The sequence below is a fragment of the Equus asinus genome, chromosome 22 (assembly GCF_041296235.1).
Source record: "Equus asinus isolate D_3611 breed Donkey chromosome 22, EquAss-T2T_v2, whole genome shotgun sequence".
NCBI classification, from domain to species: domain Eukaryota; kingdom Metazoa; phylum Chordata; class Mammalia; order Perissodactyla; family Equidae; genus Equus; species Equus asinus.
Genome location: NC_091811.1, coordinates 19,718,874 through 19,863,052, shown reverse-complemented (window position 1 = coordinate 19,863,052; position 144,179 = coordinate 19,718,874). Strand labels below are relative to the sequence as shown.

General features: G+C 40.9%; 3 protein-coding genes, 1 long non-coding RNA gene and 1 pseudogene across 7 annotated transcripts; 3 read left to right on the top strand and 2 right to left on the bottom strand.

Moving 5' to 3' along the window:
• Window positions 1–2,930: 2,930 nt before the first annotated feature.
• GDF3 (growth differentiation factor 3) lies at window positions 2,931–8,697 on the bottom strand. The gene is made up of 2 exons (XM_014851000.3): window positions 8,430–8,697; window positions 2,931–3,881 (listed from the first exon to the last, which is right to left on the bottom strand). Exons 1-2 carry the CDS (start codon window positions 8,695–8,697, stop codon window positions 3,055–3,057), a joined length of 1,095 nt encoding a protein of 364 aa, XP_014706486.2. The 3' UTR covers window positions 2,931–3,054.
• Window positions 8,698–41,268: 32,571 nt separating this feature from the next.
• Window positions 41,269–45,515, top strand: DPPA3 (developmental pluripotency associated 3). The gene is made up of 4 exons (XM_014851001.3): window positions 41,269–41,608; window positions 43,631–43,884; window positions 44,135–44,167; window positions 44,937–45,515. Exons 1-4 carry the CDS (start codon window positions 41,527–41,529, stop codon window positions 45,045–45,047), a joined length of 480 nt encoding a protein of 159 aa, XP_014706487.2. The 5' UTR covers window positions 41,269–41,526; the 3' UTR covers window positions 45,048–45,515.
• Window positions 45,516–55,190: 9,675 nt separating this feature from the next.
• Window positions 55,191–55,982, top strand: LOC106837435 (small ribosomal subunit protein eS4, X isoform-like). Its single transcript, XM_014850973.3, has one exon. It carries the CDS (start codon window positions 55,191–55,193, stop codon window positions 55,980–55,982), a length of 792 nt encoding a protein of 263 aa, XP_014706459.1.
• A 980-nt stretch (window positions 55,983–56,962) lies between these two features.
• LOC123279826 (C-type lectin domain family 4 member C-like) lies at window positions 56,963–70,249 on the bottom strand (annotated as a pseudogene).
• LOC139041579 (uncharacterized) lies at window positions 64,769–101,913 on the top strand. 4 transcript variants are annotated; one of them, XR_011496997.1, is made up of 6 exons: window positions 64,769–65,147; window positions 86,900–86,960; window positions 89,827–91,136; window positions 92,086–92,291; window positions 95,965–96,017; window positions 96,461–101,913. It is a non-coding gene; the product is annotated as an uncharacterized lncRNA (long non-coding RNA). The 4 variants fall into 4 exon arrangements; XR_011496995.1 differs by having other exon boundaries at window positions 64,813–65,147; window positions 89,827–89,965; XR_011496998.1 differs by lacking the exon at window positions 86,900–86,960 and having other exon boundaries at window positions 64,814–65,087; window positions 89,827–89,965.
• Window positions 101,914–144,179: the final 42,266 nt, after the last annotated feature.

The following is a 144,179-nucleotide window of genomic DNA, read 5'->3' as shown; positions in this document are numbered from 1 at the left end:
TTTATTTTACCTAAAAGGAAAGCTTCAATATGAGCATTTTCAAATGTGCACAATGTAGTAATACAGTAGTTACATATAATTTTGAATTAAATAATCATAAAATATGCCAACTTTTTCATTTACACCTTCAAATAATTATAGCCAAACATGCTAGATTTTAAGCTCTATGATGAAAATGACCATCTACCTTTATTTTCCAGGATCGAGTGCAGTAACTGGCATGTAATAGATAATAAATATCAGTTGGACGAAATAAAAGTGAAACTGTGTAGATAATTTACTTCAGAAATGATCTGCCCTACCAGACGATTTGTAATATTTGGCCAACATGATGTGCAATCACTCCAATCAATATGAGCGGCTTATTTACTCAGGAAAGGAGGCTTGGCATATAATATTATAGACAAGAAAGCCAGATTCCCATCAAGCATATTGTAGCCTGACTGAAGAATATTACTAGGAATGGTACAGTCTGAAATAACTAGGATTCCTCCAGTATCTAGAGCTGGAGGTTAATAAATCTGGCCATTTAGATTATTTAACTAATTCCCTTCCTAATTTCCTAATACACAATCAGATGATCACGTGGTTTCCATGTGCACTTTTTAATCAAACATACCATGTGGGCTGGCCCTTTTCCCTCGGCAGCTTACTGTACGCTCATATATTGATAACTGCCTCACAGGCGAAATTTTATGAATTTTGTTGATGCTGACCAAATTCCCTTGTGCAAGTCTCGTGAATCCTGGGCCCACAAAACAGAGGAGAAGGCCGGGCCCGCAGGGGCCCCACCAAAGCACTGCCACCCTGACCAAAACAACCATCTATCTTTCTTCTGTTACATTAATTTCTTAGCTCTTTCATCAACAAATATAATCCGAAAGAGCTTTGTAAACATACTAATGTGGGTTATTATTGTTGGCATCATCCTGATTGTTCCACCAACTTGTTCTAAACGACGATTTGTCCAAAGTCAGTCTCCACTGATGTCTGTCACAACAGTATTTCTCATTCAAATGGTGCTTTTAACAAGGGGAGTGCTTCTTAAAGATCAGTTTTGTTTCTTTTCAAAGATGTGCATGCAGAGTTGCTGCCCCTCGTAGCCTCTTCTCTATTCTCCTTGCAAATTGCCATATTGACTGTTGCCCTGCACTGAAGTCCTAGCTAGACAAAGAGATTGCCAAAAGACTTGTGTCCATTCTACAGAAAATATCGCAGCAGCTTGTTTGAGTGTCCTCAGCATCCAATAATAGCATAATGGATAAATCATTGTGTAATATGCGTGTAATGGACTACTATTCAGGAGTGAAAAAAATCAGTTATGTCCATACCTGTAGCAACCTGTAAGGATCTCTGAAATAATAAATTGAGGGGCTGGCCCCATGGCCTAGTGGTTAAGTTCAGTGTGCTCCACTTTGGCGGCCTGGGTTCGGTTCCTGGGCGCACACCTACACCACTCGTTGATGGCCATGCTGTGGTGACAACCCACATACAAAATAGAGGAAGACTGGCACAGATGTTGGCTCAGGGCTAATCTTCCTCAAGCAAAAAAAGAGGAAGATTGACAACAGATCTTAGCTCAGGGAGAATCTTCCTCAGCAAAAAATAAATAAATAAATAAATTTAGAGAAAAAAAAACACAGCAGAAAAATATACTCCAATATTATTTCTATAAAGTTTACATATTCGTGAAGCAATGCTTTCTACTGTTTATGGATCCAAACATACGTAGTAAAATTATAAAGAAATGACTGGGAAAGATAGACACCAAATTCAGGATGGTGGTTTTGTTAGGAGGATGGGAAAAGAGACTGAGAGGGTTATGCAGGTGTCTTCATGTGTATTTGTAATAGAGTTAAATTATAATAACATACATTTTTAGAAATACAAAAACAAAAACAACAGAGCAGGTTAAAAGTTGTAACAATAATCCAGGTGAGAATGGCGAGGTTGATCTAACATAGTGACAACTGGAATTAGAGTATGGACTAACAAAGCAGCGATCACGAACGTTTCCACTTCAGTTCTCCCAGCAAGAAAGGAAAGTGACCTCGTCCTTCCTGAAATGACCTAGTCTACCAAGCCTAGAGTTGTGTATTTGAAGTCCATGTGAATTTTGCATTTTTCCCTGTAATATATGCATGTTTGTTTAATATCGATATATTTTATATTAATTATACATTAATCTTTGACTTTATTATAACATACGTTTGACTCTGTAATTCGTGTCTAAAATTTTTCTAAGGAGATGGGGACAAAATATGGACAAAGATATATTCACAAAGAGTCATAACATGATTCCGTCACAAAAACTGCAAACAACACAATGACAAATGATAAATATTCTTGTAAGTAAAATATGCATCTAAATAATCGTGTATGATACAGCCATTAAATTAACTATGTAGATGCTGGTGATTTGCAAAAATTACTATCATTTAATGTTAAGTGAGTCCAGGAAAATACAAAAATATCCGTACAGTGTGATCTGAGCTACAGGAATCCTATATAACATCCATAGGAGACCAGAAAGAAATGCAGAGATCAGGTACTCTTTTGGTATATTTTGCTATATTATTTTGTATTTTCTCAAAATAATTTTTTTGTTTTTTTAAGTAACGCTGTTCACATATGAGACCTGCCAGGGAAAGTTGATGACTTTAGGAAAATTTGTTATTTAGCTGCTCTAAATCTCAGCTTCTTTATCTAGGAAGCATGCATAATAATGCCTAGCTCAAAGAACAGTGAAATATTTATAAGTAACACATAGAATAGTACCTGCCCATAATAGCCTATCAATAAATGCCAGTTTCCTCCTACCTAGAGTCTAACATACTGTCATGAGCATAATGACTATATTAGAGCAAAAATTAACAAAGATCATTAAGACTCTGTGTGTAATTAGGGACATCATTAATCATGATGGATTTCCCAGGAAGACAAATTATCAACATAAACATATTGATATTTCAGATCCAACAGGTCATAAACCAGAGAGGTAGTTTTATTAGAAGATTCACCTAGAACACTCCTTCTATCCCTATTTCTGACAGGCTACCCACACCCACATTCATCAACTACCATGTCTTCATAATGTCGTAGAATGACGTTGTCATCATTGTCCTGATAGAGCATGGAAATGGGGGACAGCTTGGTGGGGATACAGACAGCCTGGGGAATCTGTGGGTCAACGGCATGCATCAGCGCTTGCATGAAAGCATAATTGGAGCTGTTGAGGGAGGTGGTCAGTGAGAAAGGACAATCACCATGGCAGTAATTAGCCATAAACCCCTTGGGGGCAATGATCCACTTGTGCCAACCTAGGTCTCGGAAGTTGATGAAGAGTTGGTGACGATGGCAGAGGTTCTTGCAGGAAGCATTAGGGGCAGGGATGGCTGATCTCCTTTTTCGGGAAGAAGGGTGGCACTGCTCAGGGTTGAGGGTCACCACTAGCAGGGAAGCATGAAGAGAATGTCTCAGTCTGGCACAGGTGTCCTCAAGCTGAAAATTCACCCCAAAGTCTCTGTCTCCTTTGACCAATATCTCTAGCAACAAGCCTAAGTTCTTCTGGGGGTTATTATTCCAATCCTTAGCCACATCCAGCAGGTTGAAGTGAAGGACACCTTGAGGCCATGGCACTGACTGCAGTGCAAACGGTTTACCTGGCGTGGAGATGGACTGGCCCCATACACGAGGCTCCTGAACCAGGGACAGAGCCAATTCCAGTTCTGGCCCCAGGTTATAGTAAGTGTTGGACCCCAAGTCCAGGCCCAGCTGGGCCATTGTTAACTGCTCCTTGTCTCTAATGGCAGCCAGGTTAAAGTAGAGGAGCTTCTGTAGGCAAGAGGCTTGGGGAAGGTCCTTGGAGTAAAGGTAGAAACCTAGATGGAAACAGATGAGAGAGTCACCATAATGTATTTTATTTCATATCCACCTATATGATATAAATGTCCACATGCAGGGGGCCGGCCCCATGGCCGAGTGGTTAAGTTCACACGCTCTGCTTTGGCAGCCCAGGGTTTCGTCGGTTCGGATCCTGGGTGTGGACTTGGCACCACTCATCAGGCCACGTTGAGGTGGTGTCCCACATGCCACAACTAGAAGGACCCACAACTAAAATATACAACTATGTGCTGGGGGGGTTGGGGAGAAAAAGCAATAATGAAAAAAACGTTCTTTAAATATCCACATATACAAAATAAGGGCAGGAAATTATTAGTTATACTCAAACCCTACCATTGGAGATGATTTGTTTCTCTCATTTCTCATCTAAGGCTAGAGGTTCTTTTTTTTTTTTTTTTGAGGAAGATTAGCCCTGAGCTAACATCTGCCAATCCGCCTCTTTTTGCTGAGGAAGACTGGCCCTGAGCTCACGTCCGTGCCCATCTTCCTCTACTTTATATGTGGGACACCCACCACAGCATGGCTTGCCGAGTGGTGCCACGTCCACACCCGGGATCCGAACCAGTGAACCCGGGGCCACTGAGAATCAGAATGTGCGCACTTAACTGGTGTGCCACCAGGCTGGCCCCAGGCAAGAGGTTCTTATCTTTACATCCATAGTTCCCCAAAGCGTTCTGGATAGATTTTAGAAGGTCTATGATATTGGATGGAAAAAAGAATCACATTTTTGTTTTTGCTATGCTCTAAATGAAATTTAGCATTTTCTTTCAATTATGAATATAGACAACAAATCCCAATAATATTATCAAGGCCTATGACACTGTTACCAATAAAAATCACAGGGATATTCATACATTAAGTTGTTGAAATATCTTAAAATACACTAATGCTCACACTACTTTGAATTTATGGTATAGTCTCTGCCCTAGATCTTGTTATTTGTTGCTTAAATAAAGCATCATATATGTTACTATACACACGTTGTTTAAAAATATTTTTATACATGTATTTCAATATTTAATTGACTTCTTTTGAAATTCTAAATATTTTATTTTAGGCGTGTAAACCATTATTCTGAGAAGTGATCCATCGGCTTCAGCAGAACTGCCACAGGGACCCACGGCACAAATGTTTAAGAACATCCTAGGCTGTCAGGTGTGGCTGGCCAAAATCCAACCACTTAGATTGCCTTCAAAACAAACTCCTATCATCCAGTCAAGACTGGTCTTCCAGAAATCCCTAATGTTTTATCCTTAGGTAATTCTCTTTTTTTTTTTTTTGAGGAAGATTAGCCCTGAGCTAACTGCTGCCAGTCCTCCTCTTTTTGCTGAGGAAGACTGGCCCTGAGCTAACATCTGTGCCCATCTTCCTCTACTTTATATGTGGGACACCTACCACCGCATGGCTTAGCCAAGCGGTGCCATGAACTTAACCACTTGGCCACAAAGCCAGCCCCTGAGATATATTTCTTTTTTTTTTAAAGATTTTATTTATTTCCTTTTTCTCCCCAAAGCCCCCCAGTACATAGTTGTATATTCTTAGTTGTGGGTCCTTCTAGTTGTGGCATGTGGGATGCCACCACAGCATGGCCTGATGAGTGGTGCCATGTCCGCGCCCAGGATCTGAACCAGCGAAACCCTGGGCCGCTGCAGCGGAGCAGCAAACTTAACCACTTGGCCACAGGGCCGGCCCTGAGATATCTTTCTTAAAGGTTGGCTAACTGTCAAATGCAGGGATGTTTTCACAGTACTTATTCTTCTCAATCTCTCTGAAAAGTTCTCTCTCCTATTCAAGGCTCTTGTTTTAATATATTGGTCTCCCTTTTTTTTCATATCACTAAATCATGTTCCTTAGGCACCAAAGAAAACCCAAAAGCCAGACTGGAAAAGATGGACAGATTTGAGAGCATAAAAATGAAAAACTTCTATATTCAAGAGACATCATTAACAAAATTAAAAACACAATGGACAACAGAGAATTCTTGTAACATATATGATGAGTTAAAACTCATGATTATAAAGAACTCTAACAAATGATTAAAAGGCCTTATAAATCATTAAGAAACAGAAGAATCTTCAATAGATAAATGGTCAGAGTGTATAAATAGGCAAATTATGGAAAAATAAAAATGAATGATTCATTACCCATTTGAAAATACATTCCACCTTATTAAAGAAATAAAAATTAAAACAGTGAGATCACGCTTTGCTACCAGATTAACAAAAATTAAAAGCTAAAAGAGTGTTGTAACCCAATGGCCATCCGGCGTAGCACAGATAAGTCCACTGTCATATATCCAGGAATGAAATGCTTTACAGCAATGAGAATGAACTACAGATACACACAACGTGGGTGAATCTCACAAATACAACCTTACCCAAAAAAGGACACATTCCACATTTCCATTTATATGAAGTTCAGTATGTAATGTTAGATGTCAGGATAGATATTACCCTTGCAGAGGAGAGTTGATTAACCAGAAGGGGGCATGAAGGATCCTCTGGGGTGCTGGTCATATTCTGTTTCCTGATCTGGGTGCTGGTTTTTCCATGAAAATTCACTGAGCTGTTCTCTATGATTTATGTACTTTTCTGAATGCATATTATACTTCAATAAGTTTCTATTTGTAAAAAGATTGCTGACAAATTGTGGGGAAGTGAGAATTCTCCTGCATCATGTGGGGGTATAAATTTTGGAGGACATTTGATATATGTAAAAGGGAATGGGCTGGCCCCGTGGCCAAGTGGTTAAGTTCCCGCGCTCTGCTTCAGCAGCCCAGGGTTTCTTGGGTTCAGATCCTGGGCGCAGACATGGCACTGCTCATCAGGACATGCTGAGGTGGCGTCCCACATAGCAGACCTAGAAGGACCCACAACTAGAATATATAACTATGTACTGGGAGCCAGAGCGATCGTGCTTTGGGGAGAAGAAAAAAAAGGATTGGCAATAGGTGTTAGCTCAGGGCCAATCTAAAAAAAAAGTAAAAATGTACCTATTCCTTGATCCAACAATCCCCTTCTAAGCATTTATCCTAGGGAAATAAGAGAAAAGTGCACACACACAAAATGGATGGAAAGCTGCACTGTTTATATTATGTCCATGCCCAACAACAGGGCGTCAGTTACATACATTATAACATAACTTCGCAACGGAATATCATGCAACCTTTGAAACGAGGTTAATGTGACTTTTGTTTGTACTTGTACAAGATATTCATAATACTGGAGGAATGTATGGTACGATCCCATTTACAAAAAAAAATTACAAGTTTCTATCACATATATATGTGCAAAGAAGAAAAGTCTAGAAGAATATACATCAACTATTAATGGTGACTTCTCTAAGGGGAGGGTTAGGGAGGAATGATGGTGAGATTATGTCCTTTTCCTGTGTCATTTGATAAGATTATAATCATCACAAAAATCAAAGGTTTTCGACCAGGGAGGGAGGGAAGTACATATCCTCAGCCGTTTCCTACTCTCTCCATGGAAAACCCTTCAAACTAGCTCCCCTTACCTATTAACGTTCCTCTGGAATTCTCCCTGACCCCCAGCCCCCAAGGCCCTGAGCCACCAAGGTAAGACTTAGCATAATGTATGGAAGTCATCCGTTTGTTTATTTTCTTTCTATAAACCTTTAAAGGGCGGACTTCATCTTTAATCTCTGTATTCTTATGGCCGTACATAGTTCCCAACACACAGTAGGTATCGAATAAATGCTTCTTGGACAAATAAAGATTCAAGTCTTATCTCTAGTTGCTGTAAAACTAACCACCCAGGGCTCTCAATTCCTCATCTGAACTCCCTGGGAGGCTGCATAGAAATGCAGATTACAACACCATCTCTGACTTTGAATAAGAATCGGATGGGAGAATGAGGCGCAGGAACTGGCCTGGAGAATCAACTTTTAACAGTTGACCTGGGTAATTTTGGTGGGTGGTCAGTTAGGCAAATTACTGAATGGCACGCCCTCAGATCCTGTATAAAGGGTATGACAATGGCGTATATTATCGCTCTGTATTCACAAATCGAGAACAGCCTTTTCCAGCCAGCAAAAGTGTGGGTAGGTGTGGAGAAGGGAAGCAAGACTCATGGACAAACTGAGCTCAAAACTTTGGCCCGTCGCTTGCCGTGGCAAAGGCACCAGAATGCGTAAATCATGGGCTAACGAGTGGGAGACAGCCCTAATTCCACCCTCACCCCTGCCACCTAAAATGCAGCACAAAGCTGTGGATTCAGAAAAAAACTATGTTGAATCCTGACTTTGTTCAGGCACGAGCTGGCTGATCTTGAATAGGTGGCAGATTATCTACTGTCTGAGTCTTCATTTCCTTATTGTTAAGAAGCTGATAAGAATACCTGCCTTCCAAATCTCAGGATGTGGTTGGGATTAAATGAGAGAAAATATGTAAAATACCAGCACAAGGCCTTCTACAAATCCCTCACTAATTGTTATTTCCCCTTCTTTCCTTTCTTCACACCACCCACTGCCAGATTTTTCTCCAGGAAACACTCCAATTTCCTTACCTTGATCTGGGAGAAGTCGGAGCACGTTCCCACGGACACCCAGATTCTTTATGGAGCATAAGTCTTGGGAGCCCCCAGTCGTTGCTGCCGCTTCTCGATCCTGGAAAATTTTCTTTAGGATATAGGGCACAGGTTGGAACTTCTGGGGTGAAGGGACTTTGTCTAAGCCCAGAAATTGGAGAAAGACATTTTCTTGAAATTGGAATGTCTGACCCAAAGCCAGAGTTAACATGAGGCCAAGAGCCAAGACTGGCAGGGAAGGAATCATGGCCTCAGAGCTGAGACAAAGCTGGCCAGTGAGGCTGGAGAGGGCTCTAGCTCCCGACTGCCCAGCAATTCAGGGGCTGCTAATTTATCTGCTGTAAGATAATCAAGTGTGAATTGCTCTCTTCCCAGCTTCTCAAAGGCAATTGGATGTGAAAAGACGTAAAATTTTCTCTTCCCTTGCTCTATTCTTCCAGAAAAAAGTTCACAAAATAAAGATTACCAATGCATGAACCTAACTACAAAAATCAGGTTTGTCAGCAGCAGACACAGTGGAAAGGAGACATGCATTTATTCATTTAACAAACATTTATTAAGCATCTATTATGTGCAAGGCTCTGAGATAGGCTAGGAACATAGTAATGAATCATTCAAAGTCTTCTCATCCATAGTCTAATTAGGCAAACATATAGGTAGACTTCTATTAGACATTATCCGCAGCGAGGTGGGAAACCAAACCAGGGAGAGAGAACTTCTCCCAAGCAGATTGATCTACACTCCCCATGTTTTTGGCTCTAAGAGGGACTGAATTTTGTTCATCTAATTTTGCCCTTCTTGATTAAAAGTCAAAAGTCAGAGTGACTGAGTTAATTCCAGTTCCCTTACTTATTAGCTGTATGACATTGGGCATGTCACTTCATCTTCCTAAGTTTTTGTTTTCTCAACTGAAAACAAAAACTGACCTTCTAATTTGCCAAAGGAATATGATAAGATGATATGTTTAAAGCACTTGGCACAATGCCTGCCAAATGGTAAGCACATACAAGTGTTCACGGAAGAGAGAGCTCCAAAGTAGACATTTTCAGTAAGACAATCAGGTATCCAAGGCTGGAGAAACTACCTGTGGAAAGGGAGGGAGGTCACTGAGGAGTTTAAGTGTGGCAGCATATATCAATTTCTGGTTTCTGTTTTGTTTTGTTTTGCCAAATTACTATAACAATTCCAAAGGCAAAAGAAGAATTAGCTTGTTTGTTGCCAAAATAATTTTCAAGCTTTTTGAGAACAGGATTTTACTTTGGGGGTGTGTGTGTGTGAGGAAGATTGGCCCTGAGCTAACATCTGTTGCCAATCTTTCTCCTCTTTTTTTCCTTCCCAAAGTCCCTGCACATATTTGTATATCCTAGTTGTAGGTCATTCTAGTTCTATGTGGGATACCTTTACAGCATGGCTTGATGAGCCGTGTGTAGGTCCATACCCAGGATCCGAACCCAGGGAACCCCGGGCTGCCAAAGTAAAGCATACGAACCCAACCACTCGGCCACAGGGCTGGCCCCTACGTTATTTTATACCATCTATTATAAGAACTTGCTTCCCCTAATGGAAAAACAAAATATTGTATCCAATATATAACAGTTTCCATCATCTACAGGATAAAATCTAAACTCCTTAGCTTGGCACTTAAGGACTTTCTTGGTCTGGGACCCATATCCCTAGGCAGCCTCATTTCCTACCAGCCACCGTCATCAGTGTTAGCCCTTTAATGATCGGACCTATTTGTAGTTCTGTGAGCTCCTTTCATCTGAGAGCCCTTACACAGACCAAGTTCAAAGGTCACTTCTACAGGAAAGACTTCCTGGACTCACCAAATTAGATTTAGATGTTTCCTCTTTCTCCCACTGAGCCTTGAGTGGGCATCCATTATAGCACTTGCCACAGTACATTTCACTGGGTTTTGCCTCTGTCCCTCCCAGACAACACATTCGTTTGGAATTGGAATCATGTCTTTTCATCTAAGTATCTCTACTGTATCTTTTCCTCTAAGTATCTCTACTGCCAAGGAAAGTGTTTGGCAGGTAGTAGACATTCAATAAATATCTGCGCAATAAATAAATGAACGAATGAATTGGTGCTGCTTCCAGAGGTCTCACTATTCTAGATAGCCAAGTTTTCTCCATTCCCATTTCTCCTATCTCCTCCTACGTGCATCCTAGTTAATACTTTTAAATTAATCTAAAATCCCCACCTGTTTTCAACAATAAGTGTGGGTTGCATTTTGGTTTTCTTTATTTAATATCCTGACTTAAAATCAGAAATCAGACTAACTGGTTTAAATTCTGGTTCCACCATTTATTAGTTGTGTGGTCATGGGCAAGACACTCAACTCTCAACTGAGAATAAAACATTCTTTGCTAAAGTGCTGAGAGCATCTGATGAGATAACTCATATGCAATGTTCAGGACAACATTTGCCAAAGGGTAAACACTCAATAAAAGTTAGTTGCTATTAATTATTATTATCATTATTATTTATTAAGATGGAGTTTGAGCAAGGGAAAGAAAGCAATAATTGAGAGTGTGCAGTCACCCAATATAGCTGAAAAAGCACCAAATCAGGAGTCAGGAGATCTGAGGTAATTAAGGCTCCTCCAATGACCTTAGGCGATTCACTCAGACTTTTATGATACATACCCAGGCATGGAAATTTTTTTTTTGAGGAAGATTAGCCCTGAGCTAACTGTTACCAGTCCTCCACTTTTTGCTGAGGAAGACTGGCCCTGAGCTAACATCTGTGCCCATCTTGCTCTACCTTATATGTGGGACGCCTGCCACAGCATGGGTTGCCAAGCGGTGCCATGTCTGCACCTGGGATCCAAACCAGCAAACCCCAGGCCACCGAAGCAGAACGTGCGAACCTAACCGCTGCGCCACTGGGCCGGCCCCTGGGCTTAGATTTTCTGATCAATAAAATGAGAAATATGTGAGTTGAGCAGAATTATTGTGATCATAAGCATGAAAAATATTCAACTTCAATAGCAAAAAGCAAAAAACAAGCAGAAAGCAATGAAATGTCTTTGTCTATCCAATTAGCAAGATGAAAAAGAAGACAATAGATTGTGTAGATGAGGAAGCAAGGAGAGAAGCATTATTATGATCAGCTCTGGGGTATACTTTAATATAACTTATCTGGAGGAAAAGTCGCAATATATATTGAAAGTCTTTAAACTTCTTACATGAGGTACCTAGAGTAGTCAAATTCATAGCGACAGAGGAGAGTGGTGGTTGCCAGAGCTGGGGTAGGAGAGAATGAGGAATGAGGAGCTACTGTTTAATGGATATGGAGTTTCTGTTTTGTAAGATAAAAAGAGTTCTGTAGATGAATGGTGGTGACGGTAGCACAACGTGAACATACTTAATGCCACTGAACTGCACACCGAGGAATGATTACGATGATAAATTTTGTTACATGCATTTTGCCACAATTTTTAAAAATAAATGTTAAAAATACTCATATCCTTTGATCAGCAATTCCATTTCTAGAATATTATTCTAAGCCACTAGAATATAAGCTACAAAAGGGTAGGGACAAATTATGGGCACTTGATAAATATTTGTTGAGTCAATTAAGTAATGGAAGTGGACAAAGAATTACATATTTATTCATTTTAGTATTATTTATTATAGAGAAAACTTGAAAACAACTAACTGTACAATAGTAAATACACTATAGAACATTGTTAGCTGATTACTCAACCATAAATAATGTTGTAAAAGAATATTTAATGGCGTAGAAACTTATCCACGAACATTATCAAGCAAAAGAAGCAGATTTGGAAACAATATATAGAAAATAATCCAACTTTATAAAAATATGCATAGAAATAATCTGAAAAGATTGATATCAAAACATTAACAATTGCTATTGCTTAGTAATTCTTTGAGAATTTCTATATTTTTCAAATTTTAAAAATTATTATTTTGATCATCAGAAAAAGTTACTGAAGCAAACAAACAGCACAATCATGACCGCTGAAGCACAGATTTGAAGCTTCTGCCCGTCAGTGAACAAATACTTATTGAGTGTCTAGAAAATCGTTCTAAGCACTAGGTACATAGACTTGGCAGAGCTAGGGCCAGCCCTGGGGCTGAGTGGTTAAGTTCGTGGGCTCTGCTTCCACAGCCCAGGCTTTCACTGGTTTGGATCCTGGGCACAGACACAGCACCCCTCATCAGGCCATGCTGAGGCAGCGTCCCTCATAGCACAGCCAGAAGGACCTACAACTAGAATATGTACTGGGGAGCTTTGGGAAGAAGAAAAAACAAAAGGAAGTGGCAAAGCTGAGTCCCATAGGCAAAGAACAGGGTAAACTTACGTTCAGAATTAAGGAGAACTTTAGAGGCCAACCCCATGGCCCAGTGGTTAAGTTTGAGCGTTCCACTTCAGCAGCCCAGGGTTTCGCTGGTTTGCATCCTGGGCATGGACATGGCACTCCTCATCAGGCCACGCTGAGGTGGTGTCCCACATAGCACAATCAGAGGTACTCACAACTCAAATATACAACTATGCACTGGGGGGCTTTGAGGAGGATAAAAAAAAAAGGTTTTGTTTTTGGTTGAGGAAGATTTACCCTGAGCTAACATCTGTGCCAGCCTTCCTCTGCTTTTTTTGTATGTGGGACACCTCCACAGTGTGGCTGTTAAGCGGAGTAGGTCCTCATCCAGGATCCAAACCCACGAACCTGGGCCAGCAAAGAAGAGGGCAGGGAACTTTAACCACTCAACCACTGGACCAGGCCCCATTCTTTAGCTTTTTCAGGTGAGATGTAAACGACAGATCCTTTATATCTTAATTTGGACTTCTTTGAGTACTAAGGTTGATTTTTTTGAAGCCATTTGTGTATTCTCTTAGAAATGTACATTTCTGTTGTTCACACCCTTTTCGACTATAGCAAATACACCTCTTTTAAAAAAAGAAGCATTTTCAGTAACGGTCAACATCAGTAATCAGAAACCCTTGCTGCAGGGTTTTGCACCTCTTCTGCGATCACAAATTGAAGTGTAGATGTTCTACTGAGATCTTTAGGCACTGTCGTCTCAAATGTACATCCCTCGGGCTTAAAGTCCCCTGAAATAAAGGTTACTCAAAGTGTGATCCCGGGACCCGTGCCTGCTCAAAGTGTTTGTTATTTGAGGACGACGGTGCAGAAAATGAGAGTGAATATTAAGGAATGTTTAGAGCAATTTGACAGAGTAAATTATGTCAGATGAATCTATTATTTTTAAAATGGGGCTTGTATTTTATATGTTTTAAAATTTCAATTTCTAGTAATTTTTAAATTACATCTTATAAATGTCTTGGTCCATGACTGGAGATGAAAACAACAAGCTGAACCTTCACCATAGACAGGTTGAGAAGCACTATTTTAAAGCTTTTTTTTTTTTTTTTTTTGACTCAGTGTATTAGTTTCTTATTGCTGCTATAAAAAAATTACCGGAAACTTAGTGGTTTAAAACAACACAAGTCATTATGTTACATTTCTGGAGGTCAGAAGCCCAAAATAAGTCCCAATGGGGTAAAGTCAAGGTGTAGGGAGAGTTGTGCTCTTTCTGGAGGCTCCAGCGGCAAATCTGTCTCCTTGCCTTTCCCAGCTTCTAGAGGATGTCTGAATTCCTTGGCTAATGATTTCTTCCCCCATTTTTAAAGCCAGCAAGTTGTGAAAGCCAACATTTGAACATTTGAAGCCAACATCTTCAAATGTCTCTCACTCTGATCTCCTCCTTCCACTTGTAAGGACCTTTGTGATGACAATAGGTCAGTACAGGACAATCTTCCCATCTCAAGACCCTTGGCTTAATCATATCGATAAAGTCCCTTTGCCATATAAGGTAACATATTCACAGGTTTTGGCGTTTAGGATGTGGACATCTTTGCAGGAGGTGCCATTCAGCCTACCACATGCAGCCTACTAGTTTTAGCCCCCAAAGCCACATTCTTAAATTCACTTTCGGAGAGCAATAGGAGTTCCTGGTCACATTGGAAAGACTTGTTTTCCACAAATACACGTGTCAAACCATGGTCCATGTGGTAAGTAAGTAAATGATTTGGTCCTAGATTTAAATAAACCAAACGTCTCTGCTGATTTTCATGAGTTTCAGCTGTCTCAGGTGCTACCCATCAAATCATCTAAAATCACTTTATCTATTTGCCTGTCTGGAAAAAGTTGATGAATGATACTCTGGGAAGATATCCCACCACCACCGTGCAACCCAAAGTCAAAGAGCTGAGGAACTATCAGAATTTACCAAATTTTATCACCATTTTCAAGGGGTTTTGTGTGTGTGTGTCAATTATTAAAGACAAGTTTTTGTGTTTTATCAGTCACCATCATTTGTTATCACTAGCAAGACCTCTGTAGCACAAGCTCTACTTTGGGTGTCTACACCATTCAGCTTCTTCCTGATAAAGTGACCAAGAGTCATCTCTGCCCTTACTATTATTCTCTCCATTCATTGTGATTCTTTTTTATTTAAAGTTCCTATTTTTTTCAGGACCAGCAGCCACTAAATAAGGTCGTAATTATCAGCTGACACTTAGATTTTTCTTTACTATTTTCACAATTACGAGCAATGCTGGAATAAACCACCTAGTACACATCATTTCATGTTTGACCTCAGAGTAAATGCCTAGAAGTAGGATATTTATGGAAAGATTTGCATTTGTTTTATAAATCCGGTGTAAGGCTTATATTTAACATATAATCTAAACTGCTTTTCTAAAAGGTTGTGCAACTTACATCCTGTTGCATGGGATAGTAACTTGATGCAATGGTGGCCTCCAAGCACACTGCCAGTTGTGCTATCCAAGAAGTCATAGGACAGAAAAGCTCACAAACCAAGTTAAGATGCTCAAACCACATTTGTCGAATCCATTTGAAGCATAGTGAGAATCAAGGGGAAAGAGATGGGGTAAGTTAACATACTTAAAATGGGGTGCAAAGTAGGGTGGAAGGACCATACTCCCTGATACCTGGGTTACTCAATGTTCATATGTCTCTCACTCTCCCTCTCTTCCACATTAGCCTTTTCCACTGATGGTATAGTTATGAGGACCAGACTTGAACTTTTGAGCAAGGCGGCTCAGCAGATGCCTGGAGCCAACATGTACTTGCTCTGTCAGGGAGAAACAGGGGCAAGTACACCTGCCCACAGCTATGTCTGCCGCCTAGCCTGCTAGAGAAGAGTACCAGTGGGAACAGAATGGAACCATAATGGGTGTCATCAGTGGGTTAACAATTTGGGGATGACATAGCTGTCTTCCTAGAATTGGCATAATTTCTATGTAAACTAGATCTTTTCTTCATCTTCTAACTATAATTATCACTTTTGTGTGTTCCGTCATACATTCCATTTATTCTATTATCTTTAATATGTCTTACAGGGTACTAACTTACTTTATATCTAGCACATCTAATGAATTCTGTCTATGTCTCATGAGCCTCTTGTTTGCTCACTATGTATTTTAACGCTTCTTATGAGTCTTGTCCATATCTCATCAGCTACTATAAGTCATACACACATATACCTGAGTTATATACTGCAAGCTATTCATAAGGTGATATCTGCTGATGGGGTTCGGACACGCTACCCCAAAAGGTGGCACCCTGGCATAGTTGATATTGTAAGTTGAAGGAAATTGAGAAAACAGCTGAAGCAGGAAGGCCTCTCTGACCTTCCCCCACCCTTCTCTCCCGAAACAGATCATAAGAACTTCATGTGAGAGGTGCCCTCCCTCTACTCGGAGGAAAGGAGCATCCTTCTCTCCAAAGACAAAGGGGCCCGAGAAGAATCCTAAACAAACAGGCCTTGCTAAGTTTCCCCCAGTTAACTACAATTACCTCATACTCCTTAATCTAGGATATTTCTACATGACTATCATCAAACTTAGCAGACACATACACAGGCCTAATTGCTCTTTGGGTCTTCATTTCCTTGTGAAGGTTCCCATGTCAAGTAAAACTTATATTAAATAAGTTGCATGCTTTCTCCAGTTAATGTCTTTGTCAGTTTAATTTTCAGACCCAGCCAGGGACCTCAAGAGAAGAAAACTTTTTCTTCCCTACACTGTGCTTAACACTGTTTATCAGTTTCATTGATCCTCTCTGTTTTTAATTTGTTCTATAACACAAATCAATATTCTCAAATTATACAGCACTCATTGCAGATCCCTCTAACAGTACATTTAAGTACCATTTTCTCCCACTACGCACACTGACTCCTCTTTACCAATCTTGGTTTTGTTTCCTAATCCTTCAGGGAGAAATGCATAAGTGTTTTTATTTAAATTTATTGGAATTTTAACGCAATTCACAATTTTCTTATATGTTTCATGGCATTTGAACTTATTTTAGAAATTCCTGGGGCGGCCAGTGGCTTAGTGGTTAAGTTCGTGCACTCCACTTCGGCAGCCCAGGGTTTCGCTGGTTTGGATCCTGGGCATGGACATGGCTCTGCCCCTTAGGCCACACTGAGGCAGCATCCCACATGCCACAACTAGAAGGACCCACAACTAAAATATACAATTATGTACTGGGGGGAATTGGGGAGAAAAAGCAAAAAAAAAAAAAAAAAGAAATTCCCTTGCCCATTTTTAACTTGGATTATTTATCTTTTAAAATATAAATTGGGGAACAATTAACAAACTCTGGATATTAAAAACTTTTGTCTTTTTTCCCAGTTTAAATCAATCTTTCAACATTTTTTTCTTTTTTTTCTCCCCCCCGCCCCCTCCACCCAGGGAGATTAGCCCTGAGCTAACATCTGCTGCCAATCCTCCTCTCTTTGCTGAGGAAGACTGGCCCTGAGGTAACATCCATGCCCATCTTCCTCTACTTTATATGTGGGACGCCTGCCACAGCATGGCTTGACACTGTCCACCCCTGGGGGTCTGAACTGGTGAACCCCAGGCAGCCGAAGCAGAACCCGCGAACTTAAGTACTGCGCTATACCGCCAGCCCCTCACATTTTTTAAGATGGTTTTTGCCACTTGGAAATTTTTAACTTTTATTTCGTCAAGTCTTGAAATCTTTTACCGTGCTTGATTTTTGCTTCATGCTTAGACAAGACTTTTCCACCGTGAGAATATAGCTTGTCACCCATATTTTCTTTCTAATGTGTATCTTAATCTAGTGTGACTTGAACCAAGTTAATTAACAGCTCTGTAATTCAAATTTTTTGTCTGTAAAAAATGAAGGTAATGAGAATACATACTCACAAGTTTATGAGAAATAGATGTGTTGGTCCATGTAATGCTTAGAATAATGCATGGCACTTAACAAGTTCACAATCAATGTTCACTGCCATTACCCCTGCATCAACATCACACAGCTTTAAGAACACTTTAGTATCCTGCTTGGGGTCTTAAAAGTAAATATGGTTTGAAATATATTCAAACAATAGAAAATAAGAATAAAAATTACCTCACCCGCAAAGAAAACCACTGTTAACAAATTAGTGATTATTTCTCCAGATATTTATATTTCTACATTCACCCCACTCACCCACATATGCAGCTGCACACTGCCTTTCTGTTACTGTCAATGAACTGTCTAAAGCCGGTCTCTTGGCTTGCATACTGCCCGCATCCCTGTTACTCTAAGTCGTCACTCTGCAATTCTCCTCTCTCCCACCTCACCCATTTTCCATCTTTATGGATCCTTCCTAGCAGTATACAAACATGCTGTTATTTTTCCATCTTTTTAAAAAAGTCTTTTAACTCTACTTTCCACATTACCTGCGGATCCATTTTCTCCTCCCCTTTGAAAAAACTTCTTGAAATAGCTGATGATATTTGCTGCCGCCAGTTCTTACTCTTCCATTCTACAGCACTGCTCTTGTCCAGGTCAGCAGTGACATTCCCATTGCCACATGCAATACCCAGCTCTCAACCTCCGCCTACTTCCCTGGACACAGTTGATCACTCTCTCCTACTTTGTGCACTTACTTGGTTTCCAGGGGAGCATCTTTTTTGGTTTACCACCTCTCTCACAGGTCACTCATTCTCAGGCTCCTTTTCTGGTCCTTCTTCGCATTAGTCTCTTAGAGTTGGGATGTCCCAGACCTCAGGCTTCAGGTCTCTTTTCTTCTCTAATTGCATTCACTATCTTGGTGATCTCATCTTGCCTACGGCTTCAAATATCGTATGCATGCTGATGACTTTCAAATGTATATATCTAGCTCAGACCTTTGAATTACAGAACCCTTCAGCTGTTTACTCATCTCCTCTTGGATGTGTAAAAAATTGTAAAAGTCATATTATCCAAAGTCGAATTCCTGATCTGCACACTCTACCCTGCAGCCTTTTCTACCTCAGCCAACGCCAACCCTGTCCTTCCACTTGTTCAGGACAACGCCTTCAATTATCCTTGACTCCTTTCTTTCTCTCATACCCTGTAGTCAATTCATCAAGAAATTCTATTGGCTCTACCTTCAAAACATTTTCAGAATCTGTAGACCACCGCTACCACCCTAATCTGAGACTATTATTCCTCATCTGATTTATACCATAACCTCTAAACTGATCTCTGCTTCCAACCTGGCCCATCCCTATCCCCACTAGTCCGTTATCAAGACATCAGCCAAAATTTTTAAAAAGGTCAGTTAGCTCACTCATCTGCTCAAAAATCTCCTCTAGCTCTGTATTTCACTCAAAGTCAGTGTCCACAAGATCTTTTTTCTTTTTGAGGAAGATTAGCCCTGAGTTAACATCCGCTGCCAATTCTCCTCTTTTTGCTGAGGAAGACTGGCCCTGAGTAACATCTGTGCCCATCTTCCTCTACTTTATATGTGGGACGCCTGCCACAGCATGGCTTGCCAAGCAGTGACATGTCCACACCGTGCATCGGAACCGGTGGCCCGGTCGACGCGGAACGTGCACACTTAACACCTGCGCCACCGACTCCACAGATCTTATTCTACTTACTTCATCTACTAATTTTGCCCCTCACTCACCTGCTCCAGCCACACTGGCTTTGCTGCTCCTCCAATTCTTCACGGACTCGCTGTTCCCTCTCCCAGGAAGACTCTCACTAAATGTCCCCATGTCTGACTCCCTCACCTCCTTCAAGTCTTTGCACATTCCTCACCCTCTCCTTAAAGCTTATCCTTACCATCCTGTTTTAATTTCATTTGTGCCCCTTTCCCACAATGTGCAAGGTCCTTTATCCTGTTCTGTTTGGTTCATAGGGTGTATCTTCTAACATACTAATTATTTCATTCATCTGTTCAGCAAGTATTTGTGCCAGGCATTGTTTTAAGCATTTGGGATGTATAAATGAAATAAACAGTAAAAATCCCTGCCTTCAGGGGCCAGCCCCGTGGCTGAGTGGTTAAGTTCACTCGCTCTCGTTCAGCAGCCCAGGGTTTCACTGGTTCAGATCCTGGGCACAGACCTAGCATCTCTCATAAAGCCATACTGAGGCAGCATCCTACGTGCCACAACTAGAAGGACCCACAACTAAAATATACAACTATATTCTAGGAGGCTTTGAGGAGAAGAAAAAAAAAAAATCCCTGACTTCAAACCACTTGCAGTCTAGTGGAGTAAGACAACACAGCACACAATAAAGACAATAAATAAGTAAAGATTATTTGTTGAATAAATAAATAGATATATCTTTGGCTACCAAAGATATCCAAATACTTCTATTAGAATAAATTTCTATGGGCTGGCCCCGTGGCCGAGTGGTTAAGTTCGCACGCTCCACTGCAGGCGGCCCAGTGTTTCGTTGGTTCGAATCCTGGGCGCGGACATGGCACTGCTCATCAAGCCACGCTGAGGCAGCGTCCCACATGCACAACTAGAAGGACCCACAACGAAGAATATACAACTATGTACCAGGGGACTTTGAGGAAAAAAAGAAATAAATAAAATCTTTAAAAAAAAAAAAAAAGAAGAAATTTCTACAAATAGAATTGGGTTAATGAATATGCACATTTTAAGTTTTTGTACAACACGGCCAAATTATTGCTCAATAATCAACAGGAGAAAATTGGCCTAGCACACTTATATACATGCACATATACATATATATTCATATGCAAATATCTGTGACCAGTCCCAACCGTCTTTTGTGGGTCTGGCCTGTAACTTAATCCGAGAACATGTCTTTCTCTTACATTATAGGAAATGATGGTGAGAGTAAACAGTAGTAGTTTTTTCTTAATGTTCTTATTGGCAAAAAAATATTTGGAATGTTTTTTTAGGGAGGAAAATAGGAAATGTCATTGGTTTTTTTAGTCACAAAATCTGAGAAACACTGACAGAATATTTAGCATTATTAATGTTTCTCTTTCACAGTTAAGATGAATTTAAAAAATTAAGACCGTTTAATCTTATCAAGAAAATTGCTACCTTTAATCTATAAATTTATATATTCATAAGATTTTCATAATCAGAATACTCTACCTCAAAGTATTAGATACTTGGTAAACTAATCCAGAAATAAAAAGAAATATAAGCATATAGCAACAGTTATATATCCTAGACAGGGTAAATAAAATAATAAAATAAAAGTATTTTTTAAAAATAAAATAAATAAATAACAAAAATTAAAATAAATTAAAATTAAATTAAAAAGAATTTTAAAAACTTTTAACACAGGGTTGAATAACTTTGTAAATTAAAATTAGATGAAAGATAAAATGTTATAAAACTTTATGTTTAATATTTTGTGTATTATGATTAAGAAACAAGTTCTTAATGGCAGTTTAAAATTTAAATAAATATTTGTGAACAATTTCTCTTCTGGATAACAGATTTGTTAACTTTGGTTTCCCCCAAAAGCAAGAAAATAAAATATTGATTCTTAAATGTCTAAATTGTCCATCTAAAAGACTACCCTTAATCTCTGGGCATAAAGCAAAGAAAACAAAAAAAAACCCCACAGTCCTCTTTCCTCCACGGGTATAAATTTGCAGCTGATAAGGATTGGTGCAGTCATGCCTATTGCCTTAGATAGCAATGTTTTGCAGACCTTGCATTCTTAGATAAAAAATTCTTAAAAGTATTCTTGTTTGAGAGGTCAGAAGACAATAGAAAAGATGTTGTTCATGACATTTACTCTTAGGATTAATCTCTTTGACCTTTTTTGAGATTTAGGAACTCCAAGTTTATCTTGGCTGTTTCAAAACTAGTGGCAGAATTTACAAGTTTTAAAGGAGAGGAAAAAACAGAAAAGCTAAAATTGTCTTGAAAAGAAATGTACCCACTCTTTCTGAATGCTTGTGACTTATTATATATGAGTATGAAGGGGCAGGGGCTGGCCCAGTGGCGCAGTGGTTAAGTTCACATGTTCCGATTCTCGGCGGCCTGGGGTTCCCCGGTTTGGACCCTGGGTGCCAGCATGGCACTGCTTGGCACACCATGCTGTGGTAGGCATCCCATGTATAAACTAGAGGAAGATGGGCATGGATGTTAGCTCAGGGCGAGTCTTCCTCAGCAAAAAGAGGAGTATTGGCAGTAGTTAGCTCAGGGCTAATCTTCCTCAAAAAAAAAAAAAAGAGTATGGGGGGTGGCCCATTGGTGTAGTGATTAAGTTCACATGCTCGCTTCCAGTGCCTGGGGTTTCTGGGTTCAGATCCCTGGCTCAGACCTGCACACCACTCATCAAGCTATGCTGTGGCAGCATCCCACATACAAAATAGAGGAAGATTGGCAACAGATGTTAGCTCAGGGCCAATCTTCCTCACACACACACACACATACATACACACAAGTATGAAATATACATTCCCCAGTGATTTAAGAATGCACAAATCAATTAGTTGATTTTTTGACATTTATGACATATATTTATGACAAACTTTGCTCCAGGCAATGGTTGGTGTTTTTCAAGCTTTACTGTGACACATTAATAAATAGTGAAATAAATGCTGTGTGTCTATAGCAGCATTAAGAAAAAAATCCGTATAGAAAATATCAAAGAACACTGTACTAATAATAATTCTTTCCTGGAAATTTTAGGTTATTAATATTATCTGGACAGCTTACTGGGTGTATTTCTTTTTTTTTTTTTAAAGATTGACACCTGAGCTAACATCTGTTGCCAATCTTCTTTTTTTTTCTCTTCTTCTTCTCCCCAAAGCCCCCCAGTACATAGTTATATATTCTGGTTGTAGGCCCTCCTGGCTGTGCTATGTGGGACACTGCCTCAGCATGGCCTGATGAGCAGTGCCATGTCCGCGCCCAGGATCCGAATCTGCTGAAACCCTGGGCCACCGAAGCGAGGCACAAACTCAACCGCTCAGCCACAGGGCTGGCCCCTGGGTATATTTCTTAATGCCTGTCACTGGCAAGACAGTGTGAACGCCATCATACTAATAAGACTCTTGAACAACAGAGGTTACCTTTGCATTCATAGAGTTTGCATTCTGGTAAGGATACCAATGAGGAAACCAATGATGATGTCCTAGGGTGGGTACAGGATCCTGAGGCGGTAACGTGAAAGACACTTGACCTCGAATTGAGGGATCAGCGCTGCTTCCTGGAAGAAATGACATTTCAGTGAGGATTAGAGGAGAGGTTAAGAACGTGGACTCTGAAGACAGGCTGTCTGCATCCTACCAGGGCACCATTATTTCCCATGTGAATTTATGCAACTTACTTAACCCCTGTTCCTTAGTTTCCTTCTAAGCAAAAGGAAAAAATAAAAGTACCTATCCCACAGGGCTGTTGTTAGGACTCACTGACATAATGAAGGTAAAGTGCTCAGCCTGACACAGCCTTGATAAAAGTTTGCCATTACCATCATAGGAACTGGGCGCGGGGTGGGGCAGGAGGGAGAGGTATGCGTGTGCTCCCTCATGTGAAGCCTGTAGGTGCACAGGAATTGGGATGAAGTTGAGAATAGAGCAAAGCACAAGCCAAATCTGAGAGAAGCGATGAGGGAAAAGTAACAGAGGAGCTAGATCGCGAAAAGCCTTGTAAACCACATGGAAAATGCAGAGTTTAACCCTTGGGCAACTGAGAGACGGAAGAGTTTCAAGCAGACTGACATCATGCTGGCTCTTCTGTGGCCAGGACCTGTGTGATAGCACAGATTAGCTTTTGTGTATATTTTTTTAAAGTTTCCCTCTCTAGAAAGCTTATCTAGACGCAACTTCAACTGGACTAACAGAGCCCTATGCTAGAGCACAGGCTGGACCTGCCCCATCACCCTTCTTTAAGGCATACGATGGCCCTCAATGTGGAAAAGTAGATTGCAGGGGGCTGAATAATTGGAGACTGTGGCAGCGATTCAGATTGGAAACAATGGTGGCTGTGGCAGTGGGGATCAAAAAGATAGACATATATAAGTAGAATTAGCGAGAATTGGCGATTGAACACCTAGGCTAAAGAAAAGGAGGAATCCTACATGGCAGTTAGGCTTTGGCCTTGGGCAGCTGATGGATGGGAGTGCCAGTCACTGAAGTAAAAAACTGAGGAAATAGAGCCGGTTTGGGGGTGACAACCATGAGGCCAAGTAAATCTGAGCTGTCTCCTTCATATCCAAACAGAGATGTTGAAGAGACCATTGCATATACCACTGTGGAGCTGAGAAGGGGGATCTGATAGCACATGTGGATTTAGGAGTCATTTGATTGCCCAGGAAACTTGCTCAGAACAGTGGATCATGGTGGCCGACCCATGGCCAAGTGGTTCACTTCACACGCTCTACTGGTTAGGATCCTGGGTGCGGACATAGCACAGCTCATCAAGCCGTGCTGAGGAGGCTTCCCACATAGCAGAACTAAAAGGACCTACAACTAGAATATAAAACTATGGACTGGGGGGCTTTGGGGAGAAGGAAAAAAAATGATTGGCAGCAGATGTTAGCTCAGGGCCAATTTTTTTTTTAAAAATAACAGTGGATCATTATCTTTTATGAATCACGGATGCTTGGAAAAATGTAATGAAAGTAGTCTATCTGCTCTCCAGAGAAAACACATACAGTCATGCGTCACTTCACCAGGGGGATATGTTCTGAGAATTGCATCATCAGGCAATTTTGTCGTTGTGCAAACATCATAGAGTGTACTTGCACAAACCTAGATGGTATAGCCTACTACACACCTAAGCTATATGGTTCTAATCTTATGGGACCACTGTCATATATACCGTCCGTCATTGACCAAAACATCGTTATGTAGCACAAGACTGTACTCATAACTCTGATTGCATTTCGGGAGGTTCATTAACTTCTTGAAGCATATCCATGAAATCTTTGATGGCATCTGATGTAGCATGAGAAGCATAATCGACCCAGAATCCATAGAAAGAACTGTTAAATTAATTAAACAAGGAGCCCATTAGCCTGATGTGGCTCTAACGCCATGGTGGCCTATGTAAGCAAACGAAAATCGAAGGCTGTTAATGCCTCAAGGTTACAAAATCAAAATGCTCAGGACAACCAACGCAAACAGCCAACTAGGCTTTAAGCCATAGCCAATCAAATAATCTCCTTGTTTGCCTCTGTACTTTCTCTAAAACAGTTTTACCCTGGCGCCAGTCCCAGAGCACTCCTAACCACTTCTGGTTTGGCATTGCCCAATAGGAATCAATTTTTGCTCAAATAAACTCTTAAAATTTTTAGTATGCCTCAATTTATCTTTTACCAGAACAAAATACAAGAGAAAACTGATTTTCCACCCAGGAAAAAGGTAAGAATGTGGTATTGTGGAAGCAAAGTGAATGTTTTGAGAAAGACTTCTTGAACAAGGTCAAATATTTCTGAGAATAAAAGCCTGAACAGTGCCCGCTGGGTTTTCAGGGGACTTTGATAATCACGAACAGAGCAGCTACAGAGAAAGTTGTTCAGGGGAGCAGGACTCCAGGTGGACCACAGGTTGAGGGGTGAAAGGCCAAAAACAAAAAGGAATGGCAAGGTGCTAAGAAGTCAGCATTGAATGAAAGATGAGAGAGAAAGTGGAAGAGGGAGAGAAGACAGAAAGAAAGACATTACTTTTGTAAGTAGGGTAAGCATGTTTAAATGTCCATGGGAAGGAACCAAAGTTGAAGACACAAGGGGAAAAAAAAAGAGCCAGTTTTGAGAAAGAGAGAAGGGCTGAAATCCAGAACATAGGTGGAGGTATTCTCATTACCCCCAGAGTAGAGACATTTCCCTTAGAACAGCGATGAGAAAATCATATGCCAGATTCCCAAGCACTTATGTATATGTCAGGTCCGGTTTCATCAAGACACATGAATGGGTCTCCCTTTACGCCAAGGGGAACTATGGATAGGAAAAAGACTCCAGAGTCATCATGATCTTGCTTTCACCTGCCGCTGTTTTGTGATCATAACTAAGATATTATTCCATTTCTCCTAAGCTTCTAAGACCTTCGCTGCTCTTGAGTCTTAAAATTTTTTACTCACTTCAAAATCTCTCCAAAATTGAAATCTGGGGCTATTATAACATCCATCTCAGTTTTATTTTCCATCCTTGACAATTGCCCTAACATAATCTGTACTCTATAGCAATCCCTCACAAATATGCTCAGTTTATTTTTATTTTGTAAAAGAAATTTTACTGTGGTAAACATACATAACAAAATTATAATTTTTTTAAAAGATTTTTTTTATTTTTCCTTTTTCTCCCCAAAGCCCCCCGGTACATAGTTGTGTATTTTTCAGTTGTGGGTCCCTCTAGTTGTGGCACGTGGGACGCTGCCTCAGCATGGCTTGATGAGCGGTGCCATGTCCGCGTCCAGTATCGGAACCTGCGAAACCCTGGGCCGCGGAAACAGAGCACGAGAACTTAACCACTCGGCCATGGGGCCAGCCCCCAAATTATAATTTTAAGCATTTCTAAATGCATAATTCACAATATTGTGCAACCACTGCCACTAACTACTTCCAAAAACATTCTCAAATAGAAACTCTATAACCATTAAGCAATAACTGCCCATTCCCCCCTCCCCAGCCCCTGGTAACCTCTAATCCACTTTCTGTCTTTATGCATTTGCCTATTCATGGAAATAGAATCATACAACATTAATCCTTTTGTGTCTGGCTTATTTCACTTAGTTGAATGTTTTCAAGGCTCATCCATGTTGTAGCTTGTGGCAGAACTTCATTCCTTTTTATGGATGAATAATATTCCATTGTACATACACACCACATTTTGTATATATGTACCGCATTCATCTGTTGATGGACCCTTGGATTGTTTCCACCTTTTAGCTACTGTGAATAATGCTGCAATGAACATTGGCATAGAAGTATCCTTTTGAGTCCCTGTTTTCAATTCCTTTGGGTAGGAGTGGAATTGTATCATATAGTAATTCCACGGTTAGCTTTTTGAAGAATCTCTGTCAGTTTATTTTCATGCTGATTCCTGTAACTCCTCACCCAATGCTATTTGTATATTCTCACCGAGTTTGGTAAATAACAAGATTCACTCATCTCATCTTCACATTTCTCTTGGATAAGTTTCTGCAGAGATACAAACCCTTACTATGATCAGGGGAAACATTCTGCTTCTGCATGCACAATTTGCCTCTCTCCTGCTATACACTTCACGTACCTACGTATTTTCTACAGTAGTCATTCCTTATCTGCAGTTTCACTTTCCACAGTTTCAGTCACCCACGTCAAACTCAGTCCAAAAATATTAAATGGAAAACTCTAGAAATAAACAATTCATAAGTTCTAAATTGTGGGCCATTCTGAGAGGCATGATGAAATCTTGCGCTATCCTGCTCGATTCTGCCCAGGACATGAATCATCCCTTTGTCCAGTGTATTGTTTGTGTTCAAGTAACCATTGACATCATCCAACCATGTACATCATCATGGATCCATGATCCTCCTTCTGATGTATTGTCAAGTGCTATGGTACAATGCCTACATCATTCACCTCACTTTATCTCACCATGTAGGCATTGTATCATCTCACATCAGCACAAGAAAAAGAAAGGTGAGTATAGTACAGTAAGATATTTTGAGGGAGGGAGGAACCACATTCACATAATTTTTACTACAGTATATTGTTATAATTGCTCTATTTTGTTTTTTGTTATTGTTGTTAATCTCTTACTGAGCCTAATTTATAAATTAAACTTTATCATAGGTATGTACATATAGGAAAAACATAGGAAATAGAGGATTCCACACAATCTGCAGTTTTAGGTGTCCACAGCGGGTCTTGGAGGGTATCCCCCCAGAAAAGAGGGGGACTACTGTGTACGGAATATCTCAGCACTGGGATGTAGAATTAAATAAAAATTGGATATTCAAGCCCAAGAAAGCAAGCACTGTAGGGTTTTTATTAAGAATGTTTCAAGCCTCTGTAGTGTCTATTAAGATCCCTTCATTCAGGGGAAGGAGGGCAAGGATTTTGATCTGTTTTGTTTCACTGATTTAATCCTTTTGCCTGGATCAATCCTAGTAAGTGCTCAGTAGACACCTATTGAAAGAGTGAATATCTGAATACAACTCTCATTGTGTCATCTTGGCCCATTCTTGTCCAGCCTAGATAGCACTAGGGAGAGCTTGTTACGCTATGATCACTGGCACACGGCAACAAATGCCACTTCTTTCTTTTCATTGATGGCTTGTTCCCTTGGGGTTCATACACACCCCAAGGTATTTTATAGCTAGCAATGCAGAGCTACAGCACTTAACCTCAAGCCATATATATATTTTTTAATTGACAAATAACATTATATTAGTTTCAGGTGTACCACTTAATGATTTGATATTTATATATATTGCAGAATGATCAAGCTATATATTTTAACCAATTTTCCCCAAATTCTTAAGTTCAGTATTGGTATTTTTCCCAACCTGAAATTCATCCACATTCTAGCAAAATCTCTATAACACATGACTTCTCTCACTAGTGAGCTTCCATTGGCTGGGTGGAAAATGAAGGCTGTAACAATATACCCCACAGGATTCTGAGTCATATTATACGCATCAGGGCACCAAAGACTAGCAAACCACATATGCTAGATGGGTGATCCTGGCTTCAGGAAAGGTAACCACTACAGGGGCTTCTTTCTATTCTCTCACGTTAGTCTCCTGTGGGCCATAACATTTGGCTTCTTACAAGGCCGGCCTGGAATGGTACATGATCTTGGGTATTAGAGAACACCTAAATTATTTCCTTGAAAGGGGGTTTTGCTTGCAGGGTATCGTTACAAATCCCTTATATATTGTTAACTAGTTCTTGCAACCCATTTAAATTAAAGTCATAAGATATCTGTACCATTAATGTGATTTTCTAATAAGGCCTTAGATCAATATTTCCCCCAAAATGTTTCTGTCATACAGGATATAAGATGTATTAGTTTCCTTTTGCTGCTGCAACAAATTATCAAAAACTTGGTAGTAACTTATTATCTTACAGTTCTGGAGATCAGAAGCCCCACATCCGTCTCACTGGGCTAAAATCAAGTGTCAGATAGGCAACGCTCCCTCTGGGGCTTCTAGAGGAGAATCTTTTCCAGCTTTTAGAGGTTGTCACCATTCTTTGGCTCACGGCTCCTCATCACTATGCTTATTCTCTCTCTGCTTCTTTTGTCACTTAGCCTTTTCTCTGTCTGACTCCCCAGCTTCCCTCTTATCAGGCCTGGATGATCCAGGATAATCTCCTATCTCCAGATTCTTAATCACATCTACAAAGTTTCTTTGGCCACCTAAGGTAACATATTCATAGGTTCCTGGGATGAGGGTGTGGACGTGTTTGGAGGGCCACTATTCAGCCTTCCACATATGACTTCTGAAAAACCTCATGTTCTGCAGAATTACATATATGTACACGCACACAGACAGATACACATGCACACGGTCGTTACAGGGACTACAGGGCTGAGAGGCAAAAAGCACCCAGAACGTATGCAACTACATGCAACAGTAACAATTCTAGTATAAAGATGTTAGCACTGTTAGAAAGAGATACAAAATTCCTAATGAATGTGAAGGTAGCTCGATGAAGTCAAATGTAGGAAGAGCTGAGGCTGCTGACTTTACACAGAGGACACACGCAGAGGTCAGGCTGCCAAGAGCCGGAGCCTGGGGGGACGGGCTGTACACGTTGCCATCTCTCAGATGCTTTTACTTGGTGGTGCATGACATTATCGCGTTGGAAAAAAATGCATACAAAGCAACTTGATTTATACTTCATTCTAACACTACTCCCTTATTTATTATTTGCATGTGAGCTAGCTTCCTTTTTGGTTTTTTTTTCTTTGGCTTTTTTCAAAATCAAGGCTTTTCAATAGACTTTATTTTTTAGAAAAGCTTTATATTTACAGAAAAATTGAGAAAATAATACAGAGTTCCCATGAGTTCCACACCTAGTTTCCCCTACTAGTATGATACATTTGTTAAAATTAATAAACCAATATTAATACATTAATGTTAAATAAAGTCGTAGTTTGGGGCCTGCCCCATGGCCTAGTGGTTAAGTTTGGCTTGCTCTGCTTTGGTGGCCCGAGTTTGGTTCCTCGTTGCAGACCTACACCACTCAGTGGCAGCTATGCTGTGGCGGCAACCCACATACAAAATAGAGGAAGATTGGCACAGATGTTAGCTCAGGGTGAATCTGCCTCAGCAAAAAAATAAACACAAAAATAAAAAAATAATAAAGTCATAGTTTTTTTCAATTTCCTTAGTTTTTACCTAATGTTTTTTTCCTGTTCCAGGATCCCATGCAAGATACCTTGTCACATCCAGTTGTCATGTCTCCTTTAGCTCCTCTTGGTTGTGGCAATTTCTCAGACCTTCCTTGTTTTTGACGACCTTGGCAATTTTGAGGAGTCTTGGTGAGGTATTTTGTAGGATGTCACATGACTGGAATTTGTCTTTGCTTTTCTCATGATAAAATTTGGGCTATGGGTTACTGAAAGGAAGACCACAGAGGTAGAGTGCCATTTTCATCATGTCATATCAAAGGTTCACACTCTCAACATGACTGGTCACTGTTGATGTTGGCCTTGATCACCTGGCTGAGGGAGTGTTTATTAGTGTTGTTGTCTCCACTGTAAGTTGTTTCTTTTTTCCTGCTTCCCATACTGTATACTTTGTTTTTGTTTGTTTGTTTGTTTGTTTTTTAAGGAAGATTAGCCCTGAGCTAACATCTGCTGCCAATCTTCTTCTTTGTGCTGAGGAAGACTGGGCCTGAGCCAACATCCGTGCCCATCTTCGTCCACTCTATACGTGGGACACCCACCACAGCATGGCTTGCCCAGCAGTGCCATGTCTGCACCTGGGATCCAAACTGGTGAATCCTGGCCCGCCAAAGTGGACGTGTGCACTTAACTGCTGCACCATCAGGCTGGCCCCCCATACTGTACACTTTGAAATGAAGTCACTGTGTGCAGCCCACACCTAAGGAGTGGGGAGTTATGTTCATCCTCACTGAGGCAGGAGGATATACATAAATTATTTGGAATTCTTCCACATAGGAGACTTGTCTCTTCTCCTCCATTTATTAATTTACTCGTTTATTTATATCTTTATGGACTCGTGGATATTTACTTTATACTTTGATATTTATTTTATAATCCAGTACCACTTTATGTATTTTGTTGTTCAAATTGTTCCTCCTCTCTCAGTTAGTTCTTGTACTCCTTTTACACACCTCAACAATGTGTGGGTTGTGGGTTTGTTTTTTTTTTCTAACATTTCCTCACTTTCTGGCACTCCCAAGTACTCTGAGTTTATCTGGTATACTCCCTGCCCAGTCCTAGAATCAGCCATTTCTCCAAGGAGCCCTGGGTCCTTTTATTAATGGTATTAGAAAGCAAGATACAGGCACAAGGCATGCTCATTGCTATGGGGGTCACTTTTTAGGCCCTCTCAGCTGACAATAAAAAGTATGTGATTATACTAATATGTGTATATATATGTACTTTTTTTTTGAGGAAGATTGGCCTTGAGCTAACATCTGTTGCCAATCTTCCTCTTTTTGCTTGAGGAAAATTGTTGCTGAGCCAACATCTATGCCAATCTTCCCCTGTTTTATGTGGGACACCACCACAGCATGGCTTGATGAGCAGTGCTAGGTCTGCACCCAGGATCTGAACCTAGGAACCCTGGGCCACCAAAGCGGAGCACGTGAACTTAAGCACTATGCCACTAGGCCGGCCCCAATACATATATTTTTCAATTGGGTTATTATATGTCTTTTTATTCTTGAGTTGTATGCATAGGAGGTTCTTTAGGGGTGGAAGACCAAAGGAAAAACAATGCTGGGTCCCTGGATTTTCTTTCTAAAAAACAGAGGCTGAGGCAGAATGTCAACTGAACAATTCATACCGGGCATATGGCACTGCTCTGATCTCCGGCCAGGTTTTTTGAGCTGACGTAGAGTCCTCATTAGTTAATACCCTTAACTACAATGCTATGCAATACTTCCAAGTTCTGTTTTCACTTCCCTTTTCCAAACAATGTTTTGTTTCAAATTCTTAATATTTCATCTTAATTTATTGACATTAAAATTCTACAACACTGGCATTCCATGAGACATCATGCTTCTTCCTGGGGTCAATAAATAAAATAGAATAAAAGCTAATTGAAATCAGAAAGGCATTCAAACATTATACCTAGCTAATAAAATGGGGATAATGATGGCGGAAAGACAGAGAGCTGGAGGGAAAAAGACAACTTGGATCACGGACACTGCACTACAGGAAGTCAAGCATTGGTGTCCAATCTCCCCGCCCTGTTCTCCTTCGGTAGAGGGATGGGGGCTGGTACCAGAGCTGAGGCCCTCTATCAGCATTTCTGAGGAGCATAAGAGGCTGCTGAAAGAAGACAAAGTAAGGGGTTGGCCTGGTGGTGCAGCAGTTAAGTTCTCACGTTCTGCTTTGGCGGCCTGGGGTTCGCCGGCCCGGATTCCGGGTGCAGACATGGCACCGCTTGTCAAGCCATGCTGTGGTAGGCATCCCACATATAAAGTAGAGGAAGATGGGCATGGATGTTAGCTCAGGGCCAGGCTTCCTCAGCACAAAGAGGAGGATTGGCACCAGATGTTAGCTCAGGGCTGATCTTCTTCAAAAAATAAAAAAAAGACTAAGAAAGAACTATTAGGGTGGACTGCACATCTGGAAGTCCCCTGCCCCTTCCCAGTCAGATACCCTCTTTAACAAGTGAAACAAGGAACTCAACTGGAGGCTCTTTAAGGGTAGGAAAACAAAGGAAACACCACAATCCTTTGTCTTTGGGTTTCTTCTCTGAAAAAAAGAAGCCACAGCAGAAAGTCAGTGAAACAACAGGCACAAAGGCACAAGGCATTCCTTTGATCTCTGGACTGGATTTCCAGAACTGAAATGCAAAGTCCACCTAGGGAGGGCCCCACCAGCATTCCCTCCGTCTTCCGTGGAGCCCTATAAAGAAAGAAAACAAGTCTTTCCTGAAAGCTCGTCCTTAGGCACTCCTGGGAAGGCTGACAGTATTTGCTACTCTCCTCTGCTGTCTAATTGACCAGTTCACCTGTTCCTTCACCGTTCCAGATGGCTTCATTCAAACTGAAAATTTTGGGAAATCCATCACCCCTACTTCCCTCTTCCCACCAGGAAGGAGCTTGTCCAGCACTCTGCTCTTTTTTTTTTTTTTTTTTTTGAGGAAGATTAGCTCTGAGCTAACATCTGCTACCAAACCTCCTCTTTTTGCTGAGGAAGACTGGCCCTGAGCTAACCTCTGCGCCCATCTTCCTCTACCATTTTTTTTTTTTTAAGATTTTGTTTTTCCTTTTTCTCCCAAAGCCCCCCAGTACATAGTTGTGTATTTTTAGTTGCGGGTCCCTCTAGTTGTGGCATGTGGGACACCACCTCAGCAAGGCCTGATGAGCGCTGCCATGTCTGCACCCAGGACTGGCCCTGGTGAAACCCTGGGCCAGCGAAGCAGAACGTTTGCCCTCAACCGCCGCACCACCAGGCGGGCCCCCAGCTCTCTGCTCTTTAGGGGTCTGTCATATTGTAAAGTCATTAAATGTTCTCCATCAAGCTATTAGATATCAATATCTAATTGACATTAGAGACAGGATTCCACCCCGGGAGTATTGATTCTCCACCGTGGAATTTCAAGAACTAAGGTGGATCCCCACAAAGGCAGCCGACTGTAGGCCGTGGAGGAGGAAAGGGGCGAAGCGAGGGGCGATTCCGCGCGACACGTTGGGCGTCAGAGGCCGGAGTCCAGGGCGCTAGGCCTTGGAAGACTGGAGGAAACGTCCTGCAGCGCGAGCCGGGAGCCAAGGGAAGTCAGGGTCGCGGGGCGGGGCCGGGGCTCGCGGGGAGGAGGGAGCCAGGCCCCCGGGGGACCGCCCGCCAGACGCCGTGGAGAGCAGTGGCGGGAGCGCAAGTCAGTCATTAACTGTGCGTCTGAGAATTCTCCCACCGGCAGCCCTCCTCCGTCCCTTGCCTGGCTTTTCCTCTCTTGGGAATACTTTTCACTCCCCGACCCTAGATACTAAATCGATGATTTGTCGTCCGTCCCCTCCAGGACGTATGCTGCCTGAGGGCAAAACTTTTACTTTGCCTGCGGCTCTCTCCGTCTGAAACCAGCCGGGCGCAGTCAACGAGAAATCGGCGCTGGAGGAGGCAGCTGGAGAGCAGGCCGGCTCAACAGATAAGGGAGAAAGTAGAGCCACGCTTCGACGTCATCAGTTTACATCCCCGGGGCAGATTAGAATTTTAAAAGTATATTCCGGGCTCTTAAAGGCGTTACCCCTCCTCCAGCCTTAGGCGGATGAAGCCAATTCACTTTTTAACATTCCTAAAGGGTAAATATGGCTAGAAAGTCAATCTCACAGGAGTGAGAAGTTAAGACGACGTCTGAATTCGACTTAAGTTTTCAACTTCCTTTTATTTCGTTCCTTTCTCCCATCCATGACATTTCTTATGGGCAAAAGTTGACGCAAAACCTCTGCAGGATCGCAGTCTGTCCTGCGTGGATTCTGTCTGTCCCCTCTGGCAACTGAGGCTGGGGCTCCAGGGTTCTGTGCACAACTGAGTTTTCACCCTTATAGATTTTCTCTCCTGGTTTTGCCGCTGGAGGGGCCTATACTCGTTCCTCTTCTGATTTAAGGAGGTTTCCTTAATTATATTGACAAATAAAAATGGCAAGTAATAGGATATATTGGAATATATGAGGAAGCCATTTGGTGTAAACCTAATTCCGCCTGACCTTGTCTTTCCAAAAGGGCCTGACTGAGGCTGTTGAGCATGCATTGTATATCTGCTTTAGAGATTCCCTATGGCAAGAGCAAAGGCCCTTGATATAAAGGTGCAACTTCCCTCTCCCTCCCAACATTGGCGTCTCCTTAAGGATTAAGTATCTTTCCTTAGGCTAGAAGCTGATTGCTGCGCTCACCTGTGACCGCCCAGCTTGAGACAATAGACTTGCTTCCTGCTACGCCCACCAAGATAGCAGACCCACTACCTGCTGTGTCCATCAAGCGCTGTGCCGACAGGACGATCTTGTGACTATTGTGGGAGGGACATTTCAATCATATGTGAAACACCCTCTTTGAGGGTACGTAACCACCCTGTGTACCCTGACTTCTTTGGAGTGCTCTGTTCCTTTGTGGAAAGACTCTCCCGGGTTATAATCCTAAGATTTCAGCTCAGAATAAACTCACCCAAATTTTCATTTATAGATTTGTTATGGATTATTTTCGTTGACAATATTCGTCCTTCAAGGGCTGGAAATTAATACGAAGAATCTGGATTTCCCCTCTTGTCAAGAAGGGAGTTATCTTGCTTAGCTGTGTCTTCCGGGAAATTTTCCTCCCTAGTCATCTGGGAATACTCTGGTTCAAGGTTGGGTGAACTCCTGTGGTGGGTCCACGGAGGTCTAGTCAGTGCTTGAAGCTCTTGCTAGATCTTTGGGTCCTGACAGAAAGGTGACATTCAGGGCTTCCAAACTGCTTCAGGTTGGTCTGAAGCAGCCCAATTGCGGCCGACTTCCAAGGAATGGGAGGTGGAACTGGCCTAGAAATTCAACTCCTACGTCCTTTCAGCCTATCAAACAAACCGCTCTGCTGGCCTATTTAAAAATAAATGAAATGGGGCCGGCCAAGTGGTTAAGTTCGAACGCTCTGCTTCTGGGGCCCAGGGTTTCGCTTGTTCCGATCCTGGGTGCGGACATGGCACCGCTCATCAGGCCACACTGAGATGGCTTGCCACATGCCACAACTAGAAGGACCTACAACTAAAATATACAACCATATACTGGGGGGATTTGGGGAGAAAAAGCAGGAAAAAAAAAGGAGATTGGCAACAGCTGTTAGCTCAAGTGCCAATCTTTAAAAATAAATGAACCATTGACTGAAAGAATTAGGTGGGCGGATACTGAGATTAAATTAGGAGTGATATGGTTCCAATTCTATTCTCGCACAGGAACGACACCTTCTACAATTCTACGGGAAAATGTAAAGAGGCTATCTTTTCTAGTTGTATCTCTTCGAGGTTACCTAAAATCTCACTGATTTGCAGGCTAGGCCTGGGTGTTCTAGGGCAAAAGGGTGAATAATGGTAGTCTTCCCCAACACACAGAAAAACTTTAAGTTAACTGCAACTATTTCCTTAAAAGTCTTTCTTGCCGAACACTTCTTCAGCCTCTTGTGCCTGTCCCACTGTGTCTTCTACTGAGGGGAGTGGAGAACAGCATGAAGGAACAAATAGCAAAGCCTTAGGCACTAAAAGAGTAAGTCATGTGCAACTAGTAGATTAATAGGTTCTGAAGATCTAATGCCCGGCATAGTGATTATAGTCAACAACACTGTGTTAAACTTCAGAGTTGCTAAGAGACTAGATCTTAATTGTTCTCACCAGAAAAGTAAATAATTATGTGATGTGATGGGGTGTTAGCTAACGGGATGGAGGTAATCATATTGCAGTATATAAATCTATCAAATCGACATGTTGACACAATGTTATATGTCAATTATCTCAATAAGAAAATAAAAATTACTACATAATTAACACCCCCCCCAAAAGAGTAAACCATGCAGAGTTCAAGAAATTGGTATTAGTTAGACTCATATTTTGTAATTGTGATGTTAATTTACTAAAAAACTTATAAAGGGAATCGTAATCTTTAAGAGCAAAATTAAGTTTGATAAATTGGATGTTCCTTTCCTTCCATTTAATTAAGTAACCCTACTCCTTTGAAACATCAACAGTTCTCGATGTCTGGAAAAGAGCCCAACATTTGAGAAAACTCAGACCCATAAATGAATTGGGACAGCTTCCCAGCTGCTCTCTCTTGACTTCTTTTCTTTCTTCCTAGTAAGCCCCCTTCCCTAGCTCTATTTGTAATCCTAGTTATTAATCTTACTAAGAGAAGATAATTCTTTTTTTTTTGGCTGAGGAAGATTCACCCTGAGCTAACATCCATGCCAATCTCCTTCTATTTTGTATGTGGGTTGCCACCACAGCATGGCTGCCAACGAGTGGTGTAGGTCCGTACCCAGGAACCAAACCCAGGCCACCAAAGTGGAGTGCACTGAACTTAACCCCTAGGCCATGGGGGTAGCCCCAATGATTCATTTTTTGAACTTTCAAAAATACAAAACATAAATGGTCTGCACAAGGTGCACCATATCTGTATGAATCTGAGAACTGTCACTGAGCTAACATCTGTGCCAATCTTCCTCTATTTTGTATGTAGGATGCTGCCACAGCATGGCTTGATGAGCAGTGTGTAGGTCTGTGCCTGGAATCTGAACCAACAAACCCTGGGCCTCTAAAGTAGAGTGTATTAACTTAACCACCATGCCACCAGGCCAGCCCCTAGATCAACATTCCTGATAAAGGGTATAATGTGCATTTGCAGTGTTTTTTGAAAATATTCAATTCTGCAATAGAGGGAAAAAAGAACTGGGATGGATGAAACTCTTAAGCAGTGTTAAGCATAGACAGTAAAGTAGTAGCTTATGAGACAGAGGTGAAACTCATAGTAAGTGTTGATATTGAGTAAATGAGCAGCAAGTAAGCCAGGCAGAATTTATAAGATGTGTTTAAATATACAGTAAGTAAAATAGTAACCTGTAAGATAGAAAAAACAGTTACTACTTACAGAAAGAAAAGGATGGAAAGAATAAGTCATGATCCTATCACTGTGTCACAGCTATGTCACCCCTAAATCAGTCACCCAGTAGTGGCACTCACTATTATCCCATTGTGGGTCCATATATGCTCTGCCCTAGAAATGCAAATTATATTCACAGTTGCTCACCAGGCTAATTAGCAAGCTCCAGCTATGGTCAGGCCTGTTTCACTGGTAGCATCAGTATATCATTGGTACCTGGCACTTTCTGTCTGCAGGCCCCCACCTCAAACCTCAACTCCGGTCCTCATAACCACCCCATCAACGGGGAAGGATGGAGCAGTGGAGAGACAGGACTTATGAACACTGTGTAGGGAAGGAAAACATTTTCTTTGACCCTGTTAAGGTCTCTGGCTGGGTCTGAAAATTAAACTGACAAAGATAGATTAGCAGGAGAAAAGCATACAAATTTATTGACTGTAAGTTTTCCATGACACAGAAGCCTTCATAAGGAAATGAAGACCTGAAGAAATGGTTAAACCTGAGTATGTTTATGTTAGGTTTGATGAAGAATGGAAAGTCATGGAAAGAGATGATAGGACAAAGAGTGTAAGGTGATTGTAGTAGACTGGGAGAAACTTAGCAAATCCTGTTCATCCGATTCTTCTCAGTGTCCCTCTGACTTAGAGATAAGGATGCTCCTTTCCTCCAGGTATGGGCAGGGCACCATACCCTCGTATGAGGGTATTAAGACCTGCTTCAGGGGAGAAGGGTGGGGAGGAAGGTCAGAGAACTTCCTACTTCTGCTGTTTTCTCAAACTCCTTCAGCTTACAATATTCAATATGCCAAGGTGCCGTATTTTAGGCCCCCATCAACCACACATCCCTTAACTTGGGAAGTAAGATCCTTCTGCCTAACTGGTATCCTCTTCTTCGTAAACAAGATTCAATTCAGTACATTTAAAAGATCTTACTGGCTTTATGTAATGATTCATGAATTGGGCAGCATCCGATCTAGCAGACAGAAAGGAACTCCGAAGAGCTGTACAAGGAGAGAGGTTTTACAGGCAGAAGGAGCAGGAACGAGGAAGTTGTACTAGGCAAAAAAGCAGATTGTTTATTGTGAGGTTACTTTCCTTCAGGGAACGGCAGGGATCCATTAGATTGCCTAACTAATGCTGATCAGGCGATTTCTGATTGACTGGTTTAGGAGTCCATTTCTGGGAGAGCCAAAACTGTCATTAAGTCTCAGTTTGAGGAAGTGGGGCTTAGCATGAGCGATTCCATCTTGGGCTGGTTGTCTTGTTTTTAACACTCTAAATCTGTTAGCTTACTCTATTCCTTTTGCCTGGCTTTTTGCTGTGCATTTTAAACCGACTTTAAAAACCAAGTGATACGAGCTTTTTAATATGGTCTGTGAGCCTTTCTGTTTCCTGACCTTTGGACTAGCTTACCTGCTAGTGTTCTTATATCAAGTTAATTTCCCACAAGACAAAGGCATCTACGCAGGTGGTGACATTTTTGAGAAATTAAATGTTCCTCACTTGCTCAATAGTTTGGTTGAATATAGGTCTCTCGGTTGGAAATCATTTTCCCTCAGAATTTGAAAGGTATTTCTCCATTATCTTCCAGTGCCTACTGTTGTTGAGTCTGAAGCCATTATGTTTTCTGCTCTTACATTCTCATTCTCTCATCTCTTCTCTCCTATTTTACATCTGTTTTTTTGCCTCACTTATTAAGGGAATGTCTGTCATTTTATCTTCCACTCCTTTTTTTGTTTCTAATATCAAACTTCTAATTTCCAGCTACTCTTTTCTGTTTTTGCTCTCTGAGTTTTCCTCGTTTAAAAACAGTATCCTGTTGTTTCAAAAATACGGTTTTTTTCTCTAGAGAAATTCATGATAGTTTTCTTGACGTGTTCTTTTACAGTCTTTTTCAAGTTGCTTCATTCAGTTTGTCTGGCTTTTTATCTCATCTTTCATACTCTAAAGAAAAAATATGCTAACTAGGAAGGTGTTACGATTTTTTATTCTGATCTTTTAAAGCATATTTAGGGGTTGTGTTTTCTCAACTACCCTGTCTCTCAGTATTTTTACCATCTGTTGCTTTTGGCTCAGCTTCTGTCACATTTAAGCAACTGAAATTCCATCATCCACATCCCACACCTTCTTCTAGCTATGGTTTACCTTCTTTTTTTTGAGGAAAATTAGCCCTGAGCTAACATTTGCTGGCAATCCTCCTCTTTTTGCTGAGGAACACTGGCCCTGAGCTAACATCTGTGCCCATCTTCCTCTACTTTATATGTGGAACACCTGCCACAGCATGGCTTGCTGAGCCATGCATGCCACATCTGCACCCGGCATCCAAACCCGCTAACCCCGGGCCACCAAAGTGGAATGTGTGCACTTCACTGCTGCGCCACTGGGCCAGCCCCAGTTTACCTTCTTCCTAAACCTGGATTTCTTTTTTTGTTTAAGACTTTTATTTTTCCTTTTTCTCCCTAAAGCCCCCCGGTACATAGGTGTATATTCTTAGTTGTGAGTCCTTTTAGTTGTGGCATGTGGGATGCTGCCTCAGCATGGCTTGATGAGCCGTGCCATGTCTGCATCCAGGATCCGACCTGGTGAAACCCCGGGCTGGGAAGCAGAGTGTGCGAACTTAACCACTGGGCCACGGGGTCGGCCCCCTGGGTTTCTTGAGTGAGAGTCTAGGTCGGGTTTTTTCACTATCTCACCTCTTAATCTTAAACCTCCTCCTATCCAGTTTTTGCCCCACCTCTCCAATGGAATTCTCAGAGCCTGCTGTAGGAGACGCAGCCCAGAAAGTGCAAACAGCTGAGAGAACAACAGGAAGGGAAAGTTAAGAGTGCCATAAGGCACTGCTTCTTGAACTTCAGCATGCATCAGAAGCACCTGGAAAGCTTGTTAAAATGATGATCGCTGGGCCCCAGTCTTTGATTCAGTAGGTCTGGGGTAGAGCTCGATAATTTCTAATCATGTCTGACAAGTTACCAGGTGCTGTTGGTGTTGCTGGTCTGGAGGCCACACTTTTGAGAACCACTTGAATAAAGTGTTGTGACATGACATATGCTTATGGCTCCTCCTCATCCCCTACAAAAATATTTCTTGATGTGACTTCAACTTTTGCTTTTTACAACAAACAAACCAGATTGCTTCTGAGTATTGTCTCATAGTTTCCTGCTAAAGGCGGAATGGGGGAGGCTGCTCATTGAAGAGGTGATGGGAAAAAGAGGGGGGCAGCTGGGGACTCATTCTCCCACCTCCTGCAGGAAATCAGCAGTTAATGTTGGTTCTCCTTGCCAGAATTCAAAGTAGGGGTTTTTGGCGGGGGGTGGGGGTGGGGGGGCCGGTAGCAATTTGATTAATTTCAGTTGCTCACAAATGTTAAATGCAGTTAAATTTAGTCTATAAAACAATTATAAAATTACAGATCCAAGATACACATCCATGAAATATTGTTATTAAACTGTTTATAACAGATGCTTTATTTCTCCTCTATTTTCTCTTACTAGCTTCCAAAGGTCTAAGATGAATCAGGCAAGGAAACTTTCTCAGTTAACCTAATTGGGATTTAATTGGTGGGGGAGAGTGGGGTGGAATTGCCCTTCTCTCTGCACGGGATCACCTAAAGCCCAGTTCACAAACCAGTAGCCACCTCCAGAAGTAGAGTTTGAAAAAAGCTGATTTTTAAGGCAACCTTAGGGAGATACAACCACAGAAACTCTTTATAAATTTTCCAGCCGACTAGACAGAGGGCATGATGAAAAATTATCCTATTAGTCCACTAATAGGACTAGCCCACTCACCTTATCCCTTTAATCATTAGCATTTACATCAAAATAGGCTGGCTGATTGGCTTATCTGTAGTTTTTAACAGGACACCGGACCTAAACTTTTAGGTTAGTTCTTTCTCTCACCACTGTTTGTTGGAGCTGGGTTTTCCTCGCTCTTTCTGGGCTGTACAGTTCTTGCCAGGCTACTTTGTAATAGTTTGAGAGTCTTGAGCATCACCTTCCGCTGCACCCAAAGGTCTAGGAAGAGCTTCAAGCTGTGACTAAACTTCCAATGGACTCATCCAAGCTTAATCCAACCTGGGCCGTGGAGTCCTCTCAGACGCCCAGTGAAGAAAATTCCCAGGAAGACTCAGGTAAGCCAGCTGGTGGCCTTCTCGACTACCAGGAGTTCGGGGAGTGGAGAAGCTGACCCTCCTTTCTTTACTGACTTCAGCCTTTTCTAGAGGAATGCAGTTAAGTAAACCTTGGAAGCAGAGGACCGCCAGGCAGTGTAGGTTCCTCCAGTGAAAAAATACAATAGGAAAAAGAGAAAAAGGGAGAGGGCTCTTGAGAACTGCATTGTTTGCTCCCTGAGCTCAGGAATGCTGTAGTCTTCTAAGTCTCGTTTCTAGGGAGGAGCAATCGGAATTCTAGAAGGCGGCTCAGTGCCGTGCGATGCAGTATCTCGGCGTCAGCGATACGTGTCAGGAAAGGTAAAAGACCAAAAAAAAAAGAAACCTAAATTTCAATTTAACCTCAAGGTTTTCTTAAACTCACCCACATGTTCGGAATTGGCTTTCCAGCTAAATTTACCCTTTAGGAATGTTAATAAACAGGGAAATGGCTTTGCAGAGGAAACTGAAGGAAGGGGCGGATTTATAAAAGCCAGAGAATGTGCTCTGTAATGTAAATTAGTAGGACGTACACTGAAGAGTTGCTTTCTTAGAAATAGTGCTCCAAGAATACTGTTGATTAGGTCTCCGCTTTCCCGGGTTCTTCCTGCGGCGGAAACTCAAGACTTCTTGGAGCCGCACCCAATGCCGGACTTGGCCACGGAGACGCGCTCACTTAGTTTGAAACCTTCTTACCCTAAAGGCAGAACTGGGGGGTGTAGCGTAGTGGTGGTGGATGGCCTTGAGCCAGCACCCCCAACTACCCACTGGGCTGCTAGGAAGCTGGGTCGGATGCTCGCTGACGTCCTCTATTCCACGCCCCCACCCCCCGCCAGGTCCAAACTGCCTCACCTCCATCTAAGAACCCTGGTCAATATATGCGACGGTGAAAAATTAATAAGGAGACTATCCGTGTAATATACCCAGTCTCGTCTTTTCTTTGAATCTGCCTTAGTACCTGACACTTCTACAACCAGAGATCTTTATTTCCACGTGCGCAAGTCCCTAGAAGTTGAATGGCTCCTGACTCATAGTAATCCTTTCGCATACAGGGAAAATTAATGTTAACTGCCTTATTGTATGAGATGTGAGTGTGTATGGGGTATGCAGAATGGTTCTGGCTAGAGTGAGTAACATCCCAAAATACTGGGTTTGAGTGGAAAGATCAAATACCCTGAAAAAGCTGAGGAAAACAGTTACTTTGACTTCCTAGTTCTGCTTAAGAATGGGCATTTCGGGAGAGAGTGTTGTATTTGAGGTTTCTTCGTCTATTTCATAGGCGTGGGTTTTTTTCCAGTAAGGTTTAACAGGTTTATTTATAATTGTTTGTAAAGTTGAACTGAAACTTTTTCACAGAAACATTTTAATTTGCATTAACGCTTTACGTCCCCGCGTCTATGTTAAAAATTCACACAAGTGAAAACGGAAAAACTGCCAATACCTGATTTCTGTCCCATATTTTTCCACTTGGAATCATATACTTAGGTAGCTTTTGACCCCATGGAAAAAAATATCTAACATTCAGAACTACCAATAGGAGGAAGAAGAGAAGAAGCATTTTTAAAAAATGAAACGTTTCCCATCATAGTGGATTTCTTTTTTTTAATTTAAAGCTTCAGTGCATGGTTGTGTATCCTAGTTGGTTTTTTAGTTTTTAGTTCTCTGTGTGAGCTGCCGCTGCAGTGTAACAACTGACAGACAGGTGGTGTGGTTCCCTGACCTGGAAACAAACCCAGGCCGCTGCCCGGATTTTTAACCACTAGACCACCAGGGCTGGCTCCATAGCGGATTCTTAATGATACATTCTCAGTATATGCTCTTAAGGTGTTCAGCGCACTAAACAAGCACAGTAGGTAATGCACGTGGTATACGTGATCTTCCACCCTTAGGAACCTCCCATTGTCCGTTGTTCACCTGCTTAACAGAGCACTTCATTGAGCCAGGAAGTGAGTGACCTCTGGATGATGCGATTCACCCTAATGGATCTGAACTCTTTTCTTTCAGCTGCCTCGCCACCTGTTTCAGAAGCACTAATAAAGAACCTTAGTAACTTGACTCTCAACCCTAGTACCAAATTCCCTGCCCTTCTACCAGAACATCCATCCCAACAGCCCGACAGAGAAAAGAAATTCCAAGGGTTAAGTGATGACATACCCTACAGGAGGAGGGGAGTAAGGACATTGCTAACTGTTCGGAAAGAAAGGATGCAAAGGATGATACAAATTATTAAATACCGCTACTCCGGCCAACTTCCTGTGGTGAGTTTGTGATCTGGGCAGACAGCACTGCCCAACTCTAGGTGGGGGAGGGCGCAACTCCTGTAAGTTAAGATGTAAGTAGTGATGAGCAGTAGTCACTCATCAACTGTATTCAGGAGGGCAGGATGTCAATAACATTTAACATTTGTAAAATTGTCCGAACCTCTGTCTCTTATGGTCGTTGTGTAACATTAGTAATCCAACTTTTTCTTGATAGTTTTCAATAAATGTGTTTTTTTTCCCCATGAAGCTTCAAAGAGAATCACGGCAGAAGGAAATTGAGGTAAATAGAAATTTTCTTACTACACATGTGGGTGGGTATCTGGTTTCCTTTTTTTTGTTTTTGCAGAGGAGGAAAAGGGAATGGGTTTAGAGTTTCGGAATCTCCAGGAACTCTCGAGAAATCAGTTCTGTTTGTACTGTTTTTTTTTAAGTCAATTTTTTTAGAGTAGTTTTAAGTTCTCAGCAAAATTGAGCAGAAAGTACAGTTTCCATGTCCCCCTGACCCCACAGCTCAACAGCCTCCACCACTATCAACATCCCCACCAGGGTGATACATTGTTACACAGTTGATGAGCCCACATTGGCACATTTTCACCTGAAGTCTGTAGTTTATATTAAGGATCACTCTTGGTGTTATGTTTGTACCTTTTTTTCATGTGCTGTCCCCAAACATGATTCTCATGACAATACCGTGCAGTGAGAGGGCAGACACCTGAGTAGAGTGTCCAGCAGCAGAATGAGTTATTCACATTTAAGGCATTCAGAGAACTGACATAGAGTATGTTTTTATTGATTGACAATCAGCCGCTGTTACCATTACAAAATGACCCATAATCTGGCATTCTTTGGTACCCACACATTTCAATCCTGCCTCTTTTCCCCCCCAAAATAGTTGTTTTGTTGACCTTTTTTTAGTGTTCCGTATTCCAAAGGCTATTCCAATAACCAACATTAGATTTAAGAGCTGTGACATCTCTTTCAGGTACAGTTACTCCATTTCATTATTTTTAACTACTAACTCAATTGATCCATTTCATTGTTTTTTTCAGGTTGAATCAAGAATTCAAAGATTTAGATGTAGCTGTCATTATTGCCTGTATCATAGAGATGTTTCTGAGAATACGGAGAACAACTATGACACAGAGTCGACTGAGCCATAAACCTTAATTCTTGCTAGTAATTTTAGGATGATTATGCTCGGATGGACTGTAGACCAGTATTTTGATGACCTGTGATAGAAATTCTGTGATGTCGTCTTTTCTTGCATCTCTTTTCTACCTTGATACCAGTAATTTATAAGGAATCTATGTAGTTTGCATCTGAATGACTTCAATATACTTTAAGTTCTTGATTTCACCTAAAGAAGCACTAATATGTCTCAAGTATTGCCCATGTTTTAGCAGCCTGTGGTCAGTCAGATGAAACCCAACATGAAGAATTTGAAGCAAAATAACTTGTGTAGAAAGAATGTAAAGAAAACATTGGGTGATTTGGCTAGAGCATGATTAGAGCAGGGTGCATTAATTAGAATTTCTAGTTTTCAAAAATTTGAATTGTGATAATTTTTTGTGCTATTTCAATTTTCAGTAGCAAATGTGTGTATAGAGGATCTTAATAAAATTGATATATTTGAGTACCTTTTAAAAATTCTTGTTCTTTATTCTCATTCTTTATTTTGTACTTGTTTTTGCTAGCTGTGTATCAATGAACAGTAATTCTTATCCTCATCACATCCCTAGGATGTAAGTATCTAGCTCTCTAATATATTGGAATATTGTCCTACGGGGAAGAAACTTTACATTTGGGTAAGGTTAGAAAATAAAGGCACAGACATTTACACATATCAGCTTCCTGGAAGAGATGTCAAAAATGGAGGGAGGTTGCTTAATTAGGAAGTAGTTGATTGGAGGGAATTGAAAGAATATGATAGTGACATAAAATACCAAGGAAAGATGCCATCCAGTGGTGTTTTACTTCAGTTGTTTTCTTTCTTTCATGACTTATCACATACACAGGCCTGAATTTCTTTGTGGGATACAAAGGATATGTAAAATTGTCTTCTGCCCTGCAACTATCATGTGGTCAAAGTGTTGTGTTCAGTTAAAAAAGAATTGAGTACCTAAGGGAAGCAACTGGAGACCTGGGTGAAGAAATAAATGCCACGCTGCTAAGGTAGATAAGGAATAACAACCTGTTGGTATTCAGAATGATTTGAGAGTAAATGTCAGATATAACTTTTCATCCCCAAATACTTCAGTTTGTATCTTAAAATAAGAACATTCTCTTAGACGATGACAGAAAGATCAAATTAAAGAAATTGTATACCTTTGCCTATTTATATTTTCAGCCTTTCTGAATCACTCTTTGTGTGACTCTTATAAAGCAAAGATTATTGAGTTTTGTGTAATACCGTCTGAAAATTTCTTTTAATGGGTGATTTATTGGATTTCATCACGTCTGCTATGTTTGTGTGTATGTGTCTAGTTCCTCAGGAATTTAGGAAGATTCACATTTTCTTCCTGGTGGTTACCTTTATAACTTAAATCCCTTCATGCCTTTACTTTTAGCACTTATTTTCCTAAGGTGAACAATGATTTTTCCCTCACCCTTCAGTCTCCTCTACCTCTTAATTTGTGTCACTTAAATTATCTTGGTGTCAGCTTTGTAGAGCTAAACTGAAGCGTGAGTGTAATGGTTACGCTTACCTGCATGCCTTTTAAAGTCTTTTTCCTACAGTTAAATATATTTCATGCTCCTTGCCGTCTCTTGCTGGAGTTGACCTAGTTACCTCTCACTTGATTTGCTTGTTCTCTAGGGCTTTCTTCAGAAAGGACTTGGGATGCCTCGAGGTCTTTCGTGTCCAAAACTGTGCTTTATTTCTTGGAAGACTGCTAGTCTCACTCCTTTTCCTCAAGGATATTGTAAATATTGTTCTAGTGTTGTAAATGTTGAACGTTAATGAGACCCATGGCCTGCTCCCCGGCTCCCTCCGGTGTCTGTTTTTTGCCTTATTGCTCAAAAGGATCTTTATATTTGAAGACCATTAAGTTCGCTAGAATTACTCTGTTTTGCCCATTCTGGGTTGTTTCCTCTTCAAACATGGTGTGTTCTTTCAGTTTCTTTTGGTAATTTTACTTGAATAGTATCTTCAGAATTGTTCCTTTATTTTTGTTTTTTGTGGGGAGTCCAATTAGTGTATTTTGGATTGCCTTTGCTTGTCTTTATATTTTTCTCTAATCCTTTTAAAATAATTACTTCTACTTAACTTTGTTCTACTTTCCATCTTCCATTTACTGAGTTTTCCATGGTTTCTCCCTTGTGCCTCCCACGTTTGTCGTGCTCGCTGACAGTGTGTGCTTTGCAAGCTCACGGTTCCTTTCCTCCTGTGCTCTTGGAGTCCCCCACCTTGGTTCCTGTGTTTGATTTCTTTATAGCTAGGAGTCCTTCATGGTCCGCTATTTCACATAATTTTTTTTTTGATGCTTTGATACTTTTTTGCTGAGTGCTCTTCACCCTTTTCTCATCTAAAAATCACATTTGGTGTTTTATTAGAGGGCAGTATTTGGTAGTGGTTAAGAATGTGGACCCCTGAAAAACTTTGCGTGGCTTCCAACCTGAGCTCCACTGCTTACTAGTTGTATGACAGTGGGCAAATCACTCAACTTCTCAGTACTTCAGTTTTCTCATCTGCAAAAGACGGATAATAACAGTATCTGTCTTTTCAATTCAGTGCCTAGCCCTTGTCAGGCAAGTTCAGATAGTAAACCTGCCAGGGTATGGTGTATGCTGTGAGCTGGGGGACTAAGGGTGGGGTCTGGCTGTTATTCCTGATCCTGGTTTCATCCCCCACCCTGCTGTACCCCTGCATTCAGAGGTATCTAGTACCTCAAATTCTAGCAGTTACCTGGAATTCTGCAGCACAAAATGATGTATTTTATGTCGCTATGCCACTTTCCTCAGGCTTAGTTTTTAGTCTTCTCTGGTCAAATTAACGGTAAAGGAGAAATTCATATTACTTGGGAGAATTCATAGGAGATCGCCTACGCATCCATGTACCTTCCTTAGACTTTTTTCCCTCCATAAGCACTTGCTTCCAAATGGAAGATCCATTTGGGGACCAGCAAGAGCTTTCTACTCTACATGGTCAGACACCTGCATCACGGTCCCTTCCTTTGCAAATTATCTTAGAGTGTTCCTATCTAGTTTTTTTCCTCCAAATTTAAATTTTGAACTTACAGAAAAATTGAAAAGGGACGAGAAACACCCATATCTCCTCCACCTAGAGTTGCCACTTAACATTTTGCTGCATCCGCTTTCTCTTTTAAAGATAGACACACCATATACTTCATCCCTAAATACTTCAGTATGTATTATCCTAAAGGACGTTCTTCTACATAACCACAAGAGCATCACACCCATATTATCGATGTAATGTTATCTAATACACCCTAATGTCCTTTAGAGCTTTTTAAAAAATCCAGGATCCAATTAAGACTCAGTCATTTCATTTAATGCTCTTTTAATTTGGAACAGTCCTGCATTTATTGGTTGTCTTTCATGACACTGACATTTTTGAAGCATCAAGGTCACAGGATACCTTGATGTTTCTACCCTTGTGTTCAGATTAAAATAGTGGCTAAGAGCTGGAGTCCTTGAATCAGACTGCCTGCGTCCACAATAGAACTGGTGATCCTAGGCAAGTCATTTATCTTCCCTGAACCTTTTCCTCATGAATGTCCCACAGTCTGGATTTGTTGGATTATGTTCCACAAGATTATATTCAGCTTAACCATAGGCAAGAACACCACACAGGTGATGTCCACTCCCATTACATTGCATCACGGAATATTTGATGACAGTTGTCTCATTACTGGTGGTGATGTATTTGCTCACGGGATTAAGGTGATGCCTACCTCTTTGTAATTAGTGATCTGGGAGGTGAGACTTTGAGACTATGTGAATATTGTTTCCCAGAAACTTTCATTCAATGAGTTTCACATGAATCGATTTTTGCCTGTCAATTGTTAAATTGGTTGTTGCAAAGTGGTAATTTTCTAATTCCAGTACTCCTTTATTTCTTAGCTGGCATCCTGTAATGAGGAACACTCTCCCCAATCCCCACCACCACTACCTTTTACCCTTTTGATAAAATGCCACCACACCCCCGAATTGCTAAAGCAATCCTGAGAAAGAAGAACAAAGCTGGAGGCATCACAATCCCTGACTTCAAAACATACTACAAAGCCACAGTAATCAAAACAGCATGGTACTGGTACAAAAACAGATGGACAGATCAATGGAACAGAATTGAAAGTCCAGAAATAAAACCACACATCTATGGACAGCTAATCTTTGACAAAGGAGCTGAGGGCCTACAATGGAGGAAAGAAAGTCTCTTCAACAAATGGTGCTGGGAAAACTGGACAGCCACATGTAAAAGAATGAAAATCAACCATTCTTTTTCACCATTTACTAAAATAAACTCAAAATGGATCAAAGACCTAAAGATTAGGCCTGAAACAATAAGTCTTCTAGAAGAGAATATCGGCAGCACACTCTTTGACATCAGCTTCAAAAGAATCTTTTTGGACACCATAACCCCTCACATGAGGGAAACAATAGAAAGAATAAACAAATGGGACTTCATCAGACTAAAGAGCTTCTTCAAGGCAAGGGAAAACAGGATTGAAACAAAAAAACAGCCCACTAAGTGGGAAAAAATAGTCACAAATTATTTATCCGACAAAGGGTTAATCTCCATAATATACAAAGAACTCAACAATAAAAAATCAAATAACTCAATTACAAAATGGGCAGGGGACATGAACAGACATTTCTCCAAAGAAGATATACGGATGGCCAATAGACACATGAAAAGGTGCTCATCATCACTAATCATCAGGGAAATGCAAATCAAAACTACACTAAGATATCACCTTACACCTGTTAGAATGGCAAAAATATCCAAAACCAAGAGTGACAAATGTTGGAGAGGCTGTGGAGAAAAGGGAACCCTCATACACTGTTGGTGGGAATGCAAACTGGTGCAGCCACTATGGAAAACAGTATGGAGAAGTTAAGAATAGAAATACCTTATGACCCAGCCATCCCACTACTGGGTATATATCCTAAGAACCTGAAATCAGCAATTTCAGAAGCTCCATGCACCCCTATCTTCATTGCAGCATTATTCACAATAGCCAAGTCATGGACCCAACCTAAGTGCCCAGCAACTGATGATTGGCTAAAGAAGTTGTGGTATATATATACAATGGAATACTACTCAGCCATAAAAAAGGACAAAGTTGTCCCATTCACAACAACGTGGATAGACCTTGAGAGTATTATGTTGAGTGAAATAAGCCAGACAGAGAAAGACGAACTCTGTATGACTCCACTCATAGGTGGTAGTTAACATATGGACAAAGAGAACTGATCGGTGGTTGCCAGGGGAAAGGGGGGTTGGGGGAGGGCACTAGGGGTGAAGTGGTGTACCTACAACATGACTAATAATAATGTACAACTGTAATTTCACAAGGATGTTAACTTTTATAACCTTAATAAAAAAAAATGCCACCACAAAATCATAGATTCCTTTTTTTAGTTTTCTTTTTTTTTTTTTTGAGGAAGATTCACCCCGAGCTAACATCTGCTGCCAATCCTTCTCTTTTTTTTGCTGAGGAAGACTGGCCCTGAGCTAACATCCGTGCCCATCTTCCTCTACTCTATATGTGGGACTCCTACCACAGCATGGCTTTTGCCAAGCTATGTCTGCACCCGGGATCCAAACCAGTGGACCCCAGGCCTCCGAAGTGGAATGTGTGGACTTAACCTCTGCATAGTTGCCGTAGTTGGCCATAGTTGATGTTTTCTAATCATTACCATTGTTTTTCCTGATGCTCTAATTGTCCCAAATTTAGTCAGTTGACTCTTACGTCCTTTTGACATATCACCATGAGTCTTTGAGCACATTATTGCTTTCTGGTGTAATGTTTTGGACTCATCTTATACTTTTCCTACCCAGATCTGAAATCAGCTATTTTTCCAAGGATCACTCCTCCCTTTTGGGGATTGGTATGTGGGGCCAGAGTTTTAAAGTAAGTCTTTCAAAAAAGAAGATTTGAGGTCTGTATCCCCATTGCACCATATCTCTATCCCAAGACTATTGGAACCCTGAGGTTCCTTCTCACTGGGACTAGTAGGAGATGCGTGTAGAAGGCCCCAGGGGAAAGGGCACCAGACCCGACCCTGTGAAGTTTTCCTAGTGTTTGAGGAGATGCAGTCCCACCTCCACCTCAGTTGGCCTCAGAACACAGCCTCTGCGGTTCCTGGTTTTCTGCCTCCTGGGCATGGATAAACTTAATGATGCTCAGTGTTTATGAACTTTGTCACTTTGCATCCTCTCTCTCTCAGCTGAACAGGCGGAGAGGCAGACCTCCAGCATCCCTCTCAGTCTAGGCCTTTCTCTTCCATTCTTCATCTCCACGTGGCTGTTCTCTGCCTACAGCGTTTGGTTCGACACCATTTAACTCTGAAATTAGGGGCTCCCTATTAGACGTAAAGTCCCCACTCCTTCCTGCTTTCTAGTTTATTCCTGTGTTCTAATGGAAATAGTTATGACAAGGGCTCTGGAGTCAAACTGCCTGGACAAGTTTCTTACCTGTATCTCCTTTTCCTCAACTGTAAAATGGGGATAATCATATCTACTTGGTAAAACTGCTTCTGAGACTGCTGTGCATACAGATCCGCTGGGGGATCTTGTTAAATGTAGGTTCTGATTCACTAGGTCTGGTGCGGGACCTGAGGTTCTAACAAGCTCTCAAATTATGCACCTACTGCTGGTCTGGGGACCACATGTGGAACAGCAAGGGTTTATTTGGATGTTTTTGAGGATTCAGTGATTATCCATGTGAAATAGTGGTTCTCAACAGAGTTATTACGAGCCCCAGGGGGCATTTTGAAATACATAATGTATATGTATATGGTAGTGGTGGTGGTGGTGAGATTGGTGGGCACAATATTCGGGATGGTGCGAATGGCATTTAGCCAGCAGGGCTATGAATGCTAGAAGCCTAGTAATGCATGGGACAGTCCTGTAGAATGAAGAATTATTCTGAGAACCATATAAATTTTGAATATTGGCAAGACAATATTGGTGGGTAAAAAAAACCTGTGGACTTTCTGAGTCTTGAGCCTAAACCTTCCTTTTTAAACTTTTTATTATGAAAATTTTCAAACATTCACAAAAGTAGAGAGAATAGCACAGTATATTACCATGCAACTATCACCCAGATTCAACATTTATAAACATATAGTCAGTTTTATATTGTCTATACCTTCCACTCTGCACAGGCTTATTTTCAAGTGATGCCAGATTATCTTCACTCCATTCTGTAAATTCTTCTTTTTTTTAAAGATTGGCACCTAAGCTCACATCTGTTGCTAATCTTTTCTTTTTTTTTCCCTTCTTCTTCTTCCCAAAACCCCCCCAGCACATAGTTGTATATTCTGGTTGTAGGTCCTTCTAGTTGTGGCATGTGGGATGCTGCCTCAGCATGGCCTGATGAGCAGTGCCATGTCTGCACCCAGGATCCGAACCAGTGAAACCTGGGGCTGCTGAAGCAGAGTGCGTGAACTTAACCACTTGGCCATGGGGCCAGCCCCCAATAAAGTCTTCTTTTTTGTGTGTGAGGAAGATTGGCCCTGAGCTACCATCTGTTGCCAATCTTCCTCGTTTTGTTTGAGGAAGATTGTTGTTGAGCTAACATCTGTGCTAATCTTCCTCTGTTTTATGTAGGATGCTGCCACAGTGTGGCTTCACAAGCGGTGCTCAGGATCCGAGCCTGCAAACTCTGGGCCGCCAAAGCAGAGCACGTGAACTCAACCACTACGCCACTGGGCCAGCCTCTCAATAAACTCTTAAGGACTCTTTTTTTATTTTCTAATAATGACAATACCATCATCACATGCCCCCAAATCAATAATTCTCCAATGTCACTGAACAATCAGTCAGTGTTCAAATTATCTAATTGTCTAATCAAAGTTTTTTGGTTTTGAAACTATTCAGTTTGTTCGGCTTAGGATCCAAACAAAGTCCACCTATTTGGTGGTTATGTCTCCTAAGTTCCCTTCTTTTTATTTCCTTGTTATTTATTCATTGAAGAAACAAGATCAATTGTCCTGGAAAACTCTCCATTTTCTGAATTGGGCTTATTGCATTTAACTGTTTAAGACATTCCTCTGTCTCCTGTAGATCTGTAGTTAGATCTGGAAGCTTGAGCAGATTTAGTTATTTTGGAGGTGGGGGCAGGGCAAGAAAGCTTTCTGGTGGGCTGCATCCTTCCCACTACATCAAGGTAGGGACCATATAATGGCTCATATCTCTACTTTGTGACGTGAAGGAGAGTGATCAATGGGTTCAGGTGTTGCTAGTCTGATATCTCCATTATCAAGTTCACCATCAGCCTTTCATCTAAAGTTTTTGGTAGCCATTGATGATTGTGGCTAGATCCATTATTTCATCAGGTGTCACAAATTTTGGTATACCAATTCTATTATCCCTTCTGCATTTATTAATTAGAATTTTTCTATAGATAAGACTTTTCCTTCATCATCAATTCTTTGGTTATTCTAAAACACAGTTTTTACAGGAGGCAGGATAAGTGCTTGATTCTTTCTCACTCACTTACTAGTTTTAAAAGTAATGCACTGGTGCCCTAGCACCCTCCACAGATGGCTGATGAAGCTTTTTGGGTTTTGTTTTAATATTGTTATGAACTCATGGATTTTTAACATTGAGGTATTTCACTCCCTTCCATGAATTGGAGTCGTTCATCTTTTTGGTATTTGTTTTATATGTCACCACCAGGGATTTTTGCATGCTTGTGATTTACACTGATCTTTCTATTAACAAAATAGCCTTTAAATCAAGGTGGGTTTGTTTTACCCCGAACTCTACCAGAAGCTGGTCAACATTTTGGAAAATCAAGTCACTGAAGCAAACGTTGCTCATGATCACTGAGCTGCCAATGCTGCACTCTTGAATCAATCTGCATCTTTATGGTCGCATTCATGGTGATTTTCTTAAGTACCAGCGCCTGATAATCTTATGTGTTGTAGTGTAGTCATGTCCACTTACATGTTGAAACATATATTTCATTATGTTACTTTACTTTAGTTATGTTAAATAAGGTATTACTTTCCTACTTTTCAATTATGTGAGTAGGATTTATTACCTATGATTTTCATGTCAGAACAGAAAACAAACTTTACAAAAAATTTGTAATCAAAGGAGACATTGGTTTTGATAGGGTTAGGAACCACTCATGTAAGGCATCAGTACAATGTCCTGCATGAGTAATTTATTATTCCATTTTCCCCAAATGAGCCATAGATTAGGACATGCGTTCAGCTTTCTGTTTCAGGTTCTTTTCCTAACCTGGCTCTTGGTAAATTTGTGAATGACCCGTGTATTATCCATTATTGCATAAAAGATTGTCCCAAATTTTAACAGCTTAAAATACTAATAACATTTTTAAACTCACACTGTCTGTGGCTGAGGATTTAGGAGCAGTTTAGCTTGGTGGTTCTGGTTTAGGGGCTTAGGAGGTAGCAGTCAAGTCAGCCAGGGCTGCAGCCATCTGAACACTCGGTTGGGGCTGGAGAATCTGCTTCCAAGGTGGCTCACTCACATGCCTGTCAGTTTCTTGCTGGCTATTGACAAGAGGCCTCAGTTCCTTCCCACGTGGCTTCCCCTCAGGTTGCTTGAATATCCTTACACCATGTTTGTTGGCTTTCCCCAGACTAAACAGAGTAGAATCCACAATATCTTTTTATAACCTAGCCTCAGAAGTCACATACTGTCATTTACTTAATATTGCAGTATTGATCACACAGGTCAACCCTGTTCAGTGTGGGAGGGGATCACACAAAGGCATGAATGCCAGGGGTTCAGGGATCCCTAGCATCATCTTGGAGACGGGCTGCCACTACTGGTTCCCCTAAAATTCAACTTCGGAGTGTTTTTTGATCCATCCAAATGTTCTATACTTTCTCTATACTTCTTGCCATCTTGTAAATATTTCTTTGGTAACAGCTTTATTGAAATATAATTTGCACACCACACAATTGATCTCTACGTCTGTGCTTACGCTCGCACCACACTGTGTTGATTCGTGTAAGTTATCCTAAGATCCACCTTTCCGGGAGCAGGGCGGAACGCCCGAGGCTCCGGATCACGCAGCCTGCGACCCTCTTTTCCCGGCGCACCGGAAGAAGACGGCCGTCTTCGTTGCATCGCAGCCATGGCTCGTGGTCCCAAGAAGCATCTGAAACGTTTAGCGGCTCCGAAGCATTGGATGCTGGATAAACTGACCGGAGTGTTTGCTCCTCGGTCCTCTACCGGTCCCCACAAGCTGAGAGAATGTCTCCCAGTCATCATTTTCCTGAGAAACAGACTTAAGTATGCCCTGACGGGAGATGAAGTAAAGAAGATCTGCATGCAGCGGTTCATCAAGATTGATGGCAAGGTGCGCACTGATGTAACCTACCCTGCTGGTTTTATGGACGTCATCAGCATTGACAAGACCGGAGAGAATTTCCGTCTGATCTATGACACCAAGGGTCGCTTCGCTGTTCATCGTATTACACCTGAAGAGGCCAAGTACAAGTTGTGCAAAGTGAGAAAGACTTTTGTGGGCCCAAAAGGAATCCCTCATCTGGTGACCCATGATGCTCGCACCATCCGCTACCCTGATCCTCTCATCAAGGTGAACGACACCATTCAGATCGACTTGGAGACTGGCAAGATTACTGATTTCATCAAGTTCGATGCTGGGAACCTGTGTATGGTGACCGGAGGTGCTAACCTGGGAAGAATTGGTGTGATCACCAACAGAGAGAGATACCCTGGCTCTTTCGAGGTGGTTCATGTGAAAGATGCCAACGGCAACAGCTTCGCCACCCGGCTCTCCAACATTTTCGTCATTGGCAAAGGCAACAAACCGTGGATTTCCCTTCCCCGTGGAAAGGGCATCCGCCTCACCATTGCTGAAGAGAGAGATGTGAGACTGGCAACCAAACAGAGCAGTGGCTGAAATGATGTCTGGTGACATGCTTAGAAGAGTCTTTGTACTTATTTAAAACTAATACAGCATGAAAAAAAAAGATCCATTTTTTAAAATGGTGAGAATCTAGTAATAAATAGCTTTGGAAGAAATGTTGTGTGTAACTTTCTTGTGTGAATTGGTAAATGAGATCTTTCCTGTTTCCTGGTCATCAGGACCCATAGCCACATTTTAGTTCCAAAGAAACTCCAGATGTTTCCTCCCTGCAGAGTTTGCTGAGGGCCAGCATCTCATGAGAAGGGACACGAGAACATCATCATCTGTCAAAAGGAGGCTAGAGATAGAATAGGAGAATACACTTGGGGAATGCAGATTTTGCAGAGTCCTATTGACTGTACCTTATTGTGGGGAAGGTGGAGGGCATTTAATGTGACTCCCTCCTCCCTATAGTAGCATCAGGTGTGACCAAAGTGTCTTCTGTGCCCTCAAACTGGGAGCTGAAGTCATCTCTAGTCTAACTGCTGGACCACTGAACCAGTGGAGAGCCTGATGGCCCCTGCCTGATGCTACTGATTAGTGAGAAAGGAGTGAGATGGGGTTGCAGGATAATGGTAGGCAGAGTGTCTGGAGCCACCTTGCGTTCCCAACATTTGGCCAAGCAAGTAAAGTTTAGAAAGTGCCTGGACCCCAAGCCATCTTGCCGGTACCTACCCATGGCTGTCCCCCCAAAAGGAACTGGGCGAGAAGTCGTCAAGAGAAAATGGTTGCGAGGGTGAGTAAGTAAAATCTGAGCTCAGCTCAATCCCTGTGACACGGCAGAAAGGACTGGGCAGGGAGGAGGCTCCCACTGAGCTCCCTAAAGTCCAGTAAATTCAACCCTGTGAAACGGCCGAGTTTTAGATCATTGCCACAGAGAGGAACCTGGGAATCCAAACCGCCCTTGACTTTCACCAGAATGGAAGAGCTTTGAATCTAATTCAAAGTTTAAAATGAACAATTTATGTGCTGAATATATATTTTATTATGAATTATTTTCCTTTAGGGCACATGTGTACAGTGTCAGATAGCAACTAGACTATTGGTAGTGAACACGACTTCTATATAGAAGTCGAAATATGACATACACTGGAAATTTATATAATGTTATAAACCAACGTTACCTCAATTAAAACACATTATTTTCCTCTAGTTATTTTTTTCTTTCAGCTTCATTGAGATATAATTTGCAGACAGCGCTGTATAAGTTCAAGGCGTACGGCATAATGACTTGACTCACATATATTGCAAAATGATTACCACAATTAGTTTAGTTAACATCCATCATCTCATACATACCAAAAAAAGTTAAAAAATATTTTTTTCCTTGTGATGAGAACTTTTAGGATCTACTCTCTTAGCAACTTTCAAATATACCATACAGCAGTGTTAACTGTAGTCATCATGTTGTACATTACATCCCCAGTGCTTATTTATCTTATAACTGTAAGTTTCTACCTTTTGACTACTTTCATCCAATTCCCCCACCCCCTTATTTTCCTTTAGTTATATATAAACTATTATATTTTTAACTTTTAATAACTGAGATCAAAGTGTTTTTATAACTGAAGGAGACTCAAATATCGTGGAATTGGACTAACATTTCATTAATGAAGCCCCCGTTACCCTGTAAGAAAGAGAGTTTCATAGAGCCCAGTGATAGCAGCTATTGGAACAAAAAAGGCCATTACACATTTATATCTCAGTAGTTGAGACTCCTTAAACAAGGTTTATGTATGTGATGTGACCTTGGTATACATGATTCAGCATTGCATTCTGTTAGACATCTTGAAATAAATGAAATGGAGTTCAGTGCAAGTCTGATGAAACTTTCTACTCTTTATATTTTCCTTTTTTTTTTTTTTTTGAGGAAGATTAGCCCTGAGCTAACTGTTGCCAATCCTCCTCTTTTTGCTGAGGAAGACTGGTCCTGAGCTAACGTCCGTGTCCATCTTCCTCTACTTTATAAGTGGGATGCCTACAACAGCATGGCGTGCCAAGCAGTGCCATGCCCGCACCCGGGATCTGAACCGGTGAACCCCGGGCCACTGAAGTGGAATGTGCACACTTAACCACTGCGCCACCAGGCTGGCCCCTCTACTCTTTATATTTTCTGTCAAGTTATTGTGATAGACTGAATAAGGCCTCGTAAATATGCCCACATCCTAGTCTCTAGAACCTGTGAATGTTACCTTATATGGCATACGAGTCTTTGCAGATGTGATTAATTAAGGATCTTGAGATGAGGCGATTGTCCTGGATTGCCCAGGGAGGCCTGATGTAATCACAATGGCCCTTATGAGGACACAAGAGTAGCCAGACTTAGAGAAGGCAATGTGATGACAGAAGCGGAGATTGGAGTGACACACTTTGAAGGTGGAGGACAGGGTCACAAGCCAAGGAATACAGGCGGCCACTAGAAATGGAAAAACCAACAAAATGAATTCTCCCCTTGGAGACTGCAGAAGGAACCAGCCCTGCTGACTCCTTGACTTTAGTGTACTAAGACTGATTTTGGACTCCTGACCTCTGGAAGTGCAAGAAAATAAGTTCACGTTACTTTAAGCCACTAAATCTGTGGTAATTTGTTACAGCAGCAACAGAAAACTAATGCAGTTATCTCACATCTGTTCTGGAGTTTCCCACCCCACAGTTCAGAGTTTATGCATAAAATGATATTGCATAGGAATAAATATAGATCAGAGGTTCTTAATCCTGAGAAATTTGAAAACTTACAGATGCCTGGGAAGGGGTAATTTTTAAAAGCTCCCCAAGATTGTGATTATAATGTGCAAGTAAGTCTTAAAACTATTCATATAGAAGGCCAAATGAGAAGTATTATGTAAATTGCTCTCTGAGAATTAAACTGGTAAATTCTACAGACGATGGTTAAGATCACACCTGTAAAACTAACCCATCCTCAAGTATAGTCACGAAATGAGTGGCTGAAGAAATGAAATGACTCAGGAGCACCAAGATGATCTGGGCATCATCTCAGGAGGTCACATTGGGAAGATCTGCATGAATAAAGATTTATCATAATCAGTTGTGATTACCATACTAGAGCAATGAATTATATGCTGTAATATAAATATAATACGTTTTTTATTGTAATAGAAATAAGGGGATCTGTAGGAACTTTGGTAAAAGAGGAATAAGAACAAATCAGAGGCCATTTTGGTGACAGTCCATACACAGAAACTATATGTTTCATGAAATTATGAGATATCTGAGGTCAAGGAATATAATTTTTTATGCCAACCCACCAGGAAAATAACAATCTCTAATTCCTCTTTCTCTGCACCTGTAATTGAGATGTTAGCCCAAGACTGAACAAAGACTGTTAAGAAGCCCAAGTAATTTACTGGGCCAAAGCTGGAACATTAATTACCTTCTGTGGACGTGTATTGTGTTCTTGCTGCTACATAGTATGCGTTCAGTTACAAGTAGTGAATCCCAGAAAAATGGAAAATACTTCTGATCAAACACAGGGAGGAACAGCATTAAATGCTGATATGAGTGCTGTATTAGTTTGCTGGGGCTGCCATGACAAAATACCACAGACTGATAGCTTAAACAACAACTATTTATTTTCTCCCAATTCTGGAGGCTGGAAGCCCAAGATCAAGTTGTCAGCAGGTTGGTTTCTTCTGAGGCCTCTCTCCTTGGCTTGTGAATGGCCACCTGCCTGTTGCCCCTTCACGTGGTTGCCCTTCTGTGCACATGCCCTCTTTGTGTATCCAAATTCCCTCTTCTTATAAGGATACTAGTCAAATTAGATTAGGTCCACATTCTAAAGAACTCGTTTTAATTTAGTCACCACTTTAAAGGCCTAATCTCCAAATACAGTCACATTCTGGGATCCTGGGGGTTAGGACTTCAACATATGAATTTGGGGGGACACACTTCAGTCCATAACAGCTACCTAACTCCTTAGCAAAATTTAAGAGACAAAAATTAAGAGAGGAAGCTTCTGCCCTCTCTATTTGTCTGCAAAAGGGCTCTCCACACTTCCTAACACATTCTACAAGGCCAACATCACCCTGATACCAAAGCCAGACAAGGATAACAAAAAGAAGGAAAATTACAGGCCAATATCACCGATGAACATAGATGCAAACATCCTCAAAAAAATATTGGCAAACTGAATACAGCAATACATTAAAAAGATCATACACCATGATCAAGTGAGATTTATACCTGGGACACAAGGATGGTTCAACACCCACAAGTCAATCAATGTGATCCACCACAGTAACAAAATGAGGAACAAAAACCACATGATCATCTCAATAGATGCAGAGAAAGCATTTGACAAGATCCAACGTCCATTTATGATAAAAACACTCAACAAAATGGGTATAGAAGGAAAGTACCTCAACATAATAAAGGCCATATATGACAAACCCATAGCCAACATCATAATCAACAGGGAAAAACTGAACGCCATCCCTCTGAGAACAGGAATAAGACAAGGGTTCCCACTCTCACCGCTCTTATTCAACATAGTACTGGAGGTTTTGGCCAGAGCAATTAGGCAATAAAAGAAATAAAAGGAATCCAAATAGGCAAAGAAGTGAAACTCTTGCTCTTTGCAGATGACATGATTTTATATAGAGAAAACTCTAAAAATTCCATTGGAAAGCTACTAGAAATAACAAAAAATTATAGCAAAATTGCAGGGTACAAAATCAACTTACATAAATCAGTTGCATTTCTGTACTCTAATAATGAACTAACAGAAAGAGAACTCAAGAACACAATCCCATTCACAATCGCAACAAAAAGAATAAAATATCTAGGAATAAATTTAATCAAGGAAGTGAAAGACCTATACAATGAAAACTATAAGACTTTCCTGAAAGAAACTGATGACAACATAAAGAGATGGAAAGACATCCCATGCACATAGATTAGAAGAATAAACATAGTTAAAATGTCCATTCTACCTAAAGCAATCTACAGATTCAATGGAATCCCAATCAGAGTCTCAATGACATTCTTCACAGAAACAGAACAAAGAATCCTAGAATTCATATGGGGCAACAAAAGACCCCAAATTGTTAAAGCAACCCTGAGGAAAAAGAACAAAACTGGAGGCATCACAATCCCTGACTTCAAAATATACTACAAAGCTATTGCAATCAAAACAGCATGGTACTGGTGCAAAAACAGGCACACAGATCAATGGAACAGAATTGAAAGCCCAGAAATAAAACCACACATCTACAGACAGCTCATCTTTGACTAGGGAGCTGAGAACATACAACAGAGAAAAAAAAGTCTCTTCAATAAGTGGTGTTGGGAAAACTGGACAGCCACATGTAAAAGAATGAAAGTAGACCATTCTCTTGTGCCATACACAAAAATAAGCTCAAAATGGATCAAACACTTCAAGGTAAGACCTGAAACGATAAGACTTCTAGAAGAAAATATAGGCAGTACACTCTTTGACATCAGTCTTAAAAGGATCTTTTTGGACACCATGTCTTCTTGGACAAGGGAAACAATAGAAAGAATAAACAAGTGGGACTTCATCAAACTAAAGAGCTTCTTCAAGGTAAAGGAAAACAGGATTGAAATGAAAAGACAACCCACCAACTTGGAAAAAATATTTGCAAATCATGTATCTGACAAAGGGTTAATCTCCATAATATATAAAGAACTCATACAACTCAACAACAAAGAATCAAACAACCCGATCAAAAAATGGGCAGGGGATATGAACAGACATTTCTCCAAAGAAGATATACAAATGGCCAATAGACACACGAAAAGATGCTCAATATCACTGATTATCAGGGAAATGCAAATCAAAACTACACTAAGATGTCACTTTACATCTGTTAGAATGGCTACAGTAACCAAGACAAAAAATAACAAATGTTGGAGAGGTTGTGAAGAAAAAGGAACCCTCATACACTGCTGGTGGGAATGCAAACTGGTGCAGCCACTATGGAAAAGAGATTTCTCAAAAAATTAAAAATAGAAATACCATATGACCTGGCCATCCCACTACTGAGTATCTATCCAAAGAACTTGAAATCAACAATTCAAAGACCCCTGCACCCCTGTGTTCATTGCAGCACTACTCAAAATAACAAAGATGTGGAAGCAACCTAAGTGTCCATCAACTGATGACTGGATAAAGAAGATATGGTATATATATATATATACACAATGGAATACTACTCAGCCATAGAAAATGACAACATCATCCCGTTCACATCATGGATGGACCTTGAGGGTATTATGTTAAGCGAAATAAGCCAGATAGAGAAAGAAAAACTCCATATGATTCCACTCATATGTGGAAGATAAACAAACACATGAACAAAGAGAACAGATTAGTGGTTACCAGGGGGAAGGGGGGTGGGGAGTGGGCACAAAGGGTGAAGGGGCACACCCATAAGATGACTGACAAATAATAATGTACAACTGAAATTTCACAATGTTGTAAACTATGATAACCTCAATTTAAAAAAAAAAAGTGCTCTCCAGTACATTCCTGGCACATGGAAAATGCTCAATAAGTGTTCACTTTATGAATGAATATGTGAACTGATTCTATCATAAGTGGAATAGGTGACAGTCAAATGAAAAATTCTATGGGCATCTCTTATACAAGACTTACACATAATTAAAACAGCGAATTAGCTATGTCTATAATGGTAGATGCCAATCCAAACACATTTCCGTGGAGGATGTTCCGTTCATAAGTAGGTCACCATCTTGCAAGTTGACCTGTGATGTTCATTACAGGGAGCATTATTCCGGCCCCACTTTTCTGATGCAGAATTTAGCATAACACAACACTCATCAGGATTATTGCGTTCACCTGAGTGCCAAAACCTGCAAGAGAGAAAAAAGATGAGCGTGTTTTGAAAAGGGTTGGAGACTGTGAGGCGGTAGAGTTGAAGAGCGTGGGAGTCAAGGTCAGAGGTACCCAAATGATTCCTTCCCCTCTTCTGCTGCCATATTACAGAAACCTTCCTGTCTGGGCAGTTTCTCCTCCACCTGCACGTCTGGCGTTTCCCATGAAAACTATGCTAACATCAGCCAGGACTCTTGTCATCTTATGCAATTCAGGACACATTAAACATTCTCCCAACAGATATCCAGCAGCTTCCTTCTATTTGTCCATCCTTGTGTCCTATTCCCATTGAACTTCCAATACCAAAGGGTTTTCTTAAATAAACAAAAGATTTCTCCCTGGTCTCAACTATTAATACAGTTTGTTACATTTTTTTCCTGAGGAAGATTAGCCCTGAGCTAACATCAGCCAACAATCCTCCTCTTTTTGCTGAGAAAGATTGGCCCTGAGCTAACGTCTGTGGCCATCTTCCTCTATTTTTTACGTGTGGGACACCTGCCACAGCCTTGCTTGATAAGCAGTACATAGGTCCATGCTTGGGATCCTAACTGGTGAACCCTGGGCTGCCAAAGCAGAGCATGAGGACTTAACCACAATGCCATTGGGCAGGCCCCACTTCTTTTTTTTAGTGCACTCCTTTTGGAGTCTGAAAAGGTAGTTAAAATCTCTAGATCTGGGCCAGTCCCAGTAGCCTAGTGATTCAGTTTGGCATGCTCCACTTCGGTGGCCCAGGTTTGGTTCCCGGGCATGGACCTACACTATTCATCAGTGGCCACGCTATGGCAGTGGCCCACGTACAAAAATGAAGGAAGTTTGGCAGCAGATGTTAGCTCAGGGCAAATCTTCCTTGGGGAAAAAAAAGAATCTCTAGATCTACTACTTATCCCCTGTTATTTTGGGCAAGTAACTTAAGTAATTTAATTTCCTTGATTCTCAGTTTTCCTACCTTAAAAATGGGGACCAGAGTAATTTCCCTAAATTTTTCACATAGTTAATATGCAAGTCAAAGGTGGTAATGTATACTAAAGTACTTTAAAGTTTTGAAAGAATTACATAAATAAGAGTTATTACAAGATTCTTAGAATTTAGCATGTTTGCTTTATGAAAAGTATTAAATTTTATTAATTGATTATAGTCTTAATTGACATATTTTGTTTTGTTTCACTTTATTTAGAGACATAAATGTAGATAAAAACACAGACTTTGGTGTCAAATTAAGATAAAAAGTGTTGTGGGGTTTTTTGGTTCATTTAATAGCTGAGGGCTGGACACCCTGCCTGACCCAGGACTGAGGACTCCTTTATCTAACCCTGTACTCACATGACACTTTCATTGTATGGTGTCTGATTAACCCATTGCCAATGCGTCTCCCCTCTGGGCCTCACAGCCCTATAAAATAAGCAAAATTGCCGTACAGGTTCTGGATAATGAAATCCTGAGGGAAGAAAAGAAAGGAGTCGTAGCCTTTAGAGATTCAGGCTGAATTGAGCTCTTTATGGCCTGAGGGAGAAGAGAGGAAAAGGAGGACCCAGAAACAACCACATGGGGGCGCTGCCCAGGAGCGCAGGTCTTCCTGCTCCGGCCGATCAGGACAGGAGTGACTTCTATCCATGATCATAATGAATTCTCATGTCAGACTCACTTTCCCTATTTCTTTGCCAAATGACCAGATTCTTCAAGGTTCTGCATGTTAATGGGGAACTTTTCCCCTCACTCTTTTAAAGATTTTATTTTTCCTTTTTCTCCCAAAGCACCCCGGTACATATTTGTGTATTTTTAGTTGTGGGTCCTTCTAGTTGTGGCATGTAGGATGCTGCCTCAGCGTGGCTTGATGACCAGTGCCGTGTCCCTGCGCAGGATCCGAACCGGCAAAACCCTGGGGGCAGAAGCAGAGCGCACAAACTTAACCACTCGGCGCCGGGCCGCCCCCCTCCCTCCCCGCCCCCGCACTCTTAATATACTCTTCCTGTGAAGGGACTTAGGTTAACGTTTCTGTTTCTCTCTGCCTTTTATTCATGGCCAAGAGAGGAGAAGTGTTTCATTTGACTGGGAAATTAAGTAAAAATAACTGGGTATGCTTGGTGCATTTGGGAATCCTAACTGAGCATTCATAGCACGGCTCAGCCTGCCTTCTTCTTGAGGAGAAGCCTGCTCACAAAGAATGAGAGACCTCATTTGCTTTTCCATGGATCATCCTTGTCCTTAGTGTGAGCCAATCTCAGTGGGTAAGACAGTCTGCTTCTGAAGTCACTCTAATTTACATCCTTCAATTTGGCCTTTATCAGGTGATTTCTTTTTTGTTCTTTCTGTCTTATCCTCTTTAATTTCTCCATTCATAGGTTTGGCAGGGAAGATGATAATTAGGATCCTTTCAGAAGCCCCAACATTGTATAACCAATTTTTAAATTTTTTGTGTGTATGTGAGGAAGATTGTCCCTGAGCTAATATCTGTGCCAATCTTCCTCTGTTTTATATATGGGATGCTGCCACAGCAAGACTAGATGGGTCGTCTGTAGGTCTGTGCCCAGAATCTGAACCTGTGAAACCCAGGCCACTGAAGCAAAGTTCATGAACTTAACCACTACGCCACCCGGCTGGCCCCATTGTATAATCGATTTTTGTAAAATCAATTATTTGGGAAATTTAAGTGATGCTTTATATTTTTATACTTCTCAATTCTTAATTCTGGGTCCTTGCAATTTAATTAATTTTTTTTCTCATGTCCTCATAATATCCCTTCTCTGAGAGATAAATTGTTTCTAAGTATTTTTCTATAAATGCATTTTATATAAATGATTGATATCAATGCTGGTATCAGAGCTTAATGTAGTGAGACTTCTATTTTCAATAATGATGGACTAAATACTTACATTCATACATAAACTGAATAAAATAAGAAAAACTTGGTCTCAAAGAGCTCACGAAATTGTGAAAAATTACCAGTCCAAGATGCTGATGAAATGAAAATCCAGAGAGATGTGTTTGGAATTTATGGCGACCTTTGCTGCAGGGAAATTTTGCTGATCCAGAAGGGGCAGTGGAGGGGTGGAACAGCATTTTTTTCTCCGGGATGCTAGAGTTTAAATTTGTTTTAAAATTTTGTATGGCACTGTCCAAATGTTAATGGTTAGAAGTCATTTTTATTTTATTTATTATATTTTTTTAATTTTTCAGTTATTTTATTGAGGTCATAATGGTTCATAACAATGTGTAATTTCACTATACGTTATTGTTTATCAGTTTCTGTATAGACTGAATCGTGCTCACCACCAGTAATCTAATTTTTATCGGTCACCATACATTACAAGTCATTTTAAAAGTAAGATGTTTATAATAATAATAGTCATAGTTGCAATTATTTATTGGGTGTCTACTCTGTGCCAAGTATTGTGCCATGAGCTTAGGTAAGTTATTTTACTTAGATCTTACAACGTTTCTGTGAAGAAGCTACTGTTGGTGTTCCCAATTTACAAATGAGGAAACTGAAACTTAGGAAGATAAGAAAGTTGTCAAAGGTCACAGAACTCATAAATGACAGAGATCTAACTCACTCTATGGCCAGTACTCTTAACTAGTGTATTATATTGTGTTACAAGAAAGGTAGACATCTAGAACTGAATTTGAGAAAGTCAAGTAATGTTATACCAACAACAACAGATATTTTTGACTTAGCTTTTCGATGATTTTGAATGCACGGGAACCTATATGAGACATTGGTGGCTTGTGTGTGCTTACCTGCTTTTTTATGATATTCATTCTTTTGTTCATTTATTCACTACATGTTCATGCAGTCTATTGAGCGCTTAAAACTCTGTACTGGGTGTGGTATAAGAAAGTGAAAGAAAACATTTATGTTTACAAGGTAGTGGGAGAGACAGAATGAATAGCACTTTTGACAGCATTTTAGGGTGGGGGTTGGGAGACAAAGTTGGAGTCCAGGACCCAGAAATGAGTTCGTTTGAATAGGTGGTAAATCAGACCTCATATAAACTGCAATCTGGTTTTGAATCATCTGAATGGTACGACATTTCAAACTCTGAAACTGCATTAATATAATATAAGACATCTTGTGCCAAGGCATGTGGCAGAAGCAAATGAAAATATTATTTTCCGGAAGAAAACAATTCCTTAGTCCTGCAATCGTTTTTATAAATAATTTTTCAAATATAATGTCCAGCACAAAATAAAAGATAATTATGCGCATGGGTATCATTAGAAACAGACTATGAAACAACTATGCTTCTTATGTTTGAGGAGATAAAAGACAAACTTGAGCATAGAATTTAATATTATAAAATTTGACATAGCATATTTGGAGGAGAAACAAAAAGAAATTCTGGATTTCAAAAATACAATAACTGAGGGGCTGGCCCTGTGGCGCAGCGGTTAAATGCACACTTTCCGCTTCTCGGGAGCCCAGGGTTCGCCAGTTCAGATCCCAGGTGCAGACATGGCACCACTGGGCACGCCATCCTGTGGCAGGCGCCCCACACATAAAGTAGAGGAAGATGGGCACGGATGTTAGCTCAGGGCCGGTCTTCCTCAGAAAAAAGAGGAGGATTGGCAGCAGTTAGCTCAGGGCTAATCTTCCTAAAAAAAAAAAAAAAATGCAATAACTGAAATTAGAACCCAATGTCTGGGCTTAATAACAGAATAGAGACAGCTGAAGAAAGGATTTGTGAACTGAAAGGACAGAGGAAACTATTCAAAATCAAATACAGAGAGGTAAAAAGAGAAAATAATGAAAAGAAGGTAAGACATGCAGAGGATGCATTATAAAATGCTAATATATTTAATTAGCGTGACTTTCTTAGATAACAAGTATTCTCATTTTCTATTCACCTCTCAAATTCGCTATTTTGGGGGCTGGCCCAGGGGCATAGTGATTAAGCTTGCATGCTCTGCTTTGGCGGCCTGGGGTTCACCAGTTCGGATCCTGGGCACAGATGTACACACCATGCATCACGCCGTGCTCTGGCGGCGTCCCACGCAGAAGAACTAGAAGGACTTACAATAGGATGCACAACTATGCACTGGGGCTTCGGGGAGAAAAAATCCACTATCCTGTTTTACTGAATTTTGTTCCAGAGTTTGTTTTCTTAAAATAGCTCTTGAATGTGCCACATTAGGAAGATCTTTCTTCCTTCCTTCCTTCCTTCCTTCTTTCTTTCTTCTTCTTTTTCTGTTTTTATTTTTTACCAGAAATCTTTCCTCTGTCTCCAAATTTCAGGGCCATAACAAATCTTCTCAGCTAAAAGAGGAATGAAGTCTTGCTGACCACCTTGCCTATCAAAAAAGTACCTGCTCGGGCCGGCCTGGTGGCGCAGTGGTTAAGTTTGCACGTTCCGCTTCGGCGGCTTTGGGTTAGCCGGTTTGGATTCCAGGTGTGGACCTGGCACTGCTTGTCAAGCCATGCTGTGGTAGGCGTCCCACATAGAAAGTAGAGGAAGATGGGCATGGATGTTAGCTCAGGGCCAGTCTTCCTCAGCAAAAAAAGGAGGATTGGCAGCAGATGTTAGCTCAGGGCTAATCTTCCTCAAAAAAAAAATTAAAAAAAAAAAGTACCTGCTCATCCCTAGTGGTGATCACCATCAGACGCGCTCCCTTGGGAGAGCAATTGTCTGACTTTCAGCCTAAGATTGCTTCACAGTAGAAACATAGTAGCAGCTGGACTCAAATGAACTCTAGAGGGCTGGGCAACAGCTCCAGTCTTTCAGAATGAATATAGAAGAAGAAGAAAAAAATTGACCTTTCATATATAAAGTTATGAGGCTCACCATTTCAGTTAGATTTATCAGGGCTACCCACTGATTTTCCAAAGCTGAATTCATTTACTGGTATATTTACTAATCCCTAAATCATTTCACTCTAAAAGGGAACGAGCAAAATTTTCTTGTAAAAGGCCAAATGGTAAATATCTTAGGGTTTGCAAGCCATATAGTCTGTGTTGCCACCACCCAACTCCATTATTGCATCGTGAAAGCGAACACAGACAATATGGAAATGAATGGGCGTGTGTTCTAACACAATTTTATTTACAAAAGCAGACAGCTGGTTGAATTTGGCCCGTGGGCCTTAGTTTTCCACTCCCTGCTTTAAGCCCGTAAAGTTATTTTACACACAAATACTTTAACTCCCGGTGCTCATCATTTATTGGGGGTTAAACATGGCCCATTTCTACATCATTGGTGAAAATAATCTTGACAATTTTCTATTATAGTTTAAAGGTTCTTATTAAATATAAATGTAAATATCCTTCAGAATTTAGTATCCAGTCACAAAGAATGAGCCTAGAATAGTGTGGACCTGGGTCGCAACCTCATTTTCTGCACTGTAATTTTGAGAGTTATATAACCACTCTGAGACTTAAATTTATTTTTTCATTTGTAAATAGGGATGTTTCTCAGAATTTTGAGAGATTGAGATGATGTAATATGTGCAAGGTACTTAAGAGCAATAAATCCTGAAAAAATCAATTCTCTCCTCTTTAGAAGCACCAGTTTTGCTGCTGTCACAGCACTACAGAAATCAATGCATTCCCTCTGACATATTGTGAATATGTAGACCATGTCAAAATATTTTCATTTATATTTTGGTATATATTATCTCAAAATAAATATTCATATTTTAGGGCCAGTCCCGTGGCCAAGTGGTTAAATTTGCACGCTCCACTTTGGCGGCCCAGGGTTTCCCTGGTTGGTATCCTGGGCGCAGACATGGCACCGCTCGTCAGGCCAAGCTGAGGCGGTATCCCACATGCCACAACTAAAAGATATAACTATGCACTGGGGGGATTTGAGGAGAAAAAGCAGAAAAAAAATTTATATTTTAATTTATTATACCAAAATATTTATTTATATATTTTGGCACATACTATACTCAAACAAATATTTTGGTATAATTTGACGTGTATGGATAGTTATTTTTTTTGGTTTTGGGTTTATTTTAAGATTTTATTTTTCCTTTTCCTCCCTAAAGCCCCCTGGTACATAGTTGTGTATTTTCAGTTGTGGGTCCTTCTAGTTATGGCATGTGGGATGCCGACCACAGCATGGTTTGATGAGCGCGGTGCCATGTCTGTACCCAGGATCTGAACTGGAGAAACCCCCGGCTGCCGAAGCAGAGCTCGCGAATTTAACCACTGGGCCACGGGTCAGGCCCCCAATTTTCTTTTAAATTCAATTCAATTATGGGGCTGGCCCCGTGGCCGAGTGGTTAAGTTCGCGCGCTCCGCTGCAGGCGGCCCAGTGTTTCGTTGGTTCGAATCCTGGGTGCGGACATGGCACTGCTCGTCAAACCACGCTGAGGCGGCGTCCCACATACCACAACTAGAAGGACCCACAACGAAGAATATACAACCATGTACGGGGGTGCTTTGGGGAGAAAAAGGGAAAAAAAAAATCTTTAAAAAAAAATAAAAAAAATAAATTCAATTCAATTACTTATTCAAGAAATGCTAATTGAGTGTCTACTCTATGTTGGTATTAGTCCCTGCTCTGGGGATAAAACTGAATAAAAAGGTGAGGTACCTGTTGCTTTTGAGCTGACATTCCATTTGGGGGACTAAAGGGAGAAGATTTTAAAAATTTAAGGAAGATATTTTGAGAATGGAGTGAGTGGTATGAAAGAAACAGGCTAACTGATCCAGGGAGGATCCTCGGCACCAGTTGCACTGTTTGAGCGAAGTCCCAAAGAAGCTGAGGGAACCCACCATTAACTCAGGCTAGAAGAGTTTTCTTTTCTGTTTTTTCTTCTTTAAAGATTTTATTTTTCCTTTTTCTCCCCAAAGCTCCCTGGTACATAGTTGTGTATTTTTAGTGTGGGTCCTTCTAGCTGCGGCATGTGGGATGCCACCTCAGCATGGCTTGATGAGCAGTGCCATGTTCATGCCCAGGATCCGAACTGGTGAAACCCTGGGCCGCCAAAGCAGAGCACGTGACCTTAACCACTTGGAAGGGGCCAGCCCCTGGAAGAGTTTACGAGGAATAGTAAACACAAACCCTTGAGGCAGGAAAGAGAGTAGGGGCAGGAGCATAATTAATAAGAGGGAGAGAGGTAGCTGTGAAAAACAGGGAGAAGACTGGATAGGTGGGTCCAGACCTCATCAAGCAGGGGGGCCGGCTCCGTGGCCCAGTGGTTAAGTTCGCGCGCTCTGCTGTGGTCGGCTCAGGCTTCGGATCCTGGGTGCGGACATGGCACTGCTTGTCAGGCCACGTAGAGGCGGCGTCCCAAATACCACAACTAGAAGGACCTGCAACCAAGACATACAACTGTGTCGGGGGCGGGGGGGTGGGGGGGGGGAGGTGGTTGGGAAATAAAGCAGAAAAAGAAAAAAAAAAAAGATTGGCAACAGTTGTTAGCCCAGGTGCCAATCCTTAAAAAAAGAAAAAAGAGTAGGGCTGAAGGGTTTAAAGCAGTGGAATAACAAGATCTGACTTACAGTTTTAGAGATTCTTCTGGCATTGTGTTGGAATGGTTTGAGGGAGGAGGAAGAGTCGAAGCAGAGAAATCGGTTAAGAAGTATACAAGGCTCCAGGCAAGAGCTAATAGTGGCTTGAACTCCCCTCTCCACATTCCTGACTCATCCTGTTAACGCTGTCTTCTTCTACTAGCACTGTCACCTTTCAGAGAAGCATTGATTAAAAACAAACAAACAAAAAAGACTGCATTTTGGATTAGTGATGTCTGCCACTGTTGTGGGAGGGGAAGCCAGAAGGGACCGGGGCCAAGGCTGCAGGATGGAGGCCTAGTGATTAGACTAGGGCCGCTGAGGGACCTCCATCACAGGCGCGAGTTCCCAGGAATGAGGCCAGAGCAGGTCTCAGCAAGGCAGGTCAGCAGGTGAGGCCTTGGTCACCAAATCTGACCTCTTTCAAGCTTTCTGAGTGACCTCTCAGCAGCCGTGGGGTTTTTTGTCCCCCTCGAATTTCCCTAGTTGAATTGAGGTGTGGGATATGTGTATCCTGCAGGAAGGGAGACTGTGGGAGAGCGTCACAGGCATATTGCTGTGTTTGGGGAAGGGATGTTGTTGAGGAAGCTTTCACTACACGACAGGGTGTGCTCTCAAAGAGGAGCAGGGGAAGAACTCTGTCTCCTATCTGAGTACAGAAACGGCCAACTTTTCTTCTGAATAACTGCCTGTGTTTATGTTTTGGATCCTCTGACGCTGTAACTTCCCTTTTTGTCCTGGCCAACTCAGAACCCAATCCAGAGACCCCTGGAGTAATAGGGTGTGAGATTAAGACCACAATGTGTGTGCTAAACTTATTCCTGGTTTTGCTTTGTCTTCCCTACCTTTATTTTCACTTTACGCCAATTTTGCCTCTTATTTGATTTATCTTGGTTTTTCTTTCTTTCTTTTTTTTTCTTTGAGGAAGACTGGCCCTGAGCTAACATCCATGTCCATCTTCCTCTACTTTATATGTGGGCCGCCTGCCACAGCATGGCTTGCCGAGTGGTGCGTAGGTCTGCACCCGGGATCCGACCCAGTGAACCCTGAGCCACTGAAGCGGAATGTGAGAACTTAACCACTGCACCATTGGGCCGGCCCCCTGGACTATCTTTTCAAAGATGTTTGTATATTGAACAGTCTTGGTAGACAGAGATAGTGTCTCCTCCAGAGCAGAGAGCAAGTTTGTTTACTGTCTAGTATAATAATGTCTCCTTCCAGGGCAAAGGCTAGGCAGATTTGCTTGTAGTTTTTTATAAAAGATTTAAGTTCTCTAAGCTTGGGGCTCCTCAGCTGTGATGCAGACCCACTGTGTGCTCGGCATCTACCTGTGCTGCTTCATATCACCCCCATGGGACGTGTGGGGCAAGAAGAACAACACAAAACATGAAACTTATACTGCTTGCTGTGCTTTGAGTAATAAAGTCCTTTGTCTCTGAAAAAAAAGGAAAGATTACATTTTCTTCCCATTGAATAGATGAGTGGTTTTTGGCAGACAAGAGGCAAGTGTCCAATCTCCATTGGTCCGTGTTTTATAATTGCACAGAATATATCATTGAAGGTCATAAATACACATAAGATTGAGAGACTGAATAGACAAACGGACAGTGACCAGAACACATATAAAAACAGAACTCTGACTCACAACGTGCAACAACCAGCCCAGGCAGTTAAACCATAAACCATATCAGCAACCTGTCCAGGAAGCCAAACCACAACCTCTGTAGCACTTGGCCTTAGCAGCTCGGAATTAATCAATAACTGACAGCTTCCCTAATTCGTGCCCCTGACTCCAACTTAGGACCAAGTGGAGAAAGCTAAACGTGCTCCCCTAACCAATCAAAGAGGAAGCCCCACTTCCAGTTCGTCTGCCCCCAGCTTCCCTGCATCAACAGCCCCCAGTCGGCATTGCTAACCCCCTCCCTCCGAATAAATAGCCTTTGCTTGTTCTTGCTGGGGTGCTCTTTCTTTTCACAGGCCTATCTCCCTTTGACTGTCTTTAAGGGAAACAAGGCAGGCCTGGTTGCTCTGAAGGAAACCAGAACATGTCACCCCCAAATATGCCTCTTTGATATAAAAATTGTTTTGAGCTGAAGGCAGTCAAGAGGCAGAAAATGCAGGAAAAGCTGTCTCCACGCTCCCTTTTTTCTGCTTATAGGCAAGATCTAAATTCTTCTTTTAGTGGAGACAGAATCTTATCAGCCCAGAGAGGGCAGCAGAGGATTCTGCAAACAAACCTCACCCCATTAGTTTCCTCCCATACATTTACCTTCCTGCGGTTTGCTGCCTTTGGAAGCCTGAAACTGCTTTTTCTTGGTCCTGTTATTTCTCCACACATGTATTGCTTTCTGTTGAAGGTGCTATATAAGTGAGAGTTCTACGCCACGGCTTTGAGTTACTCTCCTTGAAGTTTCTTCCTTATGATGTGTGCTGCACATGTTAGTAAACTGTTTTTCTCTTGTTAATCTGTCTTTTTGATAAAGAGCCTCAGCTGGAAACGTAAGATGGGTGGAGATAAACTTTTGTTTCACTTACACTCTCAAACCCCAACACCCGCTGGGTTGGCTGTGAAAGTGTTAGAATATGTATAAGAATAGCTGAGGACCAAACAACATGTGGGGAGACTAAGGTGTTTCATGTGATTATAGCCAGTGTCTGCACACATGCAACGTTCAAAGGTCAAAGTTTTGAAAGGAAGCTTTAATAGAGGTAAGCTGTGGCGTTTGGAATTTTCACATTTTCAGCTGTTGTCCTCATTTGCAGAGTGCCAGATGGAATTAACAAGGAAAAGGATTCTATTATGGGTTAAGATCAGTCTATTCAATACTTCAAAATGGATAAAAGAAATCTAGTCTTTTTTTTTTTTTGGAGAAAGATTAGCCCTGAGCTAACATATACTGCAAATCCTCCTCTTTTTGCTGAGGAAGACTAGCCCTGAGCTAACATTCATGCCCATCTCCTGCCACTTTATATATGGGAACCTGCCACAGCATGGCTTGACAAGTGGTGTATAGATCCCACACCAGGGATTCAAACCAGCAAAGCCCAGGCCACCAAAGCAGAATGTGCAAATTTAACCACTGCACCACTGGGCCAGCCCTGAAATCTGGTCTTAAATAATTGAATGTAGAGATTTTTTTCCCCTGCACTCAGGAGACATTACATAGGAAAGGGAATATCCTTTCCCTAGGACTTCAGATTCCAAAGTGGAGAGGCCAGTGCTTTCACCAGAGCCAATAAGAGCTTCTAAGGCAACAGTAGATGAAATATGGCTCTCTTTATTATGTTTCTCAGCCAGGAGTACAAGACAGAAGATGAAGCTGCAAAAGCAATTACATTCCATGCGAGGTTCAGGACACTCATATATGAGTTTCCGCCCAGTGAAATTTTAGGTTTAGCCATTAATGAGTATCACTAAACCTGCTACCAATTCTGTTTCTCTTTATATTGTTGTAAACATCATTGAAGACCAAGGACCAAGATGTAGAGATGCCAAACTCTTGGATTCATGAGATTTATTCCTTAGATTCTAGAATCTTCCTTTTATCACATTGTGTCAAGTTGGCTTTACCTTCCTGCAGTTTGCAGCCTTCAGAAGTCTAAAAATGCCTCCAAGAATTTCAAAGAACTAGAATGACTTCAAGTAAAGTGCCTCAACAATAGAAAGAGAAAGAGGGCAAGGATCTTTATTGTTTAAGAAATAAGTCATTTTCTCGGGTAGACGTTAAATGAAAGGAAAAATACAAGAAGAAATACTAAACCAAAAGTTAAAGGAAATTCAAGAGGCTTATCTCTGACATACTTTGTCCTTGTGAATCGGTCCTTTGACCTGAATACCAGGCCAGTGAAAAACCCTTACTTTTCATCTTGCAGTTGAAAGACTAGCATAGGAGAGATCAGCTTAGAGATGAACCAATGGAAAGAGTCATATATGGTAGAAGGTGCCATTTAGAATTGTGATGAGTTGCCATTAAATAAGCTCTAACAAAGAGAGGTCAGAGCTCAGGAAGCAGACTGGAATGATTATTTCATGAGGGAGCCTGGATTCAGAAACCAATTTAAAAGTGTGTTCTCAAAGTTTCAGGAAAGCAGACTAAAAGAAAGAGCAATCATGGAACAACGACTTCCTCTTAATGAACTAGGACAGGTAAGCTACATGGTTACATAATATTTAGACAGATTCAGGTCAGGAATATGAGGATGACAGCGTGAAATACTTCGAGCTTTATTAGTCACGTTTACAAGGTGACTGTGTCATGGGTAAATATATAGGTATTTCCCTGCCCTAAGGAAATATGCTTGAGAAGGTAATAGAGTAAAGACTCTAAGGATATTACAGGGTGGAGGGGACATTATTCACTAAAAAGTAATCAGTTGGGACAACAGTAAGTCATCTCCAGGCCAATAAGAGATGTCGGACATATGGGAGGAATTTTCCTACGTGAAATCCAAACTCAGTAGGTAAACAGAACTTGTTTGAATAATGGATGACTCTGTCAGGTCCAGAATTCATTGGCCTTGTATCTTTCAGTACAGAGGACTCCGCAAGGTGAAGCCTTGAGGTGTATTTGTATAAAAGAAAGAAAGAAACAAGGAGAAAAAGATAAAGTTTTTGTCAAGAAAGCAAAGTAAAAAGGAAAGGCTTCAAAGCTAGCCCCAAATGTCACCACTTTTGGGAGGTTAAAATTACATCTGATGCTGCCTTTAAGGAGAAGTGTAATAGCACAGCATAGGATGGAATGTTGTCATTAAAATAAAACTAGTTTCTCAAGGCCTGGGAAATTCAAAAGCTGAGGAATGACAATGTTTGAAGAAAGAGCATATAGCGGAGCACACAACATTCCTCCCTGGGGCCTGAGTGCCTGGACCTTAGCACAGAGGCTTGGGATCAGGAATGTGCTGAGTGCAATCGAGCTGACCCAGATGTAGAGGGAAAAGCCCCTCGAGGCAAATGAAGATGCAGTAACAGCTCCCACTGAGCGGAGAGCTGAAATCTTCTTGGGAACTTGGTGTGGATGGAGACAGAGAAATGAACAAAAGCCAGAGAGAATGGAAATTTATAAAGTGGGCTTAGAGAACTGTCTGCTCAAAATGTGGAGCACACTGTCCGAGAAGGTAATAAAAATGAAGAGATTTTAAAAGCCGTGAAAGGAGGGACTTAAACAGATAGTACTTGTACTCAGTGTTCATAGCAGCATTATGCACAAGAGCCAAACAACCCAGGTGTCCATCAACAGAAGAATGGGTAAACAAAATGTGGTATACACATACAATGGATTTTTATTTAGCCTTAAAAATGAAATTCTGAAACATGCTACAACATGGATGAACCTTGAGGAGATTACGCTAGGTGAAATAAGCCAGACACAAATGTACCTGGAATAGGCAAATTCATAGAGACAGAAACTAGAATGATGGTTACCAGGGGCTGGGGGGAGGGAGGGGTGGGCGTTAGTGGTTAATGGATACAAAGTTTCTGTTTGGAATGATGAAAGAATTCTGGAAAGAATAATGTTGCTGGTTGTGCAACATTGTGAATGTACTTAATGCCACCGAATTGGACACTTAAAAATGGTTAAAACTTTTAAAAAAGTTGAAATGGTAAATTTTATGTTAGGTATATTTTGCCACAATAAGAAAATAACATTAAAAAAATAATAAAGATGTGGGGTGCAGACAACTGGAGTCTCAAATAAGCCCCAGCAACTGTGATCATCATCATCGCCAATTTCACAAGTTTGTCAGAAGGCGGGACTATTTCAGATGACACCCAAAGTGAGGAGGTCTCATGCATTGGCAGATTTTTCCCACTGTAAGAGAGCACCGTATTTATCCTCTCTGTGCTCACTCTGGACCAACACAGCCTGCCTAGCCTTGTGAGACTGAAACCAAGGTGGTTTTTCTGTCACATTTTCTGTGTCTTCTCTAAAAATCATTCTGCTACGAATTTTAAGTGGCCATAAAAATGCACACTTGGGTTGAACTGTGCTCTAGATTCTGGAACATAATTTGTTTGGGATGACCGCTAAAATATTGGGGCTTTGTTTGTGTATATAACAATTTGAAGATAATTCATTGGTGCTATGATAATCTTCAATGCCCCGTAAATCATCTGTGCTTTTTGGAAAGAGAGGGTTGGTGGGATTCATTTACCTCATGGGTCCTGGAGGAGCTATCACTTTGAAAGATGGTCTTTGCCCAGAAATCTTCAAACTGGGTGTGCATACCCAAGGATTGCAAAGGTCAGGTGGCAGCAAAAGTATGTATTCTTTCTTACCATCATATAAGTCCCACTTTCTTTCCCATGTTAGCTCTTCTATGCTACAAAATAAAGGCATACCTTTCATCCATCCTGAAACTCACTATACCTCAGGATGTAAAAACTCCACTGAGTGAAAGGACCATTTAAAATATTTTTAGACACCTCCTTTAATGATTAATCAAGTCACCAGAAATCTACATTCCCCGGAGTTGTCCTATACATTTCCTTTTAAGCATGAATTTCCTTTTAAGCCTTAGAAATGGAATATCCTGGTTCTGGTAGGGATGCTGTGAAGTCAACTGTATAGTGGAAATGATGACAGACAGTCTTAACGACTTCACCTCTTCTGTACCCTACTTTTTGTCAAAGTATGTTTGATCTAGGCTCTCAGCCTAAAGGGACAGTCTGTAAGGGCAGAGAGATTTGATGAGAAATATTAAACACTAGAAGTGGCATTTTCAGGATTTAACTGTAGGCAATTCTTTTCAGCCATTCTCAATAATCATCACTAGGATACGTCAGTGTTTGGAAGGAAAAATCACCTTTGAATAGCTGAAACGGTATGGATTAGTGACACTGAAACTTTTAAGTACACTGGGAAATTTCTGATACTTCCAACATTTTCAGATTGAACTAGATAAAACTCCCAGATACAAATATTATGTAATTCCTTTTAAATTCCATGTGTATTATTCAATAAATTAATCATAATCTATTTTATGAATCACATGAAATATTTATACATTTACAGTCAATCTTCTACTTCACTTTTTCTTTTTATTTATTTATTTATTTATTTATTTATTTATTTATTTTTGGTGAGGAAGATTCACCCTGAGCTAACATTTGTTGCCAGTCTTCCTCTTTTTTTTTGCATGAGGAAGATTAGCCCTGAGCTAACATCTGTGCTAATCTTCCTCTATTTTGTATGCAGGTCACCACCTCAGCTTGGCTGACGAGTGGTGTAGGTCCTTGCCCAGGATACGAACCCACAAACCTGGGCCACTGAAACAGAGCATGCCGCACCTAACTACTATGCCATGAGGTTGGCCCCTATTTTTTTTTTTTTTGAACATTGTCCCTGAGCTAACATCTGTAGCCAATCTTCCTCTTTTTTTTTTCCACCCCAAAGCCTTAGCACATGCTTGTATATCCTAGCCATAAGCCCTTGCAGTTCCTCTATGCGGGACGCCACCACAGCATGGCCTGACAAGTGGCGTGTCCATCCACACCCAGGATCCGAACTGGTGAACCCTGGGCCATGAAAGTAGAGCACATGAACTTAACCACTCGGCCGCTGGGCCAGTCCCCTATTTCACTTTTTCTAATGTTTATTATTTTCAGGCCCCAACAGCAAAAAATAAAATTGTATGCTAGTTGCTGCACCAATTAGCTTTTGGAAATTCAGTCAAGCCTCAGCATCCATGAATTTCACTTCTGTGGAGTCTACCAACTGCAGATTGCAGGCCCATGACAGTTGTGTCTGTAATGAACATGTACAGATTTTTTCTGGTCACTATTCCACAAACAATACACACAACAACTATTTGCACAGCATTTACATTGTGTTGTATATTATGAGTAATCTAGAGATAAATTAAAGTGTACAGGAGGATGTGCATAGGTTATATGCAAATACTAGGCTATTTTACAAAAGGGACTCAAGCATCCACAGATTTTGGTGTCTGCAGAGGGTTCTGGAACCAGTTCCCCACAGATACCAACGGATGACTGTACATCTTTATTTTTCACTTAAAAGGAGAAATTTTGATCATAACGTTTACTAAAATTAATGGGATTATTTCTGAATTTTTATACTTATTCCCATTTAACATTTCCTAAACCAAGTTAATTATATTTCCAAACCAGAGTTAATTATATCAATGTAAATACATTTCCCAAAGTAATATAATGCCCTCTATCTTATTTCTTACTTCCTATGAAACATAATTTTAGCTACGTTATTATAAATTAATGAGAAATTTTCATAGACTTATAATGGATAAAGTAACATATTACAGTTTCCATAATTTAAAATTGACTTCCCTAAATGCATCCTGAAAGATGCTTTTAGAATTTCTCAGTGTTTTTGTTTTTTTATTTTCCAAAATGCATATTAATGAGGTTATATGAATAGAAAACTAGTTTTTCTGACATAGTAAATCTGATGGAACTGACTGGCTTGGTAATAAAGATGGGCTGTGCTCATTACGTTCTATTGTAGCTGCTGTTAAAGCAAATGTGAAACAACTACCAAAAATAAGAGAATATTCTTACATTCCCCATACATCCCCCATATTCTTGCCAAGGGAGCATTTCTATTCCCTGTGGCAGCACTGAGCAAGAAGATTTTGCCATTGCTTCCCCTCTCCCTATGAGTTTCTCCCTATGAGTGAAAAGTGAATTATTATTATTTTGTTCTTGAATAGCAAAAGTCTGCTATCCTTTGGGTCCCTACTTCTTTTCTGGAGAGGAGTAAGGCCACAGTGCCACTGCTCACAGAAGCACTGGCCACAGAGGTGTGGCTCACCTCTCTTTGGCTCTCTGCACTGGGCTATGCGCGGTCCTCGATCCTGGACACGGCTGACCAGCTCTCCCCCAGGAGATGACCAAGCCTGGACTTGGGAGCAACATTTAGGCGCTACCCTAAGCCATATTTCACCATTCAGTTTTACCATCAACCAAGCTGACAATTATATTCTTATCTGAATCTTGTCTATATTTATTTCTTGGTTGATTCAGAACTCTTTGGGGAGCTGGATATTATTTACTATTAAACCTGATGATGAACGGATGAGGGGGTGAGGATGATGAGTAAAGAGGAACTGTTAAGGATGAGCCTCAAGTTTCAGGCTTGGGCAAACAATAGGGCAGGGGGAGGAGCGAGTTTTGAGAATAAAATCTAGGACCTTGTTTGGTAATTCAATTTTGAGAAGTCTCTTTAAAATATTCAATTAGTTAGTTTAAGAGAGCAGTAGGATAAACCAGCCTAGAATTTGAGAATTTCAGTGCCAAAAATGTAAAATATCTGACTAGGAACTAGATTAACAGGAAAGGAAGTGCCTTGTATGTCCTTTCCTTCGAGAAAGCAGGTCAAACTTGAATGCTATTTTTTTTAAAGATTGGCACCTGACCTAACATCTGTTGCCAACTTTTTTTTTCCTTCTTCTTCTCCCAAAAGTCCCCCAGTACATAGTTGTATGTTCTTGTTGTAGGTCCTTCTGGTTGTGCTATGTGGGTCTTCACCTCAGCGTGGCCTGATGAGTGGTGCTATGTCCACGTCCAGGGTCCAACCTGGCAAAACCCTGGGCCTCTGAAGTGGAGCGTGCAAACTTAACCTCTCAGCCATGGGGCCGGCCCCGAACTTGAGCATCCTTGATACTCTTGTGACTTGGACAGCCTCTTGCCAATTTTGCTATACACAGAATTCTTATGAGTCACTGGGAAAGAGAAAGAAAGATTAGTTCTTACTCCTTTAAGTGTTATCTATGTTGGGCCACAGAGCCTTATGCTCCTATAAAGTCTACAACACCTGTCTTTCTCTCCCATCCCACTTCACCCCACACTATTGTCCTCTGATGCTTCTTTCTGTGTAAGCCCAGTAAAAAATGTGCTGCCAACTCTGCTTTGTTGTACTCACTTGCCTTTTTTTTTTTTTTTTTGAGGAAGATTAGCCCTGAGCTAACATCTGCTGCCAATCCTCCTCTTTTTACTGAGGAAGACTGGCCCTGAGCTAACATCCGTGCCCATCTTCCTCTACTTAATATGCGGGACGCCTACCACAGCATGGCTTGCCAAGCAGTGCCATGTCTGCACTCGGGATCCGAACCGGGGAACCCTGGGCCACCAAAGTGGAACGTGTGCATTTAACCGCTGCGCCACCAGTCCGGCCTCGTATTCACTTGTCTTATTTGTTTACAAGTTTACATATATATCTTGGTTTCCTCCTTCTAGAATGTGAACTACAGTGTAGGAAAGAAATTTTACTCTATTCACACTGTATACACTGCACCAAAAATAGCAACCTGTCCATAGTAGAAATTCAATAAGTTTTTGCTGACCCACTGCTTAACAGCTTCTCCCTAATTCTATTAATCCTGAAAGATCACTGGCCTTTTGATTTTCCTGAAGTTTTCTGATTGCTGTAACTACCAATAAGTAGATGGGGTAAAATGGGGCTGGCCTGTGGCACGGTGGTTGAGTTTGCACGCCCCAGCACAGACGTAGCACCGCTTGTCAAGCCATGCTGTGGTGGCATCCCATATAAAATAGAGGAAGATTAGCATGGATGCTAGCTCAGAGACTATCTTTCTCATGACAAAAAAAATAGATGGGGTAAAATGAAAAATAAGGTGAAACCTAACCTTTTGGAGACTTTTAGATGTCTTTCACTAAAAATAGTCTCGTCTGTTCACCAGCATGCACGTGGAGCAAGATCTGACCTTTCTCTTATCCTCGCTCAATTTTTTACTCATTTATCTCATCATTCTGATGTTGACACTAAATTCAAACTCCTCTGTCTCTTAATTTATGTCTTTAAGTTCCTGCATGTCTTCTTTCCTCTCAAACAATTAACCATCCTTAAACCCCTCTGTCTCTTTTGCCTCTTGTCCTTGACTGGAAGAAGTAAAACAAAGTTTGACTTTAGTAATCATTCTGTTTCTGAGGGTTATACTAAAGACTGTGAGACCTATTTACAACTAGGAGGAAACTGCAGACCATTATAAACATGTTTTCACTTGCCATAGGAAGCCATATTCTGTAACTTCCTCATACATGTTTTATCTCTATTTGTAATCATAATACCAGAAAGTACAGCAAGTTTTGATGACCAAATGGTACAGGAGAAAGTAGAGAAATTTTTGAAGTCTAGCAAAAATATAAAATCTGGCAAAGAGTGCAGCAATTAAATAATTTATTTTCTTTATTCCTCCATTGTATAATTGTTCAAACAATTTCCTTCTCACATTGGGAAGATTCTCACATGAAGACCAAAAACCCAATTATTACAATCATAGAAGGAACGGCAGTTATACTCCCAATAGAAAGCTTTTTAAAACAAAGGAACAGATCAACATTGGTGATCTGATAAACCCAGTAGTGGGAGATGCTATACTAGATGGTGATTACGATTACAACTGGCACACACGTGGGGCCTTTGGTAGGTAATTAGGGTTAGATGAAGTCATGAGGGTGGGGAGCTCATGATAGGGTTAGTGCCCTTATAACAAGAGATACCAGAGAGCTGAACTCCCTCTCTCTCTCTCTATCCCTCCCTCCCTCTCTCTCTCTATCTCTCTCTCTCTCTCTCTCCACCATCTGAGGACAGAGCATGAAGACAGCTGTCTGCCAGCCAGAAAAAGAGCTCTTTCCAGAACCCAACCATGGTGCCACCTGATCTCCTGCTTTCAGCCTCCAGAACTGTGAGGAAATAAATTTCTGTTCTATGAGCCATTCAGTCTATGGTATTTTGTTACAGCAGCCAAAGCTGACTGAGACAGTTATGATCACAACGAAGAAAACGCAACTAAGACAGGGCAAACTAAACCTGGAAGGATAGATAATTATCCAAAATTAATAATAATAACACCAACAACTTAATTTTTTTTTAAAGATTGGCAACTGAGCTAACGTTTGTTGCCAGTCTTTTTTTTTTTCTCTTCTTCTTCTTCCCCAAAGCAACCCAATACATAGTTGTACATTCTAGTTGGAGGTCCTTCTGGTTGTGCTATGTGGGACACCACCTCAGCATGGCCTGACGAGTAGTACCATGTCCACGCCCAAGATACGAACTGGCCCGAAAGCAGAGCGAGCAAACTTAACCATTTGGCCACGGGGCTGGCCCAACAACAACTTATTTTATGAAAAGTATGGCATTCTCAGTAAGGGTTGTCATTTTATGGCAGGAAAGGGAAAACTATTGTACATCTTAATGTACTTAATGGATATCTATAAAGTGTGACCAGGAAAAGGATGAAGAGATCACTGCACTTCAGCCAAGAACTCACCCAAAGAGCTCACAATGAAACAGGCACTGAAGAGTGAGATGGATATTACAGCAGTAGACCAGGCTTCATCTCAAGCCACCAGACTCCTTTCTTTGTCAGACCAGCAAGACAAATGCACCAAGTTATCATCTCCACTGCCAGAGGCCCAGGAAAATCAGAGTCTCCAGGAGCTTAGGACAGAGGAGAAGTTCTGATTCAACTAATTAGAACAAACTAATTTAAAAAGTAATAAACAAGCATCAAAAAATAAATTAATTTTAAAAGCCTATGAACAAACTAATTAAAGGAGAAAAAATATGAAAGAAAGAAATTCCTTCAGAACAAATGACCAAATAGTAACCTGAAGCCCGAAACAAATTCAGGCAAAATTCATCCAGAGTAAACTGCAATTTCCTATTCCCTTCTCTCTTTTCCTTGGAATCTCATATCCTTCCCATGATTTCCTACTTTCTTCAATATCACTGATCTTCAATTTCTCATCTCTTTGTCTGGTCACATTTTTATTCTTTCAAAGGCTTCAGGCCTGGGTTGTTTTGGTTTTGGTTTCCTGCTTTCTTCTTTCCCTGATCCTAGTATCTTGCTTCCATGCCTACTTTAATACTGAAATTATTATGATTTCACCATTCTTTCATTCAGAATTGTCTACCTCTCCTCCCAAAGTCATCCCTGTCACCTCAATGCCTGTTCTGTCACTGCTTTATGCTCCCACCACATTCTCTAGGAGAGTTCCAACAGTAGCAAGAAAACAAGCCCCAATGTGCATATACTTTTCAAGGCCTTTGTGCAAGCAACTTCTCCATTCTTTCAAATGATCACATTAAAAGACAATTGCTGTCTTATACTTAAAACATACTATTTATGCCAAATGCAAACTACTGCCCTATTAAAGTTGCTTCATCTTACATCAAACTTAAGGCCTATAGATTTAATTTAGGGAACAATTTGTTGACAAATAGAAAAGCTCATTACCTGGCGGCATTTTTTTTTCATAAGTCCTACCCATCCAGAAAAATCATTTTCAGGAAGAAACCCTATTAAGAAAAACAGTCAGGACTATGTTAGTCTTAAGGAATTTCCCCCTAATCTAGGAACAGTACTTTCACCTGGGCTCACACCCTGGTCTTGGCCCTACTGATTTCAAGAAGGGGCAGGGAAAAGAGACTCAAAATACATTCCCTTCACCTTCAGTCCTGGGGTAGTATCAATCTAGGCTTCCCATCGCATGCATTTTTCCTCCAGGATAATGGCTATGGTGCCTATTTCCTCAATAGCTTTACCCAGGCCTGGCGTTGCATACTGGTAAAACATAAAGAAAAGAGAAAAGTGTACACCATAGAGAAGAGAAAGTATCTGGGAGAAAGAAAAGAAGAATATTTGTCCATCTTCATATGTAGTCTCTTTATAACTTCCACTGAAAGCTTATCATCTAACCTACATCCTACATGTATAAGTTTGAGGACTGGACTTTTTCCTTAGTCCATATTAAAATGCCTTTTAAGGCACAGTAGTTGTAGGGTGAGAGGTCCTGAACTCATGTTAGAACAGTGACAGTGTTAAAATTGCATGGACCCTGGGCCCATTTTTCTGGGGATCGCGGAAAACCATCCTCAGAAAAATGCACATAAATATATTCCCACAAAAGTTTGTATATAATATTTTTGATGGGAAATTGATTTTCTTTAAACAATAAACTATAATGAATATGGCTTATCACTCTCATTCTTTTACGCCAAAAGTTAAGGTCCAATTTCTTAAAAAATAAAATGGAAACCAGCTTATGAATATGAATAAAATAAAATAAATTTCAAGTCCTCTCAAATGCAAGCCTTAATGAGAAATTTGCTATTATTTTCCATGAATAAGAAGAAGGAAACTGTCAAGGAATCTTTTACGTGACATCTTTAACTCTTAATTGATTTTTACTGTTTATTTTAATAACAGGTGCTGCAAACCCAGATTTTCCAGAGCTAAAGTTGCAATGTGAGGGTGGATCTATATAAAAAAAACACCAAAATTATCTTGGAGTTGAATTTCCTTCATTGGCTTATTTTTATTATCTAACAAATACAAATTAATTAACAAAATCTACAAAATAGATCACATATTTTCTGTCCAGATTTACTCTACAGAATTCCTCATCCAGCTCTGTGCCCTGGGAAGACAATCTTCATGGATGTGTTAACAAGCTTCCCTGATCCTCCTTTGTTTGAATAAAGGGAGGGACCAGTAGGTGATTGGGAGGATGGAGATGAATGAAGTTGGTTTATGGATTTTCCTGATGCAATAATGTGCTGGTAAATGTGCAAAAGTTGGCATATGACATTCATCCTCAAGGTCACTTCACCATCTATGATAGTTGCTAGAGCCTCAGCCATCACAACCCCATTGCAAACCAGAAGAAGGAAGGAAAGCAGATGGGGGCACGACCCTTCTTTGTAATTTTTTTTTGTAATTAAACTTCTCATTTTGAAATAATTGTAGATTCACGTGCAGTTATAAGAAATAAGACAGATTCCCACACACACACAGTTTCCCCCAGTGCTAATATCTTACAAAACTCAAGTACAATATCACAACCAAGATATTGATACTGAAACAGTCAAAATTTATCTCCATCAATGTAAGGATCCTCATGTCACCCTTTTATAACCATACTCACCACCATCGCCCCCACTCTCTTCTTAAACCCTGGCAACCACTAATCTGCTCTCCATTTCTATAATTTTGTAATTTCAAAAATGTTATAAAAATGAATTACACAGGGGCTGGCCTGGTGGCGCAGCAGTTGAGTGCTGCACGTTCTGCTTCAGAGGCCCGGGGTTCGCCAGTTCGGATCCCAGGTGCAGACATGGCACTGCTTGTCAAGCCATGCTGTGGTAGGCGTCCCACATAGAAAGTAGAGGAAGATGGCCACAGATGTTAGCTCAGGGCCAGTCTTCCTCAGCAAAAAGAGGAGGATTGGTAGCAGTTAGCTCAGGGCTAATCTTCCTCAAAAAGAAAAAAAGAATCACACAATATTTAACCTTTGGGGGCTAACTTTTTTTGCTCAGCAGAATCCTCTGGAAGCTCATCCAGGATGTTGTATGCACGTATCAACAGTTCATTCCTTGTATTGCTGACTGGTATTCCACGGTGTCATTGTGCCAGTCTGTTTAACTGCTCACTGTTGAAGATTGCTTTCAGTTTCCAATTTGGGGTTATTATCAATAAAGCAGCTATAAACATTCGTGTAAAGGTTTATGTGTAAAGTAAGCGTCTTTCCTCTGAGATAAATACCCAGGGATACAGTTTTAAACAGACTGCCTCACTCTTTCCCAGGTGGCTTTCCCATTCCCGCAATGTGTGAGGAATCCAGTTTCTGCACATCGTCCAACGCTTGGTATTTTCATTATTTTTTATTTTAGCCATTCTGATAGGTATGCAGTGATATCTCATTGTGGTTTTGATTTGCATTTCCCCAATGGTTAATAATGTTGAACATTTTTTCATGTGTTTATTTATCATCTCTATGTCTGCTCATTTTCTAATTGGGTGGTTTGGTTTTTTTACTGTTTTTTTTTTTTTTTTGAGGAAGATTAGCCCCAAGCTAACTGCTGCCAATCCTCCTCTTTTTGCTGAGGAATACTGGCCCTGAGCTAACATCTGTGCCCATCTTCCTCTACTTTATATATGGGACGCCTACCACAGCATGGCGTGCCAAGCAGTGCCATGTCCGAACCCAGGATCCGAACTGGCGAACCCTCAGCCACTGAAGCAGAACATGTGCACTCAACTGCTGTGCCACCGGGCTGGCCCCTTTTTACTGAGTTTTAAGAGTTCTTTATATCCTCTAGATACTAGTCCTTTGTGGGAAATGTAGTTTGCAAATATTTTCCCCCACCCTGAGCTCATCTCTTCATCCTCTTAACAAGGTTTTTCATGGAGCAAAAGTTCTTAATTTTAATGAAGTTCAATTTATCAATTTTTCCTTTTATAGATCATATTTTGGTGTCAATTCTAAGATCTCTTTGCCTAGACCTAGATACTGAAGATTCATCCTATGTTTTTAGTTTTATGCTTTAAATTTAAGTCATGATCCATTTTGAGTTCGTTTTTGTGTAAGGTATGAAGCTTAGGTCAAGTTCACATTTTTGCCCATAGATGTTCCATTGCTCTACCAGCATTTGCTGGAAAGTCTGTCTTTCCTCCATTGAATTCTGTGCCTTTGTCAAAAACCCAACCCCTTCCTTTTATTTTTTTAATTGTGGTCAAATACACACACCAAAAAAATTATTTTAATTATTTTTAATTATCCAGTTCGGTGGCATGAAATATCTCCACATTGCTGTGCAGTCATCACCACACTCCATCTCCAGAACTTTTTCATCTTCCCCAAATGAAACTCTGTAGCCATTAAACAATAACTCCCCATAGCCCCCCCCCTCCCCCTCCAGGCCCTGCTAACCACCATTTTACTTCTATCTCCTTGAATTTAACTATTCTATCTACCTCCTCATGTAAGTGTAATCATACAATACTTGTCCTTTTGGATTTGCTTATTTCACTTGGCATAATGTCTTCAAGGCTCATCTTTGTTGTAGTATGCATCAGGATTTCCTTCCTTTCTAAAGCTGAATAATATTCCACAGTATGTATATACCACATTTTGCTTATCCATTCATCTGTCCATCAATCCGTTCCTTTCAAGGACCTTTGTGGGAAGCCTCATACAACACATCTACTTGTCCTTCTTTGGCTAGAACTTAATCCCATGGCCGTATCTAGGTATAAAAATGGCTTGGGGGCCAGCCCCGTGGCCGAGTGGTTAAGTTCATGTGCTCCACGTTGGCAGCCCAGGGTTTCGCTGGTTTGGATCCCAGGCATGGACATGGCACAACTCATCAGGCCATGCTGAGGTGGCATCCCACATACCACAACCAGAGGCACTCACAACTAGAATACACAGCTATCTACTAGGGGGATCTTTGGGGAGAAGAATAAGAGAAAAAAGAAGACAGGGAGAGTCATGAGGGAATTATCTTGTTAAAATAGAAGTTAGCCAAATCTCAACAAAAAAAATGGCTTGGAAATGTATGCATTGAGCTGAGCAGCAACATCTCAAGCTAAAAATTACAGTCTTTTACTAAGGAAGACAGAGAATTTATTTGAGAAGCAACTATTAGTCTCTGTCACAAATATATTAAAGAATGCTTGAGGGGCCCACCCGGTGGCACAGCGATTAAGTGTGCACGTTCTGCTTCGGTGGCCCTGGGTTCACCAGTTCAGATCCCGGGTGCGGACATGGCACCGCTTGGCACACCATGCTGTGGTAGGCATCCCACATATAAAGTAGAGGAAGGTGGGCACGGATGTTAGCTCAGGGCCAGTCTTCCTTAGCAAAAAGAGGAGGATTGGCAGCAGATGTTAGCTCAGGGCTAATCTTCCTTTAAAAAAAAAAAAAAAGAATGTTTGAATAGTATCAAGAGGAGTTACCCAAACTACAGAATTCAATGCCTTTAGCTCCTTAATGCTCAGGATGGCGAAGTCTGGAAGTAGTTTTCCGCTTGCTTGGTGTTCTACTTTTTTTTTTTTTAAAGATTGGCACCTGAGCTAACATCTGTTGCCAATTTTTTTTTCCCTTCTCCCCAAAGCCCCCCAGTACATAGCTTTATTTGCTAGTTGTAGGTCCCTCTAGCTGTGCTATTTGGGATACCACCTCAGCATGGCTTGAGCAGGGCTAGGTCCAAACTCAGGATCTGAACCGGCAAATCCCTGGGCCACCGAAATGGAGTGCACAAATTAACCACTCGGCCATGGGGCCGGCCCCAGAAACCATTTGATTTTAATGATTAATATCTTTTTCAAATTTTGAAGATTTCCTCCTTATACTTAGAAAGGAATCTAAACTCAAAACATTGTCTGTATTTAGATAAGATGCATCCACGTTTCAGATATTTGAATCTGCCAGAAAATCATTCTTTGCCCCAAAAGTTTTATCCATGAAAAAAATGTATTGTCTAATTATTGTTTGCTACAGTGCTCCTTCATAACCCTAGATCATTCTCAACAGGGTCTGCAGTTAGACTCATCTGGGACACTTGTAAACAATACCTCTTCGGGGCCCATCTCTGGACTGTCAAATGTGAATTTCCCTGGACAGACTTGAGGCGGATATAAAACATATTATATTATATATATTTTATACATTTATATAATAATAATCTATCTATCTATCATCATCATCTATCAATCTGTTTATTTTCCAGCTGATTCTAACCTACTGCCAAGGTTGGGAACCACTGCCCTGGCTGCTCTGCCAGTATCTGTAAAGACATTCCCACCTGAAGTTTCACATCCACGCATCCTTCTCAGGAAAGAAAAAAGAGTGATTCCATGGAAAATAGTGTATGTGGCTCATATTTCTCAATCCCTGAACCTTCTTTTTACAATCTTTAAACTCTTTTTACTCCCGATACCTCTCAAACTAAGAAGGTAGAATCAGTACGAAGTTGAGAACAGCATATACCAAGCTCAGACAGATGATGCGACACAAGATAGTTTTTATCTGGGGGCAATTTTGCCCTCTCCCCGCCCCTCCCCCCCACATTTGGCAATGTCTGGAGGCATTTTTTGGATATGGAAACTAAGAGAGTGTTACTGGTTAGTGGTTAGAGGCCAGGGATACTGCTAAAGATCCACAATGCGCAGGACAGCTCCCCAGAGCCAAGAATCATCCCATCCAAAATGTCAGAGTGTTGACTATATTGTCCAGTGTCCTTCAGCCCAGAATATTTTACTCCTTCATGTCGCCTGGAGATTGAGCCTAATTTACCCAGTATTCTACTTTTACGCGTTTAATACTGTGATTACAAAGTGAATAGATAATTACTAAGGATCAAATTTAGGAGAGATAAGGGGGGAAAAAGGGCCAGTTTCTATTGGGGAGAAAGAGATGGGGACACCGAGGGATCTTCATACACTGTCAAGCTCCACAGTTGCTTTCACATATTTGTCGTGAGTTTATGGCAGCAGAGAAATGAAAATCCCCTAAATAGCAGAGGAATAGCAATTATGACATGTTCATGTCCGGATTAATTCACTGATCTGGGGAAAACAGAGTATGATTTCAGAAACCTTGAAAAGACAAAAACAAAAAACAAGAGGATGGAATCCAGAACTGGAGCCCTGGCGGCCTGGCACAGGAGTGAAGCCTTCCTCCAGAGCCGCAGAAGGAAGCTGAAGTGGTTTGATTGCCTTTATTTCCAACCAGTGCCTCTGAGCAGGGCGGCTGGATTATCCGGTAGGATAATCTGCACTGGAACTACCCTGTGTGAAATGACAATAAACATAAGGAGCTCCAGTCTGCCAGCCACTCGCCCTCACGTCGACAGTTCTGTGTCTGGCTTCTCTAAATCCTGGGCCCTATCTGACAGTTTGGAAAAATCAAGCTTTGCCTTCCTGTTCAACCTTAAGAATGCAGAGGGGACCTCCCCGGAGCCACAGCAGAGTTCCAATCTAACTCTGATTTGTGAGTTTCTCTGGGTCCCAATTTGAAAACATCCAGGGACAGACTTAGGTAAGCCAAATGCCTGCCTTGAACGCTTAACAGCAGAGCTTCTCAAATTTTCAGGTGCACACAAACCACTTGAGGATCTTGTTAGAATGCAGATTCCGCTTCAGTAGGCCTGGCACTGAGTCTGCTCCAAGGTGATGTTAAGGCTGCTGGTCAGGGGACCACATTTTGATCGGCCAACAGGAAAGAGGTTAGGACCAGAAGGGATCCCGCTGAGTCACTGTCTTGACAATAACTCAAAAAAGTGTGACGGACTCAGTAAAAGACAGCCTTCTGAGACCACTTTATACTAGCGTGTAAGGTCCTCCCATGGGAATACACTGTGGCGCAAACGGAAAGAACCGGAGGTGAGAACTGGGTCTTCTGCCACCTACTGGGGAGAATGCGCCATTACTCCCAGAACGTAACGAGGTCGGGGCGGCGGGGGGCGTAATCTCCACCGCCCTCCGTTGATGTTCGGGACAGGACACTGTCTCCTCAACCTTTCCTTATCAGCAGTAAAAGTCTAGCATGGTGGAAATGTCCAGATTCAAGGCTTGTAAAATTCTAACTAGCCTAGAAGCCCTATTTAAGTTTTTAAACAGTATTTTTATGGCTTTCTTGTCCTGAACTGTCCTTAGCTGACTCAGATGCTGAAGAATAGTGAAGTGGCTTAAATCACCTGAGGAAGGAGAGGAGGGAAGGATCGGACAGAATTCTGGCAAAGTGCTTTGAAAGCGTAATTTCCTTCAGGAATGTAAAATGTAAATGAAAATGCAAATGATCATATTATAGGTGCTATTTCTATTACTAAAATGCGGAAGCTCTAGATCCAACTCCTGCCACATTGCCTCTCTGGGTACTTCTGCCTACTTCTGAACGTTCACGCTAATGCTCTCAGTGTCTGCCACTGTGGATCCTACTGCTTTAAGAACTATACCAAGTTTTGCGGTTTTTTTTTTTTTTTTTGAAGATTTGCCCTGAGCTAACACCCGTGCCCACCTTCCTCCACCTTGTATGCGGGAAGCCGCCACAGTGTGTGGCTGATGAGTGGAGTATGTCTGCACGCTGGATCCGAACCAGCGAACCCAGGCTGCTGAAGCGGAGTGCACGGAACCTTAACCACTTGGCCACCGGCCGGCCCCTCTACCAAGTATTATGCGTTAAAACTGAACCAAGGTATCTTTCACAGTTTCAAAGCAAATTGTAGTAGTAAAATTTTTTGCTATTTTGAATTTTATTTTACCCATACCTTGCTCTCAAACCTTTGGCACCTAAGAGACAGCATGATATAATTGTGAAGAGTGTGAGTTCTGGATCCAGACACAATATTCCATTACAAACTCTGCTGTTACTAGCTGTGTGACTTTGGGGAGGTTTCTTAGCCTCTCTGTATCTGTACCAAATGAGCCAGTACATGTAAAACACTTAAACTTTGGTTAGCATGTGGTAAACACTTGGTTGATGTTATTTGTCTTCCTCTGCTAGTGTTTGGCAATCAAAATGAATTAGTAATAGAAGAAATTCAGAAGAGTCATTTCTTAAAAGAATTCTGCAGGGTGGCCCAGTGTTTCATCGGTTCGAATCCTGGGCGTGGACATGGCACTGCTCATCAAGCCACGCTGAGGCAGCATCTCACACGCCACAACTAAGAATATACAACTATGTACCGGGGGCTTTGGGGAGAAAAAGGAAAAAACATTTTTTAAATCTTTAAAAAAAAAAAGAATTCTGCAGCTGTGACAGGCTCACTCTCAGATAGTCATATTTCCTATTACATATCAAATACATAAACACCTAGTATTTATCACGAGCCAGCACTGTTCTGAATGTTTTACATTATTAACTCACTGGTTCCATTTTACAGATGAGAAACCTAAAGCAGCACTGGGATTCAAACTCCAACAGTCTCGTTCTAGAGTCTATCTTTTTTTTTTTTTTTTTTTTTTGCTGAGGAAGATTCACCCTAAGCCAACATCTGCCACCAATCTTTCTCTATTTCCTATGTGGGTCGCCACCCCAGCAGGGCCATGAGTGATGTAGGTCCTAGCCCAGGAACCAAACCTGGGCTGCCAAAGCAGAGTGCACCAAACTCAACTGCTGTACTATGGGGGCTGGCCCCAAGAGTCTGTCTTTTTTTTTTTTTTTTTTTGAGGAAGATTAGCCCTGAGCTAACTGCCGTCAATCCTCCTCTTTTTGCTGAGGAAGACTGGCCCTGAGCTAACATCCGTGCCCATCTTCCTCTACTTTCTATGTGGGACGCCTACCACAGCATGGCTTGTCAAGTGGTGCCATGTCCACACCCAGAATCTGAACCAGCGAACGTGCAAACTTAACTGCTGTGCCACCGGGCCGGCCCCAAGAGTCTGTCTTTTAACTGCAACACTCTACTGCCCTTCGCTAGCAAAAGGGCCTGGCAATAGCTGATCTTCATTGGTAGGATGGCATCATGTCCACCAAAAGTTCACAAGCAGCGGAAGGATATAGAGTTGCTCTACTACCTAAATATGCCTAAGACACTTTTCCACTCATGAACTGACATGAGCAGTGCCAATGCAAGGAAGGTAAAGGCTTCCAGAACATCTGCCCTGCAACCCCCATCAGATTTAAATGTACAGATAAATATAATTATTAATTTACATAAATATACTTGCACATTCACTAGTTCATTAAATAACCTTGAGCAGAGGATTTTAGATGCTGGGGAGATAGCAAGTGGGAAAAACTAGGTAAATACAAACAGAAAGCTCTGTCCTGAGAGAGCTTGTCTTCTACCCATAGGAGGGACAATACACCTAACAAGTGAGATATGCGGTGTATGATAAATGCAACAAAGAAAATAAAGCAGAGGAGGTAGACATGGATTGTTGAGAAGCTTGTACATAGTTCCACAGAGACTAAGGTTAGGGAAGGTCTCGAGTGACATTTGAGTAAGGGTCTGAAGAAGGTATGGGTGGGAGCTGTGCTGAAATTTGAGGGAATGGTATGTGCCAAGGCCCTGAGGTGGGGGTGTGCCAGGAGAGTTTGAGAAAGAGCAACAAGGGCCGGTGTGGCTGGAATAAAGCAAAGGACGGGGAAAGAAACAGGAGATGAGATCAGACAGGGAACAGGCTGCACAAAGTAGATATAAGCTCTATACAGGATTCCACAGGCTAATATTTGCTTTTAAAATTCCTGTAAAAAGACAACAGTAGTCTAAAGAAGTGGTATCAACCATTATCTATTATTTTTTTCATTTACAACCTCACTGAAGGTTAATAAATTAACAATGATTTCCTAATATGATAGCACAGTTTTAATTTTCCTCATGATGTGAGGGGTGAGTTCAGAAAATAGTAAGGCAGATAGTTACTCAGGAAAAAGCTTTGGTAGAAGGATCTGGAACCATCACGACATAGTGGCTAGAATTAGTTTACCAGGAGAGGCGCCAGAGATCAATTTTCACCTAATCAATGATCATTAATCTTGCCTTTTCTGGAAGCGACCAGAACATCCCAAACATATTAGCATAAGTTTTTGTTTGTTTTGTTTAAAGATTGGCACGTAGTTAATATCTGTTGCCAATCTTCTTTTTTTTCTTCTTCTCCCTAAAGCCCCCCAGTACATAGTTGTGTATTCTAGTTGTACGTCCTTCTAGTTGTGGCATGTGGGATGCCACCTCAGCGTGGCTTGACCGGCTGTGCCATGTCCGCGCCCAGGATCCGAACCGGCAAAACCCTGGGCCGCTGGAGCGGAGTGCGCGAACTTAACCACTCAGCCACGGGGCCGGCCCCAGAACGGGTATTTTTTAACTGGTTTCCACAGAATGCCCAGTGTCCAAAAGGACAGTACAGTCTATTAGAATTAATAGCTTGAGAATGTCAGATGTGCCCAGATCAGTCATTTAATCGACTCTCTGCCTTCCTGAATTTTGAAAGAATGAATATTGAACCAAGTTAGAGGGTTTTATTGGCTTTTGTTTATTTGCTTGTTCTTTTGCTTTGGATTCTTGCTTGCTGAAGAACCTCTCATCCTGTTCTGCGTTGACTCCTGTCAAAGATCCTGTTTGATGTAAGAGTGGAAAGTGCCTTTGAAATGATTCTATTTAGCCTAATGTTCCTTGGCAGTAGAGATTGGGGAATATTAAGTTAAATAATAATTTGAGTTAAATATTCTATTTAACTTAATATTCCCCAGTTTCTGCTGCTTCCTCCTTGGCTCCACCAACACACAGCATAAATGACTTAATGTCTGCTCTGGAGAAAACTATGGGCCTTGTCAACCTAGGCAGATAACCCAATAAGACAGAGAAGAGATGATGGAAAGCAAGAGACAAATGGGATTCTCTACAAGAGGCTTCAGATGAAGACCAAGATAGCTCAGGCAACAGAAATGTTAACAAATCTGGGAACTGAAATCAGAGCCAAGGGGCCAGCCCTGTGGCCAGATGGTTAAGTTCGCACACTCTGCTTTGGCGGCCCAGGGTTTCGCCAGTTCAGATCTTGGGTGGGTACCTGGCGCTGCTCATCAGGCCATGCTGGGGTGGCGTCCCACATAGCAGAACCAGAGGCTCTCACAACTAGAATATACAACTATGCACTGGGGGGCTTTAGGGAGGAGAAGAAGAAAAAAAACCCGAGTCAATTTTGATCATTCCTATCAAGTTAGCTTCTGGACAAGTGACAATTGTAGATCAGCTCACAGAGAGGACTGGAGGGGACGGATATGTCTCTATTCTAAACAAAACTCCAATATGATAACCTTCTCTGGTATCTTCCTCCTGGTATTTTATTGTGTGAAGACCAGTGAGATGATACATTTGGATTTTGGAGGAAATGTTTTCAATATCTGTTTATTTTCCTCCTCATTCAAGGTTGAAGAACTGAGAGAACCTGGTTGTTAAATGATGTATATGCTGGAGGTCAGGTAAAAAGCAAAAACGGTTTAAATTTTTCTTTGAATGTGTGTGTCTTACATTTGTATTGAGAAGGACCGGTGAAGGAAGTGAAGACAGTCTTTCCGAGGCCTCGTACCCACTTTATTCCTGGAGGGGAGCCCTAGCATCCTTTTTTGTGTTACAGGTTTTTACACTTTTCCAAACACTTTAATAGACATCAGCACATTTGAATTTCATAATAGGAGTGTGCTGGAACTAGGACAGGAATTATTATTCTCGTTTAACAGATTAGAACAGAACACCAAGAGCTTATGTGACTTCATCAGGCCTCACACTGAGTTAGTCAGAGTTAAGGATGGAAATCAGTCATTTTTAGCTTTCCTGAAATGAAGTGTTTCTTTGTAAATAGCGTTATATATAAAGGCTCAATTTCAGGTCCAAACACTAATTTCTTTTCTTTTTTTTTTTTCAGAGTGGGCCAACAGATGTAGTTTTCAAATATGAATATAAAAATTTCCTATTCCAGAGCTGGCCCCATGCCCTAGTGATTAAGTTCGGCACACTCCACTTTGGCAGCCCAGGTTCAGTTCCCAAGAGCAGACCTACACCACTTGTTGGCAGCCATGATATGGTGGCAACCCATGTATAATATAGAGGAAGATGGGCACAGATGTTAGCTCAGGGCAAATCTTCCTCAGCACCAAAAGAAAAAAAAAAGCCTATTCCATAGGCTGAACATGTAAAATAACTTTACGGTGTGGAACCATCAGTGGTAGCAACTAGCCTCAGGCAGCAAGATTCCAAATAGAGCACTCCACCTCATATGGCTGGGTGCTCTTAGGGCCAGCAGGAGGGAATCACCCTACTAAGAGAAACAGGTGGAGACAGCTCCAGTGAACGCAACGTGCCCTGGATAACAGGGTTTGTTAATGTCCCACAATATTCCCTTAGTTGATTGCTTTTATACTTAATTCACTTGTCTTGCTACTTGTTGCTTCCTCAGCATGAAGCATTATACATTAAATTCCCACTCTGATTATTATGACTACAAATGTTATTAAAAACTGAGACGTAACAAATTATGATTATTTTCCTTTTCTGTATAACTTTATCTCCTCAGGAATTAATATTTTTCCCACACACTTAGCTGTCTCTATGCTGATCAGCAATTCGATTCTAAATTCTTTACCAGTTATCTAAATTCCTCCTTGGAGCTTCTGAGCAGCCATGAGGATTTTTGCCCTCTCTGCCCATGTACACTAGTCATTCTGGGAACTACCTTCCCTATCATCCTGGGGGATGTGGTGGATCTCCCTTTACCTGATGTCAGGTTTACTTCTGTTTTTTGGTTTCCTTCCCCATGATGACCATGTCCTCTGCAGCTGCCCGAGAAAGGAAGCTTGCCTCTCTGAAATGTCTTTATTTTATGCTCACTCTATAGTACGCTTGGGTATGGAATTCTAGGTTGAAAATTATTTTCAGCATGTTATCATATACCAGGAGCTCTGAGGGAGCTTCCCTCTCCATAATAACAAGACCCTCATTAGGACACAATCCTTAAGGCATTGCTGATTTTATAGGAGGCATGAGGGGTCTTTGGTTGTCTTACCGTCACAAACAAACAAACGTGCTGTTCCCTAAGCATCTGGGTCCAGAGTCTGGGCCCTGGACCAGGAGGCTGCAGACGGCAGTAGCTAAACCAGGGCCACAGTTGGAGCAGCAGGGAGTCAAATGCCACGCCATCCTCTGTTTACTTCTTTCTTGAAGACATTCGTAAGTGGAACGGCATTTATGTTCACTGGGAGCGCACGATGGTGAAGAATACAATACCTGCCAGTACTGTTTGGTGCCACTGTCTTGATTCCCACTGAAGCACCAGCAGTGTTTCCCACCATTGCTTTTGCACCATCAGTGCAAATATCAACACAATTGTTACAGGATAACCACGAGATTAAAATACGCTATTCGGTACTTTGAACATTTCGCAGCGACTCACGTTTGCTGTTGTGCTTTACTGCTTACTTCCCACCCCAAGCAAGGGAGTAGATGCTGCACACAGCCGCTCAGAGAATTGATACATGTTCTCTAGAGTCTGGGCGACTGGCACCTGTCTCATTGCCCTAAAAACAAAAACCTAAAGGTAAGCGGTCCAATTTTCCCGTGTTCTCACTTCCATTCCGTTTCTTCGGTGGAACGGCTCTTCTGTGCTCTGCTCTGTTTCGCAGAGGGCGGGAGCCCTATAAACGGCATTTCCTGGAATCCCTGCGCAGCTGGCTTCTAGTTATGTTTGACCGACGAGGGAAGCACTGGGGGAGACCGGAAGGGAGGAGATGGGGAGAAGCCTCTGTTCTATCTCTGTGTCTAGAAATGCTTCTTCTAACAGTGGGAGGCTGCAGGCTACAGCGTTTGGCAGTTTCAGCAGCAGAAACCAGGGGTTCTGGCAACAGCAGCCTCAGCCCCTGCTGGCAGTGAGTGAGTTCCCGCTCGCAGGATCTTCCAGCCCTGGGTGAGGAGCAACTGCCTGTAAACAGGAAGCTTTGGGTTTCCCTCCTTTGCCCATTTTGCTCCACGAGCTCTTCAATGTTTTCATAACAAATCCCCTTCGTAAACTTTCTATGTTTGAATTATCTCGTGTGGTTTCTGTTTTCCTGTCTGGGCCCTGAGTGATAGAGGGAGAGACTGAAATGGCCTAGCAGGGCTGAACAAAGATAGAAGCGGCTATTGGCAACTGCCTATACTTCTGAGTTCTGAGGACACGTGTTAGTTCCACGCTGAGCAGATACGGCTCCCTCAGGAGAGAGTTGGACTCAAGTCATCTTGAAAGGGCCTCCATCCCAGAGAAACACCTGCAAGGCCAAGGTGAACTCAATAGACAGAGACCACGTGGGGTGGGCAACTGGTAGCCATTGGTTGAGACATGATTCCTAAGAGGTCAGTCACAAGAGGCACGGCCCTTTCCTGGAATTGCATGTAGGAGGTTCCTAAAGGTGGATCTGTGCAGAATTGACAAAAATCTCGCAGGTAAGACATTCAGACATCTGCCGTTCCCAGTGGGCATGAATGTCAGGTTAAAATCTCTCAGCCATGCAAGACTTTGTTCTTTTTCTCTAATCCACCTGCCCTCTAACCCCTCTGAGCTGAGGGGAGAGTAGAGAAACTTTTAAGAAAATGAGAGAGTAAAGTTTTGTCTAGATCAATATTTAAATATTTGGATAAGTAATTAATCCATTAGTAAAAGAGAGAGACTAGAGAGACTCTGGGATCTTCCTGAAGTTTCATTTAAGGGCAGAAAAGAACTATTGAACAGAGAAGATTAAAAGGATAATTATTGAGAAAGCATCAATTTGTTTCTTGCTTGCCCCCTACCAAGTCCAGCTCATCCAGTACACTCATGCTGTGTAGACTGTTTGATTCTCCAGCAGCTACAGCTTATGAAAATGGATATTTTGGGCTTGGAAGATGGTCATGGGGGAGAAGCTTGAGAAGTCATGGACCTGTGAGCACTGAGTGAGAGTTTCAAGCACATGGCATAGTATGATACATTTGAGTCATTTTGCCTTGGGAACATTTTATGGGTCTTAGCTTATCTAGGGAACAAAGGAAATTTTCTAAATTTTGAAAATACCACACTATGTTTTTTGTCTGAAAAATATGAAAGACAAGGCCTTTTTGAAAAATCCTATGATCCTGCTGAAATGATGCCTCGAACAGAAGTAAAAATAACCTAGGACCCTTCGGGGGGAAAAAATTGCATTTTAGAACTACAGAAAAATTTCCATACTATTGCACACAAGATGGGAAGCTCTTCATAGAGGTTCTCATGCTAGAATACCAAGGTCCACAAAATGAGGAAAGGGACATTACTTCTCACTCTGGCATCTATCAGCACAGTTTTCAGAGAACCAGCTATGTGTCATCCGGAAAGATTTTCCACACTGTTCATTCAGAAGCACAAACACCGACAGACTTGAAGGGCCCTCAATCCACTGGGCCTATCAGGGTGGGGAGGCACTTTTGAGGTTCTAAGTTTTAAATACACTTCCATTGGTGGTATTAAGTTTTCTTTTTGCTTTAATGGATGTTCCTCTCCTTGGATGCTCTATGATTGAAATATCATGTTAAATCTTGTACAACTAACACTTTTAATTGGTATAAATAGCAGTTCAGTGAAGCCTAAACTTCAAGATTCATACTCTTTGGGAACAGAAGGGGCAAACACTTGGAAACCACTCCCTGTTCAAGTCGTGCCCACATCCTCACGTGCTTTTACCTGTACTCTGCTGCAAAGGCAGATGAGGCCGTTCATTATCGCAACTTCACAGTTTTAAACTTCTTTGTTAGCAAGACTCAGACCTGGCAAAGGTGTGAAACTAGTATAAATTCAGAGACTCTCATGAGCTACTTCAGACTTACAGAAACGTCGCACAAACCATTCTCTACCCCTCTAACGATCCTGCCAAAATTTTCTATTTTAGTCCATTTCTTTTTTCATCTAGAGAATGATTTTTCTTAACTCGATGCTTTTAAGCCAAGGAGCCCTTTGTTTAAATGAAATCTGATTTGGAAGCAACATAATCAATGATCAGGCAACATAATCAATAATCAGACGAATACAAATCAAGACCAGAATAAGACACCATTTTATGCCCTGAATGAAGAGCATGTGGTGTCTCTTATAAACAGTGAACAGAGTCTAAGTTGATGCAAGCATTTTGGAAAGTAACTTAAATGTTCACAAACTCATGACCTGGCTGTTACACTCCTACGTTCATACCCAAGGGAATTCTTGCTGATGTGCGGCAGAGGACATGCCCGAGTGTTCATATCAGTCTTGTTCACAACGGCAAAAACCTGGAAACAAGCCCATCAACAAGAAAGTCAATTAATAAGTTGTAATGCATTCAACCAATTGAATATTATACAGGAATCAAAATAAATGAACTGCAGTCAAATGTAATACTGTGGATGAATCTTAGCCAAAAACTACTAAGTGAAAAGAGTCTCGAAAGGCTACATATATAACTCAGTATCCTGTGGAGATTTACAAAACAATAAAAATTAAAAATATCTATTTTTTAGGGGGCCACCCTGGTGGCGCAGTGGTTAAGTTCACATGTTCCTCTTTGGCGGCCTGGGGTTCACCTCTTCAGATCCTGGGTTCGGAAATGGCACCGCTTGGCGTGCCATGCCGTGGTAGGCGTCCCATATATAAAGTAGAGGATGATGGGCACGGATGTTAGCTAAGGGCCAGTCTTCCTCAGTGACAAGAGGAGGATTGGCAGCCGTTAGCTCAGGGCTAATCTTCCTCAAAAAAAATTATACAAATATATATATATATTTTTTAGTGATACATATAGAGGGCATGAACATATCTCAAAAGGAAAGCAGGGTAATTTATGAACAAAGAATTCAAGATGATTATTACCTTAAGTAGGGGGAGTCAGGGGGATGGAATGGTGGGGTGGCAGGCAGAATGATGGCTCCCCAAAGATGTCCACATCCTGATCTCTGGAATCTGTGAATATATGAGGGTGTGTGGCAGTGGGGAATTAAGGTTACAGATGGAATCAAGGTTGCTCATCGGCTGTTGTGAAGATTATTCTGGATTATCGGGGTGAGCCCAAAGTAACCAGAAGGTATTTAAATGTAGAAGAAGGAAGCAAAAAAGAAGAGTGAGTCGAAGGGAGATGGGACTGCGGAGGAAGGCCAGAGTCTAACACAAGATGTGCGAAGGGCTCAACACACTGTTGCTGGCTTTGAAGATGAGTAAAGGGGCCATGAACTGAGGAATGCTGGTAGCTGCTGGAAGTTGGAAAAGGCAAAGAAATGGATTGTTCCCTTCCAGAAGGGAACTTTGATTTTGGCCAGTAAGATCTGTGTTAGAATTCTGACCTACAGAATTGTAAGATAATAAATTTGTGTTGTTTCAAGCCACTAAGTTTGTAGTGATTTGTTACAGCAGCAATAGAAAATGAATACTGGAGGAGGGGACAATATGAATAAATCAGTGGTTCTCAACTGGGGACAGTTTTGTTCTCCAAGGGACATTTAGCAATGTCTGGAGATATTTTTGCTTGTCATGACTGAAAGGGGCCTGCAAGCAGCATCTGTTGGATAGGGGTCAAGAATGCTGCTAAACATCCTACAATGCACAGGACAGCCCCTTGACAAAGAATTCTCCAGCCCAAGATGTCAATAATGCTGCTGCTGGGAAACCTAGGAGAAATGTAGATTATTGTCAAGGTCCTGGCATTTCTTTTGAACGCTGGTTTCATGGGTACTTATTTAATTTTTACAACCAACTAATGGCATATCTGATTAAATAAATAAAATAGCCCAATCATGGACTAATGATGATATGACTCTAATTGTCACAAACCAAGGATTATGATGATCCAATTCTGTGTGGCCAAGATTCAAGGAGAAAATAATGATTAAATAAATTTTTTAAAATAGTAAATTTAATGATTAAGTAAATATTTTAAAAACTTCAAAATAAGTACCATGAAAAATTTTGAGGGTTGGCTCACCACATCCTCAGTACCAAGTTATAAGGAAACTAAGCTTCAGACCAAATACTGAGTCACACTCAGACAGTTGACATTTGTTCATTAACAAAGACACACAAAACATTTCATACAAACTCTCCTCTAAGCTCTGTGAAACTCCAGCTTTCTGTCTCTTTAGGTCCCCTGATCAATATGTTTCATGAAATGTTCACATCAGTCAGATGTCACAGCATGCCAGAGGCAACTAACACTTCTGTCAAAAAAGAAAAGTCAGTCTTTATCTATTCATTATGGTAAAGCCTTCAGGCTTTGTTGAATTCTGATTCCCTCTTCATGCAAGAAAGGAGAATGTCTCTAAAATATTTTTGCCAATGCACATGTCTTAAATATCTTTACTTTGGGGCCAGCCTGGTGGTGTAGTGGTTACGTTTGTGTGCTGTGCGTCAGCAGTCCAGGGTTCATGGGATCAGATCCCAGGCACAGACCTATGTGCCACTCATCAAGCCATGCTGTGGTGGAATCCCACATACAAAATAGAGGAAGATTGGCACAGATGTTAGCTCAGGGCCAGTCTTTCTTACCAAAAAGAAAAAAACCTTTATTTTCAACAGAGTCCATTTCTGAAATTTATCATGCTAGTTAACATCTCTAATTTCACCAATAAAAACCAACTTCTTGTGTTCACAAAGTCTCAGGTTTTAATCAAGGTATGAATAACAGAAGCATTTTTTCATAGGTGCCTCTAGAGTGTGGCCTTTCTTACAAAGTCCTGACAGTCCTTGGAGTATGGATACTGGATTAAGGCAGCAAACTACCTCTAAAGTTTAAACTAACAAGTACATACAACACATCACTCTGTCTATGCTGAAATGGTTTAAGGTAGATGACAAGGGTTGTGTTACTAGAATGTAAGCCTTATAAGAACAGGAATTTTATAAAAATTAATATCATAAGCCAAAACATTAGGAGTCCAAGAATATACCTTTATAAATTTTTTTTCTGTAGCAGAATTTAATTTCTTATTTGAGAAACCATTCCTTCTGACAGAAAATTGAATTCAATCACTTTCAGATACATCAAAGTTCAAATTTTCTCCTCTTCCACTTCCATTAGCTTTAGGAGCTGATAAAGACACCATGATGTTCACGTGGAGGGGCGTCTACTTCTTGAAATTGAACTTCTTGATCCTGTGCTAGTTTCAGGTTAACTCACCCTGTTTCGTCTCTGTGTGGGTTCCACGCCACACTGACATTCTGCTAAGAGATAGCCATGTGCTCGTTTACTTCCTGGTGAGACTGAGCACATGTCTTCTGATGCAGTATCCATTCAGCCAGATCACAGGCTGTTTTCCAAACCTCTGGCTCACTCTTTCTCTCTGGGGATCACCCAAACTTTTAAATGTCATCACAGTCACTCGAGGACCAAAGACAAGCCCAGAGGAGTGTCTCCAGTCTTCTCATACCCAGACACTGCATCATCTTGGTTCTAATTACCAGCACCTGGCTATGATTCCATGTAGGAATTCTCTGTGGGCCTTCCCATATTCTAGGACTTACTTTGAAAACAGGCATGGTTCCTCCCGAGTCTCAGATTCCCAATAAAACAGCATTGTTTTATACTCCCACACCTGGAATTGGCCTCAGACGGGGTAAGGTACAGAATACCTCCTACTTACATCAAAATCTCCAGCTTTCTACCCCAACTCCCTCCTCCATATCTCAAAGGGGCATCTGATTGTGGGGGAGGGGTAAGATTAAGCTTGTGCTGCCTACTCACATCTTTCAAATCTCTTCTGGCTTATGCTAGAGCTGTGCAAGGAACATAGATAAGAACCCAAAGCTTTTTTCTTTTTTTTGAGGAAGATTAGGCCTGAGCTAACTACTGCCAGTCCTCCTCTTTTTTTGCTGAGGAAGCCTGGCCCTGAGCTAACATCTGTGCCCATCTTCACCTACTTTTATATATGGAACGCCTACCACAGCATGGCGTGCCAAGCAGTGCCATGTCCGCACCCACGATTCGAACCGGCAAACCCCAGGCCTCTGAGAAGCAGAACATGTGAATTTAACCACTGTGCCACCAGGCGGGCCCCAGAATCCAAACATTTTAATTCTCTGGTTTTGCCATTCCTGCACTAGAAAGGAGGTACTCCTAAAGTGAATGAGTCCAAAAGGAAAACTATGCATCCATTAATACCTCACCTACATCCTACCACGGTGGGCTAAGGATGTGGACTCCTCGGCATCTAGCTCAGATGTTCCTGATCAACAGCATCGCAGTCAACAGAGAGGCCATTAAGATAAGGGCTGACAACAGGCATATGAAAAGATGCTCAACATCATTAGCTATCAGGGAAGTGCAAATCAAAACCACAATGAGGTATCACCTCACTCTGGTCAGAATGGCTATAATTAACAAGACAGGAAACAACAAGTGTTGGAGAGGATGTGGAGAGAAGGGAGCCCTCATACACTGCTGGTGGGAGTGCAAACTGGTGCAGCCACCATGAAAAGCAGTATGGAGTATCCTCAGAAAATTAAGAATAGATCTACCATATGATCCAGCTATCCCACTGCTGGGTATTTATCCAAAGAACTTGAAAATGCAAAGGCATAAAGATACTTGTACCCCTATGTTCATTGCTGCATTATACACAATAGCCAAGACTTGGAGGCACCCTAGATGCCCATCAAGGGACGAATGGATAAAGAAGATGTGGTATTGATATACAATGGAGTACTACTCAGCCATAAGAAATGATGAAATCCAGCCATTTGTGACAACATGGATGGTCCTTGAGGGTATTATGCTGAGTGAAATAAGTCAGAGGAAGAAAGTCAAATACCATATGATCTCACTCATATGTAGAAGATAAAAACAATGACAAACAAGCACATAGCAATGGAGATTGGATTGGTGGTTACCATAGGGGAAGGGGGTAGGGCAAAAGGAGTGATTAGGCTCACATGTGAGGTGATGGACTATAATTAGTTTTTGGATGGTGAACATGATGTAATCTACACAGAATTCAAAATATATTACGATGTACATCTGAAAGCTATATAATGTTATAATCCAATATTACTGCAGTTAAAACAAACAATTTTTAAAAAATTTTTAAAAGATAAGGGCTGAAAATTATCCACTGGGTTTCATAATATGAAGACAATCCTTGGTTATGGAAATTTGAGCAGTTTCTATGGAGTTGTAGGGAAATTGAAGCAGGAAATATAGACATTACTTTTGAGAATTTTGGACGGAAACAGAATGTACGATATTTGCCAAGTTTTGGGTTTTGGTTGCTGGTGTTGTTCTGATAGGAGGAACTTAAACATGTTACTGGAGAGAGGAAGTAGCAAGTCTTTGGACCAGGTGGAAGAGGAATGTCAGGGCTCTGGTGAATGGTTGGCCCCAAAGAAGGAGGATGGGGAGGAGGGAAAGGAGGGGGTGGGGGGAGAAGGTAGAGTGCCTTGGCCTTGAGAGTTGAGAGCAGGAGGTGGGATGAACAGAAGCAGAGATAACCTATGAATGAGAGAAAAACACATTCTGTGAAATCACATAATGGCCTCAGTTTCTCAGTGCAGTAGGAAGAAAGGCCATCTGCTTAGAATGAGGGAGACAAGATTCTGTGGTTGACATGACAATTAGTGAATAATAAAACAATAATCATCACTAATATTTATTGAATGTTACTATGTGCCAAGCCCTATGCTAAGTACTGTAAACACATTGTCCCATTTACTCCTCACAACTACCCTATGCAGTAGAAACTCTTATCATTCCCATTTTATATGTTAGGAAGTAGGATAAGTGACTTGCCTAAGATCACACAGCTAGTCAATGTGTAGAGGGAACCAAGGCTGTTTGATTCCAAATAGAAAAAAGGACTTAAGGATAATTAGGGGACAGACACACTATCTAATGGAAATGTAATGTGAGCCACGTATGTAATTTTACATTTTCTAGTACACACATTAAAAAACAAAGGAATAGATTTTTAAAATTAATACACTATATTTAATCCAACATATCAAAAATATTATCATTACAACAAGTAATCAATATAAAATTATTATTTTTCTATATTTTTTGTGCTAAGTCTTTGGGATCTGGTATGTATTTCACACTTACAGCATATCTTGGTGTTTCATTTTGGATAGTTTCTATTGCTATGTCTTTGAGTTCACAATCATTTCTTCTATGATGTCTAATCTGCTTTTAACTCCATCTAGTGTATTTTTCATTTCAGATGTTGCAGTTTTTATCTCTATATGGCTTCCATATCACTACTTAACATGCTCAGTCTTTTCTCTAGCTTGTTGCACATATGCAATAAAGTGATATGGAATTATGATAATTATTTTAAAGTTCTTATCTACTATCAACTGTGTCATTTGGGGTTGGTTGTGATTAACTGATTTTTCTCCTCATTATGGATCTTGTTTTCCTTCTTCTTTGCATGTCTGGTAATTTTTGGCTAGATGCCAGACATTTCGTATTTTCCTTTAGTGAATGCAGGATATTTTTGTATTCCTGTAAATGTTTCTGAGCTTTGTTCTAGGATGCAGTTCAGTCACTTGGAAACAGTCTGATCCTGCAGGCTTTTTGTGGTAGGATCAGAGCAGCTTTCAGTCTAGAGCTAATTATTCCCCACAGCTGAGACAAAGCCCCTCTGAGTCCTCTGCCTAATGCACATGAGTCATGGTTTTTCATTCCAGATGGTGGGAACAGGCACTGTTCTTGGCCTTATGTGAGCACTGTGCACTGTTCTCTCTTATGCTTAGTCAAGGTGGTCCTGCCTCCCGCCTTTGGTAGTTTCCTCACACACATACACTGATCGCACAGCTAATTACTCAAGGAGGACCCTCTACAGATTTCCAGAGCTCTTTCTCTCTGTGTAGCTCCCTCCACTCTAGCATTCTGCCCTGCAAACTCTACATACCTTGGCCGGTCTGGATTCCCAGCAGCATCTCATCTCAGTGAGACTGCTGGGCTCTGCTGGTTTCTCTTCTCTGTGCTGTGGCTTGGAAACTATGTTCAGGCCATAGGTTAGAACAATTGGAGGGTCGGCCTCATTTGTTTCTCAGGCGTCAGGGATCACTGTCCTTCACTGCATGTGGCTAGTGGCTATCATATTAGACAGTGTGGGACTAGAGGGACTGAGAATCTAGATGAAGGTGAAAGCCATGCACCGATAGTAAAATAATTCCTCAGTGTGACATGATTTTCTCTCTCAGTTCTAAACTAAACAAGAGTAGTTTTAGAAACTTTAGATTGTAGCATTCATTTGTCAGAGTTTGAGATTTGCTAGGCAGCTGGGATGGAAAGACAGAGGTGCAAAGTAAATAATGCTACTGGTAAAAGTTTCAGATGGTCATCTCTGGGATGCAGACCAGTTAAGGAAATAAGAGAGACTAGGAGGATCTTATAGTCTGGAAGACATGAAGGTGATAAGGAACTAGAGACAGAGTGAGACTGAGAGGGTGCCAGAGCTAGAAGGATCGTGCAACATCACGAATGTGGAGATGGTTCAATTCAAGGGTTCAGATCTAGGATGCTGGGATTCTTGAAGTGTGGCATCTCTGTGTCCATCTATGCAGATACTTAAGGATAACAGCCATCTACATGTGAAACAGAAATAGAAGGGGGTGTGTTTCTCTGGCTAGTGAGAGTCTTAGAAGCAATAAATAAATGAACAAATAAATAATTTTTTAAACCCTGATGAGTAATACAAAGAAGAGGCGTCTGAACTGTAGGGACCTGAAATTGGCCACCCCAAGATACGTCTCTTTGGCATCAGGATTATTTGAGGCTGATTGCTTTTGATAAACTGGGACAGGGAAGGAGGAATGGAACTTGCCCTTTGTTAGGACACATTTACCTTTGTAAGGTAAATCTCTATCTGTAAAAGGTGCCTCCCTCTCAGTACCAGGAAGAAGAAAGGAGATGACCTCCTCTCTAGAAACTCTTAATCAATACCAAAGGCAAGGACTTAAATCTGTATTTTATTGTGCTTGTCTGGTAACCTCCTGTAACCGACTTCCCTCCCCCTCCCAACTTTGGCATTTCTTTAAGGATTAAGCATCTTTTCTTAGGCTAGGAACTGATTGCTGCGCTCACCTGTGACCGCCCAGCTCCAGACAATCGACTTACTTCCTGCTACGCCCTCTGAGATAGCAGACCACTACCTGCTGTGTCCATCAAGCACTGTGCCGACAGGGCAATCTTGTGACTATTGTGGGAGGGAATTTTCAATCACATGTGAAACACCCTGTTTGGGAGTATATAACCACTCTGTGCACCCCACTTCTTCCGTGCCCTTTCTTTCTTCGGGAAGAAAAGCCCCGGGCCATGGCTCCTCATAAAGCTTTGTTTAATTTTCTCTTGCTATTCTGTCTCATGTGAATTTAATTCGTTCTCCGGCCAGACGAACCCACATTTGGGAAGAGGAAATGTCTTCCTCCCCTACAGAACCTATTCAGCATCAAAGGAAAATTTATCAAAATGCTAATACTCAATTTTCTGAATTTTCTCAGAAACACATTGATTCAGAGAATCTGCTCAATACCAATCTAGTAAATGTGTCAGGTTAGAGAGTAAACATAGAAGTTTTTGAGTATGTTTTCCTTCCCTTTGTTTCTTTTATTAGAGAAGACTGTGTCATATGGGAATAGGCCTGATAACATGCCCTCTGGTAACACACATGCTTTTTGAACCCACTTCTCCACATTACGCACCCAGTAGGAGTTATATAAATGGGTAGGCTGATTGTTTAGGGAGAGTGATTGTTTAGGGAGAGCCTGCAGTTTGAAAGCCAGAGAACTGTAACCTCCAAAGCAGAGCAATTGAGAGTTCAATGGAGCACACCGATAGCTGGGACTATCCTAATGGAAATTTTTACCTTTAAAGAATTCAGGTTTTAATTATTCATTTAACAAATGTTTATTAAGCACTTACTATGTGCCAGGCATTGTTCTAGAAACTTGTGATGCAATAAAAAACAACATTGCCCCCAATCCCCACATTCTAGTGAAGACAGAGTTCTTCCTGAATTTGAAAGTTCTGGAAAAGACACAGCATTTGGCTACAATGAGACAAAACTAATGAAAGATCTTAAAGGTCTGCCATACAGAGATCTTTTCTTAAACATTCTGGTTTAATTCTCCTCAAATTCTGTGAAGAGTTGTTTGGCTCCAATCCTCCCCACCCGCCTAAAACTGCCCCCATCCCTGACTGACAAGTAGAAATACTGATGACGTGTGTTTACATAGGCTGGTGAAAAAGTGCCTAGTGTTACAGATGCCGGTGGCTTCTGGTTGAGGAATTGCTACAACACAAATCCCCTGAGATCATTTTCTAGCGAGGTTTCCCCAGTGGTTTGATGACAATGAGCTATTTTGAACGGAGAAGAAAAACTTTGCAATAGCGTCAATCTAAGGTCTGAATGAGAAAAGGAGAAAAAGTCTTTCAAAAACTCCAGTCACTGCTGAAAGCTCCTCATCTAGTTTCCTGAGAAAATCCCCTGCTTTAGTAATGGGAAAGGCACTACATTACTAGTCGGAATGCAAACTACATTGTTCTACTAACCCATGAGGACAACTGCGTCATTCTACTTGGCTCTGGAACACATCCTTTTTGGATAGAGATGAATGGTGCAGATCAATGGCTGCGAAGGTGGTCCCGGGACCAGCAGCATCAGTCACTTGGAAACTTCTCAGACATGCAAATCCTTGGGCCCCGCCCCAGCCCTATTGAATCAGAACTCTAGGGGGTGGAACCCAGCAATCTGTGTTTCAACAAACCTTCCAGGGGATTCTTTTTTTTAAAGATTTTCACCTGAGCTAACAACTGTTGCCAAACTTCTTTTTTTTCTGCTTTTTCTCCCCAAATCCCTCCAGTACATAGCTGTATATTTTAATTGTGGGTCCTGCTAGTTGTGGCATGTGGGACGCCACCTCAACGTGGCCTGATGAGTGGCGCCTTGTCTTCCCCCAGGATCTGAACCAGCAAAACCCTGGGCCACTAAAGCAGAGCTTGCGAACCTAACCACTCAGGCACGGGGCCGGCCCCTCCAGGTGATTCTGATTTTGATCTTCCTCAAGTTTGGAAACTGCTGGTGTATAGGAGATGCTTCCGATGCATCTGACAGTCCTGGCTATTTCTGTAAAGTTTCCCACGATACCTCTAAAATGTATGTGGCCATGCAAGCATCATTTATATATACTGAGAGAAAAAAAGTTTTTCCCTTTTATTAAGAAATTGTTTTTGCTTCTGCAGGTCCAAGAATTTCACCCCTAGTGCAATATGAATGCCCCCAGCTGCCCCTTTTAATCATGGTCTCCCTTCCATAAACCAACAAAATAGAACCACGGTCCTATCCTGTTTTTCCTGGTTGTGGTATCCAGGTGGCTCGGGCCTGCTTTGAACACTAATTTTTTCAAAGTAAACACTTCTGGCCCCTCAAGACATTCAGCTAAGAGTACCAAGGGGGCACAGAGAGGCATGGGGCAGGGACAAGGGGTGGCTCACTTCTGCCTTGCTGCTGACAGCCCTGCTCCCAAGATCCAACTATGAGCTTTTTAACTGCAGCAGCTCTAATAAATGCTGTTAGAGCTGGAATTACTGCGGCTACTGGCACCAAACTTGCTCTCCAACGGACCCTTGTTAAAGGATTTAAAGTGGACTCATTCCAATTACACAGTCTCAAAAAAGAGCCCTGTATTGTTATTTTTCTTCACCACCTTCCCCTCAGAGAGTGGGTAATTTGCATGCCTGCTGCCTTCCTTTGATGTGGTTTCTCAGGCTCCCACTCGAGACCCAGGTGAACCCTGATTCCCTGTAACCCACGGTCACCATGGCAGGAGAGAAAATGTTCAAAGACCAGAGGAAAAGAAAACGTTCATGGTAACTCATTTCATGTGAGGGTTTATTTATTATTTATAACTATTTATTTTTTATTATCTATTTTTATTTTCTTCATTCTTTTAATATTTTTTAAATTTTCTACAATGAAATCAAATACATTTACTTAAAGGGGAATGCATGGACTCAATTCATATCAGTATAATAATTGTTCAATCATCCTAGCAATAAATAAACTTACATTTTTGTAATGATTCTGATGACAGTGAGGACCACTGCAAAGACTGCAGTCAACCAAAAAGAGTATGTCCTAGCTGCCAATTTTGATATTAGAGTTAAAAATAGGTTGGAGTCACAGTAACGTAAATATACTTAACACTCCTGAACTGCACATTTAAAAATAGTTAAGATGGTAAATTTTATATTATATATTTTTTAACCACAAACAGAAAATTTTAAGAAACTGAAAAAAAGAAAACTGATGAAATGGCAAGCCAACACAATAAAGAAAACCAACAGAGTAGAAAACTGCTTCTTTAAAAGCACTAGTAAGATTGATAAAAGTCCAGAAATACTGTTAATTATTAAAAAAATAATAAAAATAAGGCACAAATACTGATTTTAGGAATAAAAACACGTAACATTTATATTTACTTTACAAGCTTTAAAAATATAATAAGAAAGCCTCACACTTGTTAGAATGACTACTATCAAAAAAACACGAGATAACAAATGCTGGTGAGGACATGGAGAAAAGGGAACTCTTGTGCACTGTTGGTGGGAATGTAAATTGGCACAACCACTATGGAAACCAGTATGGAGGGTCCTCGAAAAATTAAAATAGAACTACCCTAGGATCCATCAATCCCACTTCTGGATATATATCCAAAGGAAATAAAATCACTATTTTGAAGAGATATCTTCACTCCCATTTTCATCGCAGCATTAGTCACGATAGCCAAGACGTGGAAACAACCTAAGTGTCCATTAACAGATGAATGGATAAAGAAAGTGTGGTGTGTGTGTATATATACATATATATATATATATATATACACACATATAATGGAATATTATTCAGCCATTTAAAAAAAGAAAGAAATCCTGCCATTTGCAACAACATGGGTGGGCCTTGAGGGCATTAGGCTAAGTGAAATAAGTCAGACAAAGAAAGATAAATATTGTATGATTTCACATATACATGGAATCTTAAAAACATTAAACTCACAGAAACAGAGAGTGTAATGGTGGTTGCCAGGGACAAGGGGGTGGGAGAAGTGGGGAGATGTTGCTCAAAGGGAACAAACTTTCAGTTATAAGATGAGTAAGTTCTGGGGATCTGATGTACAGCATGGTGACCATAGTTAACAATAATGTTTTGGGGGCCGGCTGGTGGCTTAGTGGTTAAGTGCACATGTTCCGCTTTGGCGCCCCGGGGTTCGCCAGTTCGGATCCTGGGTGCAGACATGGCACCACTCGGCACACCATGCTGTGGCAGGTGTCCCACATGTAAAGCAGAGGAAGATGGGCATGGATGTTAGCTCAGGGCCAGTCTTCCTCAGCAAAAAGAGGAGGATTGGCAGCAGTTAGCTCAGGGCTAATCTTCCTCAAAAATAATAATAATAATAATAATGTTTTGCATACTCGAAAGGTGCTGAGAGATTACAGCTTTAACGTTCTCACCAAAACAACAACAATATGGTAGTTATGTCAGGCGCAGGATGTAACTAACTTTACTGTGGTAAACATTTTGCAATATATACATGTATCAAATCATCACTTTGTACACCTTAAACTTACACAATGGTATATATCAATTTTATTTCAATAAGCTGAAAAAAAAGAGAGCGTTATGTAAATCCTTACCCTAATAACTTTGAAAACATATAAAAATGAAAAAATCCTAGGAAATCACAACATACCAATAATATCTGAAGAAGGAAAAAATCTGAAGAGTTATACGTGTATTTTTTTTTTTTTTTAAGATTGGCACCTGGACTAACAACTCTTGCCAATTTTTTTTCTGCTTTTATCTCCCCCCTGTATACAGTTGTACATCTTAGTTGCACCGTCCTTCCAGTTGTGGGATGTGGGACGCCGCCTCAACGTGGCCTGATGAGCAGTGCCAGGTCGGCGCCCAGGATCCGAACCCTGCGTCCCCGCAGCAGAGCGCACAAACTTAACCACTCGGCCACGGAGCCGGCCCCTATACGTGTATTTTTAACTGACTCTAAGTTAAACCTTTTCACAAAAGAAAAAAATAGATTGGAGTATTATTGATATAACAGCAGCTGAAGACTTAAAATATAAACAAAGATCAAGCCACAAATGCTGCTCACTCAGTCCTCAATCCAGGAGGATGCTGATTATGCAGCCGCAGAAGCCAGACAGCCCAATCACCACTGGCTTTGGTCCAAAACGGGAAGAATGAAGTGCCGTTCCTCTTTCTGACAGTAGATGGAGCCATTGGGACACGTACAACTTGCTGAAGGAAAAGAGCTAAGCGTATCTCAGTTCCAGATTCTTCTATGATAGACTTAAAAGATGAATGCAAGGGGTCCTTTATGATTGAAATGGGCAAAGTTCCTGACTCTAATGCATCTAAGCTCGTAGGAATTTTAAAACCAGGCAGGTGCAGCTCCCAGGCACAGAAAAATGCGGTAAGTCGTGCACACTGCCAAGAAGCAGGGATTTCACTTAGGGTTCAGGATCTGCGCCCAGAAAGAACTGAAAAGTGAAGCCCTCTTCATGCCTGTGACGTCTGTGACTCGAGACCACCTTTCCCTCCTGTCCAAGAGAAACGTGAGGATGTTTTCCACAAGGCAGGAAGGAGGCAGCAGAGAGGCTCAAATGGCCCAGTGAAAACACGACTTTTAATTAAAGAGAAATGTTCCCGCCACTGCCTCCACCAGTGCTGCAAACGTCCTTGCGACGAGGGCTCGTTGTGCACAAGAGAATTAAAATATCCGCTTTAAGAGAAGGAAAATCATCTTCTGATCAAAACACCTGTATTTGAGTTGGGTAAAAATTCAAGATCAGTGCATCTAAAGGACACATTCAAGTTTGGTTTGGTTTTGTTTTCTTTTGCATGAACCATCTTGTTACTTCATTCTTTATTAACAGCACACAGTAGTGTGTGATCCGATTATAGGAATACTCTCACCCAACACACACACACACTGTGGATAAAAGCACAAATGATGCCAGGAGTGGTGATCATAGTTCTCTGGTAACTGACGGTCTGGAGATACAGATTTTTTTTTTTTAAGTAGGAGAGACATTCAATATTGAACACTTTCTACTGGTGATTCCAGAAAAGCTGAAAAAAAAATTAGGTGACCTTTCCATACATAACACTCTGTGTGGGAAACTTTATGATGCCTACTATACAGATGTGGAAATTAAGTCTAAGAAGGACTAAATGTTTGTGTTGTCGCATAACTAGAAAGTGGAGAAACTAAAACCAGATCCAATTGTTAAAAATTATGCTGTATAGACCCTTTCTGGGGGCCAACCTCTAAAATGTGTGTTTGAAAGTGAGGAGACGGTGTGGGTGGGCACTAACTTATCTGGACGAGGGACCGGCAACACCACAAGATCTCATCTCATCTGTTCCTGTGATTATTAGGCTTTGCCAAGAATCCGCCTTCTCAGAAATTAAATAGGTCTGTCTATTCTTCAGCTGCCACCCTCCACCAGCTGAAAAATATTTTCACGTTTTCTAATCCTGGAACCAAATAAAGAAGCAGTTTATAGTGTTAAAACCATGGTTGATCTGGATGAAAGAGAGGGGACTGTTGAGGGAGCCAGAATTCCAGACCGAGCGAGGTTCAGGTGCAGCGTGAGCCAGGGAAGTAATATTTAACACCACTAGAGCAGTGCTTCCCAACGAGGGGCAGTTTTTTCCCCGGGGGACATTTGCCAGCGTCTAGACATTTCGGGTTGTTATGGGGGGGTAGGTGTTACTGGCATCTATTAGGCAGCGGAAGGACAGGGACCAGGATGGGCAATCCAGGCGAGGACAAAATGAGGGAGCACTTAAAAACCTCAGTATTCAAGATGAATGTTTTAAAGTGTTATTTCTAAAGGTCAAAATTTATGCAAAAAAAATCCATAATGGACAAAATCTCAAAATTTCAAATAAAGACAGGATCAATAATAATGTTGACCAGAGCCCTATTAGAGCTTGAGGCTGAAGGGAAAATCAGAAATACTGATCCTGTCTTTATTAAAGGAATTTTGATTAATTAAGCTTGTAAATAGAGGTAAATGTTAAGCAGGTCTTTAAAGTATAAAATTTAAAAGCTGATTAAGCATTAATCAAAGAGCAAGTGAAAGTGAGTGTTTTAAATTTTATCATGGAAAGTATTAGAATTATAAATGTTGGATGGCTTGTAAATTGAGATTAAAGTTTTAAGAAAACTAAGTTTTAAAAACTTACAACCAAGGGGCCAGCCCTTGGCCCAGTGGTTCAGTTCACCTGCTCTGCTTCAGCGGCCCAGGGTTTCACTGGTTCAGATCCTGGGCGCGGACATGGCACCACTCATCAAGCCATGCTGAGCGGGCGTCCCACATGCCACAACTAGAAGGACCCACAACTAGAATGTACAACTATGTACCGGGGGGCTTTGGGGAGAAGAAGAAGGACAAAAAAGAAGATTGGCGACAGATGTTAGCTCTGGTGCCAATCTTTTTTTTTTTTTATTGAGTTATTGATAGGTTACAATCTTGTGAAATTTCAATTGTACATTAATGTTTGTCAGTCATGTTGTAGCTGCACCACTTCACCCTTTGTGCCCACCCCCCACCCCACCTCTCCCCTGGTGTCCACTAAACTGTTCTTGGTCCATAGTTTTAAATTCCTCATATGAGTGGAGTCATACACAGATTATTTTTCTCTTGCTGGCTTATTTCACTTAACATAATTCTCTCAAGGTCCATCCATGTTATTGCAAATGGAATGATTTTGTTCTGTTTTGCAGCTGAGTAGTATTCCATTGTATATATGTACCACATCTTCTTTATCCATTAGTCTGTTGATGGGCACTTAGGTTGCTTCCACGTCTTGGCTATTGTAAACAGTGCTGCAATAAACATTGGGGTGCACAGGACTTTTGGGATTGCTGACTTCAGGCTCTTTGGATAAATACCCAGTAGTGGGATGGCTGGATCGTATGGTAGTTCTATTTTTAGTTTTTTGAGGAATCTCCATACTGTTTTCCATAGTGACTGCACCAGTTTGCATTCCCACCAGCAGTGTATAAGGGTTCCTTTTTCTCCGCAACCTCTCCAACATTTGTTGCTATTAGTTTTAGATATTTTTGTCATTCTAACGGGTGTAAGGTGATATCTTAGTGTAGTTTTGATTTGCATTTCCCTGATGATCAGCGATGATGAGCATCTTTTCATGTGCCTATTGGCCATCAGTATATCTTCTTTGGAGAAATGTCTGTTCATGTCTCCAGCCCATTTTTTCATTGGGTTGTTTGAAGTTTTGTGATTGAGTTGCGAGAGTTCTTTATATATTAAGGATATTAAGCCTTTGTCAGATATATGACTTGCAAATATTTTTTCCCAGTTAGTGGGTTGTTTTATTGTTTCAATCCTGTTTTCATTTGCCTTGAAAAAGCTCTTTAATCTGATGAAGTCCCATTTGTTTATTCTTTCTATTGTTTCCCTTCTCTGAGAAGGCATGGTGTCCGAAAAGATCCTTTTAATACTGATGTCAAAGAGTGTACTGCCTACGTTTTCTTCCAGGAGCCTTATGGTTTCAGGTCTCACCTTTAGGTCTTTAATCCATTTTGAGTTTATTTTGGTGAATGGTGAAAAAGAATGGTCAATTTTCATTCTTTTACATGTGGCTTTCCAGTTTTCCCAGCACCATTTGTTGAAAAGACTTTCTTTTCTCCATTGTATGCCCTCAGCTCCTTTGTCAAAGATAAGCTGTCCATAGATGTGTGGTTTTATTTCTGGGCTTTCAATTCTGTTCCATTGATCTGTGCACCTGTTTTTGTACCAGTACCATGCTGTTTTGATTACTGTAGCTTTGTAGTATGTTTTGAAGTCAGGGATTGTGATGCCTCCCGTTTTGTTCTTTTTTCTCAGGATTGCTTTAGAAATTCGGGGTCTTTTGTTGCCCCATATGAATTTTAGGATTCTTTGTTCTAATTCTGTAAAGAATGTCATTGGGATTCTGATTGGGATGGCGTTGAATCTGTAGATTGCTTTAGGTAGAATGGACATTTTAACTATGTTTATTCTTCAAATCCATGTACATGGAATGTCTTTCCATCTCCTTATGTCGTCATCCAATTCTCTCAGAAAGGCCTTGTAATTTTCATTATATAGGTCCTTCACTTCCTTAGTTAAATTTACCCCAAGGTATTTTATTCTTTTTGTTGCAATTGTGAATGGTATTGTATTCTTGAGTTCTTTTTCTGTTGGTTCATTACTGGAGTATAGAAACGCTACTGATTTATGCAAATTGATTTTATACCCTGCAACTTTGCTGTAGTTGTTGATTACTTCTAACAGTTTTCCAATGGATTCTTTGGGGTTTTCTATATATAAGATCATGTCGTCTGCAAACAGCGAGAGTTTCACTTCTTCCCTCCCTATTTGGATTCAAAAGAAGAAGAAGATTGGTGACAGATGTTAGCTCTGGTGCCAATCTTTAAAAAAGAAAAAATCACAACAGACAACCACAAAAAATTGAATATTATCTTAAAAACAAGTAAATGTAAAATGTTTGAATGCTAAAAACTCTACTCTGCCACTAAAGATCAAGTACATGATAACAGAGATTTCCTCTGACTAGCTGAAGAGTCCTGGTACATGTAGCAATGAAGCTCAAAGAGGACAGACTCCTCCTAACAGATGATGGAAACGGAATGTGAGTTGCAGACCAGCTTCTGAGCACCCTCTACACGTTTTCACATTTGCTGTTCTCAACGGGAACTACTAGTGCTTACCCAGGTCATCGTAACTGCAAGGTGGAGGTTTGAAGGAAGGGCTGAGCTTTCAACATCTGGGGTCAGACCATGCAGAGTGAAGTTAGAATTTGAAGTTTATCCAATAGCAGTAAGAACCATGAAAGGCACAAAAGCAATATGGTGACAGGATCAGATTATATTTTAAATTATTTCTGGGTTAAATGGAGAGAATGTGTTGGAGAGGGGCGAAAGGTGATGTCAGTAGATCAGTTAGGAGGATTTTTGTATTCCTTACAAGAACTCATGGTAGTTCATCCTCATCCCTGGATCAGGGATGGGGCAGAAATGGAGAGATGCCGACAAATTCAAAAGATGTTTATGATGTTACGGTCACATGACTTGGTGATAGATTGGACATGGAGTTTGAAGAAAGCGAGTGAGGTTTCTAGGACAACTTCCAAGTTTCTGAACGCATGACCGGATGGCAGGAGTTCTCTCTCATAACAGAGAACACAAAAATGGGTTGGTGGTGTTATGGTATATACTGGAGTAAACACTGAGAAGAAGAAAAAGTTCAATATTAAATTTTTAAAATTCCAACTTTGAATGTATTGTTTTAGGTTAAAGAATTAAAGGAGACAAAGACTTTCTGAGTTACATTGCAGAAGATGAGACGGCAAAGGAGATAAAGAAGAAATGTCAGAGAAGTGGGAGGAAAACCCCGTGTCTAGGAAGCCAGGAGGAACTCACATCTCACAGCGATAAAAATATTTCTATATTTTCATAGGCAGCTATGTTCAAATATAGTAATATTTTTCAGCCAGTAAATTTGTTCTTCTCTTACGTGGTTGCATTAAATAAATCAATATGTTGTGTTTTGCAAAGAACACCAGGAGTTACAGAGCTCTGCCACCCCTAGATATGCATGTACATATAGGTTTTTCTTAATAAAAATGAAATTTTATAGTAAAGCATCATTAGTCTGATAGGCATATACCTGTTGGTATGATAGCAGCATCTGTTATTTCATACCTTAGTGAAGATTAATTAATAATGTCTTACTGGGGGCCAGCCCAGTGGCACAGTGGTTAAGTTCACATGCTCTGCTTCAGTGGCCTAGGGTTCATGGGTTCAGATCCTGGGCGCGGACCTACACAACACTTGTCAAGCCATGCTGTAGCAGCATCCCACATTCAAAAAAAAATGGAGGAAGATTGGCACAGATGTCAGCTCAGGGACAATCTTCCTCACCAATAATAGTAATAATAACAATGTCTTAATGGTTTTGATGGGAAGAAGTACAGTAGTCCAGAGGTTTTCTAGTAGGTTATTTGGAACCAGACATATTAGAAAAGGAGAGCAAAGATCAACTTCGCCTGTTTTCAATCTCCTTTGAGAATTACCTTCTAGGAGACACAGGCATATCCTGAGTACCAGGTACGTTAGACCGGGTACATTCTCACTGTTTCCACTATATGCACAGTAGCTAATGTTTGGGCCGTAACTAAATAGGACCCTGTAATCTGAAAGACTAATGTCCCAAGAAATGCTATGCATCCCTGGAAAAGTTAATCATCTCCTTTCTCCCCACAACTAAGGGCCAAGTGTTTGAAATACTCTTATCTCCCACCTCCAGTGGAATTTCCCGTTGACCTGCTAAGGAGAGTATTCAGTCCAGTGACAATTCACTCTGGAGTGTTACTATTTTAACATAATGCTGCTCCTTTGCTTTCTCTCTTCTTTCCACAGTCCCTGCTGCTTTTTCCTCCTCAGAATTTCTTAAGCTAGCATCAGTGACTTAACCATCAGCTGTGATAAAACTATGCATCATTTTAACCTGAATGGCTGATCCAAGAAGAAAGGAGATGATTCCATAAGAAAGAAAAGATAAGATTCCTGTAGAAGTCTCAGATAAAGATACTGTTATCTGGAAGGAGACATGACTGACAGACTTGGGAATCTGAGCTCTCTCTATCTGGCCCAGCAAACAAAGATCCTTGCCTTCAGGTGTACGTGTTAGATGTGGAAGAACAGGTCACCTCTCGAGGGGTAGAAGCTGCCCAGGGAAAAGCTCCGCTCCTACTCCTCTCTCACAGTGGTTAGTGTGTGTGTAATCATGGGTAGAAGCTGCCCAGGGAAAAGCTCCGCTCCTACTCCTCTCTCACAGTGGTTAGTGTGTGTGTAAATCATAATACACACACGCGAAAATACCCTGTATCATAAATACAGGAGAAGTTTCAGTAACTTTTTTCCTCCTTTTAAATGGCGAGCAAATACAAGGAGTATATTTCCATATAAAGGAAGCAACAGAGTTCATATAATATTGAAGAAATATATTTTGATGTTTTTGTTTTACATTTCTTTGCATGTTTCTAAAACGGGAAAAGAAGAAAGAGGGAACATATTTCCAGAATTTTCATAACTAGCTTACCCCAGAGGAGAACTCTGCATAAAGAATGTTTTTTTCTTTACACTTTTCCAAGCATCTAAACCCAATATCTCCCTAATTTAATGACTTTGCATTTAGAGCGAGCAGATACTACTAATCTTGCTTAAACACATGAACAGAGAAAAGATAAGTGACTTCCTCAAAACAGTGTGATTTAGTAAAACAGATAATAAGTTCAGAGAACTTTTTTCTACTAATATCTATTTTACTGCTGTTCTTATTATATAATACCAATCTGTCTCTTCTTTTTTTTTATTTTTTTTTAAAGATTTTACTTTTTTCCTTTTTCTCCCCATAGCCCCCCAGTACATAGTTGTATATTCCTCGTTGTGGGTCCTTCCAGTTGTGGCATGTGGGACACTGCCTCAGCGTGGTTTGATGAGCAGTGCCATGTCCGCGCCCAGGATTCGAACCAACGAAACACTGGGCCGCCTGCAGTGGAGCGCGCAAACTTAACCACTCGGCCATGGGGCCAGCCCCTGTCTCTTCTTCATAGACTTAATGCAAAAATTAAATAAGATTACACAGAAAAAATATTAAGAATAGTGCCAGGCACGTAATAACCACTCAATAAATGTTACCTAGCACTGTAACATTTCACCAACTCTAATACATTATTGAGGATCATTTTATGGACCACAAAGAAAGCAATAAAAAGCTGCCAGATAAACTATGATGCTTAGACTGTAAGACACATCCCAGTTTCTGAGTTACTAAAATGTGAAAAATAGGTGCATCTTAGTATTAATGAAGTATGATACTATTTTTAATATTATTACCCACAAAGGAATGTTATTTTGTTAAAATTATTACCTCAAAGCTGTGATATTCCCCCACTTTTCCCCTTGCTATACATCTCCTAACTGAAAGGAAGCCCCCAAATGACAATTGTTTCCAAAATTGTCACAAATTTCGAATGCAATAAACAAATTAATCCACATCTCTCTTTTCCAGAATGGATCAATAAATGAAGGAATAAGACTGAATACATACGTTGCCAGTATGAGATGAATAATCCTGAAAACAATGAAGAGGGAAACACTCAAACTACGATTTATAGAATTAGGGAGAGTAAATACACCTGTTAGATATCATTTTGGTGATCTGTTCTCCTGCTAGTTTAGGTAGGACACCGTGGGATGTGCTGAAAGGAATTTACTCCATCAGAATAATGGGCTAGACACCCGTGATTTAGAATAATCTGCCCTTACTCTGACTGCCAGAAGCAAAAGGAAATTTTCTCTGGAAAAAGGTAAGACTATCTAGCACCTCATTTCTACAATTTTTAAAAAATAAACAATTTTTTAGAATGGTTTTACATTTACAGAAAAATTGAGAAGATAGTACAGAGTTCCTTATATATACTGCATACCCAGTTTCCCCTATTTATTAACATCTCATAGTAGTATGGTACATTTGTCACAATAATGATCCAACATTGATACATTAGTATTAACTGAAGCCCATACTTTATTCAGATTCCCTTAGTTTTTACCTAATGTCCTTTTTCTGTTCCAGAGTTTAACCAGGATACCATACTCCATTTAGTTATCAGATCTCCTTAGACTTCTCCAGACTGTGACAGCTTCTTAGACTTTTCTTGTTCTTGATGACCTCAATGGAGAAATATTGGCCATATAAGATGTAGAATGTCCCTCTAATGGGATTTGTTTGATGTTTTCCTCATTATAAATTGGGCTATGGGTTTGGGGGAGGAAAACCAGAGATAAAGTGCCATTTTTATCACATATTATCAAGGGTACATGTTATCAACGTGCTCCTTACTGTTAATGTTGATCTTGTCACCCAGCTGAGGGAGTGTTTGTCAGAGTTCTCCACTATAATGTTACTTTTTTCCTTCTTTGTTCTGTACTCTGTGGAAGGAAGTCACTATGCACAGCCCACATTTAAGGAGTGAGGAGTTATGCTCCACCTTAAGTTTTTATACATAATATCTGGTATTCAATTGAAAGTAATGAAACATACAAAATGACAAGAATTGATCTGAAACCAAAAATAAAATAAAATCCAGGTCAAGAGGTTAGAGTCATTAGAATCAGACTTAAAATACCTATGATTAATATGTTCAAAAATATAATAAGGTGAAAAATGGCAGCAGAGAACTAGAAACTATAAAAAATTAAATATTTAGAATTTAAAAGTAAAATAAACTAAGAACTCAGCAGATGAGTTTCACAGCAGATTAAACACAGTTGACTAAGAAATTAGTCAACTGAAAGAAAAATGAGAAGAAAATGTCTATACTGAAGAACAGAGACAAAAGGATAGGAAATGCAGAAAAGGGCAAAAGCAGCATGTATGGGTCACTAGGACAAGGTCTAGCAAATGTAACTGAGTCCCAGAAAGAGAACTGAAAGAAAGAGAATGAAGTAGAAGCAACGTTTGAAGATACAATGGCTAAGAATTTCCAAAACTGAGGAACAACTTAGACAAGAGTTAAGATGTTCGTCAAACCCATGGGATTATAAACAAACAAACAAAACAAAATAAAACAAAGAAACACAAAGAGTATCTTGATGAGGCCAGCCCCATGGCCTAGTGGCTAACTTTGGCGTGCTCCGCTTCTGCGGCCCAGGTTCTGTTTCTGGGCACGGACCTGCACCCCTTGGCAGTGGCTGTGCTGTAGCAGCAACCCTCATTCAAAACAGAAGAAGACTGACACAGATGTTAGCTCAGGGCGAATCTTCCTCAACAAAAGAAACAAAAAACAAAACAAGAGTGTGGTCTTGTAGGAAATGACGATAAGGTGGTCTGAACTGAGGAGTAAGATTCAATCAACTGTCTCTCAAGTTTCCCATCCCATTACAGTTGTCGTTTCCATACATGTCATTCTCTCATTTAAAAAAACCCAAAAAACAAAGACAGCTCTTGAACCAACCAGAGAACACAATCAATGGGAAGCCAAAGTACAGAAGAATATAAAGGGTAAAGATTATGTAAAGACTGGTGGCTTTTAATTATTTAATATAGTAATTTGTGAAATGTATACATATAGAGAAATATTTTATGCTTTTTTATTATTTTTCAGTGAATAGCAGTGGAAGGAAACGCTCATAGGCTGCTTTAATGATCAGTACCAATTAAAGGTGTATAAGTAAGATGTTAATATTAAAATCAAACACCAATACATTTAATAATTTTATTTTAGATGCCTATGTCTTGGCAAACATAGGTTCACAGGGAACTTTTTTAAAAAAATTATTGAGGTCGTAATGGCTTGTAACATTGTGAAATTTTACGTGTACATTATTATTTATTGGTTTCTGTATAGACTGTATCATGCTCACTACCAACAGTCTAATTTTTTATCTGTTACCATAAATCTGTACCCCTTCACCCTTTTCCCACTCCCTAACCCCTTTCCCCTCTGGCAACCACTAAGCTGTTCTCTTTGTCCGTGTGTTAGTTTATCTTCCACAGATGAGTGAAATCATATGGTGTTTGTCTTTCTCTGTCTGGCTTATTTCACTTAGCATAATACCCTCAAGGTCCATCCATGGTGTTGCAAATGGGACGATTTTGTCTTTCTTTATGGCTGAGTAGTATTCCATTGTATATACATACCACATCTTCTTTATCCATTCATCAGTTGATGGGCACTTGGTCGATTCCACGTCTTGGCTATTGTGAATAATGCTGCAATGAACAAAGGGGTGCATAAGTTTCTCTGAACTGTTGATTTCAATTTCTTTGGATAAATACCCAGTAGTGAGACTAGGTTATATGGTATTTCTGTTTTTAATTTTTTGAGAAATCTCCATAGTGGCTACAGAAGTTGTGCAAGGAACCGTTTGAATGCCACAGCAAGTTATGCTCATCACATTCTGAGGCTGGAGGATTTGGAGCTCTGGATATCCCTCTGAGAGATTTCTGCCCCCTCCAAGTTGCTCTTGGGCAGAGACTTTAAAAACTTTGGCATGATTAAAGAGAAAAAAAGACATACGGATAGTATCAATGAATGATTCCATGAACAAAGACAGATATTACTTCTGCCAGTGTTCTAACTAGATTTCATTCATTCAGAGCATACATAGATTTTTATCCTGTGAGGGCATTTCAAATTTTGATTCCCATCTTCAAATAGTCATGTCAAGAATGGAAGTAGTTGAATAGAATGGTGATTAGAAAGCCTAAAGGAGAAGCTGCTGATGGGAGGGAAAATGTACAACAATGTAGAGAGGCTTAAAAACAGGTCCACAAGTGTTGCACTTAAATTATTAAGTATGTGTTTATTACCGAGTACCAACTGTTTCTATATGGGATAATAAGTATTCTATTATTAGATCTTTGCCCTCAACAACCTTTCATGATTATTCAAAAGCTTTTAGTGATACCTTGAGACCAACTCTGTTTTGATAGATTGTGGATATTTCCGAGAAGTGGAAAGGGGAAGAAGTGTGGCTAGTTGGGCCATTAAGATCGCTAACTGGGAGACGATCACATTTTACTCAGGAAAGGAAGAGCATTTTAGGTATGTCAGAAGGGCCCCTATTTGACCTTCCTTGATAATGAGTTTGATGATGAGGTAAATAACTATTACAGAGGCTTGAGCTGAAAGCTTTGCGGGTGGTATTTAGCATTGACTAGATACAGAGGAATAAACCCATTAGGATACTAATGGAAAAGCAGCTAAATGTCTAATGCAAACAGAAATACTAAAGGACAAAAGTAGAGAAACATCAGAAAGGAACTCAGAAGCAACTAGATTCCAAGCCTTAATATGGGCAAGTTATCTTGAGGCACCCATGTTCAACACCCACCAACACCAACAACTAATTCCGTAGTCATATCTACTTTAGCGTCAACCTTGACACCTACCCTAACTTACTCCAACCCAGCCCCGTCAAACCAAACACCTTGGGCAACTGTCATCTCCTCAAACAAAACTATTTTGGAGGATAACTGTACCTATCAAAATGTAAACAACGTTACTTCCAGAAAACTATCTTAAACATGTGCAAAAGGATTTGTGTTTCAAGCATTTTCATTTCAGCATAATTTGTGATAGGAATATTATAAAGCAAATATTTTAAAAAATCAAAGTATGTCTGTATTATGGAATTACCTCTGACCTTGCAGAAATGAGTTAGACTTTGCAGCACTAACTGGGATGGATATCCATATATTTCTATTTCTATTTTTTTAAGTTATATACAAATTATGTTAAGAAGTAAATCAAATTCACACTAAAATTTCCCTCTTACTTTCCAGCTTGCACCCGCATACTCCACCTTTTCTCCTGTTTCGACAGACAGCCTCTCTCTGCTCCGAACTAAGGCCAGGCTCAGCATTTGTGCACTACGTCCCATCCCCTCTTACTGAGTATGTGGCTCCAGCAGTTCGCCCGCTCTCCTTCTTTCTCAGCTTTTTCTTCTCTGTGGGTTACATCCATGAGCATCAAAATGTTCTTATTTCTCCCATTCTAAATAAACCTCCTTTTAAAATTACTTTTACCATCAGCTACTGCCCTGTGTCTTTGCTCCTCTTTGCAGCAAATTCTCTAGAAGAGTACAGTATTCTTGCTCGTATCACAGTTCAACGTGAACATTCTTGGTTAGGTGCCTTTCCACATGACCAAGACCTGGGCTGCTTCTATCCTGTATGCTGCCATTTTCTAGGTCTTAAGCATCTTCTGCATTCAATACATAGACATGAAAAAGAGAAAAAGGATTTTGCTTGGGAAAGTTTTTAGAGCTAGAACGGGAAGTGGTGCCCATCATTTCCACTTACATTTCTTTTTTCTTTTTTTTTTTTTTTTGAGGAAGATTAGCCCTGAGCTAACATCTGCTGCCAATCCTCCTCTTTTGGCTGAGGAAGACGGGCGCTGAGCTCACATCCGTGCCCATCTTCCTCTACTTTATGTGTGGGACGCCTACCACAGCATGGCTTGCCAAGTGGTGCCATGTCCGCACCAAGGATCCGAACCAGAGAACCCCATGCCGCCGAAGCGGAACATGCATACTTAACCACTGTGCCACCGGGCCGGCCCCACATCAATTATTTTATATTGTGCCCATAATATTACTTTATATTCTTACCAAGATTTGTTAACTTCTAGTTTATAGAAATATAGGAAAACTATAGGGAACAAGCAATGTGACATAAGAAGGAAGTAATCAGAAAAATCCAAAATACGAGACGTTCTAAAGGATCCAGTCTCTTTAGCATGTCAATGTCATGAAAAAAAAAGACTGTCCTAGATTAAAAGAGATTTGAGAGGTGTTAAAAACAAATGTAATGCATGGTTTTAGATTGGATACTGGATTGGGTGATAAGAGCTGCTGGACCAGGGGTTCTAAGCAAGACCAAGCTCTAAGAAATGGGTTAGAAGCTGACAACCTTCTTCAAGATTGAGGAGGAGGAGTATGATTTCTCAGGTTTTTTTTAACTCACTAAAACTGAGTATTTCAGATGAGTTAGGAGTGGTAACCAGAATGGTTACTGAAAAACCATTTGGGCTCCTGCAGCTTCCATGCAGCACTCCACTTTTTGGTTGACTGAAACAGGCATAGGCAGAATGGTCATCTCTTAACCCTTACAAGCCACCCTGTGAGATAGGTACCTATTCCCCTCCGCCACCCTGCTGGCCACCATCTACCACGAGTTTTGGGGTTTTTTTCTCATCCAGTCATCTGTATCCCTGAATGTGTCTTCCTTATTGTTGCTGTATGCTTAGGTTTCATGACAATGTACAGCAGTTAGTTTGGTTTGGCTCTCCATGTTCTCATTCTTGAGATGGAGTCTCATTGGCCCTCCTCTGGGCCAATCTTAAGAAATACGTCTTTGGAAGTCAGGACGAGATTTTGTCTAGCCACTGATAATGCCATGTAAGACATCAGCAAAGGTCTCTATCTTTTCCTGGGATTATCCTAACTTAAACTCTCCTTTTCTCTGAAGAGATTGCACCAAGAGTCAACCACACTGGAAAAGAAAAAGTCTGCCTACTCCAGTGGTTCTCTGCACATTGGTCACTGGAAGGAGATTTAAAAAATGCTGACCCCTGGGCTCCACCCCCAGAGATCTTGATTTAAGTGATCTGGGGTGTGCCCTGGACGTCAGTATTTTTTAAGGCTCCTCAAGGGAATCCAGTTGTTGAGAGTCACTTGTCTAGTTTGGTGGTTTTCAAACTTTTATGAAGCACCTAGGACTTTTGTTAAAATGCAAATGCTAATTCAGTAAATGTTGGGCGGGACCCAGTTTTGAGATTGAGTCTCATATGAATACAATTACATCAAATATTTCAATTTTCTCATTTTCTTGAGCCAACTAGGGAAAAAAATTTAATAGATTAAGAAGTTTTAATGCCTTACTATTAGATACCCCCAGATGGCTCTAGAATTCTGCATTAATAGCATGTTTGAACACTGACGGGAAAGACCAAGTACCAAGGGGAATGCTGATGATACAATAGAGAACAATGAGAACTCCCGGAGTCAGGTCCTTGAGGAGTCAGAGAGGAAGTACAAACAGGAGGCACTGGCCTCAGAAAGGAGGGTGGACATTTCATGCAAGGAGAATTTTATGAGGTATCAGCTTTTTTGGTAGTTTCAGAGGAGGAAGAGTACCTTCTTGTATTTCCAAGATTCTTTTTTACTAACAGCTTTTTCTTAAGAAGCCTTGCATTCTCAAAACTAAACACAGGAAAAGAAGCCGTTCTGAGAACCTCGAAACGGACATATGAAAAAATTAAAATCAAAGAGTTTTTAACAATTGGAATTGAGAAAGAAAATTTTAGTCCTCCAACTGAGAAATGAGCAACTGGTGGCTGTGCATGTTGTCCTGAATGCTGAGGAGATTGACCGATAACCGCTTGAGGAAAAAGGAAGATGCTGCACCTCTGTGAGCAGAACTCTTCTAGACGCTGTTGGTGCCTCTGCTGCAAGAGGCCTCTCGGCAGGAATCCAGCCTGCTGCTCGGAACTGACGCTGGCGAGAAGCCGCACATCAATTTGCTTAAAGTCTGCTTCTCAGATACATTACCTCCTGATTCTGTGAACGGTGTTTCTGGGAAATACTAGAATACCGAGTCATCGTGTCCTAAATTTAATTCATGTCAATTAATAAAAACATGACATTTTCATGACTTTAAAAGGCAAAACAGCAGCAGTTAATAATTTATACTTAGTAAGCAGCTGGAGGTACTAACCCATTACTTCAGGTGCACAGCCTTCTTATTTCCCAAGTCACTGTGAATGGGCACTCTGCCATCTCCTTGCTGGGTTCCTCATGAGGAGAAAATAAATGGACAGGTGTTCAAATGCTATATGTCTGAAAAAATTTGCATTAAAAAGAACGTAAAGCACAAAATAGTCTGCTTTTACTAGTTTGTTTTTTGTTTGTGCTTTTTTTTTTTTTTAAAGATTTTATTTTTTCCTTTTTCTCCCCAAAGCCCCCCGGTACATAGTTGTGTATTCTTCGTTGTGGGTTCCTCTAGTTGTGGCATGTGGGACGCTGCCTCAGCGTGGTCTGACGAGCAGTGCCATGTCCGCGCCCAGGATTCGAACCGACGAAACACTGGGCCGCCTGCAGCGGAGCGCGCGAACTTAACCACTCGGCCACGGGGCCAGCCCCTTGTTTGTGCTTTTTTTTAAAGACTTTATTTTTTCTTTTTCCTCCCCAAAGCCTCCCGGTACATAGTTGTGTATTTTTAGTTGTGGGTCCTTCTAGTTGTGGCATGTGGGACACCGTCTCAGCAGAGCTTGATGAGCAGTGCCATGTTGGCACCCAGGATCCAAACCGGCAAACCCCTGGGCCACCGAAGCGGAGCGCACGAACTTAACCACTGGGCCATGGGGCCAGCCCCTGCTTTTACGTTTTACCTGGTCAGATAAAATAATGAAACCCAGATATTTTTGCATATAAGCAAAATATATACAAAATTTTTTTATCAAATGTGTTTGTACATATATGAGTATGAAAAGTCCTAACTATAAGTTTTAACATTTTTATACTAAATAAAAATATATATTCTAAATATTAAATGTATCTAAGGTAATAAATTAAAATGGCTTTGAAATAATACGAGTAGTGTGTTTAATAAGTAGCTGTTTCACTTTATAATATTAAGTGAGGTTGGCCTTCATGGATTGTAACTGAGAGAATATGGTCCTAAGCTTAGATTTTGCCAAGATTTCAAATCACGGTGAAGGAAACGGAACTGGGGGTGGTGTGTAGGGAGATTGGGTTGGTTTGGAATCCGGGCTTGTGACCACGTCTTCTGCGACTTTGAAGCTGGGGTAACTCCCCAGTCCCTTTTTTAGTAAAAGGTAAAGGAGGGTGTTAATCAAAGGGGAGAGTCTACCATCAAAACCTCCTTGGTGTCAGGAGCTCAGTCACAGGGAGGAGCAGGTGAGAGGATCAGTCCCGCCCGGGAGCTGACAAAGTCAGGTGCACAAGCCCAGTCAGGTGGCAAGTGCCCTTGTCCCTATGGTGCACAGCTCAGAACCTGTCACGTCTGAAAGGACCACTAGAAAGATGGGGAGAAAGTCAGCGCCATCGGTGAAACAAGCTGTGTCCTGGAACGGGAGGGGAGTGTGCAAGCACAGCAGAGTAGTCCCACAGGGGTGGGGCTAAACTCAGCCCCCAGACAGACTGAGAGCACGGCCGAGGCACCCAGGCCTCCTGGCTCGGGAAGTCAGCAGCCCTGCTCAAATCTGACGGTCGAAAGATCTAAGGGTACAACCACACAGCATCCTCAGAGAGTGGTGGCTTTTCTTCAAGAAAGGTGCTAATCAGAAATGTAAAATGAGAACATCGAGTATTATCCGCCTCTACCGAATTAATATACATCTGTTAAATTCCTGGGAATCACATTAGGTTGATTCTATACTGACAAACACAAGGCAGAAAAAATAATTACTGATCCTAATCAGATGCCCACAGGAAACTGAATGTTTAGATTGACTGAATTTTGGCAGAACCCTATCTTATGCTTCTGCTCATTTATAACATTCTCTTCACCAGATAATGCCCAAAAATTGAGTTTGTGATGCTCTTTTGCATTGATAGAGCAGAAATCAAAGAATATAATTTATTACACTGAAGCCTTTTATAGCTATAACTTAATAGATACTTACCTTATTTTACGTGTGAAGTGAAGCCTCCAAAGACGGGCCAAAAATCTCTGAAGGCTATTTCTAAAGGTGTTTGGTGCTAACAAAATATGATGTAAATAGCATAAGGCAAACGAAATGCGTTAATAACTTTTATGAATTAGTTCTCGAGGAGCCTAGAACATGTAATAAAATGTGGCCCTACAAAAATTGTTTCATTTGAAATTTGGTGCAAAGTTTAAAAGTATTTGATGTTTATTTGATATTAACTTCGTCACAGTTTCTGATGTCCTTAATTGGCTTTTAAAAGTAGGGTCAATTCTCTATTTAAATAATAATTAAAGGCAGACTTCAACAGTAAACCTATGCATCATTAAACGTAAATATTGAAAGTAATGCCTGTGAAAATAGAGCCAAATGAGATACAAGCAAAGCCTCAATAGGTTGTAATTGTTTCTTTTACTCGTTCATTTTTGCTATTGTCTGTTACTCACATAAAATTCTCAGATACTGTAAGGTCTACTTCTTTTGTATTTTTTTGGTATCACTTTCGGGAGAGATTCAAATTGTCTTTTCTTTTTAAGGTGAGTGATATGCATACTGATAAGACTCATCCGGACCTATATCACAAAAACTTAATTTCAAAATATTTAAATTACAGTTTTTAAAAAGGAAATTAATAATGTGGTCTGAGAGAAAACACACTGGCTTATCTGAAGCCAAAAGAGCAACGTTTTATCTTTAATGCCTCTCTTCCAACTGAATCTGTTTTCTTATTAAAATAAAAACATTTTTCCCAATATTTTTCCTCAGGAGAGAGAAAATATATTAGATCAAACCTGGACTAAGAAAAAAATGAACCAAAAAATCTGACTTTTGCAATGATACAATCTGTGAGAATATTGTTCGATAATTTTGCAGCTGCCAGGTTACTATTGCCGGTTTTATATGTGTATTCTGTGTGTGTGGGTAAAGTAGGGAGGATAAATCTGGCTTCCCAAAATTTTACACAAATTGAGTGCCTTATTTGTTAAGGTCACACTGTAGGAACCTGGTGAGGTAGCTACAGCAATGAGGCCAATCCTGTATCTCCTTTCCCACACTTTTCAATGAATTTCATTCAATTTAAAAACCCAATGGATCCATTCATACATCTGGTAAATACGTGTTTTTTATGTGGATGTACAAAAGTCTATGCTTGCAGAAGATCTAATTATAGTCAAAAAGAAACAGCTTAAAAATTTCTCACTGAAGACTGCCTATTTTCATACCCAGGGCAGAAGAAAATGTCTCAGTATTACAACTCAGTAAATTTCAGTGTACGATAATTTTTGCACTACCATTTTTATACTCAATGTATAGACACATTTGAGAGGAACAAAAGGCTTGGGAAGAGCAAAATAGCTAAGATCTCTGATAACACAAGTATAAATTGGCCCAAGCCTTAACTTTTGCACTAATGAATTTGAGAGCCACATCAAATAATAAAACTGGATTAAGACTTCATAAAAAATGATAGGCCCATGAAATTGCATGTTCCTGCCCTATGACCTTCATCAAATTACAGTACAAGTACCAGGGATAATGTCATCTCATACCGTCAAGCTCTTACATGTTGGTTTAAACCTACTCTTTCACAGGACAAGTCCTCCTTCCTGTGGAATCCCACACAATTGTGTCCCCATTTCTAATCTACCAAGACTGGTCAAGGCCTTCCCATAAATGAACTGCAGGGTCCTCACCGCTTGGGCAAGAGTTCATTATAATCCACGCTACCCATCTGCCAGGAAGGAGAATCTGGACAATGTAAACCCTGCAAAAAAGTTCTAGTACTGGAGATAAGCCAGTGGACTGCAGCTTCTTGAAGCATGAGACAGTCATAATCATGCAGGTAGGACACACAGCGTCTGTGCACACTGGCACCCTTGGTTGACATGCAGTTTCCAGGTATCTGGTTTATACCTGTCTTTTCTAGTGTTTCAACTTTCAGCCAGGAAGCAAGGATATGCAGTGACGTGAGCTGTGTGCTCCTATGCAGTGACGTGAGCTGTGTGCTCCTGCTTGCTTTCCCAGCTGGTGCCGTGGGCTACTGTGCCAAATGGACCATGTCTATGAGACCGTGATGGTTAAGTTCAGGAATACTGTTTAAACCATAAGACAACACCTCTCATTTGAATATAAATTGATATAATATGGACAATAATGTATGTGATAGGTCACTATATTATTTATAAAAATGAAATATTGTAAACAACAGAAACGTCTTATCATAAGGAGCTGATGGACAATGCTAGAGATCCAGAGTAGATTGTTATATACCCACTAAAACTCATACATTTTGAAAAATGTTTAATAACAGGAAAATATTCTTGACATAATATATGAAAAAAAGTCAGAGAAAATTGCTAAAGGGTTTAAGAAGGTAAAGTAAGCATTCACTAGTATTTCCAAAGACAAATTAAAATTTTTCCCAAAAAGCAGTGTATAAATCAGTAACTATATGGTTTTCACAATTTTTTTTATATTGCACATATACAAAACATATTAAAAATAATGCAAAGATAGAAACCTCCAAATCAATATTTCTGTACCTGACTGGTGGGACAAAGGTGATTATAATTCGCTTTTCCTTTTGTTCTCCTCATTTCCAAACCCCATTTATCATTTCATTAGTCAGAAATGTGTTACTACTTTTCTATAAAGCTCTGGTCAATCTAGACCTTATCTTTACCCAAAATAATTTCATAACTGACACATCCCACTTTCCAACCACAACCTATGATCATACCAGCTCTCGTGCAAGTATTTCTTTTAGTCACTTTTCTAATTAATCAAGATCTGCAGTTCTTTTCATCTTCCCCTCTCCCCTTACTTTTTCCCCCAGTTTTATTGAGAAATAATTGATATACATCACTGTATAAGTTTATGGCTACAGCATCATGGTTTGATTTACATATACTGTGAAATGATGCTCCTCTATTCTTTGACTAATTTGTCAGCACCTTCTACTTCCTATTCTCATAAAGACTCAGGATTATTCTCTAACTGATCTTATTCAGCTCAAGAGTTTCTTGGCTTTTAACCCAAATCCCTAACTCATCTTTTTAAATTGAATCATATCTGCTGATCCTAATATGTGTATCTATTCTCAATCTGCTCTTCTAATCAAACTAATATTTTCCTTTCTAGCAATTTTCTAACTATTGCTGTTACGTTTACATTTTACTCTCAGCCTGTATTTATTGAACAAATATTGGTTGAGAATATGTGATGGAAGATGAAAAAGGGAGACTAAGCATAAATAACTCTTCTAGGAACTTGGAGTGTTCTGAGGAGAGTGTAGTACACGGCTTAGAATAAGACATATGTTTAAGGGAGAATTGTTTTTTTAAGATAAAAGAATTCTGAGCATCTTTAAACCCTTATGGCAATAACCCAATATTCTTGCAAGTTGCCTCAAATCAGTTGTGCGTTGAAATAAATTTTGATATGTTGTGTTTTCTTGCAGTTCCACAGAATATCATAATCCCTACCCAACCCTAATGATTACAGAAGGAAAGAAAGGAAGGAAGGCAGAGAGTCAGGGAGATAGAGACAGAAAGAAGGAAAGAAAGAAAGAGAGAGAGAGAAAGAAAGGGAGAAAGGGAGAAGGAGAAAGAAAGGAAGGAAGGAAGAAAAGAAAGAAAAGGAAGGAAGAAAGAAGGAAAGAAAATTTCCAGAAGTCCTTGAGCACTGGAGCAGCTTAAATCTAAACAGCAATTTCTTGAAAATAGCATTTCCCAAACAAAGTTCTTCCCAAGGCTCAAGTCTTAAAACAATACACACCTCTCTGTTTGTTATTCACACGCAGATCACAGCAAAGACTGTGATAGCTGCAAGTAAAAAACAGGCAAGAAAAACAGAAAAGAGAGATGAACATTTTCATGGTTTCATGTTCAAAATGGTGCCAGTTTTCTAGAAAAAAATCCCGCCTATGAATTTAAAAATTATTTGGAAATTTCTCACCAATTTCTAAAGGTTAAGTGTGATCCTATGCTCATTTCCTGGAGAAGATCCACCAGTCTTGCCAGCGCTCCGCCTTTCTCACTACAATCTAAGCTCTGCCAGTTCTGTTCACGGTCGGCTTTGTTCACTAATGTATCTCAAAGACCTAAAAGACTGCTGAGCACATAACAGGCCTTCAGTAAGGACTTGATGAATGAATTATTCAATAATGTCTTCTAGTGCAGTCCTGACTTCTTGCCAAATTTAGAAGTTTTCAACAATGGCGCTGTCGACCATTAGGTTTTCCCTGGGACTTTCCTTCACTTTTTAGTGTCAACATCACGTACATAAAAGCTCTCTTTTCCTTTTGCTTCTCTTTTGACCCCTGGCTCCCCAAGGCTGAGCCAAGCTTGGACTACTACCCTCTCTCTTAGGAATAGATATACGACATTGAAAAATAGCCGAGCTTCCAAGCACAGTCCCGCATGTGTGTTGCTCACAGGCCCACTGCTGCCTCCACACACGTGTCCATTCCTGTGCCTCAGTTTTGCTGTCTCCTTCTCCTCCTCTGTGATTTCTTAGGAGACTGAACACTACCACCCAGGGGAATGTCCCCCACCCGTCACCAAATGTACTCCCAAGAGAAAATCTTCAGAATGGTCGCTCAAATTGTCGGTGCTTTCCTGGCCTGCCCCATTAGGGTCCTCAAATGGGACCCTTCCTCAGCTTTCAAAATCCCCAGAACCTGATGACTCTAATGGCAGCTGATCACTTTCCTGACATCCTTCACCTTTGTGCTCTCTGATAGTCCATTCCCTCAGGAGTTCCCCACCTCTTTTGTTCCAGCTGAGTTTTTATCACTACAACCTGCTTCCTGCCCATGCCCCCAGTTATGTTAGAGGAAAATAATTTTGTCACCTTGAATAGACTCCATTATACTAAAAAGGTGGACTAGCCGCAAGGGCATCACCTGGGAGCTTGTTAGAAATGCAGATTCTTGGGATCCACCCAACACCTGCTGAAACAGAGTCCACATTTTAACAAGATCCCTAAGTGCTTCATAAAAGTTTGAAAGGCATCAGATTAGACCAGCTGCTCTCAACTACCGAAATTGCTTGAGGAGCTTTAAGAAACCCTGATGTCCGGGGCACACCCCAGATCAATTAAATCAAATCTCTGCGCGTGGAGCCCAAGGATCAGTATTTGTTAAAGCTCCTTCCAGTGACACCAACGTGCAGCCAAGTTTGAGCATCCCTGGAGTAGACAGATTTTTCCTTTTCCAGTGTGGCTGACTCTCGATGCAATCTCTTTAGGGAAAGAGAATTGAAGTGATAACTCCAGGAAAAGATGGAGCCTCTTTCTGGAATGCTGATATCTTATCTGGCATCAGGCACATGCCTTGGCTAGACAAGATTTAGTCTTAACTTCCAAGGAATATTTCTGAAGATTGGCCCAGGATGTGGTAGTGTAGCATAATGGTTAGGAGGCAGACAGACCTGGGTTCAGTTCTTCCACTTACTAGCTATGAGACCTTATCAACGTAATTTCCACATCTGTAAAATACAGTCGTGTGTCACTTAATGATGAGGACATGTTCTGAGAAATGCATCCTTAGTCAATTTCATTGGTGTGTGAACATCATAGAGAGTACTTGTACTTACACAAACCTGGCTCGTATAACCTACTATGCAACTAAGCTCTATGGTACTAATCTTACTGGGCCACTGTTGTATTTGTGATCCGTCATGGATGGAAACATTATGCGGCACGTGACTGTAGTGATCACAATATTACCTGTCACAAAGCTTTTCACCTTGAGGGGTCATCAGATTTTCTTTAACTTCAGATTAGAGTCCAATATTACAAGTCCATCTGATTTTCTTAAATAAAAAATCTGTGGATACTCCATTTTCAACATAGGCAGTACCAGAAAGCGTGGCTAACACTGTGCATCTTATTTACTTAAGCTGTACATCTGTGAGACTGTCAAGTGAGGACATTTCTCTAACCATTTGAAAATATGCTTATTTCATAAAGAGTTTATTGACACTATGGACTCATGTGTCAAGTTTTTATTTATTTATTTTCTTTGAGGAAGATTAGCCCTGAGCTGACTACTGCCAATCCTCCTCTTTTTGCTGAGGAAGACTGGCCCTAACATCCCTGCCCATCTTCCTCTACTTTATACCTGGGACACCTACCACAGCATGGCTTTTTGCCAAGTGGTGCCATGTCCGCACCCAGGATCCGAACCAGTGAACCTTGGGCCACAGAGAAGCAGAACGTACGAACCTAACCGCTGCGCCACCCAATGTGTCAAGTTTTAAAGAAATACCTTATATTTTTCCTCTAAACCAAACAAGAGTGCTTTGATCAGCTAAACCAACTACAGTAAAGTCTTGAGGGGAGGATAATTGTCCTCTGAGGATGGCATTTATTTTATTTTTCTTCTACCACTATAGCCGTAGAAAATACCTCTTTTTCATTGTGTGTGTGTGTGTGTAAACTCAGACTCCCGGGCCTCTCTGCTGACTGCTTTCCTGCTTGGAGACAGCTAAAAATTCCTGCTTAAAACAAATTTTCTACTTTTTTGGTGAGTAGATAAAAAAAATAGCCTGTAGTCACAGAGTCTTGAGAGTTCAGGAAACAGCAGGCATCTTTGCAGAGCTCTTTTTGGGCGCTGCTTTCTAATAGACTTCTAGCTCATCTATCCCACTCACGAAATCTCCTAGCTCACCTGCGCCCATGAGGTGGAGCCACACAGGAGTGAGAAGTCCTCTCAGGTTGGAGTCCATAGAGTCGGGCATGTGTTAGCCTTAAAGACAAAGGCAGGTATTGAGTAGTGTTAATCTGTCCTGAAGACTCTCAAACTGACCTAGAGGGAGACAGTTTTGCTTTCTCTCCCAGCTCTTCACGTCTCAGTTGCCCCCTTGGCTGCTTGGGAATGAGGATTAGCTTCACGCTCCACTACAACACATGCTGGATGCAGGACGAAGCTCACCAATTAGTACTCAAAACCGTCTGCCCGTTTGGCTGCGGTTTAACCAGAGGCCTCTTGAATCATATAAATGCTATTTGGGGTCAAGAGTTACTGTCATTTGTTTGCTTGTTTGCTGTTGTTGTTTTTAATATTTCTCAGACTATTTTAAGTTCTGAAATCTGGAGGGACATGGGTTCAGAGTAATCTTGGCAGTAGTCCTGAGATATCAGATACAGTACCCAGACATATGTTCCTGGAGGGGGGTTGTGATTTAACAATCAAGGAATAGTTTCTTTGATTGCACTGAGATCTGCCAAGAATGTCTCAATGTTTATATTCTCTGCAAAATGTCCTCCCAAACTGCAGTAAATATTTATCAGGAATAATAGTATTAATATCTAGCAGTAAGTCATGAGCCTTAACATTAAAAAAAACACAAAACAGTATTTTCTCTTAACTTTAAAAGTATTACATTTTCATCATGGAGAATTCAAATAATACAAAAAGCAAAAAGTTAAATTAAACTAAAATTGCCTGCAATCTAATTACTCAGAAAGAACCATCCTATTGTCATTTTCATCATACTTTGAAAATAAATATTATCCTCCCTCTAAAAAACTGTTTAAAAGTCTACGATATAAAAAGTTGTGGCAGGCTCATCTGCAAAATGGATCTCTGGGAATTTATACTTCCTATTTAGAAGCTGCCAGCATCTAGAACACCAGGCCATTTTCTCAAGAACATGTGAAAATATATTACCACTATTATTTGAATTTTTTTAAACAACATAACTTTTACCAGAATTAGAGTCCCTGGACAGAGTGCTTGAAAAAAATTCCCACCAGAGGCATCAGAAGCAGACTTGTGATTGCCTCATATAAAGCACTGACTTTTCCTGAAACTTGTTCTGTAGAAAAACCCTAAACAGCAGCTCTTAATGATTCTTAAAGGCATTACTGCTCTGACTCAAGAGAACATCATAGTAAAAACCTGAGTCTTGTAATAGGTTAAAATTCAAATGAGCACAGTCTTCAGCTATTCGCGGAATCCCTATCATGTTTCAGCTGCTATTGCTCCAGAAGCTGTATGTTTTGCGCTTTATTCTCTGAAGCGAACTTTGGGTGGTCCCTTGTGGTGAGCTGTAGAGTTAGCATTAGCTTGTTTACCAGGACTTCCAATCTAACCCAAGAGTCTGTCCTTTTGTAAAACTCTAGATGGGCATGTGGACAGGGTGAAGCATGCCAGAGCAGTGATTCTCCAGGTGTGGTCCCTGGATAAGCAGCGTTGGCATCACGTGGGAGCTTGCCAGGCATGCACATTTTTGAACCTCACCTCTGAACTCTGAATCAGAAACTCCGGAGCTGGGACCCAAGAACTTCAACTTTAACAAGGCCTCCTGGGGATTATTATGCATTCTAAAGTTTGGGAACCACTGGGGTGGGGAGGGGTTGGAGGTAGAGGGTGGTAGGGTATGTTGCTGGAGGGTTTTTGCTGGCCCCATTTCAATAATTCCATGTCTGTTCCTCTCCAATAGAACAGCTATGAGGAACACTTGTAAGAAGGAAAATGTACCAGAAAACCTCTGGACCACTTGCTGTGTCCACCCCTTAATCAGGTCGTTGTTAAGCAGATTTGTCCTTTGCATAAATGTGCCCCACAGGGAGTTTGGAAGGTTTATCTTCATTTTGGCTGGAAAGGTTCAGACACGCCTCTTCTGTTTATCACTTACCTGTGCTGTTCTTTTTCACTCTGGAAATGCAAAACCATCTGTTCATGTATTAAATACAGATGGTTATTATTCTCAAACAGCTAGGTAGATCTTAACAGAAATACCACCGTCATGATTCTCAGATCCTGCAGGGATGACAGCTTTAGTTTTCCTGGATGACATCCCTCTTACTTTCAGGATTTGGACTCAGGCAGCCTTTCTTTCCAGGCTTTGCCACTTAATTAGCTGTGACCTAAGACAAGCTACTGACCTGCTCTAAGGTTCAGCTTCCTCATTCATGAGGATGAGGATTGTAATAGTTTCTGTCTCATAGAGTTGTTTTAAGCACTAAATAAAATTATTTAATATCCTTATCTTAATAGCATATTATTAAATAGTAAACATCCAATAAACAATACTGTTATTATTATTCATTAATCCTCATATCACCCAAGGAACTGTGGCCCCCTTTCTAAAAGCAGGTATCCTATTTCTTAACTTATTGAGAAAAACCAAATCCATCGCATGTGATTTTCCTCAACGCCTCTCCCCTCTCATAGAGTTACCTTGTCCACTAGCATCCCTGTCTGCCGGGGTCTAACATAAAGGCTGACGGACTCCTTCTTCTTTTCTTCCTCTGTTCAAGGCCAACCACTCATCTGAGCCTGATTTCTTTCTCTCTTGCGTGGTCCTGAGACTTTTTCTTCCTTTCCCACCCCTCCCTTTAAACTTGCTCAAGTCCGTTCTAACAAAAGCTTCACCCATCCCCCACCTCCTCTTTCCATTCGAACTTCTAAAAAGAGTTATCTATATTTCTCTGTCCATTTTCCCCCAATGCCACAGAAAATGTTCCCATTAAGACAGCCAGTGATTATCTCATACAGCCAGATTGATTTTTCCCCTTCAGTGTTGTGTTCCCAAAAGATGCATCTTCTGAGCACTGCGCTTGCCATGTTAAGCATTCTCTTTAGATATTTCTCATGCAAACTGATCATTTCAGTATCATATTGATGACTCCAAAGTGCACCTTCTCCAGCCTTTCCTGAGGTCTTTAAACTCCTCTCCCCACTGCCAGTGATATGTCTTCATTTGTACCTGCAAACTCATAATGTCTGAAACTAATTCTCACAGCCACCTGTTTCTTCTCTGGATTTTCTTTTTCCACTGGTGGAAGCACCATGCGCCAAGCTAGAAACCAGAGAATTCCTCTCATCAGCCCTACTGGAGTAGAATAATATGCCAAGAATTAATAGATGTGGCCCCTCCCCTGTGCAGCCCTTCACACCAATTCATTTACTTGTAGAGGGCCTTTATCCCAGCTCAGGCACTGCAAAACCAGAGAATCAAAATGTCCAAATTCTTAGCTTCTAAATGCACAACCTGCGGTTTGTCTGGTTTAGGATACAAAAGATTTTAAAGGAGATACAATAAAGCAGAACTAGCTTTGCCCTGCTTCTCTTCTCCACTGCGTAGAGATCACAGACCCTTTGACATACAGAGAAGGAGTCTGGAGTCTAAGTTACAGAGTGTAGGGGAAGAAACATTTTTCCTCAACTCTCTTAGGGTCCTTGGTTGGATCTGAAAATTAAACTGAAAAAGAAAGATTAACAGGAGAAAAGCATACAAATTTATTTAATATAAGTTTTATGTGACACAGGAGCCTTCATAAGGAAATGAAGACCCACAGAAACAGTTAGAACCATGTGTTTTTATGCCAGTTTTGATGAAGAGTGGACAGTCATGGAGGACTATCATATGTTAGGGAGTATGAGGTAATTGTAGTTAAATGGGGAAAATTTCACAAGTCCTGTTTGTTCGGATTCTTCTTGAGTCCCTTCGGCTTCAGAGATAAGGATGTTCCTTTCCTCTGGGTACAGGGAGCGTACTTCTCACATGACAGTTTGATGGTCTGTTTCAAGAAAAAAGGAGGGGAGAGGTCAGAGTGACCTTCCTGCTTCTGTCATTTTCTCAAACTCTTTCAGTTTAAAATATTCCATATGCTAGGGTGCCATATTTTGGGGTAGCATGTCCTGAACACCATCAAGAGTATAATGTAAGTGAAGGGGATCTTGTATCTTGACTCTGCCTCAGATAAAGTCTAAGATTTGGGAATATGAGAGAATGCCCTCTTTTAAGAGATATGAGAATAGAGACAACTCCATGCCCTGCTTCCTAAGTAAGTTCACGGATGTGGGAAAGCGCAAACTAGAACTGGATCTATTCAATGTCTGTACCTGAGAGGCCTAAAATAGTCCCTGGAAGATCACAATATATCACAGTATCTTCCGTGGAAGATATTTCAGATTAAATTCATAAAAGAGAATCCTCATGATACTGCTCCAGACTGCCTGATGCTCCCCCTCAACACAAAGTCAGGAAAAAATAAACATTAGTTTGTTGCAAACCTCAGTTCTGTTATTTAACTATGCTCCTAGGATGTCTAGGAGTTCAAAGGGTCCCTGGCCAACTTTCTTTCTTTCTTTTTTTTTTTTCTTTTTTTGAGGAAGATTAGCCATGAGCTAACTGCTGCCAATCCTCCTCTTTTTGCGGAGGAAGACTGGCCCTGAGCTAACATCCATGCCCATTTTCCTCTACTTTATATGTGGGACGCCTACCACAGCATGGTGTGCCAAGCAGTGCCATGTCTGCACCCAAGATCCGAACCGGTGAACCCTGGGTTGCCGAAGTGGAACATGTGCACTTAACTGCTGTGCCACCGGGCCAGCCCCAAAATTGTGTTTTTGTTTTTGTTTTGTTTTTGAGGAAGATTAGCCGTGAGTAGCCCTGAGCTAACATCTGTTGCCAATCCTCCTCTTTTTGCTGAGGAAGACTAGCCCTGACCTAACATCCATGCCCATCTTCCTCTACTTTATATGTGGGACGCCTATCACAGCATGGCGTGCCAAGCGGTGCCATGTCCGAACCCAGGATCCAAACCGGTGAACCCAGGGCTGCCAAAGCAGAATGTTCAAACTTTAACCACTGTGCCACCAGGCTGGCCCCACCTAGCCAACTTTCATACTTCAATCACAGCAGTTCAGCTTTTATCAGGTTTTCACGAGGGTTGGAGGGACAACTTTTTGGCTTGAAAACATAATTTGAAGAAAACAATTGGCTAGGTTAAAAAAAAAAAAAAAAAAAAAAGGAAGACATTAGCCACAGGTTGAGGTGAAAATGGCAATGATTCATCACGTTTTCCGCCCTGAAGTAACTCCTGAAAATCCGGGATTTCTATTGCCTTGCACAGGTTTGTCAATAGACAAATCCCAGCATAATTCACAAAGGGTAAATTATGTGCAGTTACTCAATTCCTTAATCTTGCTATGTCTTACTATGCAGCGTAAATGGCTGACGTTCCAAGATTGCAAGGATATGAGCAGGCCTGGAGAAGGCAATGGTGCCTGAATATGTTGTCTACTTGTGTTCCAAAGGATGTTGGACCTCAACGTTTGGAATTTTAAGGAGCTGCTATTTAACCCAGTGGCTTGTTAAGACTGTCAAAAGAGTTCTTTGTCTAGGGTTTAACATGTTCTTCAAATAATAGACTGGTCAGCCATGAAGAGAAACTCCCTTTATAATCAAAAGCAATTTCAAAATTATCAGTGGAAACGCATTAAAAATTTGTGAGAGCACTTGGGCCTCCCTGGCCTGTCAGGGTCTGACTCAGGAAGATGACAGGCAGGTTAAAGAAAAAGGGCAAAGTATTGCATTACTGGGATGATGCCAACTCTGCCAAGTGTGCCTCCTGGCCATGGCAGAGATCATGCTTCTGATTGTTCTCCCACAGCATTTTCTGTTGATTTTTAAGATACCTCCCCCTCAGATGCCTTTTCCACAAGTTTTCTTTATGAGAGCTATACCTCTTACACCCATCCTGTGGAACTCCCTCCTGAGCACCACTCCCTCCTGACCAGCAATCTTCTGGTCGTCTTTCAAGAAGAGCTGCTAGGAGGGATGATCGGGGAGCTATAGGCAACAACCTTGTCATGAGAAACCAAATCCAGCCTCTGTCAGATGCTTATACATCTGGCTTACCTTTCCCCGATCAGCTTGCTAGTGACACCAGTACCAACAAGACCTCCGTCCACAATGAACTACCATGGACAGCTCCCGATTGCCTCTCACTTTTAGACATTGCCAAGCTTCAGTTAGGTGCCGGTGCCTATGGATGCCCAAATACAAAAGTCAAGCTTTATGAGTGATTCTGAGAAACTCTCTTCACTTGGCTAGGATTGACAAAGTGGCAGCCCTTTCTTCCAGCAGAGTGTGAGAGTGGTGTGTGCGACAGGGAAGGAAAGCACAGCCCACAACCAACTCACTTTTCTTGATCATTCTCCCTGCTGCATACAGATACTTCAGGTGGGTGTTCAACTAATAATAGCAGAACCTGTTTCATAATCTCTTAGCATGTCTTACATACAGCATCTATCCCCTCCTGTTCAGAGTTACTAAACTCCAAAACAAATAGAAAAATCAAATTCCCATCCAATTACAATATATTTAGGGTTATAACTTTAAACTTGCCACCTGAAGATGTTCTCGCAAAGTCTGCCACACATTCCACAAGTTTGAATTCTAATTTCCTATATGCAAATGAGTAGATAGAATTAACATTAAACACTAAAAATGCACACATAGTACAATTCTGACACCAATTCCAATGTGTGGGTTTATTCCCCACACAAAGCAATTCTCTGA

Bases quoted from the DNA above. Each gene is read 5' to 3' on its own strand.
- GDF3 (XM_014851000.3), bottom strand. From the start codon at position 8,697: ATGATTCCTTCCCTGCCAGTCTTGGCTCTTGGCCTCATGTTAACTCTG. The intron at 3,882-8,429 runs GTAAGGAAATTG...GTTTCCATCTAG, and splicing joins CCGACTTCTCCCAGATCAAG to GTTTCTACCTTTACTCCAAG.
- DPPA3 (XM_014851001.3), top strand. From the start codon at position 41,527: ATGGACTCATCCAAGCTTAATCCAACCTGGGCCGTGGAGTCCTCTCAG. The intron at 41,609-43,630 runs GTAAGCCAGCTG...CTTTTCTTTCAG, and splicing joins AAATTCCCAGGAAGACTCAG to CTGCCTCGCCACCTGTTTCA. The intron at 43,885-44,134 runs GTGAGTTTGTGA...TTCCCCATGAAG, and splicing joins ACTCCGGCCAACTTCCTGTG to CTTCAAAGAGAATCACGGCA.
- LOC106837435 (XM_014850973.3), top strand. From the start codon at position 55,191: ATGGCTCGTGGTCCCAAGAAGCATCTGAAACGTTTAGCGGCTCCGAAG.